The sequence below is a fragment of the Pristiophorus japonicus genome, chromosome 3, assembly GCF_044704955.1.
Source record: "Pristiophorus japonicus isolate sPriJap1 chromosome 3, sPriJap1.hap1, whole genome shotgun sequence".
NCBI lineage: Eukaryota > Metazoa > Chordata > Chondrichthyes > Pristiophoridae > Pristiophorus > Pristiophorus japonicus.
The window spans coordinates 140,928,468-141,072,646 of record NC_091979.1 but is presented as its reverse complement, the minus strand read 5'-3'; the positions used below and the strand labels follow the sequence as shown (position 1 = coordinate 141,072,646).

The 144,179-nt window shown below is 45.7% G+C and overlaps 1 protein-coding gene across 1 annotated transcript; it reads right to left on the bottom strand.

Annotated features, from left to right (window-relative positions):
• Positions 1–23,312: 23,312 nt before the first annotated feature.
• On the bottom strand, positions 23,313–107,294 carry wdr75 (WD repeat domain 75). Its single transcript, XM_070875844.1, has 21 exons — positions 107,193–107,294; positions 82,720–82,849; positions 80,233–80,298; positions 80,048–80,147; positions 77,206–77,336; positions 75,081–75,151; positions 74,835–74,951; positions 72,040–72,128; positions 71,026–71,184; positions 67,053–67,112; positions 66,838–66,953; positions 47,704–47,879; positions 43,632–43,795; positions 32,166–32,346; positions 31,346–31,440; positions 31,140–31,235; positions 28,625–28,794; positions 28,036–28,095; positions 27,461–27,592; positions 27,268–27,359; positions 23,313–23,624 (listed from the first exon to the last, which is right to left on the bottom strand). Exons 1-21 carry the CDS (start codon positions 107,285–107,287, stop codon positions 23,396–23,398), a joined length of 2,529 nt encoding a protein of 842 aa, XP_070731945.1. The 5' UTR covers positions 107,288–107,294; the 3' UTR covers positions 23,313–23,395.
• Between the last annotated feature and the right edge of the window lie 36,885 nt (positions 107,295–144,179).

Here is a 144,179-nt window from a genome sequence, read left to right as displayed (position 1 = left end):
AACTCCGCAGCCCGTGAGTCTTGTACCCGCGGACACTGAACTGGATCCATCGACGTAGATCTCACGGCCTGTGGGATGTACCGCTGCCCGAAATCCAAAGTCGGTGTCCCAAACCCCTTCTACTGAGCATCTGTGTGGCTCCCCTGCATATATGAAGTTAGCTGCGAGCCTGGGCTCGCAGAGGCCCCTGACCCTGATGGCCATTTGGTCGAGGAGGAGGGTCCAGCGAGTGATCCTGGCACTGCTGACTGTTCCATCCTTTATTCACCCATCTAACAACATCTGGGTCGGGGTGTGATGGGTGAGGAGTGTGATAGGGGATACTCCTGTGCAAACCTGTGCTCTTTTCACAGCCCAGTGAGTAGCTAACAGATGCCTTTCACAGTTGGAGTACCCCTTCTCCACCTCTGCAAGGACTCTAGAGAAGTACACCACCGGTCTCAGCTGTCCGTGCCTTCCCTGTAAAAGCACTGCACTCAGACTGTCCCTGCTGGCTGCTACTTCTAAATAGAAATCCTTTCCCCCATCAATAGCCCCCAGTGCAGGTGCCTTCTGCAGGTTCTGTGTCAACTGAAGAAATGCAGCTTGGCAGCCTTGGTCCCACTCCCACTCGACCCCTTTGTGTAGGAGCCTGAGTAGAGGGGCTGCGGTTGCTGCATAATCTTCTATGAAATCTCTGCAGTAGCCTGTGATCCCTAAAAAAAAGCTCTGACTCCGGATACGGCGTTCGGTACCGGGAGTTCCTGCACGTATTGCCTTCGGACCTCATCTATACCTCGTTCCCCTGCTCTGAGTGTTAGACCCAGGAATTTTACTTCCTTTAACCCTATCTGGGCCTTCTTGGGGTTGACCGTAAAACCCCCCTCCTTGAGCACAGCCAACAGTTCTGCCAGCAGGGGACAATGCTCTTTGCTGTTGTCAGTGAAAAGGAGCAGGTCGTCCACATACTGCACCAACTGTTGTGACTGGCTGAAGCTCTTCAAACAGTTCGCCATGCACTGGTGGAAGATGCTGGGACTGTTGTGAAATCCCTGAGGGAGACAGCTCAAGTATATTGCTGTTCCTTGAAGGTGAACGCAAACTTATACTGGTCTTCTCTCCTTACAGGGATAGACCAGAAGCCGTTGGAGATATCGAGCACTGAAAAGGTAGTGGCAGACGTAGGGATTTCCCTGATCAGGTCTGCCACTGCTGCTACTGTGGGAGCACAAGACGGGATGTTTTTATTGAGCACCCGATAGTCCACAGTGGCTCTCCACGAGTTGTCCGGTTTCCTAACCGGCCACAGGGAAGAGTTCACATGGGTGATTATGGGTCTCAACACACCCTGCTCCACCAGCAAGCTCAGTGCTACCTCCAAATCGGCTTCCGCCTCCTTTGGGAAGCTGTACTGCCTTTGAGGACAGGACATGGGATCCCCATCTACCCGGACTTCAATTCCGGTGACTCTCCCACAATCGTGCTTGTGGGTGGCAAATGCTGCGAGACTGGCTTGCACATAGGCCCTGTACTTGGCCGGGGTGTTGCTAACCAGAAGCTCCAAATCGTAACCCCCTTTCGGCTTCACAGTACATAGGGTCCCTTTGTTCTGCACTTTCTCAATAATCATGACTTCGTTATTCTCTCCCAGATCTACTGTTCCCCATAAACAGTGATTTCGTAAATCCACCAGAATCTGGTGGGCTTTTACGAAATCTACCCCTAGTGTGCCATTGTTAGCCTGTTCCCATCGCATTAGGATGCACTTCCACTTGGTTGTAAGTGCTCCCAACTTGAGGGTCAATGGGATTAAGAAGTACCCTGCCCTTTCGTCTCCTGTGAAGCCGACCAGCTCGTAGGGTACACCGTTAGACAGGGATAAGGAGGCCGGATCCTCTGTGTGGACAAGGGTGCTTGAAGCCCCCGTGTCCAACAGGTAATTACCCTGGCTCCCCTCCACCTCCATCTTTACCCACAGTCTTCCCCACGAGTCGTAGTCCAGCAGACAGAGGTAGGCGGGCTTGGTGGGGCCTAGTCACAGCTTCTGCTGTAGGGGAGCTGTTGGGATCTCCCTGCCTACAGCTACGTTCACCCGGCCGGAACCTGCCAACAGCTGCCTGAGGGTTTCCACCACAGTCTCAAATGCTGCGGTGGCCCCGGGTTTCTCGCCGCCTGGGTTCCCCTCCGGGGGCGTTTTCACTTCCTTGGTGCGGTACGGGTTGGTCCGGCAGTTGCTGCGGAAATCACCCGGCTTGCCGCATCCGTAACATATCCCGCTCTTATCGGAAGGATATCCCCCTTCCTAATGCCACTCTTTCTTGGGGGTTTGGTTGGGTTGCACCATGTGTACCCGACCCTTTGAGTTTTTCAGGCTTCTCCTCCTCCTCCATCCGCCGTGTGGCGGTCAGTTAGCCTATCATGATGTCCTCGGTGAGGTTAGGATCTGCGGGAAACAAACAGAGGTCTGCCCTTTCCTTTACACTGGGCAGGCTGTTCGCGATTATGGTGCGAAACCAGGCCTCCCTCTGCTCTACCGTGAGATTAGCGCTGTCAAACAGGCCCCCGCAGGCTGCGCTTTACACCAGCCACAGCCTGTCCACATAGATCTGTGGGGCCTCTCCGGTTAGCTGACGGGTCTTTGCTATCCTTTCGAAAGGGCTTCCCTTGTTCCACCCCACAGCTTCCAGGATGGCCCTTTTCAGAGCCTCCAAGGTACAGCGTCCCCCTCGACAAACGGGGGGAAGAGCCTGATAGATTCTTCCATCTATTGAGAATAGGAGCACTTTAACTGCTTCTGCATTATCGCAGGCAATGAGGTCTACTGCCTGCGCTACTTCCAGGAAATGTGCGTACGGGTCTCCTTGCCTAGTCAGCTTGGGGATGTGCGATACCATGGCCTTTAGGGCTTGCACCCCATGTGGGATAATAAACTCGCTGTCGAGCGGTCCCTGGGGTTGCACACCCTGTGGGGGGCCGTACTTTCTCTGCACAGCCGGGCACATCGGTCCCACTGCAGATGTTACTACTGGCTCCCCTTGTTCTTCAGCCGTGATCAAACTGACAGACTCGACCCTTTCTACGGGTGTCCCATACCCCCTTGGCTGGGTCGGCTCCACCTGGCCGGCTCCATGCCCTTTTGGCTGGACCGACTCTCCCTGGCCGGTCCCATGCCCTGTGGGCTTCTTGGACTGCACCCTCTGTTCCTCCCTGAAGCCTGCCGGACACACTACCGGCGCCTCGGGAGGCAGTCGACTGGCTTCTGCCGTCGGATCCTCCTCCACTCCCCATTCATTGGTAGTCCCCCTGGGCCCCAGCAGACACACTGTCCCCTTTACCTGGGACAGAGCCTGGAGGAGGGATTGGATCAGTTTCTGGCAGGGCGCATGATCTGCCTTCTCACGGCTGATTTCCGTGTTGACTTTATAGGCAACACGCAAATCCTCTAGCTGGCCCTGCAATTCCTGTACTTGCTTCGCATAGGTTATACTATAGGAGGCTGGGTCATTGAATATATTTAAGGCGGAGATAGACAGATTTTTGAGCGATTAGGGAGTAAAGGGTTATGGGGAGCAGGCAGAAAAGTGGAGCTGAGTCTATGAGCCATGATCTCGGGAAGGGGGAGGGGTGATGGGGGCAGGTGACAGTGGAACTAATATGGAAGATGTAGAGATAAGGACATATGCTATTGGATGTGTTGTAGCTTGTAGAGGGTGAAGGCAGTGATCATAAGCAGAGCATTGAAGAAATTGACCCTCAAAGTAATAAAAGTGTGGATTAGTGATCTGTTCGGGGCCAAAGGTGGTGCAGAGGTGGCATCGACTTCGGTAAAAGGAAGCAATTTTGATGACGGATTAGATGTGCGGTCGTGGTTGAGCAGTACAGTAGAAATTAGATGACATCTGTAACAGATCACCTCAAGGTCAAGAAGGAGCAGAAGGATTATTGAGAGCTGGCGCCATTTTATTGCAGAAGTCGATGGAATCGTCCTCCTTTCCACTTCCCTCAGACTTTTTTCTGATCACGGGTTGAATTTTCTCATACTTTTTGATATTGTAGGGGTTTTTCCTTCTACTGTTGCTTGTGACCGGGTGCAACCTTCAGACTATGGTGATTTGAGTTGCTATCACCAGTGGATCCCTTTTCTGCTTATACCCAATTACAGCTTAGTGATATGTTTGATACCACCAATCGGTCTGAGGCTGCTTATACCCAATCGCAACCTTGACGTTTTGAGGAGTCCTGCACCCCTATCTGGTTCTGATCTCAGAATTTAGGTGGATAATGAGCTTCCCACAATAAAACACAGAGATGCAAAAGACAAGAAATGTTCCTGGAAAAGTCAGGTAAGTCCTACTTTATTAAAACCCAAGTGAGCGTTTAAACAAGGTTAAGTTGCTAAAGACAACACAAAACTAATACACACATAATATTGGTGCGAGCCCCCAAAGTGTGGACCAAGTGCAATACAAGGTCGATGGACTGGCTTGTTGAACCACTTTGAACTAAGGAAAAAAAATAACATTTGTGGGAGGAATGGACACAACGAAATTCTACACAATTTAAAATCCTTATACCCACTCTATCACCCACCCCCTCCTTTACACCTAACTAGCCTAAGCTGACATACTCAGTTTCCTTTGACAGGTATAGTGGGTCCCACCTTAAATCGGATTTGCTCCAGTTATCCTCGGAGGTTGTATGGGCTCGCAGTTGTGTTTCTTTTCGGCCGGGTGAGTTGTCGGTGTGGACTGGGGTGAATGTTGCCTCCCCCGGTCACCTCAGTCATTGGTTGTCCAGTCGGTGGGCCTCGGAGCGCGGTCCTGGTGTGTGGCTCGGTTGCTTAGGGCAAGGTTGGGCCCCCCCTTTTCCTCTTCCTTGGTTTTCGGTCGCTGGTTCAGCACACGGATGGAGTCTAGGTCCGCTGGTGGTAATTGGCTTTGGCCGCTCCGAAGTTCTTTAGCCTGGGTCGTTCTTTTGCGAGGCTGAGTCCCTCGCTCTCCCTTCGAGGTGTCGTCAGGTCCCCTTGTCTGTGTTCAAGTGCTGCCAGCTCTCACCTTTATACTCGGTTCGGTTCCGGCCTTTTTCGCACTCAAACTGAATCAGTGTCTCATTGTTTGAGTCAAGGTGGGGATGAGGTAAAGCATTGTTACTTGTGCACCTCAATGCCTGATAGTCTGGCTGGTTATTGTGTCAGGGTCGGGATACACCGAGGTGTTGGCCTTTCCTATTGTCTTTATGTACATGGGTAATGGGCCCTTCTCCTTGATTAGATCCAGGTAAGCTGTCCTTTACAAAATGGGCCGGGTATTCCCCATTGGTCGAGGATTTCCCTGCTTCTGGCCCGGCTCGATTCACTGAATGGCCAGCCCAGGATGCACTTTCCCGGGATTGGCTGGCTTCTCAGCGTGCTTGTGGCCTCTGAATTCACATAGTGGCTGGCCACAGACATTTATCCCAGCCTGCCTTTCTTCCTGCAGCTTTGATTAAAAGAGCATATGGGATGATCCTATGCTCGGTTTCCTTGTTACCGGGTGCCTTTTTTTTGGTGTAGCACTGGATTTTCGACCCTTACAATATCTCACCCATATATCAGACACAATTTGCCACTGCATTACTGTTTTTCATAATGTAAGTTTCTCGAACACTATGTGGCATTTCAAAGCCATGACCTGAGATTTAAAAGAATATAAATCCCATGTTTTAGGATTTCAAAACTTGAATGGCTTGGCAAGCAAAGAAAGTCAGATTAAGGAATAGAAAATGGTCAGTTGCCCATGTGATGCTTTTATGTACATTAAAAATGAAACTCGGGCTTTTAAAACAATACAGCAGATATTTTCTAATTGGGGTTAACTCTAGTACCAAATTCAGAGCACGTACTGACCCAGGAAACAGCAGGCAGTTTGCTTAAATCCTTACTTAAAAAGATTTGTGTCTCAAAGAATGGCAGACACCGTAGAAACACAATCTATTTATGAATTAATTGTAATGGCAGGAAATCTTTTTTGATAGTCACAATGCTCTGAAGATGACTTATTTAGCTTACTTTGCAATTCCCTGAACTCTGGAAAACAGAAATTTCAAAAACATTGAATTTGCTGGCACCAGCAGTAACTCCCTTCAGCATCACAAGGACTAAATGATATCAGCTTTTAGTCTCCTTTTCCTCTCATGTATTATCAGTACATCCTCGCACGAGAGTAATTTGACTCTTTGTTGCTCCTTTGCACCCACTCTCTATTTACCCTTTGTTGCTAAGTGACCAGAAAATTCTGGTCTACTTGCCCTTAGCAAGTTCTGAGTTGCAAATTTGCACCAGCATAAACCACTCATCTTAGAGGTACATCTCAGTATTAATTTACCAATACTTCAGAAATGATCCATTTTTTAAAATCGGTCCCAAATTCCTTAAACCCCAAGGTCAATGCGTGCTGTATCATCTGGGGGTGAGCTTATCCTACCCACTTAATTGATTTAGCTCCAGGAGGAGGCGGGGGAATAAAGTCCTGCCCATCAGGCAAGTACCTCAAGTAATGATAACAAGGATCGGAATTATCTGGCACACAGGCACCCACCAACATTGATCCATGTGATGGGGCTGGATGTCATCCTGATGCCAAGTACCAGTTAAAAACTGCCAGCAGTCTCAGAAATCAATCTCCCCAGACTGGAATGTTTTTTCACCAACTGTTTGCTATTTCATCCCAATCATTTGCAAACGCACCCACCCACCCCCCTCGTGGGTATGCCAAAACATTTACAACATTAGAGTGTATGCACACGCAACGTTACAGGAAATAACTTTAGTTCATATGGTGATGAATAACACCCAACAAAAATCAGTAAAAACAAATGTTGGATGAGTGATTAATGATGAGGAAAAAACAAGCAAACAATACCTGAGGAAGGACATTCTTACTATTGAGTGCAGCGAAGGTTCACCAGACTGATTCCCAGTATGGCAGGACTGACCTATGAAGAAAGACTAGATCGACTAGGCTTATATTCACAAATTTAGAAGAATGAGAGGGGATCTCATAGAAACATAAAATTCTGACAAGATTGGACAGGTTAGTTCCCGCTGTTGGGGAAGTCCAGAACCAGGGGTCACAGTCTAAGGATAAGGGGTAAGCCATCTAGGACAGAGATGAGGAGAAACATTTTCACCCAGAGAATTGTGAACCTATGGAATTCTCTACCACAGCAAGTTGTTGATGTCAGTTCGTTGGATATATTCAAAAGGGAGTTCGATGTGGCCCTTACGGCTAAGGGATCAAGGGGTGTGGAGAGAAGACAGGAGTGGGGTACTGAAGTTGCATGATCAGCCATGATCATATTGAATGGTGGTGCAGGCTCGAAGGGCCGAATGGCCTGTTCCTGCACCTATTTTCTATGTTAATACACCAGCTGACAAGGCACCACTGAATGGACTGCAATGATATATAACTACTTCTTCCCAACTTGACTCCCTTTAGATGAGCCTGCAGCTTCCCTCTGTGCCTCTCTTGGCATTCTCTGAAGGGCCCACCATGGCACTTGTTGCCGTCTCCTCACAAGCAGCAACCCCAACTGTCCCATCCTAATCTCTCACAGACCTTACCTCCCAGCTTGCCCTGGAAAGACTAACCTTGCAAATCTTATCCCCGTGCAACTCATTTCTCCAACCAATGGCTGTGTATGCTGGTAGTAGATCAGCCATCATGGATGTTCTCAAAATCTCCTAACATAGAAACATAGAAACATAGAAAATAGGTGCAGGAGTAAGCCATTCAACCCTTCTAGCCTGCACCGCCATTCAATGAGTTCATGGCTGAACATGCAACTTCAGTACCCCATTCCTGCTTTCTCACCATACCCCTTGATTCCTCTAGTAGTAAGGACTTCATCGAACTCCTTTTTGAATATATTTAGTGAATTGGCCTCAACAACTTTCTGTGGTAGAGAATTCCACAGGTTCACCACTCTCTGGGTGAAGAAATTCCTCCTCATCTCAGTCCTAAATGGCTTCCCCCTTATCCTTAGACTGTGTCCCCTGGTTCTGGACTTCCCCAACATTGGGAACATTCTTCCTGCATCTAACCTGTCTAACCCCGTCAGAATTTTAAACGTTTCTATGAGGTCCCCTCTCATTCTTCTGAACTCCAGTGAATACAAGCCCAGTTGATCCAGTCTTTCTTGATAGGTCAGTCCCGCCATCCCGGGAATCAGTCTGGTGAACCTTCGCTGCACTCCCTCAATAGCAAGAATGTCCTTCCTCAGGTTAGGAGACCAAAACTGTACACAATACTCCAGGTGTGGCCTCACCAAGGCCCTGTACAATTGTAGCAACACCTCCCTGCCCTTGTACTCAAATCCCCTCGCTATGAAGGCCAACATGCCATTTGCTTTCTTAACCGCCTGCTGTACCTGCATGCCAACCTTCAATGACTGATGTACCATGACACCCAGGTCTTGTTGCACCTCTCCTTTTCCTAATCTGTCACCATTCAGATAATAGTCTGTCTCTCTGTTTTTACCACCAAAGTGGATAACCTCACATTTATCCACATTATACTTCATCTGCCATGCATTTGCCCACTCACCTAACCTATCCAAGTCGCTCTGCAGCCTCATAGAATCCTCCTTGCAGCTCACACTGCCACCCAACTTAGTGTCATCCGCAAATTTGGAGATACTACATTTAATCCCCTCATCTAAATCATTAATGTACAGTGTAAACAGCTGGGGCCCCAGCACAGAACCTTGCGGTACCCCACTAGTCACTGCCTGCCATTCTGAAAAGTCCCCATTTACTCCTACTCTTTGCTTCCTGTCTGACAACCAGTTCTCAATCCATGTCAGCACACTACCCCCAATCCCATGTGCTTTAACTTTGCACATTAATCTCTTGTGTGGGACCTTGTCAAAAGCCTTCTGAAAGTCCAAATATACCACATCGACTGGTTCTCCCTTGTCCACTCTACTGGAAACATCCTCAAAAAATTCCAGAAGATTTGTCAAGCATGATTTCCCTTTCACAAATCCATGCTGACTTGGACCTATCATATTACCTCTTTCCAAATGCACTGCGATGACATCCTTAATAATTGATTCCATCATTTTACCCACTACCGATGTCAGGCTGACCGGTCTGTAATTCCCTGTTTTCTCTCTCCCTCCTTTTTTAAAATGTCTGATTACTTTCAAACAAGGCCCTTGCCATCCATGACCTTATCATGGATGAATGCATTGACATCATGGCACTAACAGAAACTTGACTGAAGGATAATGGCATACTTCCTTTAATTGAAACCTCCCGTCCCGGCTATACTTTCTACCACTTGCCCCGCCCAGACCGCCATGGTGGAGGTATAGCTCTCATCACTAAATCATACCATGGTCTATCCCCTTACTCCTCCGACACTTTCTCGCCTTATTCCACCCCTCTAACCTCTCATTCAAAATTCTCATTCTCTACCACCCACCCAAACATGATAAAAACATTATCACTGATATATCCTCACTACTTTCCTTCCTCAGCTTTTGCACCGAGCGACTTCTCATCCTCAGTGATTTCAACCTCCATCTCAACATATCTTGTTCTTTCTCTCCTGAATTCACTACCCGCCTGTCCTCCTTTAATCTCTCCCTCCATGTAAATTCCTCAACCCATATTCATGGCCACCCCCTTGACCTTGCAATATCTCATGGCTTTTCTATTCCAATTGTATTAATTAAAGATAAAGCCATTTCTGACTATTTCCTTGTATCATTATAACCCACATTCCCCTTCAAAAATCCAAAACTACTTCCTTCTGCATCCGCCCTTGGAAAGAAAAACTCTCCAAACTATTAAAAATGCGCTTAACTCGAAACTGTCCAACCTTTGGCCCTTTTTTAAACAGACATTTCTTCAGCCACTGATCTGCTCAATCCACACTCTCACTAACACCTTTGATGCCCTAGTCCCTATTAAAATGATTACTCTCTCCCACCCTTACTGTTCCCCCTGGTACAGCCTTCATCTTCGCTCCCTCAAGTCAAAAGGGCAAAGACTTGAATGGATATGGCGGACAACTGGTTTAGCCAACCACCGCCAGATCTGGCTCGAACACATAAAACACTATCAGTTCTTACTCGCCTATAAAACTGCTCACTATTCCAGGATAATTCTGGATTGAAAAACTAATCCCAGGCTACTATTCTCTACTGCTAACAGTCTCCTTAACCCCCTCTCCCCACCACACATCTCCAACATGTGAGGAGCTCATGGACTTCTTTGTATCAAAGATTGAGACCATCCAATCAGCTGCCTCTGCGAGTTCCCTTCCTTCATCTAGCCCATAGGGCCAAACTTCATCTGACGCTCTCACCTGCCCTAGCCCTAAACTCAAATTTACTAGTTTCTCTTTGATCTCCCCTCTTAATCTCTCCAAATTCATTTCATCCATGAGACCCACTTCCTGCTCTCTTGAGCCTATTCCCACTAAATTGCTGACCACCCAACATTATTTTTTGGCTCCCATGTTCGCCGACATGGGGACAGAACTGTCCAAGTACTAGAAACATAGAAAATAGGTGCAGTAGGCCATTCGGCCCTTTGAGCCTGCACCACCATTCAATATGACCACGGCTGATCATGCAACTTCAGTACCCCATTCCTGCCTTCCCTCCATACCCCTTGATCCCTTTAGCTGTAAGGGCCACATCTAACTCCCTTTTGAATATATCTAACGAACTGGCCTCAACAACTTTGTGGTCGAGAATTCCACAGGTTCACAACTGAGTGAAAAAGCTTCTCCTCATCTCGATCCTAAATGGCTTACCCCTTATCCTTAGACTGTGACCCCTGGTTCTGCACTTCCCCAACATCAGGAACATTCTTCCTGCATCTAACCTGTCCAATCCCGTCAGAATTTTATGTTTCTATGAGATTCGCTCTCATTCTTTTAAATTCCAGTGAATACAAGCCTCGTCGATCCAGTCTTTTTTCATATGTCAGTCCTACCATCCCAGGAGTCAATCTGGTGAATCTTCGCTGCACTCCCTCAATAGCAAGAATGTCCTTACTCAGATTAGGAGACCAAAACTGTACCCAATATTCAAGGTGTGGCCTCACCAAGGCCTCCCTGCTCCGATACTCAAATCCTGTCGCTATGAAGACCAACATGCCATTTGCCTTCTTCACCGCCTGCTGTACCTGCATGTCAACTTTCAATGACTGATGTACCATGACACCCAGGTCTTGTTGCACCTTCCCTTTTCCTAATCTGTCACCATTCAGATAATAATCTGCCTTCCTGTTTTTGCCACCAAAGTGGATAACCTTACATTTATCTACATTATACTGCATCTGCCATGCATTTGCCCACTCACCTAACCTGCCCAAGACACCCTGCAGCCTCTTAGCATCCTCCTCACAGCTCAAACTGCCACCCAGCTTAGTGTCATCTGCAAACTTAGATATTACATTCAATTCCTGTATATTGTAAATAGCTGGGGTCCCAGCACTAAACCTTGCGGTACCTCACTAGTCACAGCCTGCCATTCTGAAAAGGACCCGTTTATTCCCACTCTTTGCTTCCTGTCTGCCAACCAATTCTGAATCGACGTCAATACATTACCCCCAATACAATGTGCTTTAATTTTGCACACTAATTCCTTGTGTGGGATCTTGTCAAAACCCCTTTGAAAGTCCAAATACATCACATCCACTGGTTCTCCCTTGTCCACTCAACTAGTTACATCCTCAAAAAATTCTAGAAGATTTGTCAAGCATGATTTCCCTTTCATAAATCCATGCTGACTTGGACCAATCCCATCACTGGTTTCCAAATGCTCTGCTATTACATCTTTAATAATTGATTCCAACATTTTCCCCACTATCGATGTGAGGCTAACCAGTCTATAATTCCCTGTTTTCTCTCTCCCTCCTTTTTTAAAAAAAAAAGTGGGGTTACATTAGCTACCCTCCAATCCATAGGAACTGATCCAGAGTCTATAGAATGTTGGAAAATGACCACCAATGCATCCACTATTTCTAGGGCCACTTCCTTAAGTACTCTAGGATGCAGACCATCAGGCCCTGGGGATTTATCGGCCTTTAATCTCATCAATTTCCCTAACACAATTTCCTGACGAATTAGGATTTCCTTCAGTTCCTCCTTCTCGCTAGACCCTCGATCCCCTAGTATTTCTGGAAGGTTACTTGTATCTTCCTTAATGAAGACAGAACCAAAGTACTTGTTCAATTGGTCTGCCATTTCTTTGTTCCCCATTATAAATTCACCTGATTCTGACTGCAAGGGACCTACATTTGTCTTCATTAATCTTTTTCTCTTCGCATATCTATAGAAGCTTTTGCAGTCAGTTTTTGTGTTCCCTGCAAGCTTACTCTCACTCTATTTTCCCCCTCCTAATTAAACCCTTTGTCCTCCTCTGCTGAATTCTAAATTTCTCCCAGGTTTGCTGCTTTTTCTGACCAATTTATATGCTTCTTCCTTGGATTTAACACTATTCCTAATTTCCCTTGTTAGCCACAGTTGAGCCACCTTCCCCATTTTATTTTTACACCAGACAGGGATGTACAATTGTTGAAGTTCATCCGTGTGATCTTTAAATGTCTGCCATTGCCTATCCACCGTCAACCCTTTAAGTATCATTTGCCAGTCTATCCTAGCCAATTCACGTCTCATACCATCAAAATTACCTTTCTTTAAGTTCAGGACCCTAGTCTTTGAATTAACTGTCACTGTCCATCTTAAATGAAGAATTCTACCATATTATGGTCACTCTTCCCCAAGGAGCCTCGCACACGATTGCTAATTAATCCTCTCTCATTACACAAGACCCGGTCGAGGATGGCCAGCTCTCTAGTTGGTTCCTCGACATATTGGTCTAGAAAACCATCCCTTTTCCACTCCAAGAAATCCTCCTCCACCGAATTGCCACCAGTTTGTTTAGCCCAATCTATATGTGGATTAAAGTCACCGCTGATAACTGCTGTACTATTATTGCACGCATCACTAATTTCCTGTTTGATGTCAACCCCAACCTCACTAAAACTGTTTGGTGGTCTGTACACAACTCCCACTAGCGTTTTCTGCCCTTTGGTGTACCGCAACTCTACCCTTACAGATTCCACATCATGCAAGCTAATGTCCTTTATGATTGCGTTAATCTTCTCTTTAACCAGCAACGCTACCCCACCTCTTTTTCCTTTCTGAATATTGAATACTCCTGGATGTTGAGTTCCCAGCCTTGGTCACCCTGGCGCCATGTCTCCGTAATCCCAATTACATCATATCCGTTAACAGCTGTCTGCAGTTAATTCATCCACCTTATTATGAATGCTCCTCACATTGAGACACAGAGCCTTCAGGCTTTTTTTTAAAAAAAAAACACTGTCCTTTTAGAATTATGTTGTAATGTGGCCCTTTTTGATTTTTGCCTTTGATTTGTCTGCCCTTCACTTTTACTTATCTCCTTTCTACCTTTTGCTTCCCTCTGTCTCTCTCCCTGCAGAGATACCCATCCCCCTGCAATATTAGTTTAAATACTCCCCCTGGGACATTGGTTCTCGTCCTGCCCAGGTGCAGACCATCCGGTTTGTACTGGTCCCACCTCCCCCAGAACCAGTTCCAATGTCCCAGGAATTTGAATCCCTCTCTCTTGCACCATTCCTCAAGTCACATATTTATCTTAACTATCCTGCTACTTCTACTCTGACTAGCATGTGGCACTGGTAGCAATCCTGAGATTATTACGTTTGAGGTCCTACTTTTTAATTTAACTCCTAGCTCCCTAAATTCAGCCTGTAGGACCTCATCCCATTTTTTTAACCTATATCGTTGGTACCTATATGCACCACAATTGGCTGTTCACCCTCCCCCTCTAGCCACTCCAAGACATCCTTGACCCTTGCACCAGGGAGGCAACATACTGTTCCCCTCTCCTTCAAATCTGCTGTCATCATCCCTCTCCTCAAAAACCAACCCATGACCCCACTTTGCTTGCTAGCTATGACCCCATCTCCAACCTCCCTTTCCTGTCCAAAGTACTTGGAACTTGTTGCCTCCCAAATCCATGATCATCTTTCCATGAATTCAGTGTTTGAATCCCTTCAATCTGGCTTTCGCCCCTGTCACAGTACCAAAACTGCTCTGAGTCACAAATGACATCCTTTGTGACTGTGACAAATGTAAACTATCCCTCCTCGTCCTTCTGGACCTGTCTGCAGCAATCCTCCTCTAACACCTCTCCAACAATATCCAGCTAGGTGGGACGGCACTCATCTGATTCCATTCTTATCTAATCGTAGCAGAAAATCTCCAGCAATGGTTTCTCTTCCCACTCCCGCATCTTTGCGTCAGTTGCCTCCCAAGGATCTGTCCTTGGTCCCCCCTTATTTCTCATGTATATGCTGCTCCTTGGCAATATCAAAAAACACAGTCAGTTTCCACATGTATGCTGACGACACCCAGCTCCACCTCTCCTGTCGATCCCTGCTTGGTATCTAAATTGTCACAATTGTTTGTTCGACATCCAATACTGGATGAGCAGAAATTTTCTCCAATTAAATATTGGGAAGACCGAAGCCATTATCTTTGGTCCCCGCCACAAACTGTGTTCCCTAACCACTGACTCCATCCCTCTCCCTAGCATCAATCTGAGGGTGAACAAGACTGTTCACAATCCAGGTGTCATATTTGTTCCTGAAATGAGTTTCCAGCCACATATCCACAGCATAATTAAAACTGCCATTTTCCACCTCCGCCCCTGCCTCAATCTCTTCTGCTGTTGGAATCCTCATTCGTGCCTCTGTTACCTCTAGACTGGACTACTCCAACTCAATCCTGGCCGGCTTTCCACACTACGTAAATTGAAGTTACCCAAAACTCAGCAGGCTGTGTACTAACCCGCACCAAGTCAAGATCACCCATCTCCCCTGTGCTTTCTGACCTACATTGGCTCCCAGTTAAACAATGCCTCGATTTCAAAATTTTCATCCTAGTTTACAAATCACTCCATGGACTTGCCCCTCCCTATCTATAATCTTTTTCAGCCTCACAACCCCCCCCAAGATGTCTGCACTCCTCAAATTCTGGTCTCTTGAACATCCCTCATTATAACTGCTCAACCATTGGTGGACATGCCTTCAGCTGCTTGGGCCCTAAGCTCTGGAACTCCCTCCCTAAACATCTCCGGGTCTCTACCTCTCTTTCCTCCTTTAAGATGCTCCTTAAAACCTCTCTTTAAACAAGCCTTTGGTCATCTGACTTATTTTCTTCTGTGGCACGGTGTCAAATTTATCTGTTTGGCTGAAACACTTGTGAAACGCCCTGGGACATTTTACTATGTTAAAGGGACTATATAAATAAAAGTTATTAATTACCAAGTATAGCTCTCACCACCCGAGGCAGTCATCCTTCCTCAAGCAGAGAAAATATTTGATTGGCAAGCTATTTTGAATTAAACTGCAACCAAAAGGTTAGGAATGAAAGGTAAAATACTAAAAGCTGGAAATCAGAAGCAACAGAAAATGGTGAGCAACATCTGTAGAGAGAACAGACGAGACATCTTGGGTACCAACCATTTCCTAGTTCGGAGGAAGGGTTCAGACCCCAAACTTCTCGTCAGTTTTCTCCACAGACGTTCATAGAAACATAGATATAGAAACATAGAAACTAGGTGCAGGAGTAGGCCATTCGGCCCTTCGTGCCTGCACCACCATTCAATGAGATCATGGCTGATCATTCCCTCAGTACCCCTTTCCTGCTTTCTCTCCATACCCCTTGATCCCTTTAGCCGTAAGGGCCATATCTAACTCTCTCTTGAATATATCCAATGAACTGGCATCAACAACTCTCTGCGGCAGGGAATTCCACAGGTTAACAACTCTGAAGTTGCTCCTCATCTCAATCCTAAATAGCCGACCCCTTATCCGAACATTGCCCCCCCCTGGTTCTGGACTTCCCCAACATTGGGAGCATTCTTTCTGCATCTAACCTGTCCAGTCTCATCAGAATCTTATGTTTCTATGAGATCCCCTCTCATCCTTATAAACTCCAGTGTATAAAGGCCTAGTTGACCCAGTCTCTCCTCATAGGTCAGTCCAGCCATCCCTGGAATCAGTCTGGTGAACCTTTGCTGCACTCCCTCAATAGCAAGAAGGTCCTTCCTCAGATTAGGAGACCAAAACTGAACACAATATTCCAGGTGGGGCCTCACCAAGACCCTGTACAACTGCAGTAAGACTTCCCTGCTCCTATACTCAAATCCCCTAGCTATGAAGGCCAACATACCATTTGCCTTCACCACCTACTGTACCTGCATGCCAACTTTCAATGACCGATGTACCATGACACCCAGGTCTCGTTGCACCTCATCTTTTCCTAATCTGCCGCCATTCAGATAATATTCTGCCTTCGTGGTTTTGCCCCCAAAGTGGATAACCTCGCATTTATCCACATTATACCTCATCTGCCATGTATTTGCCCACTCGCCTAACCTGTCCAAGTCACCCTGCAGCCTCTTAGTGTCCTCCTCACCGCTCACACCACCACTCACTTTAGTATCATCTGCAAGCTTGGAGATATTACACTCAATTCCATCATCTAAGTCATTGATGTATATTGTAAAGAGCTGGGGTGCCAGCACCAAGCCCTGCGGCACCCCACTAGTCACTGCCTGCCATTCTGAAAAGGACCCGTTTATCCCGACTCTCTGCTTCCTGTCTGTCAACCAATTCTCTATCCACATCAGTACATTACCCCCAATACCATGTGCTTTGATTTTGCACACCAATCTCTTGTGTGGGACCTAGTCAAAAGCCTTTTGAAAGTCCAAATACACAACATCCACTGGTTCTCCCTTGTCCATTCTACTAATTACATCCTCAAAAAATTCCATGAGATTTGTCAAGCATGATTTCCCTTTCATAAATCCATGCTGACCTGGACCAATCCTGTCACTGCTTTCAAAATGCGCTGCTATTTCATCCTTAATGATTGATTCTAACATTTTTCCCACGACTGATGTCAGGCTAACCGGTCTATAATTACCCGTTTTCTCTCTCCCTCCCTCCTTTTTAAAAAAGTGATGTTACATTAGCTACCCTCCAGTCCATAGGAACTAATCCAGAGTCGATAGACTGTTGGAAAATGATCACCAATGCATCCACTATTTCTAGGGCCACTTCCTTAAGTAATCTGGGATGTAGACTATCAGGTCCCAGGGATTTATCAGCCTTCCATCCCATCAATTTCCCTAACACAATTTCCCACCTAAGGATATCCTTCAGTTCCTCCTTCTCAATAGATCCTCAGTCCCCTAGTACATCCTGAAGGTTATTTGTGTCTTCCTCCGTGAAGACAGAACCAAAGTATTTGTTCAATTGGTCTGCCATTTCTTAGTTCCCCATTACAAATTCACTCGAATCCAACTGCAAGGGACCTACATTTGTCTTCACTAATCTTTTTCTCTTCACATATCTATAGAAGCTTTTGCAGTCAGTTTTTAATGACCCGGCAAGCTTCCTCTCGTACTCTATTTTCCCCCTCTTAATTAAACCCTTTGTCCTCCTCTACTGAATTTTAAATTTCTCCCAGTCCTCAGGTTTGCTGCTTTTTCTGGCTAATTTATATGCCTCTTGGATTTAATACTATCCTTAATTTCCCTCGTTAGCCACGGTTGAGCCACCTTTCCCGTTTTATTTTTACTCCAGATAGGGATGTACAATTGTTGAAGTTCATCCATGTGATCTTTAAAGATTTGCCATTGCCTATCCATCGTCAACCCTTTAAATATCATTTGCCAGTCTAAACTATCCAATTGGCACCTCATACCGTCAAAGTTACCTTTCCTTAAATTCAGGACCCTAGTTTCTGAATTAACTTTCACTCTCCATCTTAATAAAGAATTCTACCATGTTATGGTCACTCTTCCAAGGGGCCCCTCACAACAAGATTGCTAATTAGTCCCTTCTCATTACACATCACACAGTCTAGGATGGCCAGCTCCCTAGTTGGTTCCTCGACATATTGGTCTAGAAAACCATCCCTAATACACTCCAGGAAATCCTCCTCCACCGCATTGCTACCAGTTCGGTTAGCCCAATCAATATGTAGATTAAAGTCGCCCATGATTACTGCCGTAGCTTTATTGCACACATCCCTTATTTCTTGTTTGATGCTGTCCCCAACCTCCCTACTATTTGGTGGCCTGTACACAACTCCCAGTAGCGTTTTCTGCCCTTTGGAATTCTGTAGCTCCACCCATACCGATTCCACATCATCCAAGCCAATATCCTTCCTTACAATTGCATTAATTTCCTCTTTAACCAGCAATGCCACACTGCCTCCTTTTCCTTTCTGTCTATTCCTCCTAGATGCTGAATACCCTTTGGATGTTGAGTTCCCAGTTTTGGTCACCCTGGAACCATGTCTCTGTGATGCCAATCACATCATATCCGTTAACTGCTATCTGTGCAGTTAATTCTTCCACCTTATTCCGATTACTCCTTGCATTGGGGCAGAGCCTTCAGGCTTGTCTTTTTAACACACATTGCCCCTTTAGAATTTTGCTGTAATGTGGCCCTTTTTGATTTTTGCCTTGGGTTTCTCTGCCCTCCACTTTTACTATTCTCCTTTCTATCTTTTGATTCTGACTCCATTTAATTTCTCTATGTCTCCCTGCATAGGTTCCCATCCCCCTGCCATATTAGTTTAACTCCTCCCCAACTATAATAGCAAACACTCTCCCCTAGGAGATTGGTTCCGGTCCTGCCCAGGTGCAGACCGTCTAGTTTGTACTGGTCCCACCGCCTCCAGAACCAGTTCCAGTGCCCCAGGAATTTGAATCCTTCCCTTCTGCACCACTGCTCAAGCTATGTATTGATCTGAGCTATCCTGCGATTCTTACTCTGATTAGCATGTGGCACGGGTAGCAATCCTGAGATGACTACTTTTGAGGTCCTACTTTTTAATTTAACTCCTATCTCCCTAAATTCGGCTTGTAGGACCTCATCCCATTGTTTACCTATATCGTTGGTACTTATATGTACCACGACAACTGGCTGTTCACCCCCCCTTTTCAGAATGTCCTGCACCCGCTCGGAGACATCCTTGACCCTTGCACCAGGGAGGTAACATACCATCCTGGAATCTCGGTTACGGCCGCAAAAATGCCTATCTATTCCCCTTACAATTGAATCCCTATCACTATTGCTCTCCTGCTCTTTTTCCTGCCCTCCTGTGCAGCAGAGCCAGACACGGTGCCATGAACTTGGCTGCTGCTGCTCTCCCCTGCAACAGTACTCAAAGCGGTGTATCTGTTTTGCAGGCGGATGGCCGCAGGGGATCCTTGCACTGCTCCTCCTGTTGGTCTTCCATTCCCTATCTGGCTGTGGACCCTTTACCTGCGATAAGACCAACTCGCTAAACCTGCTATTTACATCATTCTCAGCATCGTGGATGCTCCAGAATGACTCCACCCGCAGCTCCAGTTCCGCAATGCGGTCCGTCAGGATCTGCAGGTGGATGCACTTCCCGCACACGTAGTCGTCAGGGACACCGGAAGCGTCCTCAAGTTCCCACATAGTACAGGAGGAGCATAACATGTGTCCGAGCTCTCCTGCCATGACTTAACCCGTAGATTAACCTGATTGGGCAACTTGCCACAACTTGCTGAGCGGTTTCTGTTCTTAATCTAGGAATAAAAGTCAGGAAAGGATTAATAGAAATCACTGGTGTACTGGATAATTGATGAAAAAAAGTTGAGGTTTGTCCAGGTTTTTGGACTGTACTTAAAACAGTTTCACAAAGTACATGACCAGGAGTGCATGGAGAGCGAGGGGAAGACTGGTAGTATTATGAAGTCAGACTAACAGTGTGGGCTGAAATGAATGATTCAAGATGCTCCAAATAGGATACAGCAAGGTTGCAGAAGGATTTGAAGACCAGATTGTGGATCCTGAAGTTGATTTGCTGGGCAAGGGTGCATGAACTGCAGAGTTCTGGTTTAGTTGAAATTTGTGAAGAGTGGAGCAAGAGAAACCAGTGAGGGAAGCATTAGATAAATCGTTCCTCAAGCTGTTGAAGGCACGAATGAGGGTTTCAACATAAAGAGCGAGATAGGGCATTGGAGGATATTGCTCTGTGGATGAAAGATGTCAGTCTTGGTGACAGTATAAAACTGAGTGAAAGGTGGAAGAGAATGTGGAGTTTGTGGATCTATTGGCCCAGTCTGAGCAAGCAGGGAAACTGATGGTGTCGGTGGTAAAAGCTAGCGAGAGCTGAACAGTATGATGGCGTTAATCTAGTTGATGTTCAGTTATACGCAGTTTTGAATTTTTAAACATGATATCGAATAAGCAGTTGGATTGTACAGGAATGGTAGTTGGGGAGTAGTAGTTATAAGTCATTGCTACATATCTGGAAGCTAATCCAGTGCTTATGGATGACGAGGCATACGAGAAGCGACTGAGACAAAACAGGAGAAAGTTTGAGATGCAGTGACTACATTGGGACAAGTAGAAGTGAGACTACAATAAAGCAGTGTTCCATGAAGGAGAATGGACTATGCTTGTTTTGAAGACAGTATGGAAGTTGAGGAAGATAAGATGGATCAGTTCACTGAGCTGCAGTGGCAGCCACAGGATGTCTGTGACTGACGAGGGTTATCAGGGTGCTGTGATCTGGTTGAAAACTGGTTTGGAGGATTTGAAATTGGGAGTGCGGGAGGTGAGCATATAGTTAAATGGCATTGACATTTTTCAAGAAATCTGCAAAGAAAGGACAAGTTAAGAGATAGGGCTAGAGAGGACAAAGAGTAATTCTAGCTACAAATTCTAATTGATCGGTGATCTTATTTTTCTGTTTCTTGGTGGAGCAACAGTAACCCAGACCACAGATAGCATGTATTATCCTTACAAAATTATTTTGAAAAGTCCACTTCATTAAGGTGACATAAAATAGATCATGAAACAAAGTGTATTAAAAAATTCAATGATTTTACATGAAATGGTACATTAACTACAATAAATATATGCTATGAGGCTTAATTCAGGATCATAAACAAGACTTTGAATGTTAGCTGACTGTTCTAAATACTTTCGAGTATCTAAAGAACATAGTGTGAATGCAGTGGTATTTAAAACGTTTTACATTAGCATTGACCCTGGAATTTGAAAAGACTGAACAAAGCAGATCTGGCAAGTCATGTTGTACTTTATAAATCATTGTGTCACTCCAGATCTCTACGAGGGAACAACTGAGAAAATACATGATGTATAAACTCAGCTTAGGAGTACATGCTTCAGTCTACTAGAATGCACCCAACCTCTGCAGTATTCAAGCAATCAAGTCATCTAGAACCATTTATACCAGACTTGCTGATACAGAACCAGTTTATATCAAGGAGCAAGAGCTCTATTTGCCCAAAAAATACATGGACAACAAAAGAAGTCAGGGACAACATAAAACGTAAAGAAAAAGGGTGGGACTAACAAATCTAGAGCCCCCTGGATGGCAAGGGACATACAGGGTAGGATACCACAGAAACTCTAGAGTATAGAAAGTGTACAGGTGCAATTAAAAAGTAAGAAAGCATGAACAAATTTTGGCAAGTAAAGTCAAGGAAAACTCAAAGGTGTTTTATAAATACATTAAAGGCAAAAGGATAACTCATGATTAGGGCCTATTAGAGACCATAATGGTAATGTGTGTGTGGAGGCGGAAGACGTGGGTATGGTTCTTAATTAATACTTTGCTTCAGTTTTCACAAAAGAGAGGGGCGATGCAGACATTGCAATCAGGGAGGAGTGTGAAATATTTGATGAAATAAACATAGTAACAGAGGAAGTATTAAGGGGTTTAGCAGCTTTGAAAGTAGATAAATCCCCAGGCCCGTATGAAATGTATCCCAGGCTGTTAGAAGCAAAAGAGGAAATAGTAGAGGCTCTGACCAGTATTTTCCAATCCTCTCTGGCTACAGGTGTGGTGTCAGAGGACTGGAGGATTGCTAACATTGTACCTTTGTTTAAAAAGGGAGAAATGGATAGACCGAGTAATTACAAGCCAGTCAGTCTAACCTCTGTGGTGGGAAAATTATAGGAAAAAATTGAGGGACAGGATAAATCTTCATTTAGAAAGACATGGATTAATCAAGGACAATCAGCATGGATTTGTTAAGGGAAGGTCATGTCTGACTAACTTGATTGAGTTTTTGAGGTGGTAACAGGAGGTTCAATGAGGGTAATGTATATGTAGTGAGGAGCTGAGGCAGGGGCGAAGTTGGGCGACGTTAGAGTTGAAAATAGGCGGTCTTAGCGATGGCGTGGATATGTGGTTGGAACACAGAGATATTAATAGATTAAGTGAATGGACTTCAATATAGGCAATTGCAAGGCCATCCACTTTAGACCTAAAACAGATAAATCGGAGCACTTTCTAAATGGTGAAAGGCTAGAAACAGTGGAGGTCCAAAGAGACTTACTATAAAAATGTCATGGACAGGTACTGAAAATGATCAAAAAGGTTAATGGAATGCTGTCCTTTACATCTAGAGGACTAAAATACAAGAGGGTAGAAGTTATGCTACAGCTATACAAAGCCCTAGTTAGACAACACCATAGGAAGGATATATTGGCTATGGAGGGTGTGCAGCATAGATTAACCAGAATGATACCTTGAATTCAAGATTAAATTACGAAGAGCGATTATGCAAACTAGGGTTGTATTACCTGGAATTTAGATGGTTAAGGGATGATTTGATCTAAGTTTTCAAGATATGAAGTGGAACGGATAGGGTAGCTGGAGAGAAACTATTTCCACTGGTTGGGGACTAGGGGACATAGCCTAAACATTAGAGCCAGGAGTGAAGTTAGGAAACACTTTTACATGCAAAGGGTGGTAGAAGTTTGGAATCCTCTGCCGCAAATGGCAGTTGATGCTGGGTCACTTGTTATTTTTTAAATGTGAGATAGATAGATAGATTTTTGTTAACCAAAGGTATTAAGGGATTATGGGGCAAAGATGGGTATATGGAGCTAGGTCACAAATCAGCTATGATTTCACTGAATGGCAGAACAGGCTCGAGGAGCCAAATGGTCTACTCCCGTTCCTATGTTCCTTGGCCAGAGGAACTTTTTCCAAGTGTCAATTGGTTAAGCCTTTATACAAGTTTATCTACTTGACTATGATATTTCCATTCCTATGGCGAATTAATTATGTATAATTGGTTCGGTTATATTTACTTCCACGTATATACATTATCTCAACTTAACCGACTACAGAACAATGTGCAAAAGGATTAAGTGTCCCCAAACGGTTCAATGACAAGGAAGACAAATAGCATATTTAAAAAAAAACTTTATAGATAACCATGACTAAATGTTTCTTCTAAAAATATTTAACATTTTATCTTGCAATTCTGCAGATCACCAGCTGTAATCAATCTCTCCAGTCCATACTGTAGATAGCCAGCTGTAATCAATCTTACGAAGTTTTTTCAGTTCTTTTTCCTCGGATTTGGTTAGCTTAGGTAATAATTCCTCTGATGAATATGCTTTCTTTGCCTCTTGCTCATCATCAATGGGATTCATCTCCATGTCAGATTCATCTTCCTCTTTCTCACACTCCATTTCCACCTCCTCTTGTTCTTTTGAGCTAATTTTAAAGATTGCAAAAACATATATCAAACTAGAGGAATAAATAACAGATCTTCCCCCCCACAATTGAATATTTAGGGTGGAAAAAATGGAACGCACGCTCTTCAACTGGAGGCAAATGTACCAGCAAAACATATTAAACAGATACAACAGTTTCAATGTATAACTGAGCAATCACCTTTAATATATTTTGTAAACTATGATTCTTTCATTGCGCAAAAAAAAATGGTAGTTGTCCAAATGGCAAACAAGTAACATCAAGGATGAAAAAAATGCCCATTTGGTCCACTGACGTGCTAGGGTATTTCTGGAACCTTAATTCTTCCATTGTAACATCCAACTACAGTTTGAACAATCTCAATGTTTTAGCCTCAGTTACCTCATTTGGCAGATTATTCCAAACGTTATCACTCCGAGTAAATAATTCTTCATAGTATCTGTTCTAAATTTACTTTTCACTAATGTGCATTTATGTCACCTTATCCTACTTTCTTGGTGTACTTTGAAGTAATAATTTGGCTTTACCTTATTTATCCCATTTAAAATTTATATCCTCACAATGGTTCCTCCTGAATTGCTATCTTTCAAAACAGAAAATCCTAAGATTCTCTAATCTTTATTCATATAGGTCATAGGTGAGGTCAGCATCTGGCATGAGTTCAATCAGTGGCATTGAAGGTGGCGATTAAATTAATTATTGCAGTTGTTAAAATTGAGATCTCCAAAAACTCAAGCTGTAGCTGGACTGCACAGCCTAGGCTGGAAGGACAGTCGGTCGATAGCATTTAAATTATCTACTTCTCCAATTTGCTCTCCTCCTTAAAACCCATCTCTTTGATTAAGCTTTTGATTACCCCATCTAACATCACCTTTAACCTAGCGTTCATTTTTGTCTGTGGACTTAGATGTTTTCTGTATTAAAAGGTGCTATATAAATGCTATTAACATACTCAGCATCAGAATAACGCATCAATTAAGAAGCAATTCAAGATCACAAATGTGTTCTTAAATATTAAATGATAAGCTGTAAACAAATAATCTCTCCAAACACTGCTGCTTTATTTGAAATGTTATGCTGTTGCTTTGATTTCAGTGTAATTTATCATAACGAAGATATTTGATGTCCCATTGTAAGTTGATCAGAGAGAAGTAGAGATCTTATTTGGGCATGGTGACCAAAATTTTAACAGTCCAGTGCACTGTAAAAATGTTCCGTACACAGGCTACAATCTCGCCAACTGTGGCGAGATCGGGACGGTTGGGGTAGGTGGCAAGTGGCGAAGCTGCCCCTCGCTCCAGCCCGCACTGCAAGTACAATTTTCCGTTGATGGGGCTTGTTTTTTTGTCATTTCGACAGTTGTGCTGTCAATGTTCTACAGCATTGAGGTGCTGCAAACACTGCATAAAGGTGCACGGTTGAACCCATGCTCTCCCAACACTCCCTCCATTTGCTTATGGAGGTTCTCACAGCACGCATGGAGGTTCTCTTCCCTTCCAATGGATGGAAGAGACCTCCCCAGGAGGGCACAAGCAGGGATGTCATCAGGAGGACCTGGCTGCAGTGGTGCAAACCTTTCAATGATCTCAGTAGATCACGAAACATTACTGCGAAGTCACTCCTGCTGTGCCACCCATCACTCTGTCTACCCTACCCTACTCCTGCACATCCTTACTTTCACCAACTTACCTTACGCCTCCACCCATCCCTCTCTATCTACATTATCACTTCCCCAACTCACTAGCCACCCTTCACACTCATCCTTATCCAATCATTCAAACCAACACACAAAGGTAGACACTTGGGTGCTTTAGCGAATGCTCATGTAAAGTTTCTGATAAAGTGTTGTCAAGCATTGAAATCTTTATTTTCACCATTTTGCCTTCTTGGACAGATTTGTGTGCACTTTTGAAAGTGCCTGAGTGAGTTCCAGTGAATGGTAAGACATTAATGCTCTCCACTCTCTCCCAAGGGTGTGGAGTATGAAAGGAATGGCTTGGGCATTGTAGGGATGCTTTATGGTGTTGATATAGGATGGTGCCAACCTGGCGTATCATGTGGCAGCCAGTGTGTACAGTGTTAAGTGAAGCAAATCTGGACATCGTGAGACCATCGCTGGCATTCCGGGCAGCAATGTGCACAGGTGATAATGCCGTGTGTTCTGTGCCGCATCAGTTGATTGCGGAGAAGTTTGGTGTGGATGTTGGTGCTGCTAGTGTGCTTGATGATGCAGGTATTGGGCATGTGAGTTTGAGATGACAGAAGCGATCCGTCAATGGTGAGAGGTTGCTCCAATAAGGTGACACTGGATTGAGAGCTTGCTCCAAACTTGCTAGCTGCATAAAGATCAATCTATCTTCTAAATGCAGTAAGCAACTGCTTCTAACCTTGGTAAGTGAAGAGCTATGAAAAGGGAGCTTTCATAGACAATTTGCAGCTGTCAGGTTAGTGATTCATTCAATGCTGACCCGATGTGATATCCGCGCTCTGGGAAACTCGTTTAAAAACCTAGTTAAAATGGTAAGTATATGGTAAAATCCTGCTCAACTACCTTTTAATTGTCTAAATTGGTTGGCCTGCCACTTAGTGTTAGGTCTGTGAACCGCAGCCAGATCCGACACTTTGAAAATTAAAAAAGGAGGTGGGTTCAGAGCAGGATCCCGTCCCGCTGTCAATCTCGGCCATTTTGACAAACCCACACTTGCAGGGCTGGTAAGATTTCGGCCATATAGTCTACCATTCTAGGTCTATATCCGAAGATTTTATTAGCTTCTTTAATTGCTTCACCATATTGCAGGGACAACAAAAGTGCTGTCAGATCTCTTTCTAATTCTCTTGAAAATTATGCAACAAATGAAAATGTATCAGAATTTTTTGACCTATGTAATACTTCACATTTATTAGTGTTAAATTTAATTTATCTGTCAAATGGATAACCAATCTGAATCCTTTTACAAATATTTTCCTACCTCCATTATCTCTTCTGTTCTCCCTATCTTATGTCATTGGCAACTTTGACAAGTTTGCAATTAGTTTCAGTCTACAGCTCTTTTTTTTATAATCAACCTATAAACAATAGTGAATAAACAAGCACAATTGATATTGTAAGTGGGTAAACGTGACCATGCATCTAAGATTTTAGGAGGAAGATTGCTGAAATTGTCTTTGGTTTAAAAAAGCTTTCGTTACACTTGATATTAATTTAATTTTTTTTTAAAAACAAGGATTGTCACTCAGCAACCAAACTTGACCTGTCTTATTTTAGTTCTGGTTTGCTTTATTTTCCTCAGTTCCTTCTCATTTAATTGCTTCTGCTCACATGACTCCAGTTCCTTTCCCTGCCCCTCACGCGTTTTCAGGCTGCCCAACAGCTGGCAAGTGCAGGGCTCATTTTGGCTTACTAGTACTGTGTGGAGTGAAGCATTATCAGTTTAACGCGTATTCAAAGTCTGAAGACAAATCTAACTCTAAAATGTGCAAACTGACTTGAGAGCTATCTGATGAGCTCTATTAATTTATAATTCTGCAAAAATAGAAAAAGAGGGCAGATATAACCTCAAAGGAGATACCCCTGCCTTGGTAAGTTCTTAATTGTATTTAGATGAAGTTGCATATTCCAAATCCACCAATCCACTTATCTTACCTTTTGCCCATCTTGGGTATCAGCAATGAGTTCACAAACATCAAACAGAGAAATGAAGCATTTGGCAGAACATGAGCTGGTGTATGAAGCATCTAGAGAAAAATAAATAATGTTTTTAAGAAAGTTTCTTGCCAAATCTGTAAAGTACAGTTAGGACTCTGCATTCTCAATTGCCCATCATGTAGGTGCTCACCTCGCTAATTGTAGCAGACCCTTCAGGCAGTGCAGTTTGTTCTGCTTCTGACCCAAAATCTTTTTGTCGTTGTCCATGTTTTCCCAGCAACATGTGGAATGGAGTCATGGGAATGTTTTCTTCCATCACCAGCTAGAAGCAAATTGAACTGTTATAAAGTTGCTGCTGAACAATAATTTTCCAGAAACCATACTCTTACCAGAAACAAAATATATCCTAACAAAACATGAACCACATTTCTATCATTCTAATGGAGATAGCAATAACAAACAAAACTTAGTACAGGTCAAACAACTGTACATTATTAAATTTCTTGACTTATACAATTCAGAATTATTTCAGTTGATCTTTTAAATACAATTTTTATATAGGTAAAGTAATATCAATTTTATAAATTAGCAAATTACATGTGTGTTTGGAAGGGGAAAAGCTTGCAAAACACTCGTCACAAGATGCTATTATCTTTCTAGTCAAACACCAGTTAACAAGATCTTAAATCACACAACCTCAAATTTGCAACTGATATAAATGTATGATTAATACAAAAGAAAACATTACTTCCTCTGGCCACATACCTGCTTGCTGGATGACATCAACTTTTCTTCCACTGATTTTGTACTGAATGTCATCAAGTTCTGCAAGGGAAAAAAATGCTTAACACCATTAGTAAATACTTGATAAGTTACTACATCTGGTTACTTCACTAGTTTGTAATTCCACTATTTACTACTAGTGTAATTCCACGAGTGTCAGCCAGTGGCTAGCACACTCGCCCGAGTCAGAAGGTTGTGGGTTCAAGTCCCAATCCAGGAACTTGAGCACATAAATCTAAGCTGACACTCCAGTGCAGTGTTGAAGGAGTGCTGCACTATCGGAGGTGCTGTCTTTCGGATGAGACATTAAACTGAGACTCCTTCTGCCCCCTCAGCTGGACGTAAAAGATTCCATGACACTATTTTGAAGAGGAGCAGGGGAGTTATCCCCAGTGTCTTGCCAATATTTATCCCTCAATAAACATCATTGAAACAGATCATTTGTTTGTGTAGTCACTATTGTAATGTGTGCACATTGGCTGCTGCGCTTCCCACATTACAATAGTGACTTCCGGTGGTCATGAAAGGCACTATATAAATGTAGGTCTTTCTTGCTTTAAATTTGCTTTACCTGTGATTGTGTGAGGAAGTAGAGTTGAGATCTGGCTAGCCACTGCTTGCTGTCAGAATTGCAGTCCTCAGGCAATTCTCTGGGAACAAAGAGAGCCCACCGGACTTGATCATAACACACATTCTTCTGCATGTACAAGGGCCGTGGCTCATTAGGCTTAAAAACAAACACTAGAGCAAAAAATTAAAATCCAGACATTAATGAAAAACATCGGAAGGACTAAGAAAAATTCTGAAAAGACAAGGAAAAAGTATGGAATATGAAAAGTGGACAATTAAAAAAAGTAGCAGATAAATTCCACCTCTGTGCTTGGCAGCCCACAATTTTCTTTCCATTAAAATGAATGGTTGGAAAACCAGAGGAAAATAGGGAGCGTAGAAGTAGAATTTCTACCCCAATACATTTAATATGCTGCACTGTGCTTAAAACTTCAAGTAATCTTAGGCTGTTAAATGCACTTTTATATGAAAGCACTTTTAATTTCAGATCAATGTAATGAATAATTGCAATTTTACAAAGAAGTACTCTAGTCTCAATTAAGATACATTTAGAATCAATTTCACAAGCCTACTTTATAATATTGGAGATAACAAGACACTGAAGAAATTGCATAAAGTAATTTTTGAGAGAATTTGTGCAGCATTATTCTAAGCTGCACCTACCAATTCTAGTCTTACATAAAATTTATAATGGTATATTGTAGACCAGTGCTTCTGAAACTTGGGTCCGTGAGAAGTTTCAGATGATCCACCATAAAAGAAAATTGGTGATAATAGACCAATTAGAATCTGAGAAACGGAGGACGAGATGCACATCAACCAAGGGATGCTGTCCATCGAGGGTTAATCAGAGTCATGGTCTGAGCTCGCACAGGTTTTGGTGGAAGTGTAGAAAGAGAGCAAGTTGGTCTCTGCACGAGGTAGCATTGGCAGTTGGACACAGCGCGTGGAGGGAGACCCTGGAGGGAGGGGAACAGGGCAAGATGATAAGTCTTTGTGACATTTGTGATTGCGATGTTGTTCTTGGAAAACCAGATCCAGAAGCTGGAGGAATTTCAAGGAGAAATGGGCAAGTTAGGACATTTTAGCATTTGTGGGATACAACCCCGTTCTGCACCCTGAGCTTTGTAGTAATATAGACTGGAACCTGGTCATTTCATTTTGTATGTATCTATTATATATTAAAAACTAATTTCCTAACCCCAAACCATCCCCTTGGTGGTACATCATCAATAAAACAGCTGCACTTAACAAATCATGTCCTTGTTTGCAAAATGTTTATTTTTATGTTGTTTGTAAAGCAGAGCTGGCAAAGGCGAGGCCTGTGCTGTATGGTTACAGTCATTGGACGAAAGCCCAACATTTGGGAAAGTGTTTATATGTCTTTTTATGCATGTGCCATTTGAGTGGAAAACCCTGGTCAAGATAGGGCTCTTTACAATTACTGTACAACTGAATTATATTAAACTAAATCATCAATGCAGATATTGTATATGTATATTATGATTTTGTAATTTTATGAGTGAATTTACAAGAGTGGGAAAGTTGGAATTACTAAAATATATAGCATTATAATTTAGATGGGAGGGGGGCGGTTCTGCGATTACTAGTCAATTTGAAAAAGGGTCTTTCAACCAAAAAAGTTTGAGAACCACTGTTGTAGTCATCCTAACAGTTAATATAGTAGTGTTTATTTGATTAGATTTTAAAGTTTGATTTTGGTAGCACAAATGCTCCTCTACACAAACTGGAAAAAAGTGCATCATTCACACAGAACTGAAATGCAGATTTTGTAGAAAACACATTTTGCTGTGGCTTTCCAGAAAATCTTCTTAAAATTCAACAGTCAAAACAATGCAACAGAGCAACAATGGACCATGCAGAAGATCAGTAGAAAGCAATGCAAAGTTAGAAACTGGTAATTTATGTATCCTGATTTTACTCTCATGTTACCTCACCACAGAACTCAGTGGCCATGGTTCAAGTGTCAATGGTGGCTGACAACCCAACTCTATTACTGACGAGAGTGACTGATTTCCTCAGTTTCTGCCAAGCCTCTAGGTGGGGAGGTAAAGAAATAGGTTTGTCGTGGCCTCATCGCTAGTCCATTCTCCCAGATGTGGTATCACAAATTACAGAGTTGTCGACAGCCTGTCTGCCAAAAGCTTTTATGTGATTGCTCATGAAGGAAAGTAATAAATAAAATGACGATAAAATAAAAATTAAAAAGAAAATATTGAGGTACCATACATTTATTTCACAAAGTTCTCAAAGGACTGCTCTGGAATTATTCTATTTTAGAGATTGTATTCAAAATCATAGTGACATTAGCTGTAAATGAAATGGATATAGAATTATTGGAACATATTAAAAAGTAATCAACTGAAAACGGTATTGTCATCATGTGTCTTGAACTTACAATCTGTTCATTAACTAAAGAAAATGTAATTGATTGCATTTACCTAAAATGAAAAAGTGCAGAATATATTGCTGTTGAATGTAACTATTGTACTTACAGTCTGTATTCTTAGAGAGTCCAGTAAAAGCAGCAACATTTTCAGAGAGGGGGTCAACTTGCAATACCATTACATTCAGCTGTGTGCTCCATTCCACTGCAAAAAAAACACCATTTCACTAGAAACTCAAGAACTGCTTAATGATTGTAAAACAGGTGATCACAAAATCACATAGTATTCTGTTGAAGAAAAGATTTTATACTCACAGGTACAACATAAAAGATTCCAACAGCAGAGAAACCCATTATCAGTTGCACCAAGGAGGTACTTGGAACAACTCAGTCTTCCAAAAGCAAGGTCTCTGAAAGATTAAAGTGAAACGTTGAATTCTACAAAATAATATTTACATTTATCAGTTATGTCACATCAAATGATCTATCATTTGACATCATCATCAGGCTGTCAGGGGGAAAAAACACAATTTTCAAATGGACTGTTTGTGAAGCAAGTGATGTGCGTCATAAATGCTTGGAAATTACATTCATCATGGGTCAATGAAGCTTTCTAAAACAGAAGCATTTATACCTAACTCAACTACTTGATGTGAAATATGAAATATGAACGTACAAAAGAATCCATTTATACAATTGCTAAACTGTGCCTTTCTATATGCACTCTCTCAAGGATCAAAAATTAATTGAGGGGCCTACAGGTCCAGTATACATTTCAGTGCAAATCATTGTTTTTATTCTCTGTGGCTATCTGAACCAAAGATTCTCTTCACTTTGCGACTTCATTTTCTTTTCACCAAAATTAAAGCACATAATTCAGTAACATCTGTAGTGATCCTGCCACTAGCTGATGTTGTCAGGGTAAATTGAGGTTTTGCAGAGAGTCACCAAGTGGCTGGAAAGTGGGTAATAGAATACATTCCAACAATGAGAAATTTGACATTTATCTAGAAAGAGCGAAATATTACTTCCAAAATTAGGGCCGAAGGACACATGTACGTGCAACAGCAGGCAATAATTTTATCAGTAAAAGTAATCATACAGCTACTTTGTGAAGAAACTCTGGAGGACTCACCGTATTTTGCCAGGTGGGTGGCAGAAGGTGCATTTCAGATCCCAAGTGTCTGGATCCCATAAAGTAACGATCTGTTCAAAACTGACAGCAAGTAGGGAACCATCCTCGGAGAAACTGCAATTTGTGGCCTGGAGGTGGTGGTATGTTCCCACAAAATCACAGCTCCAGCATACCCTCTTTCCTGGAAATTAATTGCCAGATGGAGAGCACAGTAAGTAAAGAACAAAGCACAGAAAGACCACAAACTTTGTAACTGGTCTGATAAATTATTTGAAACTTTGTGCAGGTAATTCAGTTTAAAATGTTATTTCAAGCATTTTACTTTGAGGTTTCAAGAAACTCTGCAAATCAGCAGTGCAATTTGATATCAGCATTGGTATGCCATCATAAAAGTGAAGCTATGTGATACACATGAGATTTTTAACAATGTACATCACCATCCATCCCCAGTAATCAACAAACAGCATGCAATGAACTAATTAGTAAGTGGGCTAGATAATTCATTTGGGTCAGCAAATCAGGTACAAAAACAAAAGTCTCGGAGAGAAATTTGGCCGCGCCTCAGTTGGGGTGGAAACCCAGCTGGAGCGGTGATTTTAGCGCCTTGAAAAAGTTTGCCCCTTCCGCCGAGAAATTAGTCAGATTCAACCGAAGAGCTGACACGGGCACTAAATCAGCCATTGCACACTACAGCTGCGGGGGTGGGGGGGGGGGGCGGGCGATAACGAAAGTTTGGTCGGTAAATCTGGCGGACCCATTGTGCATGCTTGGAACTCAACGTCAGACCCTGGGAGCAGAGTCTCAAAGGCGCGGCAAATAAAGTTTGCACATACGCAGTTCCAGCTCCACCGTGTCTTCAGAGTGTAAAAAATGGAGGAGCAAGGATGATGCCAGCTATCGATCAGTGTCAGGCCCACCGCCCTTGATGCCTTGCCGGAGGCAATGGAGAGTCGTTGGGAGTGCCCTCCAGCCTGGAGGGGGACAAATGCCAGCACCTCGGGATTTGACAAGGCTCTGGAGGTAGGTGGCCGAGCAAGTTACAGCCCGGAGTGTGGTGCCCACAATAGCGGCCCAATGTCGCAATAGATTCAACGGCCTTACTTTAGTCAGGGTGAGTACCCTTTCCATTCACCTTCCAATGCCTTCATGTGAACCCCACTCTCACACAACGTAAAGACTTTGCAGTGCCAGGCCATGCTCCTCCTTGCTGAAGCCAACCGGAGACCTCTCCATCGCTTCGAGAGACATGCCCTGCCCACCCAAGCGTTTCTCATCTTCTAGTTCATTACTCAGCCGGAGCCCATCTGCCAGCACCTTTGAACTCTGCGGTCCCAGTCCTGAGCCTCATACATACTGGTAGTTTCTTGTGCCAGACCCACCGTTCACACATCCAGTGATGCCATGCAGGATGAAATGCAGATATGCACACTTCGCGATCTTACTTGCGTGTATCCTACTGCAGACACATGTGGCGCACCAGCATCTATACAGCCACCAATAACTTTTTGCTTTTGTCATTGCAGGTCAAACTCAGGAAAAGGGCCAGTCCTACCTCCAGGATCTGACCAACGTGGAGGAGCGCGTGTACGGCCTCATGGGCGCTGCAGTCGTGGCGGTGGAGAGCAGGGAGGCAGAGCCCCCGCTCGACAGTGACTGTATGTGAATGAGCTGAGCGTTGTGTGCGAGTCCCCTTGAGGCCACATGCCTTGCAAGATGTTGCAACCAAAATAATAATGCCCCTTCCTTCTTGCCTTCCTGCCCCCTCCCCAGCTGATAACCACACTTCTGTTGCTTTGTGCTTACAGATGAGCCAGAAGAGCACCAGCCTGCCCATCAACCTACGTCTTCAGACGACGGGGGAGGAGGTGGAGAGCAGTGTGCCGGGACAGGACGAGACGTCCACATCGAGTGGGGAGAGCACCTCGGAGGAAGAGGCCGTCTTCCCAGGGTTGGCTGAACCCGAGGCTCCTGGCCCCAGTGGCCTGCAGCAACGCCCAGCACGAGGGAAAGCTCGGGGATGCAGTTGTGCAGAATATGGCGGAGGCCGCCTCAACCTTGGCATGTGTGTTTCGGGGGCCCATCGAGCCCATTCTTGGTGGACTACAATAGATGACGGAGGCCAGAAGTGACCATGGGGTCTAAGACATGATGGTGCGGGCCATGGCTGACGTGGCAGTAGCCAATGAACGGCAGGCCGAGACCATGCAACACCTGCATTCTGCCATGTCGTCAGTGCATGCTGACATCAATGAGCTGTCTGCTCTGATGCAGAGTCAAATTGATGCCATGCAAGCACTGACTGCTGCCATCATATCTGGGGCCCCATCAGTCCAACGGGGAGCCAACGGTGCCAAAGTAGGCCAGCAATCTGCGTTCCGTATGTTGAGGCTCTGCCCCGGGGGAGTGGCAGGCAGTTGGTCGAGATGGAACGTAATGTCCTCCTCTCATCCCGGCTTTGCACCTGCCGCGGTCTGCACCACAGCGATCTCACACTGCTGCTGCCCATTCTCAAGCGTTGTGGTCAGCAGTCGGGTCTTCCAGGCTCAGAGCTGGTCCAGGCATCATGCTAGGCCATCTGTCCTGTCTGCCTCAGACGCATAGCAGCCCTTAAGTGGCCTTGCTGCAGGCACTGAGGAGCAGTAGGTAAGGGAGGGGGGTGAGGCAGAGAGTTGGAAATGCCCACGTAAGACCCACTGATGAAAGGTGTAGCCATGGGTCCTATGTAGAAAAGTTGTAAATATTATTCATCTATTATATTATTTGAAGGGCTGGGTGCTTCATTTGGTTTCCTTCAGCCTCTGGTGTATGATTGTTGGCTTGTAACGGAGAGGTGACATTATCATGCTACAATACGTTCATTATTAGCTGCATCCTTCAGCTCACTTCATTTAAGCGAAGCGTTCCCTTATGAGCCGCCGCCGAATAGCCCTGCCGCCACCAACATTGGCAGGCTGCCTCCTCCGTGGATGCTGCTAGTCCTCGTCGTGTTGGTGTTCATTCGGGGCATCGCCAGCCTCCTGGTCCTCTTCCTCCACCTCCTCCTGAGGCGGGTCTGTGATCCCCACTGGCAAGGTCTGGGCCCTCATGATGGCCAAGTTGTGCAGCACACCACAATCAATGTTGAGGGGAGTGTTGAAAACTGCCTCCAAACAGGCATCAGAATTGCTGCTTCAGCATCCCTATTGCCTGCTCTATGATGTTGCAGGTGGCGGTATGGTTCTCAATGTAGCGTTCCTCCAGCTCTGTGGTAGGCTTGCGGGGGTGGTCATTAGCCAGGTGGACAGGTCATATCCTTTGTCCCAGAGCAGCCAACCTCGGCCTTCCAGTGTTGGCTGAAATAGTTGTGGCACAGTGCTCTCCCACAGGATAAACATATCATGTGCGCTTCCAGGATAATGAGCAACGAGTGTGAGGATGCGCTGCGTGTGGTCGCACACCAGTTGCATATTTAGGGAATGGCATCAGTTTCTGAATACCTCTGCATTCTAGAATGCTGCTCGCAAGGCCACGTGTGTGCAGTCAATTGGTCCTTGCACCCTAGGAAAGGCAGTTATCCTGTCAAACCCACATGCACACTCATGCCGTTTCTCCCTGCTCATCGGGAAGGTAATGAAGTCCATTCAATGGTGTAGAGAGCCTGTGTGATGTCATGGATGCAGCGATGTGCTGCGAATTGAGACACTGCATATGTCCCCTGATGCAGCCTGGAAGGAATCGGGGGCATAAAAGGTTAGTGCCACCATGAGCTTCACTGCAATGGGTAGTGTAGCCCTGGTGCCGATGTGAGGCAGGTGTGCCTGCGGAAGGTGCCATATCTCCAACACCCTCCTTTCGGAAGTGCAGCCTTCTGACATACTGCTCCTGAGGCAGGTCCAGGTCTCAGCATTGCCACCGGTAAAGCCGTGGTGGCAAGACCTCCTGCCCCGATATCTAGGGGCTCTCCTCCTTTGGCCGCCGACATGGCCAACAGCCCTTCTCTCTTCACGACGCCTTGCTGGAGCATGTAAAATGTGAACTAGTAATGCCACCATTAAACTTTTACAAATTACTTTCACTCAATCTCAACTGGTATGTCTATCTGCCACTGTAAACTCAGGAGGCTCACCACCGTGCTGTGTGTAAATGTTGCACTGACTGTGACCTCCGAAGGAAGTGCTTTCTCATCCCTTTAAGTAGTCACCAGTTAACGATTCTGCAAGCCTGTACCGACTGTTTTTCCAGATGATGTTCTTGGCGGTCACTAAATGAAGCAGCTGCACCTAGTTTACAAACCAGACCGCAAGCGTGGGCATTGCACCAGGACTGACATCAGGATCGCACTGATAGTCAGCAGCCAGGCACTAATGGTTTACAGCCCCAGTGAGCCTCTAATGAATTTCCCATCGGGGTGTTAAAAGCTACCCCCCTGTCGATAATCTCTTATGCTCCCATTGACGCCCCCTCTGGCCGCTAACAAGCATTAGACAACTGAAAATCTAGCTCACAACAGGTCAGGGCATTACCGTTTCATTTCATGGAATTTTCCAATGATTGGGGAACTGGCACCCAATTTGTTGAAACTATGTACAGTATGATTCAGTATCTCCAAATGATAACCTCGGCAACAGCACCTACTACTGTTGAAATTACTGCATTTACAAAGCGCTTCTCGAACAGAATATGTATCTATTTGTCCTATTGTTCTCAAGTTTGTTAAAATAGCCAAAACTTATCCAAATATTTATTTTTTCAAGCAGCTGTAATGCTGAGCATTATTCTTACAAGTCACTTTAAATAAAGTAAACTCAGCAGATTATAATAATCAAAATATGCTTCAGTGTACAACTGTTGTACCTGCTAGAAGATTACTACTGCATTAGAATATATAATTTCATAATCTATAGTCATTCAAGGACTGTTTATCTGGGGTTTTTTTGCCTCTCCCAGGAGATCGCATGGCTCCAGGTGGGGAGAACTCTGCTGTGTGACATCACAGGTAAGGCAGCTAAGTGATTGTGGGCTAAGTTTTTATTTTAAATTAACATATAGCATATAACTAAGTACTAAAAACTAATCTTTATTTGGTTCAACTAATTTAATAAACTATATAGGGTAAATACTTGATTGATTAATGCAAAACTAATTAATTAAATAAAATAATGGGAAAACAGGAGATGTGTTGCTGCTGCAATATATGGGAGCTTCTGGACGTTTTGGTCCAGGGCGACTACATCTGCGGTAACTGCCTGTGGCTTGTTGAACTTCGGCTCTGAGTTGAGGAGCTGGAGTCCGAGCTGCAGACATTGCGAGACATCAGGGAGGGATTAAGTTACCTGGAGCTTTTGCTCCAGGAGGCAGCCACACCCTCTAGATTAAATACTTTTGAATTGACACATGGTCAGGGACAGGAGGGGTGTGACTGCGAGTGAAGCAGGTAAGGGGATCCAGGAGGTAGTATTGCAGGAGCCTCAGTCCCTGCACTTGTCCAATAGATTTGAGGTTCATGCAACCTTTGTGGACAAATGTGCAGACTGCAGGGAAGATGAGCAGACTGGCCAAGGCACTGTGGTGCAGAAAGCCATTCAAGGGGGAGGGAGGGGGAGGGAGCAGAACCAGGTTGTAGTAGGGAACAATATAGTTTGGGGGATAGATAGGTTCTCTGCAGCCAAGAGCGTGTGTCCTGAAGGCTATGTGGCCTACCTGGTGCCAGGGTAGAGGATATCTCCACCGGGCTAGAGAAGAATTTGGTGTGGGAGGGGGAGGATCCAGTTGTCGCGGTACACGTTGGTACCAATGACATAGGTAGGACTAAGAAAAAGATTCTGCTGAGAGTGTTTGAACAGCTAGCGACTAAATTGAAAAGCAGAACCACAAAAGTAATAATCTCTGCATTATTACCTGAGCCACGGGCAAACTGGCATGGGGTCAATAGAATCAGGGAGATGAATGTGTGGCTCAGAGGTTGGTGTGTGAGAAGTGGGTTTTGATTTGTGGGGCACTGGCACCAATACTCAGGAAAGAGAGTTATTTCGTGGGGATGGACTATACCTGAACTATGCTGGGACCAGAGTTCTAGCGAACTGAATAACTAGGGAGGTAGACAAGGCTTTAAACTAACATCGGGGTTGGGGGGAGGGGGAAGGGGAGGAGGACGGTCGCAGCAGAGAGCAATCAAGAATGAAAAAGTGAAAAGAAAAGGAAGCAATGCAGGAAAGTGATTGTGGTAAGGATAACCAAATTGTCAGGAAGGGACAGAGCATACAAACAAAAGAGCACTAACAAATAGGGTCCAAGTAAGAAAAATAGTGATAAGACAAATAGGGCTGTCGTACAAAATAATGTTAAGATGTCTAATAATGTTAAAAAGACAAATTTAAAAGCATTGTATCTGAATGCACGAAGCATCTGTAATAAGGTAGATGAATTAACAGCGCAAATAGATGTAAACGGATACGATATAGGTGCAATTACGGAGACATGGTTGTAGGGTTGTAGGATATTCAATATTTAAGGACAGACAAAAACGAAGAGGGGGTGGTGTGGCGTTGTTAGTAAAGGATGAAGTCAGAGCAATAGTGAGAAAGAATATTGGCTCAGAAAATCAAGATGTAGAATCAGTCTGGGTGGAGCTAAGGAGCACCAAGGGGCAGAAAACATTGAGAGTTGGCTATAGGCCTCCAAACAGTAGTGGTAGTGTAGGGGACGGCATCAAACAGGAAATTAGAGATGAATGTAGCAAGGGTGTTACAGTAATCACAGGTGACTTTAATATAGACGGGCCAAACCAAATTAGTAATAATACTGTGGCAGATGAATTCCTGGTGTGTACAAGATGGGTTTTTTTAAACCAGTATGTTGAGAGTCCTTCGAGAGAACAGGCTATCCTAGATTGGGTATTGTGTAATGAGAAGGGGTTAATTAACAGTCTTGTTGTTTGGGGTCCTTTAGGGAAGAGTGAGCATAACATGATTGAATTCTTTAATAAGATGCAAAGTGAAGTAGTCCAATCAAAACTAGGGTCCTAAATCTAAACAAAGGAAACTACGAAGATATGAGGAATGAATTGGCTATGATAGATTGGGAAGATTCATTAAAAGGCATGACTGTGGATAGGTAATGGCTAATATTTAAGGAACGAATGCATGAATTGCAACAGTTATACATTCCTTTCTGGCGTAAAAACACAAAAGGAAAAGTGGCCCAACCATGGCTAACAAAAGAAATTAAGGATAGTACTAGATCCAAAGAAGAATTATACAATGTTGCCAGAAAAAGTAGCAAGCCTGAGGATTGGGAGCAGTTTAGAATTCAGCAAAAAAGGACCAAGAGATTGATTAAGAGGGGAAAAATAGAGTATGAGAGTAAACTTGCAAGGAACATAAAAACCGACTGCAAAAGTTTCTACAAGTACGTAAAAAGGAAAAGATTAGTGAAGACAAACGTAGGTCCTTTACAGATTGAAACGGGAGAATTTGTAATGGGGAACAAGGAAATGGCAGAACAATTAAATAAATACTTCGGTTCAGTCTTCATGGAAGAGGACACAAATAATATTCCAGCAGTGGATAGTCAAGGGGCTATTGGGGGGGCGGGGGGGGAAGGAACTTAACACAATCACAATCACTAAGGAGGTGGTACTCAGTAAGATAATGGGACGAAAGGTAGATAAATCCCCAGGACCTGATGGTTTGCATCCTAGGGTCAAGAGAAGTAGCAGGGATAGTGGATGCATTGGTTGTAATTTACCAAAATTCCCTGGATTCTGGGGAGGTCTTAGCAGATTGGAAAATTGCAAATGTAACGCCCCTATTTAAAAAAGGAGGCAGACAAAAAGCAAGAAACTATAGACCAGTTAGCCTAACATCTGTGGTTGGGAAGATGTTGGAGTCCATTATTAAAGAAGCAGTAGCAGGACAGTTGGAAAAGCAAAATTCAGTCAGGCAATCAGCATGGATTTATGCAGGGGATGTCATGTTTGACAAATTTGCTAGACTTCTTTGAGGATGTAACAAACAGGGTGGGTAAAGAGGAACCAGTGGATGCAGTGTATTTGGACTTCCAGAAGGCATTTGACAAGGTGCCACATAAAAGGTTACTGCACAAGATAAAAGATCACAGGGTTGAGGGTAATAGATTAGCATGGATAGAGGATTGGCTAACGAACAGAAATCAGAGAGTAGGGATAGTTGGTTCATTCTCTGGTTGGCAATCAGTAGCCAGTGGGGTGCCGCAAGGATCGGTGCTGGGACCCCAACTATTTATAATCTATATTAACGACTTGGAGGAAGGGACTGAGTGTAACGTAGCCAAGTTTGCCGACGATACAAAGGTGGGAGGAAAAGCAATGTGTGAGGACACACAAAATCTGCAAAAGGACATAGACAGGCTAAGTGAGTGGACAAAAATTTGGCAGATGGAGTATAATGTTGGAAAGTGAGAGGTCATGCACTTTGGCAGAAAAAGAATCAAAGAGCAATTATTATTTAAATGGAGAAAGATTGCAAAGTGCTGCAGTACAGCAGGACCTGGGGTACTTGTGCATGAAACACAAAAGGTTAGTATACAGGTACAGCAAGTGATCAGGAAGGCCAATGGAATCTTGGCCTTTATTGCAAAGGGGATGGAGTATAAAAGCAGGGAAGTCTTGCTACAGTTGTACAGGGTATTGGGGAGGCCACACCTGGAATACTGTGTGCAGTTTTGGTTTCCATATTTACGAAAGGATATACTTGCTTTGGAGGCAGTTCACAGAAGGTTCACAAGGTTGATTCCAGAGATGAAGGGTTGACTTATGAGGAAAGATTGAGTAGGTTGGCCCTCTACTCATTGGTATTCAGAAGAATGAGAGGTGATCTTATTGAAACGTCCAAGATTATGAGGCGGCTTGACAAGGTGGATGCAGAGAGGATGTTACCACCGATAGGGGAGACTAGAACGAGAGGGCATAATCTTAGAATAAGGGGCTGCCCATTTAAAACTGAGAGGAGGAGAAATTTCTTCTGAGGGTTGTGGATCTGTGGAATTTGCTGCCTCAGAGAGCTGTGGAAGCTGAGACATTGAATAAATTTAAGACAGAAATAGACAGTTTCTTAAACGATATGGGAATAAGGGGTTATGGAGAGCGGGCAGGGAAGTGGACCCGAGTCCATGATCGGATCAGCCATGATCGTATTACATGGCGGAGCAGGCTCGAGGGGCCGTATGGTCTTCTGCTCCTATTTCTTATGTTCTTATAAATCCCCAGGGCCTCATGATCTGCATCCCAGAGTACTAAAAGAGGTAACCATGGAAATAGTAGATGCATTGGTTGTCATCTTCCAAAATTCTATAGATTATGGAACAGTTCCTACAGATTGGAGGGTGGCAAATGTAACCCCACTATTTAAAAAAAAGGAGGGAGAGAGAACACGGAACTACAGACCAGTTAGCCTGACATCAGTCGTAGAAAATGCTGGAGTCTATTATAAAGGATGCGATAACGGCACTCTTAGATAACATCAACCGGATTAAACAAAGTCAACATGGATTTATGAAAGGAAAATCATGTTTGATAAACCTACGAGGATGTATCTGATAGAATAGATAAGGGAGAACCAGTGATGTCGTGCATTTGGATTTTCAGAAGGCCTTTGATAAAGTCCCACATAAGAGATTAGTGTGTGTCATGTATCTTACATTATTATATATAACTGTATCCTAACATGCTATACATGACTTTAATAAGATGTGACCTGTAACCACCAGCATACCTTACCACCAGGGGTGCACTTACAAGAGACAGGTATATAAGGACAGGTCTCAGGCAAGTGCAGCATTCCAGAGCTGTGAAATAAAGGTGCAGGTCCAGAGTGACCTTGACTTCACTACATGCCTCGTGTGAATCTGTACTGAGGGGACAGGACTTTAGTGTGCAAAATTAAAGCACATAGGATTGTGGATAATGTATTGGCATGGGCCCCAGCTATTCACAATATATAATATTTATATATATAATATATATATATATATATAAATATTATATATATGTAAAAAAAAATTATTTGGATGAGGGAACCAAATGTAATATTTCCAAGTTTACTGACGACACAAAACTAGATGAGATGGTGAGTTGTGAGAAGGATGCAAAGACGCTGCAAAGCAATTTAAATAGATTGAGTGAGTGGGCAAACACATGGCAGATGCAGTATAACGTGGATTATTGTGAAGTTATCCACTTTGGCAGGAAAAACACAAGGACAAAATATTATTTAAATGGTGATGGCTTTTGAATTGTTGATGTACAGAGGGACCTGGGTGTTCTTGTACATGATTCATTGAAAGCAAACATGCAGGTGCAGCAAGCAGTTAGGAAGTCAAATGGTTTGTTGGCCTTAATTGCAAGAGAATTTGAGTACAGGAGCAAGGATGTCTTACTACAGTTATACAGGGCCTTGATGGGACTGCACCCGGAGTATTGTGAAGTTTTGATCTCCTTACCCAAGAAAAGGATATTCTTGCCAGAGGGAGTGCAGCGAAGGTTCACCAGACTGATTCCTGGGATGGCAGGACTGTCGTATGAGGAGAGATTGGATCGACTAGGCCTGTATTCACTAGAGTTTAGAAGAATGAGAGGGGATCTCATTGAAACGTATAAAATTCTGACTGGGTTGGATAGACTGGATGCGGGGATGGCTGGGAAGTCTAGAACAAGGGGTCACAGTCTCGGGATACAGGGTAGGAAATTTAGGACCGAGATGAGGAGAAATGTTTTCACTCAAAGGGTGTTGAACCTGTGGAGTTCTCTACCACAGAAGGTTGTGGAGGCCAAGTCACTGAATATATTTAAGAGGGAGATAGACAGATTTCTATATAAAAAAGACATCAAGGGGTATGGGGATAAAGCAGGAATATGGTGTTGAGATAGATGATCAGCCATGATCATATTGAATGACGGTGGAGACTCGAAGGGCCGAATGACCTACTACTGCTATTTTCTATGTTTCTAAGACATAAACATTATACACTGCTATTACAGATCCACATACTTACAAGATAACTATTTATATGAATTATATATAAAAGGAAGATAGCTTTACACTTAGTTCTCTTTTACACACATTTTAGATTTTACAATAGCTGGTCAAAGGCAGCCTAGGATCAAATATTTGCATAAAACTCCCCCTTCATCAACACGGTGGGCCAGAATCCTAACAACTCATTGAAACAAGCACTGTTTAAAATTAATTGCTAGAATTTACAAAATCCAGAATGCTTGCGTTTTCCCTCCATTCCTGTTGCCTGAATCAGCTGTATTAAAGCTGGAAAAAAAAGACGTAAGAGAGAAACAGACACGAATATACAGATAAGGCCCCTTTGTATATTTTTGGACTTGTACAGTGATTTGGTTTCCCTTCAATTGTTGACGCAGTACATTACTCAAAAGTTTATAATTTACAAAAGTGAACAGAGTTCCCAGGAAGGCCTGCTTATAAATGGTTAAGTACTTACTGTATATATCTGAATCATCCCCTAGAATCCAGACTTTAAACCGGCAGTCCAAGCCAGCCGTTACCAAAGTCGGTGGACCACTTCTGCTATCATTCAAATTTTGGAAGCAAAGGGCTGAAATATGGTTGTCATGTGGTGTATTTATTGTGGTATTAAGGACAAAACTATAAGAAGGAAAGAAATAATCTCTATTACAGACAAGTTAGACAACAAATCAGATTTGATGCACCTCAATGCATCCTTATGAAAGATATTCTGTGAATGTTAATACTACTTTTAATCCCATTAATATTTCACAGAATCACATCATAGAAATTTACAACATAGAAAGAGGCCATTTGGCCCATCGTGTCCATGACAGCCGTCAGAGCTATCCAGCCTAATCCCACTTTTCAGCTCTTCGTCCGTAGCCTTGTAGGTTACGGCACTTCATGTGCATAGTCAAGTACTTTTTAAATGCTGCCTCTACCATCCTTTCAGGCATTGAGTTCCAGACCCCCACCACCCTCTGAAAAAAAATTATCAAATCCCCTCTAAACCTCTTGCACTTAAATCAAAGTAGAAATGATACAATACTACTTTCTATCTCATTAATATTTCATTTTAATGAAAGAAGAAGTGATACAACACACATGTAAAGGCCAGCTGTAACATATGACTGCAGGGACCTCATAGGAATCAATGAAGGAGCACCTTCATAAAAACATAAGAAATAGGACTAGGAGTAGGCCATATGGTCTCGAGCCTGCTCCACCATTCATTAAAAGTCATAGCTGATCTGATCATGGACTCAGTTCCACTTCCCCGCCCGCTCTCCATAACCCCTTATCGTTTAAGAAACTGTCTATCTCTGTCTTAAATTTATTCAATGTCCCAGCTTCCACAGCTCTCTGAGGCAGCGAATTCCACAGATTTACAACCCTCAAAGAAATTTCTCATCTGTTTTAAAAGGGCGGTCCCTTATTTTAAGATCATGCCCTCTAGTTCTAGTCTCCCTCATCAGTGGAAACATCCTCTCTGCATCCACCTTGTCAAGCCCCCTCAATCTTGTACGTTTCAATACGATCACACCTCATTTTTCTGAATTCCAATGAGTAGAGGCTCAACCTACTCAACCTTTCCTCATAGGTCAACCCCCTCATAGAAACATAGAAAATAGGTGCAGGAGTAGGCTATTCGGCCCTTCGAGCCTGCACCACCATTCAATAAGATCATGGCTGATCACTCCCTCAGTACCCCTTTCCTGCTTTCTCTCCATACCCCTTGATCCCCTTAGCCGTAAGGGCCATAACTAACTCCCTCTTGAATATATCCAATGAACTGACATCAACAACTCTCTGCGGCAAGAAATTCCACAGGTTAACAACTCTGAGTGAAGAAGCTTCTCCTCATCTCAGTCCTAAATGGCCTACCCCTTATCCTAAGACTGTGTCCCCGGTTCTGGACTTCCCCAACATCAGGAACATTCTATCCGCATCTATCCTGTCCCGTCCGAATCCTATATGTTTCTATGAGATCCCCTCTCATCCTTCTAAACTCCAATGTATAAAGGCCCAGTTGATCCAGTCTCTCCTCATATGTCAGTCCTGCCATCCCAGGAATCAGTCTGGTGAACCTTCGCTGCACTCCCTCAATAGCAAGAACACCATTCCTCAGATTAGGGGACCAAAACTGAATACAATATTCCAAGTGAGGCCTCACCAAGGCCCTGTACAACTGCAGTAAGACCTCCATGTTCCTATACTCAAATCCCCTAGCTATGAAGGCCAACATATCATTTTTGCCTTCTTCACCGCCTGCTGTACCTGTATGCCAACTTTCAGTGACTGATGAACCATGACACCCAGGTCTCGTTGCACCTCCCCTTTTACTAATCTGCCGCCATTCAGATAATATTCTGTCTTCGCGTTTTTGCCCCCAAAGTGGATAACCTCACATTTATCCACATTATGCTGCATCTGCCATGCATTTGCCCACTCATCTAATTTGTCCAAGTCACCCTGCAGCCTCCTAGCATCCCCCTCACAGCTCACACCTCTACCCAGTTTAGTGTCATCTGCAAACTTGGATATATTACACGCAATTCCTTCATCCAAATCATCCCCGGAATCAAACTAGTGAACCTTCTCTGAACTCCCTCCAAAGCAAGTATATCCTTTCGTAAATATGGAAACCAAAACTGCACGCAGTATTCCAGGTGTGGCCTCACCAATACCGTGTATGCTGCAGCAAGACTTCCCTGCTTTTATACTCCATCCCCTTTGCAATAAAGGCCAAGATATCATTGGCCTTCCTGATCACCTGCTGTACCTGCATACTATCCTTTTGTGTTTCATGCACAAGTACCCCCAAGTCCCACTGTACTGCAGCATTTTGCAATCTTTCTCCATTTAAATAAGAACTTGCTCTTTAATTTTTCTGCCAAAGTGCATGATCTCGCACTTTCCAAAATTATACTCCACCTGACAAATTTTTGCCCACTAAGCCATGTGTCCTCCTCACACATTGCTTTTCCTCCCATCTATGTATCATCAGCAAACTTAGCTACGTTACACTCCGTCCCTTCTTCTAAGTCGTTGCTATAGATTGTAAATAGTTGGGGTCCCAGCACTGATTCCTGTGGCACCCCACTACTTACTGGTTGCAAACCAGAGAATGAACCATTTATCCCAACTCTCTGTTCTCTGTTTGCCAATCCTCTATCCATGCTAATATTTTCCCCCAACCCCGTGAACTTTTATCTTGTATAGTAACCTTTCATGTGGCACCTTGTCAAATGCCTTCTGGAAGTCCAAATACACCACATCCACTGGCTCCCCTTTATCCACCCTGTTCGTTACATCTTCATAGAACTCCAGAAAATGTCAAACATGACTTCCTCTTCATAAATCCATGCCGACACTGCCTGACCGAATTTTGCTTTTCAAAATGTCCTACTACTGCTTCACCAACAGCAATTGGTCAAACAAGTTTCTTTCTGTAAGAGCTAGGTTACAATAGCAGTGATCAAAAAAAATCCTTCATATTTAATGGTTTGGATTTTAAATCAATGTCCATTAATTAGGTGTTTATAAATTATGAATCATGGGGTAAATTAGGCCGTGTAGCACTTTTTTTTGGGTGCTATGCGGCCAAATAAGGTTTGAAAATGCGACGAGAGATGTTCATGCACACGTCTGATGAGAAATGCGCAGGACGGCATCTTGGTAAAGGGGTTTGCAGCACTGATGGCAGCACTAATTTGTAGCCACCGCTGCCATTTTGCAACTCCATGCTCCAGTTAACCTCACAGCTGAACATGACAAACAGAATGAAGGACCTCACACCAGCGCTATTTAAAGGGATCATGAAGTACTTACAAGTTAGTTGCTGGTGCAGTCGTGTGCCTTTTTGGAGGCTTCCCACACTTGGCTCTCTCATGTTCAACCATTCTTCTATATTACAGCACAAATTCAGTTCACAAAGGGCTCCCACTACTTCTTGCAGCCACAATGCAGTTCCCCATTAAGGGGTGCAAGCTGCCTTTAAGTAGCGCTAGCCAACCGTGTTATCAGATGCGTGCAGTCAGTGAACAGCGTGGGTAAAAACTGGCACAAGTTTAACGTGCTGCCTGTAATGCACTGAACAAGCATGGGTAATTGCATATTGCGATGCCCATGCCAATTTTCTGGGGTTAGCCAATTTAATCCCCAATAGTCCATAACACAGCCTTCCAATGTTCTGTTAAAATATATAGGATGAATGAATTAAATTTTAAAAGGTAAATAATGTCCCTGTTTTCAACAAAAGTACTGCTCCTAACAATAAACACTAACAGCCATTAGCACCTCTGTGATATACAAAAGTTTCAAGGTCCACTTTTCACCTTTGAAAAAATGTAACAAGTGATTCATATAGCAATGGAAACAATATTTGATATTTATATTGAACTGCTCTGGTAAAACTTTGGAAAGTCAGTGATTAAAATACCGTAACTAAAAAATTCAAGAGATCCATTGTTCTAAATCTAGTTTCATTATTCAATAATAAGTTAATGTATTTCAGTTTTGTGCACTGTATTGAGAAACCTCACCTCTGCTTTTTCTTATCATATGCCCAAAGTTTCATCTGCAGCTGAAATTCAGTTTCCTTTTCCTTCATTTCTTCCACAGTTACTAACCATGTACCCTGAAAGTCAAAGACGGCCTTGACTACCTCAGCCTGGTTTAGTCCTGATTGGTGAATATATTCCTGTTGAACTATGTCTAGCTGTGAAAAAGCAAAACAATATTAATTCAGCTATACTTAATGCTAATAAATCAATCATAGTTACTATTTTTATATTCAGAAAGTGCCGAGAAGTACTGAATGTTTACACTGGAGAGCCCTTTGAAATGCACCAGTTTACTAAAGAAGTTAACCTTATCTTAGAAGCAAAGATTTGATCATTATCACAGTATCACACAATGCCGGATGAAAACTATTTCTAAACTGGTTTTGGCTTTTGATTGGCATGGTTATAAAGATATGTTTTGAAATTACTTTGATTTCTCAAAATGATTTGATTCTCAAGATTAAATTACTTTACGTTAAAGGATACAAGTTTGTATGGCGCATTCAAGTTACTTTGTTTCGCACAATAACTGTACACTTTTGTGAACTGCACTTGCATACCAAATATAAGACCTTTCAAATGGAACAGGATAAAGAGAATGATCTGAAGCAGTATTCAGAAAATGTTAAGCCATAAAAGCAAACCTTAAGAAATGCATAAATCATCTGAATCTCCAATCCAGATTATTGCATTGAGGTACTTCCAAGGTTTAACTTTTTCAAATAACACAATTTTGGGGAGAATGGGTACAGTTTTTTGTGTGGATTAAGACTGCCAGTATCAGATACTAATATGCGATACTTATGCATTACAACAGTGACTACGGGCCCAAGTTTCGGGCCACGCCTAGAATGGCGCAGCCCCAACCGGATGCCCGTTTTTCGCGCCACAAAGTGCGCCTAAAAGAAAAAACTTAGATTCTCTGGCTCCCTGCAGGTCCTCGAGTCAGGCGTGGCGCAGCACGAGCAGTTGGGGGCGGAGCTAGGTCCCTGCGCTGAACACAGTGCCGGGTCCTCTGCACATGTGCGCTACAGTGGGCGCGCATGTGCAGTAGCTCCAGGCGCCCAAAACTGTGTGGGAGGGGCCCTAAGCACGCAGCCCCTGACCGAATGGCCTCATTGGGGCTGCGTGCTTAAGGCTCCTCCCACGCCCAGCTCCTGCTTTCTCCCGACCAAACTCCCACTTCCCCGCCCGACTTGACCTCCTCTCCCTCCCTCCTCCCCCTCCCCCCCCCCCCCCCCCCCCGGCCCGAACTGAACCGACCTCCCTCCCACCACTCCCCCCCCCCCCCCCCCCCGACCCAACCCGCGCTCCTGACCCCCTCCCCCCCGGACCGAACCCGACCCGACCTGCGCTTCCCCATCCGACCTGACCTGACCTCCCCCTCCCTCCCTTCGACTCGAAGTCTTGGGCCCGGCCCGTTCAGCCTCCCCTCCCCCTCCCCCCCTTCCCCTTCCTCCTTCCTCCTCCTCCCTCCCCCCCCCCTTCCTCCTTCCTCCTCCCCCCTTCCCCTTCCCCCCCTCCTCCTCCCCCTCCACCCCCCCTCCACCCCCCCTCCTCCTCCCCCGGTGCTGCAGTCAGTAAGTAGAAATTGTTTTATTTATTGATTTAAATTTTTTTTTATTTCTTATTAATTTTTTTGATTGATTTATTGGTTGATTTATTGATGTTTTTATTATTTATTATTGATGATGGCTCTTTATTTGTAAAACTGAAGTGTTTAATGTTTGTAAACTTCCCTTTAAACCCCCCCCCCCCCATTCCCTACGCCTGATTTGTAACTTACGCCTGATTTTCTAAAGTGTAGACAAGGTTTTTTCGAGCGTACAAAAATCTTCACTTACTCCATTCTAAGTTAGTTTGGAGTAAGTTTTCACTGCCGAAACTTTGAAAACAGGCGCAAGTGGCCGGACACGCCCCCTTTTGAAAACAAATTCTGTTCCAAAGTGAAACTGTTCTAACTGACTAGAACTGGAGCAAACTAAATGCCGAGAATTTGAATTTCTAAGATACTCCGTTCTACACCAGTTGCTCCAAAAAATCAGGAGCAACTGAGGCCGAAACTTGGGCCCTACACTCCAAAAGTACTTCATTGGCTGTAAAGCGCTTTGAGACATCGGTGGTCGTGAAAGGCACTATATAAATCCAAGTCTTTCTTGTTATGCTAAAAAATTACTGACCACGTGGTAATTACTGCTCATTTACCAACAAATAATGTGTTCATTAAGTAGTACATTGGTACTTATACAGTTCATGGGTCAATAGGTTTGTTGCGTCATTGGCAGTATATGTCCCCAATGGCAGGGCTAAAAACCATTCCACAGGAGCTTGTGGTCTATTAAAACTATAGGGGCTCCAGTGAAAGAAAGCAGAAGGCTAGGGACACAAGTGAAAGAAGCAACAAAAAGGAGAGAGAAGTGATATTGGAAGAAAAAACACTGAGCTAGAACGAGAAAGAAAGCTAGATAGAAAGTGTAATATTTCAGGATATTTTTACAATTCTTCCAAGGAATGAATTCAGATTAGTTATTTTTAACATATGCCTTCAAATTAAAACGTGCTTTTCATGGGGCTAGTTTTCAGGACAGACTTATCGTGGAATGGAATTAGAAACTAAACAGAACATGGCTAGATGGCCCCAGATAATAAAGGTTTATGAAGATATTTTCCAACAAACATTTACATCTCGAGGATTTGCATGGAACTAATTTCAAGGGCAACCTGCACCCAGGCATGTTTGATTGGCAGCTCTATTGTGAAGTCCTGAAAGGTAACGGGACTAAAAACAACCTGACTTCCTGTTCAGGGATTGTTTCAAATCAGCTAGGCTGTAAAGATGGTCAGTCTTTTGTGAAGAGGAAAGTTGTGACGGCCTTTGCCGAGGTGCTGGGGAATAATTTGGAGATCACCTATTTCGGACATGAAAGTCAATTCGCCGAAGTGGGGAGGCGTAGCTTGTGCATTATTTTCAGACTACTGTATGGTGATCAGTTGCATTGATTGAACCAAGTGAATCTAGTCATAACTGTTCTATGTTCACCTAACTGCAGAATACAGCATCTTAAATGGCCCAAAATTTGCTGGAGCAGGGCATCGTTAGTTAAGACTTTTTCTCCCCATCACCCTTCAGCTCAAAAAAATGTCTGCACCTGGAAATTGCTGGAAGTGTGAGCTGAGAGATTGATGGAGAAGGAAATAGACTTAGAGTCAAATTAGGTGCAGAAAAAGAAAGAACGAGAGAAAGAAACATTGGATTAGAAAAAAGAGAAAGAGACAGAAGAGAAAAGCAAACATTAAATTTTTTTTTGCAAACCTCTAGGAACAATTTACTAGCTGTAGATATGAGACTCCGGTTTTAATTTTTCCCTTTCTGAGAGGCTGAGTGGCATTGCAGGAACACAAATCTAATCATTAAACAGATCCTTACATCGCAAAATACCAGCCCTATCATTCTGCGACAAGTTTAATTGGTAATGAATGCGTAAATGCAGCAATTTCTGGACACTCGTGGGATGATTGACGGCAAGCTCTCGTTTTCACGTGACTAACAGCAGAGCAATCGTACAGCAATTTCTGGTGATTCGCAATTCACAGGGTATCTGTTCCTCACCACAAATTGCTGGGCGATTTACACACCAACACATAGGGCTCAATTTTGGGCATGAGTTGCTTCAATTTTTTGGGGGGAGTAAGTTGTTTTTTCTGCCGCAAGTTAAAAAACGTCATTTTCCCCAAACAACTTGCTCCACAGTTAGGTACGATTTTTTTTAGTTCAGGTTTTTTTTTTCACAAAAGGGGGCGTTGCCAGTCACTTACACCAGTTTTGGCCATTTAGACAATTCTGGTCAGCTAAAAGTTACTCCAAATCCACTTAGGTCAGCGTATGTGGCTAGCTCTGAAAAAGCTTGCGGGCAGTTAAGAAATCGGCGCAGGTAGGTGAGTAAGGAGCTGCACACAAGCACCAAACATTGCAAATAAAAGTTGAAATAATTCAATAAAAATAAAGAACTCAGGTAAACAACTGAATAACAAATAAATAATTGCAGTAAATTCTACCTTGAATTGAACTCGGTTGGGGAAGGCAGCGGGCCGACCTGTACGGGAGGCCATTCGGCCTGGGAAAGGGGCGGCTGGCAAAGACGCATTGGGAGGCTGAAGAGAAGTGGGGGCTGGGCAGAAACGCGGCAAAGTATTGGGAGGCTGAAGGGGGGACGACTCAATTCTCTCATACAACAGAAGATCCGCTGGATTTGATAAACAACAAGCTGCAATATTGCTTTTTGATTCGGCCGGGGGGGGGGGGGGGGGGGCGCAATTGTTGTCCTTATTTATTTTCCTAACTTCTCCACTAACGGCAGCCCGATTCGACTGTGCATGTGCGGTCAGTTGAAACTGCAGCTCTCACTCACCCGATTCTACTGCGCATGCACGATCACAGCAATCCTGATCCTACTGCGCATGTCCAGCGCTGGGCAGTGGTTCCAGCGCAGGATGCTAGCTCTGCCCATAGACCCAGTTGCCACACCAGCAGCTAGAAGACCCGGGACAGCGGCCAAAATCGACCCGAAGATTTTTGGCACACTTCCACTCGTGGAAAACTGCCGCACCTCTGGTAAGTACGCCAGAAATCTCTAGTGGCCAAAATTGAGCCTCTTAGCAATAAACTCGCCATTGTTTTGCCAGAAAATTCTGGACCAATGACGTAAACCAATGATGTCACAGCCAAGCAGGTAAGTGATTGGTGAGTATTTTTCCTTTTTCTTTTCTTATCAGTAAGAAACCTTTGGCATTGTTGCCAAATTAAGTTAATCTAAGTCATGGCAGGAGAGCCCAGAGCCATGTCATGCTCCTCCTGTGCTATGTGGGAAGTCAGTGTCCCTGGCTGCTATGTGCGCAGGAGGTGTCCCCAGCTGCAGCTCCTGTCAGACCGCATTGCGATACTGGAGCTGCGCATGAATTCACGCTGGAGCACCCGCGATGCAGAGGACGTCGTGGATAGCATGTTTAGTGAGTTGGTCACACGGCGGGTAAAGGTTACACAGGCAGATAGGGAATGGGTGACCATCAGGAAGAGCAGGGGAAGGAAGGTAGTGCAGGTCACCTCCCTCCTAAACAGATGTGCGTGGTGAGGCCTATAAGAGGCCCAACGTCGGAGGAGGAGCGGCAGTTCGAGCAGCGCGAGTCCGGGGTGCGTGGTGAGGCCTATAAGAGGCGTTTGTGCAGATCCAGCCAGGAGAAAAAGCAAAAAAGAAGTAGGAAGAAATCAAAAGGTGACGTCACAGCCAAAGGAGTAAGTGATTGGCTGGTGATTGGTGAGTAGATTTTCTTTTTCTTTTTTATATCAGTAAGTAACCTGTTAACACAGCTATCGCCAATTTAAGTTAATCTAAGGGTTAAGTCATGGCAGGAGAGCTCGGTCACGTGATATGCTCCTCCTGTACTGTGTGTGACGGACCGCGTTGCGGATTTGGAGCAGACGGTGGATTCCGTGTCGAGCACGTGTGCAGCACGTGTGCAGCACGTGTGCAGCACGTGTGCAGCACGTGTGCAGCACGTGTGCAGCACGTGTGCAGCACGTGTGCAGCACGTGTGCAGCACGTGTGCAGCACGTGTGCAGCACGTGAGTAGCACGTGAGTAGCACGTGCAGCAAGTTGGTCTTACCGCAGGTGAAGGGTCCACAGCCAGCTAGGGAATGGAAGACCAGCAGGAAGAGCAGTGCAAGCAAGGTAGTGCAGGGGTCCCCTGCGGTCATCCCCCTGCAAAACAGATACACCGCTTTGAGAACTGTTGAAGGGGATGACTCATAAGGGGAGGGCCGCAGCAGCCAAGTTCATGGCACCAGGGCTGGCTCTGTTGCACAGGAGGGCAGGAAAAAGAGTGGGAGAGCGATAGTGATAGGGGATTCAATAGGCGTTTCTGCAGCCGCAACCGAGACTCCAGGATGGTATGTTGCCTCCATGATGCAAGGGTCAAGGATGTCTATGAGCAGGTGCAGAACATTCTGAAAAGGGAGGGAGAACATTGGTACCAACGACATAGGTACAAAAAGGGATGAGGTCCTACGAGACGAATTTAAGGAGCTAGGAACTAAAGTAAAAAGTAGGACCTCAAAAGTAGTAATCTCGGGATTACTACCAGTGCCACGTGCTAGTCAGAGTAGGAATCGCAGGATAGCGCAGATGAATACGTGGCTTGAGCAGTGGTGCAGCAGGAAGGGATTCAAATTCCTGGGGCATTGGAACCGGTTCTGGGGGAGGTGGGACCAGTACAAATCGGACGATCTGCACCTGGGTAGGACCGGAACCAATGTCCGAGGGAGAGTGTTTGCTAGTGCTGTTGGGAAGGAATAAACTAATATGGCAGGGGGATGGGAACCAATGCAGGAAGACAGAGGGAAATAAATTGGAGACATAAGCAAAAAATTGAAAGGAGATGAGTAAAAGTGGAGGGCAGAGAAACGCAAGGCAAAAAACAAAAAGAGCCAATGTACAGTAAAATTCTAAAGGGTCAAAGTGTAATAAAAAGGCAAGCCTGAAAGCTCGGTGCCTCAATGCGAGGAGTATTCGGAACTCAGGAGAGGGCTCTGAGCTAGTTAGAGTGGGAGAGCGCGCAGATGAACAGGACCCCAAGAAAGAATGCAAAAGGCAGGAGGCAACAGAGCAGAGTAGCACTGGTGTAAGTGTAAACCACAAGGTGATAGGAAGCGACAATATGTATGAATATAAAGGGGCTGCAGGAGGGGTCAAAACTAAAAATCATGGTTTAAAAACTACTATTAAAACACTCTACCTAAACGCACGCAGCATTCGAAATAAAGTAAATGAGTTGACAGCACAAATCATTACAAATGGGTATGATTTGGTGGCCATTACAGAAAAGGTGGATACAGGGTGGCCAAGACTGGGAATTAAACATACAGGGGTATCTGACAATTCGGAAGGAGAGACAAGAAGGGAAAGGAGGTGGGGTAGCTCTGTTAATAAAGAATGATAGCAGGGCAGTTGTGAGAGATGATATTGGCTCTAATAAACAAAATGTTGAATCATTGTGGGTGGAGATTAGAGATAGTAAGGGGAAAAAGTCACTGGTGGGCGTAGTTTATAGGCCCCCAATAATAACTTCACGGTGGGGCGGACAATAATCAAGGGAATAAAAGAGGCATGTGAAAAAGGAACAGCAGTAATCATGGGGGATTTTAACCTACATATCAATTGGTCAAATCAAATCGCAAGGGGTAGCCTGGAGGAGGAATTCTTCGAATGCATACGGGATTGTTTCTTAGAACAGTGTGTTACAGAACCTACAAGGGAGCAAGCTTAGATCTGGTCCTGTGTAATGAGACAGGAATAATAAACGATCTCCTAGTAAAAGATCCTCTCTGAACGAGTGATCACAGTATGGTTGAATTTGTAATACAGATTGAGGGTGAGGAAGTAGTGTCTCAAACGAGCGTACTATGCTTAAACAAAGGGGACGACAGAGAGATGAGGGCAGAGTTAGCGAAAATAGACTGGGTGCACAGACTAAACGGTGGCACAATTGAGGAACAGTGGAGGACTTAAGGAGCTCTTTCATAGTGCTCAACAAAAATATATTCCAGTGAAAAAGAAGGGCGGTAAGAGAAGGGATAACCAGCCGTGGATAAGCAAGGAAATAAAAGAGAGTATCAAATTAAAAACCAATGCGCATAAGGTGGCCAAGGTTAGTGGGAAACTAGAAGATTGGGAAAATTTTAAACGACAGCAAAGAATGACTAAGAAAGCAATAAAGAAAGGAAAGATAGATTACGAAAGTAAACTTGCACAAAACATAAAAACAGATAGTAAAAGCTTTTACCGATATATAAAACGGAAGAGAGTGACTAAGGTAAATGTTGGTCCCTTAGAAGATGAGAAGGGGGATTTAATAATGGGAAATGTGGAAATGGCTGAGACCTTAAACAATTATTTTGCTTCGGTCGTCACAGTGGAAGACACAAAAACCATGCCAAAAATTGCTGGTCACGGGAATGTGGGAAGGGAGGACCTTGTGACAATCACCATCACTAGGGAGGTAGTGCTGGACAGGGTAATGGTACTTAAGGTAGACAAGTCCCCTGGTCCTGATGAAATGCATCCCAGGGTATTAAAAGAAATGGCGGAAGTTATAGCAGATGCATTCGTTATAATCTACCAAAATTCTCTGGACTCTGGGGAGGTACCATCGATTGGAAAGCAGCTAATGTAACGCCTCTGTTTAAAAAAGGGGGCAGACAAAAGGCAGATAACTATAGGCTGGTTAGTTTAACATCTGTAGTGGGGAAAATGCTTGAAGCTATCAATTAGAAATAGCAGGACATCTAGATAGGAATAGTGCAATCAAGCAGACGCAACATGGATTCATGAAGGAGAAATCATGTTTAACTAATTTACTGGAATTCTTTGATATAACGAGCATGGTGGATAGAGGTGTACCGATGGATGTGGTGTATTTAGATTTTCAAAAGGCATTCGATAAGGTGCCACACAAAAGGTTACTGCAGAAGATAAAGGTCCGCGGAGTCAGAGGAAATGTATTAGCATGGATAGAGAATTGGCTGGCTAACAGAAAGCAGAGAATCGGGATCAATGGGTCCTTTTCGGGTTGGCAATCGGTGGTTAGTGGTGTGCCACAGGGATCGGTGCTGGGACCACAACTGTTTACAATATACATAGATGACCTGGAAGAGGGGACAGAGTGTAGTGTAACAAAATTTGCAGATGACACAAAGATTAGTGGGAAAGTGGGTTGTGCAGAGGACAGAGAGAGGCTGCAAAGAGATTTAGATAGGTTAAGCGAATGGGCTAAGGTTTGGCAGATGGAATACAATGTCGGAAAATGTGAGATCATTCACCTTGGGGGAAAAAAAAAAAAACAGTAAAAGGGATTATTATTTGAATGGGGAGAAATTACAACATGCTGCAGTGCAGAGGGACCTGGGGGTCCTTGTGCATGAATCCCAAAAAGTTAGTTTGCAGGTGCAGCAGGTAATCAGGAAGGCGAATGGAATGTTGACCTTCATTGCGAGAGGGATGGAGTACCAAAGCAGGGAGGTCCTGCTGCAACTGTACAGGGTATTGGTGAGGCCGCACCTGGAGTACTGCGTGCAGTTTTGGTCAACTTACTTAAGGAAGGATATACTAGCTTTGGAGGGGGTACAGAGATGATTCACTAGGCTGATTCCGGAGATGAGGGGGTTACCTTATGATGATAGATTGAGTAGACTGGGTCTTTACTCGTTGGAGTTCAAAAGGATGAGGGGTGATCTTACAGAAACATTTAAAATAATGAAAGGGATAGACAAGATAGAGGCAGAGAGGTTGTTTCCACTGGTCGAGGAGACTAGAACTAAGGGGCACAGCCTCAAAATACGGGGGAGCCAATTTAAAACCGAGTTGAGAAAGAATTTCTTCTCCCAGAGGGTTGTGAATCTGTGGAATTCTCTGCCCAAGGAAGCAATTGAGGCTAGCTCATTGAATGTATTCAAGTCACAGATAGATAGATTTTTAACCAATAAGGGAATTAAGGGTTATGGGGAGCGGGCGGGTAAGTGGAGCTGAGTCCACGGCCAGATCAGCCATGATCTTTTTGAATGGCGGAGCAGGCTTGAGGGGCTAGATGGCCTACTCCTGTTCCTAATTCTTATGTTCTTATGTAGATCGGTGTTTCTGCAGCCGCAAACGAGACTCCAGGATGGTATGTTGTCTCCCTTGTGCAAGGGTCAAGGATGTCTCGGAGCGGCTGCAGGACATTCTGGAGGGGAAGGGTGAACAGCCAGCTGTCGTGGTGCATATAGGTAAAAAAAACAAAATGAGGTCCTACAAGCTGAATTTAGGGAGCTCGGAGTTAAATTAAAAAGTAGGACCTCAAAAAGTAGTAATCTCAGGATTGCAACAAGTGCCACGTGCTAGTCAGAGTAGGAATAGCAGGATAGTTCCGATGAATACGTGGCTTGAGGAATGGTGCAAGGAGGAGGGATTCAAATTCCTGGGACATTGGAACCGGTTCTGGGGGAGGTGGAACCAGTACAAACCGGACATCTGCACCTGGGCAGGACCGGATCAGAAGTCCTAGGCGGAGTGTTTGCTAGTGCTGTTGGGGAGGGTTTAAACCAATATGGCAGGGGGATGGGAATGTATGCAGGGAGGCAGAGGGATGTAAATAGGGGGCAGAAGCAAAAGGTAGGAAGGAGAAAAGTAAGACTGGAGGGCAGAGAAATCAAGGGCAAAAATCAAAACGGGCCACATTACAACATAATTCTAAAAGGACAAAGTGTGTAAAAAAAAAACAAGCCTGAAGGCTCTGAGTCACAATGCGAGGAGCATTCATAATAAGGTGGATGAATTAACTGCGCAGATAGCTGTTAATGGATATGATGTACTTGGGATTACGGAGACATGGCTCCAGGGTAACCAATGCTGGGAACTCAACATCCAAGGGTATTCAATATTCAGGAAGGATATACAGAAAGGAAAAGGAGGTGGGTTAGCGTCACTGGTTAAAGAGGAGATTAACACAATAGTAAGGAAGGACATTAGCTTAGATGATGTGGAATCTATATGGGTCGAGCTGCAAAACACCAAAGAGCAGAAAACATTAGTGGGAGTTCTGTACAGACCACCAAACAGTAGTAGTGAGGTTGGGGATGGCATCAAACAGGAAATTAGGGATGCGTGCAATAAAGATACAACAGTTATCATGGGTGACTTTAATCTACATATAGATTGGCCTAACCAAATTGCTTGCAATACTGTGGAGGAGAATTTCCTGGAGTGTATAAGGGATGGTTTTCTAGACCAATACGTCGACAAATCAAGTAGAGAGCTGGCCATCCTAGACTGGGTCTTGTGTAATGAGAGGGGATTAATTAGCAATCTTGTCATGCGAGGCTCCTTGGAGTAGAGTGAGCATAATATGGTAGAATTCTTCATTAAGATGGAGAGTGACTCAGTTAATTCAGAGACTAGGGTCCTGAACTTAAGGAAAGGTAACTTCGATGGTAGGAGACGTGAATTGGCTAGGATAGACTGGCGAATGATATTTAAGGATTGACGGTAGATAGGCATTGGCAGACATTTGAAGATCACATGGCTGAACTATAACAATTGTACATCCCTGTCTGGCGTAAAAATAAAACGGGGAAGGTGGCTCAACCGTGGTTAACAAGGGAAATTAGGGATAGTGTTAAATCCAAGGAAGAGGCATATAAATTGGCCAGAAAAAGCAGCAAACCTGAGGAGTGGGAGAAATTTAGAATTCAGCAGAGGAAGACTAAGGGTTAGCTAGGAGGGGGAAAATAGAGTATGAGAGGAAGCTTGCAGGGAACATAAAAACTGACTGCAAAAGCTTCTATAGATATGTGAAGAGAAAAAGATCAGTGAAGACCAATGTAGGTCCCTTGCAGTCAGAATCAGGTGAATTCATAATGGGGAACATGGAAATGGCAGTCCAATTGAACAAATACTTTGGTTCTGTCTTCACTAAGGAAGACACGAATAACCTCCCGAAAATACTAGGGCACCAAGAGTCTAGCGAGAAGGAGGAACTGAGGGAACTGAGTGAAATTCTTATTAGTCAGGAAAAGGTGTTAGGGAAATTGGTGGGATTGAAGGCCGATAAATCCCCAGGGCCTGATAGTCTGCATCCCAGAGTACTCAAGGAAGTGGCCCTTGAAATAGCAGATGCATTGGTGGTCATTTTCCAACATTCCATGGACTCTGGATCAGTTCCTATAGATTAGAGGGTAGCTAATGTAACCCCACCTTTTAAATAGTCCAAGTCAGCATGGATTTATGAAAGGAAAATTATGCTCGATAAATCTTCTAGAATTTTTTTGAGGATGTAACTAGTAGAATGGATAAGGGAGAATCAGTGGATGTGGTGTATTTGGACTTTCAAAAGGCTTCTTGACAAGGTCCCACACAAGAGATTAGTGTACAAAATTAAGGCACATGGGATTGGGAGTAATGTATTGACGTGGATAGAGAACTGGATTGCAGATAGGAAGCAAAGAGTGGGAATAAACGGGTCCTTTTCAGAATGGCAGGCAGTGACTAGTGGGGTACCGCAAGGTTCAGTGCTAGGATCCCAGCTATTTACAATATATATTAATGATTTAGACGAAGGAATTGAATGTAATATCTCCAAGTTTGCAGGTGACACTAAGCTGGGTGGCAGTGTGAGCTGTGAGAAGGATGCTAAGAGGCTGCAGGGTGACTTGGACAGGTTAGGTGAGCGGGCAAATGCATGGCAGATGCAGTATAATGTGGATAAATGTGAGGTTATCCACTATGGTGGCAAAAACAGGAAGGCAGATTATTATCTGAATGGTGACAGATTGGTAAAAGCGGAGGTGCAACGAGACCTGGCTGTCATGGTACATTAGTCACTGAAAGTAGGCATGCAGGTACAGCACACAGTAAAGAAAGCAAATGGCATGTTGGCCTTCATAGCGAGAGAATGAGAGTATAGGAGCAGCGAGGTCTTGCTGCAGTTGTACAGGAGGCGGGAGCTCGGAGCAGCGCGAGTCCGGGGTCGGCGAGAGGCCTATAAAGGCCAGCGGGAGTCGAGCAGTCAGTCGAGGAGGCGGGAGCTCGGAGCAGCGCGAGTCCGGGGTCGGCGAGAGGCCTATAAAGGCCAGCGGGAGTCGAGCAGTCAGTCGAGGAGGCGGGAGCTCGGAGCAGCGCGAGTCCGGGGTCGGCGAGAGGCCTATAAAGGCCAGCGGGAGTCGAGCAGTCAGTCGAGGAGGCGGGAGCTCGGAGCAGCGCGAGTCCGGGGTCGGCGAGAGGCCTATAAAGGCCAGCGGGAGTCGAGCAGTCAGTCGAGGAGGCGGGAGCTCGGAGCAGCGCGAGTCCGGGGTCGGCGAGAGGCGTGCCGGTGCAGCTACAGGGAGAAGGCAAAGATACAAAGGTGACGTCACAGCCTAGGGGGTAAGTGATTGGCTGGTGATTGGTGAGTAGTTTTTCTTTTTATTCTTATATTGGTCAGTAACTTTTAACATTGTTGTCACCAGTTTAAGTGTATCTAAGGGTTAAGACATGGCAGGAGAGCTCGGTCGGGTGTTATGCTCCTCCTGTACCATGTGGGAACTCAGGGACACTTCCGGTGTCCCTGACGACTACGTGTGCGGGAAGTGTATCCGCCTCCGGCTACTGGCGGTCCGCGTTACGGAATTGGAGCTGAGGGTGGATTTACTCTGGAGCATCCACGATGCTGAGAATGACGTGAGTATCACGTGTAGCGAGTTGGTCTTACCGCAGGGAAAGGGTCCACAGCCAGATAGGGAATGGAAGACCAGCAGGAAGAGCAGTGCAAGGAAGGTAGTGCAGGAGTCCCCTGTGGTCATCCCCCTGCAAAACAGATACACCGCTTTGGGTACTGTTGAGGGGAATGACTCATCAGGGGAGGGCAGCAGCAGCCAAGTTCATGGCACCGTGGCTGGCTCTGCTGCACAGGAGGGCAAGAAAAAGAGTGGGAGAGCGATAGTGATAGGGGATTCAATTGTGAGGGGAATAGATAGGCGTTTCTGCGGCCGCAACCGAGACTCCAGGATGGTATGTTGCCTCCCTGGTGCAAGGGTCAAGGATGTCTCGGAGCGGGTGCAGGACATTCTGAAATGGGAGGGAGAACAGCCAGTTGTCGTGGTGCACATTGGCACCAACGACATAGGTAAAAAAAGGGATGAGGTCCTACGAAACGAATTTAAGGAGCTAGGAGCTAAATTAATAAGTAGGACCTCAAAAGTAGTAATCTCGGGATTGCTACCAGTGCCACGTGCTAGTCAGAGTAGGAATCGCAGGATAGCGCAGATGAATACGTGGCTTGAGCAGTGGTGCAGCAGGGAGGGATTCAAATTCCTGGGGCATTGGGACCGGTTCTGGGGGAGGTGGGACCAGTACAAACCGGACGGTCTGCACCTGGGCAGGACTGGAACCAATGTCCTAGGGGGAGTGTTTGCTAGTGCTGTTGGGGAGGAGTTAAACTAATATGGCAGGGGGATGGGAACCAATGCAGGGAGACAGAGGGAAACAAAAAGGAGACAAAAGCAAAAGACAGAAAGGAGATGAGGAAAAGTGGAGGGCAGAGAAACCCAAGGCAAAGAACAAAAAGGGCCACTGTACAGCAAAATTCTAAAAGGACAAAGGGTGTTAATAAAACAAGCCTGAAGGCTTTGTGTCTTAATGCAAGGAGTATCCGCAATAAGGTGGATGAATTAATTGTGCAAATAGATGTTAAGAAATATGATGTGATTGGGATTACGGAGACGTGGCTCCAGGATGATCAGGGCTGGGAACTCAACATTCAGGGGTATTCAACATTCAGGAAGGATAGAATAAAAGGAAAAGGAGGTGGGGTAGCATTGCTGGTTAAAGAGGAGATTAATGCAATAGTTAGGAAAGACATTAGCTTGGATGATGTGGAATCTATATGGGTAGAGCTGCAGAACACCAAAGGGCAAAAAACGTTAGTAGGAGTTGTGTACAGACCTCCAAACAGTAATAGGGATGTTGGGGAGGGCATCAAACAGGAAATTAGGGGTGCATGCAATAAAGGTGTAGCAGTTATAATGGGTGACTTTAATATGCACATAGATTGGGCTAGCCAAACTGGAAGCAATACGGTGGAGGAGGATTTCCTGGAGTGCATAAGGGATGGTTTTCTAGACCAATATGTTGAGGAACCAACTAGGGGGGAGGCCATCTTAGACTGGGTGTTGTGTAATGAGAGAGGATTAATTAGCAATCTCATTGTGCGAGGCCCCTTGGGGAAGAGTGACCATAATATGGTGGAATTCTGCATTAGGATGGAGAATGAAACAGTAATTTCAGAGACCATGGTCCAGAACTTAAAGAAGGGTAACTTTGAAGGTATGAGGCGTGAATTGGCTAGGATAGATTGGCGAATGATACTTAGGGGGTTGACTGTGGATGGGCAATGGCAGACATTTAGAGACCGCATTGATGAATTACAACAATTGTACATTCCTGTCTGGCGTAAAAATAAAAAAGGGAAGGTGGCTCAACCGTGGCTATCTAGGGAAATCAGGGATAGTATTAAAGCCAAGGAAGTGGCATACAAATTGGCCAGAAATAGCAGCGAACCCGGGGACTGGGAGAAATTTAGAACTCAGCAGAGGAGGACAAAGGGTTTGATTAGGGCAGGGAAAATGGAGTACGAGAAGAAGCTTGCAGGGAACATTAAGGCGGATTGCAAAAGTTTCTATAGGTATGTAAAGAGAAAAAGGTTGGTGAAGACAAACGTAGGTCCCCTGCAGTGAGAATCAGGGGAAGTCATAACGGGGAACAAAGAAATGGCAGACCAATTGAACAAGTACTTTGGTTCGGTATTCACTAAGGAGGATACAAACAACCTTCCGGATATAAAAGGGGTCAGAGGGTCTAGTAAGGAGGGGGAACTGAGGGAAATCTTTATTAGTCGGGAAATTGTGTTGGGGAAATTGATGGGATTGAAGGCCGATAAATCCCCAGGGCCTGATGGACTGCATCCTAGAGTACTTAAGGAGGTGGCCTTGGAAATAGCGGATGCATTGACAGTCATTTTCCAACATTCCATTGACTCTGGATCAGTTCCTATGGAGTGGAGGGTAGCCAATGTAACCCCACTTTTTAAAAAAGGAGGGAGAGAGAAAACAGGGAATTATAGACCGGTCAGCCTGACCTCAGTAGTGGGTAAAATGATGGAATCAATTATTAAGGATGTCATAGCAGTGCATCTGGAAAATGGTGACATGATAGGTCCAAGTCAGCATGGATTTGTGAAAGGGAAATCATGCTTGACAAATCTTCTGGAATTTTTTGAGGATGTTTCCAGTAAAGTGGACAAAGGAGAACCAGTTGATGTGGTATATTTGGACTTTCAGAAGGCTTTCGACAAGGTCCCACACAAGAGATTAATGTGCAAAGTTAAAGCACATGGGATTGGGGGTAGTGTGCTGACGTGGATTGAGAACTGGTTGTCAGACAGGAAGCAAAGAGTAGGAGTAAACGGGTACTTTTCAGAATGGCAGGCAGTGACTAGTGGAGTGCCGCAAGGTTCTGTGCTGGGGCCCCAGCTGTTTACATTGTACATTAATGATTTAGACGAGGGGATTAAATGCAGTATCTCCAAATTTGCGGATGATACTAAGTTGGGTGGCAGTGTGAGCTGCGAGGAGGATGCTATTAGGCTGCAGAGTGACTTGGATAGGTTAGGTGAGTGGGCAAATGCATGGCAGATGAAGTATAATGTGGATAAATGTGAGGTTATCCACTTTGGTGGTAAAAACAGAGAGACAGACTATTATCTGAATGGTGACAGATTAGGAAAAGGGAAGGTGCAACGAGACCTGGGTGTCATGGTACATCAGTCATTGAAGGTTAGCATGCAGGTACAGCAGGCGGTTAAGAAAGCAAATGGCATGTTGGCCTTCATAGCGAGGGGATTTGAATACAGGGGAAGGGAGGTGTTGCTACAGTTGTACAGGGCCTTGGTGAGGCCACACCTGGAGTATTGTGTACAGTTTTGGTCTCCTAACTTGAGGAAGGACATTCTTGCTATTGAGGGAGTGCAGCGAAGGTTCACCAGACTGATTCCCGGGATGGCGGGACTGACCTATCAAGAAAGATTGGATCAACTGGGCTTGTATTCACTGGAGTTCAGAAGAATGAGAGGGGACCTCATTGAAACGTTTAAAATTCTGACGGGTTTAGACAGGTTAGATGCAGAAAGAATGTTCCCAATGTTGGGGAAGTCCAGAACCAGGGGTCACAGTCTGAGGATAAGGGGTAAGCCATTTAGGACCGAGATGAGGAGAAACTTCTTCACCCAGAGAGTGGTGAACCTGTGGAATTCTCTACCACAGAAAGTAGTTGAGGCCAATTCACTCAATATATTCAAAAGGGAGTTAGATGAAGTCCTTACTACTCGGGGGATCAAGGGTTATGGCGAGAAAGCAGGAATGGGGTACTGAAGTTTCATGTTCAGCCATGAACTCATTGAATGGCGGTGCAGGCTAGAAGGGCTGAATGGCCTGCTCCTGCACCTATTTTCTATGTTTCTATGTTTACAGGGCCTTGGTGAGACCACACCTTGAGTATTATGTGCAGTTTTGGTCTCCAAATCTGAGGAAGAACATGCTTGCTGTTGAGGGAGTGCAGCGAAGGTTCACTAGACTGATTCCCGGGATGGCAGGACTGACATATGAAGAAAAACTGGATCGATTAGGCTTATATTCACTGGAATTTAGATGAATGAGAGGAGATCTCATAGAAACATATAAAATTCTGACGGGATTGGACAGGTTAGATGCAGGAAGAATGTTCCCGATATTGGGAAAGTCCAGAACCAGGGGTCACAGTCTAAGGATAAGGGGTAAGCCACTTAGGACCGCGATGAGTAGAAACTTTTTCACCCAGAGAATTATGAACCTATGAATTCTCTACTGCAGAAAGTTGTTGAGTCCAGTTTGTTGGATATATTCAAAAGGAAGTTAAATGTGGCCCTTATGGCTAAAGGGATCAGGGGATATGGAGAGAAGGCACAAGTGGGGTACTAAAGTTGCATGATCAGCCATGATCATATTGAATGGTGGTGCAGGCTCGAAGGGCCGAATGGCCTGCTCCTGCATCTATTTTCTATGTTTCTAAACTGCGCCTCATCTCACGTTAACTCAGCCCACTTTCAGAAAGATTAAAGAAATATGCGTACAAAAAACACGGCGATCCAATCCAGATAATACGGGGGGTTGATTGTTACACTTGGCGGGGGGGAGAGGGAGGGGAGTGTATCGTGCAATGCGAGTCAACTCCCGTAAAAGCAAGCTCCTCAGACAGTTAATGGGCGCAACTGTCACAAGTGAACCCAACAACGTATTTATGACAGACCTCAATTTTAACGGGAAAAGTATCGAGGCAGAAATAAAAATGAAAGAGTAAAGGAGCGAGATTTAAACAGCATGCTTGCAATACTGAAGATGGGGATGACCGGGCTCCTTGAATCTACTCAAAATACATGCAAGTGTTGCTTGGCAGCACCCCCCCTGCCGCCTGCCAACACCACTGTGATATTTAAATGATCAATCACTGAAATGACATCACAGCAAGCTAATTAAGTTTTTTTTAAGTTAAAACAAACTATCAGGTCTTTGAACTAATTACTTTTATACTGTAGCCAATGTTTATTCTTCTCAAATGTGAAAGCATCTCTTCAGGTGATTTCTGATGGGCATTTGGCTATAAGTACTTCTAATAGTTACAAGATGCAACTGGATTGCTTGAACAAGGACATCAGTTATTTGGAGCATTTGAAAGAGACTGTCAATTTTTAAAAAGGACTCATGTACAAAGCCAGAAGACATCCTGAACACCAAACAAACCCCACCACTATGCTTTACCAAACTTCTGGTGACAAGCATTTCTTGAGCAACTACTTGGAATGGTAGTTCTTAACCAAAGGTTAGTGAATACCCCCGAGCTAGTTTATATTCTAAGTCTAATCAAATGTGATTTGGAGCTATGTATTAAAGTAAATCTTAAATTACTGTGAATACTGTAACTTATTACTGTTGCAAAATCTGAGCATTACATTTAAGCACTGCTCAACATAAAGCACTAATGACAAAGCAAAGTTTGTCATAAAATACAATCATATTTTAGTCTAACATGTACTGCTCTAAACCTATGATCCCTGCACCAAGTATATGCAGACAAAATGCAGTACATTATGCAGTTTCTGTTTCAGAACACAGACTTTTATGAACAAATCAAACATGACACCATTGTTTGACTTGATAGTGATAATTCCAAGTCTTATTTTCATGTCCCTTAATAAGGTCTAAAATGCATCATACAATTACTTTGAAATACAATGACTTGATACGCAAACATAACACCCATTCTTCACGGCACAAACCGACAAACAGCAAGTCAGGAAACAAAGTCATGGGATTTTGTTACATTAAATTATATATATATATATATATATATATATATATATATACAGGACAAGTGAGGCTACTGGAATACATTTCACTTAACATGTGGCAGCATGCTTTTTAAAAAAGCAATTGCAGATTGCAAATAATTGCATGTACTTGCATTGTATAACTGCTTGTCACTCTGAAGTGAATAAAACTGCAAATGGCCTGGTTTCCCATTTAGAACCAGAGCTTTGCTTCTTGGATCAAACATTAAACCAGTCATAACCTGCTGACCTGGAAAAGGACAAAAAGAAAAACAGAAAATCAACAATCAAGTGCCAATGAAATTACAAAACAAACATCTCATCCAAAAAATCTGATTCAGATACGTACCTTTAACCAAACCCTGAATTATAGCAGAAACATGCAGGCTGCTTTGGATGATTGTTATTTCTGAAAGAAAAATCAAGACATAGCATTAAAAAGTAGAAACAAGGTGCACAGAGGACTGAGAGACAGAGTTAGAAATAATAGGTGGGATCATAGAAAATACAAGAGGTCTAAGTTAGGTTTGGAGTGCATGTGTGTAAATGCAAAAAGTGTGGTTAATAAGGTTGGTGAGCTGCAGGCGCAAATAGCCACTTGGGAATATGTATAACAGAGAGACCTGGCTCAAAAAAGAGATGATTGGATGGTTAATATTCCTGGGTACAAGGTATTCAGGAAAGACAGGGAAAGAAAGAAAGCAGGGTTATAACAGTGTTGATAAAGGAAAATGTTACCGTGCTAGAAAGAGAGAATCAAAGACAGATTCTATTTGGTTGGAGGCAAGAAACCACAAAGAAGCTAGTAAACTACTTGGTGTAGTTTATGGTCTGGGAAGGAGATAGAGGAGCAGATTTTAAAATAAATTACTAAGAGGTGCAAGAACTATAAAGCAGTGATAATGGGAGATTTTAACTATCCCAATATTGAATGGGGCAGTGATTGTGTTAAGGGCAGAGAAGTGGAGGAATTTCTGAAATATGTTCAGGAGAATTTTTTTGATCAGTATTTTTCCTGCCCAATGAGGAAGGAGGCATTGCTGGATATAGTCCTGGGGAATGAAGTGGATCAAGCGGAGAATGTTACAGTCGGGGAGCATAGAATCATAAGATTTAGATTAGTTACAGAGGACAAGGAGCAATCTAGAATAAAAGTACTTAACAGGAGAGCGGCTAATTTCAGCAAATCGAGGTGGGATCTGGCCTGGGTAAAGTGGAAACCAATACTGTCAGGCAAAAATGTAATGGAGCAATGAGCGGCCTTTAAATAGGAGATGGTTCGAGTAGTTTAGGTACATTCCCAGAGGAGGGCAACCAAAGCCAGAGCTCCCTGGATGACGAAGGAGTTAGAGAGTAGTATGAAGCAGAAAAAGGAACAGATGGCATATATCAGCTTGAGAATACAAGGGCGAACCAGACTGAATATAAAAAGTACAGAAAAGTGAATAAATAAATAAGAGGGGCAAAGAGACAGTACCAGAATAGATTGGTAGCCAACATAAAAGGGAATCCGAAAGGTCTTCTATAGGCATATTAACAGCAAAAGGGTTATCAGAGGATCGGCAGGGCCAATTAGGGACCAAAATGGAGATGTGTTATTGGAGGCAGAAGGCATGGCTGAGGACTTTGCCAAAGCTATGGTAAACAAGGAAGTTGCTGTGATACTGGATGAGATAAAAATAGATAAAAAAGGAGGTACTAGAAAGGCTGGTGATAATTAAAGTGGATAAGTCCAGATAGGATGCATCCTAGGTTGCTGAGGGAAGGGTAGAAATTGTGGAGGTGCTGGCCACAATCTCCAATCCTCCTTAGATTATAGTAGTGGTGCCAAAGGACCGGAGAATTGCAAATGTTCCACCCTTGTTCAAAAAAGGGGAGAAGGATAAATCTCGGAATTACAGGCCACTCAGTTTAACGTCGGTGTTGGGGAAGCTTTTAGAAACAATAATCTGGGAAAAAGTCAACAGCCACTTGGACAAGCATGGACTAATAAAGGATGGATTTGTTAAGGGCAAGGACAAAAAATTGCAGGGATATAAAGAAGGGAGTGCTACTAACTGGATTGCTCTTCGAAAGTGCTGACAGGCTCGATGGGCCAAATCGCCTCCTTCGGTACTGTACCATTCTATAATTCTAAAATTACAGGAAAAATACTATCTGAATGGCCAAATCAAGAGGCATTAAGATTATGAACAAGTCCTGATTTCCAAAACGATCATTACTCACACCAATAGGTATTTTTTCAGGAATCAGCTAAAAGTGTAGGCAACCATGTGAAAGGCTGCAGAGGTTGAGGAGGACAAGGGGAGATAATGCACCACCGACAGTCAGTTTGTGACTTTGGTTCGGGCAGTTTTAGTGCTGTAGTTGGGTGGAAACCGGATTGCACGGATTCAAAGAAATAGTCGTGGGTAAGATGGGCTTGGATTTGGGCGACGATAGCAGTCAAGAACATTGGAGAAGATGGGAAGGTTTGAAATGGAGGTGGTAGTTTGCAAGGACAGAGGGATTGACGATGGGGTGATGCTGACAGGTTTTGAATGGGAGGGGCAGAGTATCGGAGCGATCCATTTACAGTATCAACTGGCATGGGGCAAGGAATGGATGTTGGATGGTCAGTAATTCAGTGGGAATGGGGTCAAGAATGGGTCTCAAGGACAAGATGAGCTAGGAGAGGGCATGAGGACAGATAGGTGAGAAACAAGAGAATAGAGAGAAAGAGGTTCATGCAAAGGGGAACATGGATTTGGTTTGTTGGGCAAGGGAAAGGGGGAGAACTAAAAGAAGCATATGAAGGGATGACAAAGAATTCCACAAGATCCTTGCACCTGCTATCGAAGATGACGGTGGAGAAGGCAAGGGGTTAAAAGGAGAGGGACGGCAGTGAAGAGATGAAGATGAATTAAAAGTTCCAAAGTAGGATGGGCTTCACACTGGCATGAATTCAAATTCAGTAGAATTGGGACCTAAGTCTTTGTAGATTTCCCTCCCTATTGCAGTCTCTCATTACTCACTGGCTTGATTGACCTCTGAGGAAAGTGTGCTTGTAAATATATATATGGCACAGAATACAATATTTAGCATGCACAGCTCTAAACAAAGTGGCACTTCCAAGTTTTGAAGGAAACCAGAATATTCACTAATTATAGCCAGTATACCGTTGACATAACTGAGCTGTACAGAAGAACATCACTCCAGGAGTCAGGACACAAGCTGAAAAGTAACTTAATCCATGACAGCGTTGAAACTTAAAACCGTTATTAGGCTTGGGAGTACAAGAGTATTAATACACCAGTACTATAGTGCAGATTGCATCTTTAGCAAGAAGAACTGGGTAGTAGAATTCAAGTACATGAAATTTTGTTGACAGAAATTGTAAAGGAGCCAGTTTTCCATCTGTTTGTAATGTAATTCCACTAACTTTTCTGCCTATTCATGATTGATATACAATCATAAAACTTTGTCTCACATGGTTTATGCTCAGACCTACACTTATGTAGTTCAAATATGGCTGCCACGGTCCTGGGTAGTTAAACTGAAGAAAAAAAAACACCACACATTAAAGTAAAGCGATTACAAGAGGATAATAGCATACAGGTGACCATTTATAATGCTTTCTGTTAAAACAAACAGAAAGGCATCACCAAGGAGATGCTGAGAATTTGGGATGTTGAGACCTGGATAATGTAATTTCTCCTTCACGGACTTGACTTTTTCTTTCCAGAAGTGTTTACACTTCTCCCAACAAAATTATAAAATGCAAAAGCTTTCTCATTCAGGACTAGCAGTCAGAATTCTGTTTTGCACGTCCAAAGTTAATCTACTCTTCAAGTGAATCTCAACTTGCATAGGAGGTTCAAAAATCTTTATCTCACCAGTTAGATTACCATAAAGGCAGAAGACTACAAATAATGTTTAAGTTTAAAAGGAAAGTGGTCTTGTTTGAAGAACTTCTATAGGATGGATTATAAATTAAGTGGAGTGTTACATCCAGTTATAAAAAGTTTACAATTATTTCGCACCATATCACATCCGGACGTCCCAAAATATTTGGCATAATCAGTTATTTGATAGAAGTGTACAACTAGAACTAACCAGTAAAATGTAATGTCAGTCAGATGGACAAACTTTTACCCAAGCTGAACAAACAGGAATTCAGCACATCAAATGCCAGTACTACTGTTTTAAAAGCTAGTAAAGTGAAGGGTGTATGAACTTTGAAAGTTCGTTGGCCAATGTTATAAATAATACAAAAGCATAATATAAACTCTCAAGTTTACTTCTAAAACACAAAGGCTCCTACAGAAATTCTCAACCCTTACTATTATCACTGTGAGATGTACAATGTAAGACACCATCAGGCGACGTTGCAATATGTTCAATGGCTGCCCCAAGACGAGGCAGGAAGTCTTTCTTTGTTTCAGATCCATATCGCCACTGAACCAGTACAGACTCTACTCCACCAGTCAGCAAATAGGTGCCTGTTAAAAAATAAAAATAGAAAAACTGATCAACTGAGATGCTTTTTCTTTTTACAGCCTTTTACAAATAGCTGTCACTGTAAAATCTCAATGTAACGAATTGTCCCAACCTCCCAAAAACTCTGCAAACTAGAAAAAAAATCCAAACCCCATCTCATATACTCTGCAGTTTTCTCTTTCCTACTGGCCCCTCAAAAAAATGATGTAATTCAAGGCAAGCAGGCAGGTCACCAAAAATGCCATTATCTCACCAGAACAAAAACTTCTACAAACTAGCAGTAACTTTGTAGAGCATTTTCCTGCAGATGAGCTCACCAATATTCATTGTTTCATTATCACCTGCCTAGAATATCTTTGTCAAACTGTTAGAGGATGAGCATGATATTTCTGATACAACACCAGTGGGATTATACAAGATGGCAAGTTATAAATCATTCTGGTACACCCCATAAACTGTGGAGGCTGGATATATCCCTTTTATATACCCGAGTTCAAAAGTATGCAACAATCTTCATTGGTAAAAACATACAAGGTTTTCATGGAAATATCTGCTGATGATTTGAGACTATCGCAGCAACTATACAGCAGTGTCTACAGTTCTGTTTACTATTTCAAATGCAGCACTGAATTCATTTCAGTTTTCAAACATAAATTTGATATCCCATCTGCTTTTTATTGATGGGTAAGTTTTAAAAAGTAGCATCTACAAATAATACGCTGTCAATTTACTTTGTATATGAGCCAAAACAAACGTTAGAAACTTGCCATGAACTATAATAATGTAAAAAGAAAAAAAGATAATCTACCCCACTTGAGGGAAAGTCAGGTTAGATATCAAACTATGTTTTTCCCTACCTTCAGCTGAGAAGATCAGATCATTGACTGCAGCGTGGTGCCAGTGCTGTGCTGAGAAGGTGTACTCCGTTCTGTGATTAATGTTCCTCCTGTGAATTATAATACAGCTTTAAGTGAGGTCTAGAAACTCTCTCCGTTTCAAAATCTAGAATCTAATTTTACCCTCCGTTAAGCTTTCATACCAATGACAATTGAAAACTTTCAATGACATTTTGAAACAGGATTAATTCAGTATGTGGTAACTGTGTTTCACAAAATAGTGACAATGTTATTATGGAAAACTCCTCAATATTTCATAATATAGTCATTACAGATGTCTTGGTTACTCTTCATTTATTTCAATAGCATTGTGCCCCATTTTAATTCAGTTTCTGTACACTGAGCTACCCTGATGAGCACAATTGTAGTCATGTTATATCTTTTTTTTTTAAATAGTTGATTTTAATTGTACTGTTACAAAGTTTTTGAAGATGTAACGAACAGGGTGGATAAAGAGGAACCCGTGGATGTGGTGTATTTGGACTTCCCGAAGGCATTTGACAGGGTACCACATAAAAGGTTACTGCACAAGATAAAAGTTCACAGGGTTGGGGGCAATATATTAGCATGGATAGAGGACTGGCTTTCTTGCAAAGAGGATGGAGTACAAATGCAGGGAAGTCTTGCTACAGTTGTACAGGCTATTGTTGAGGCCATATCTGGAATACTGCATGCAGTTTTGGTTTCCATATTTACGAAAGGATATACTTGCTTTGGAGGCAGTTCAGAAAAGGTTCACAAGGTTGATTCCAGAAATGAGGGGGTTGACTTATGAGGAAAGGTTCAGTAGGTTGGGCCTCTACTCATTGGAATTCAGAAGAATGAAAGGTGATCGTATCGAAACGTCTAAGATTATGAGGGAGCTCGACAAGGTGGATGCAGAGAGGATGTTTCCACTGATGGGGCACTAGAACTAAAGGGCATAATTTTAGAATAAGGGGCCGTCCATTTAAAACTGAGATGAGGAGAAATTTCTTCTGAGGGTTGTGGATCTGTGGAATTCGCTGCCTCAGAGAGCTGTGGAAGCTGGGACATTGAATAAATTTAAAATAGAAAGAGACAGTTTCTTAAACGATAAGGGAATAAGGGGTTATGGAAAGCGGGTGTGGAAGTGGACCTGAGTCCATGATCGGATCAGTCATGATCGTATTAAATGGTGGAACAGGCTCGAGGGGCCATATGGCCTCACCCTATTTTTTAATCCATTGAGGCTGGATATTACCCTTTTATATACTTGAGTTCAGAAGTATGCAACAATCTTCATTGGTTAAAAACAAACAAGGTTTTCATGGCTGAGCGACTAGGCCTGTATTCACTAGAGTTTAGAAGACGGAGAAGGGATCTCATTGAAATGTATACAATTCTGACTGGGTTGGATAGACTGGATGTGGGGAGGATGTTTCCCCTGGCTGGGAAGTCGAGAACAAGAGGTCACAGTCTCAAGATATGGGGTTGGAAATTTAGGACTGAGATGAGGAGAATTTTTTCACTCAAGAGTGTGGTGAATCTGTGGAATTCTCTATCACAGAAGGCTGTGGAGAACAAATCACTGAATATATTTAAGAGGGAGATAGATAGATTTCTAGAAACAAAAAGGCATCAAGGGGTATGGGGTAAAAGTGGGAATATGGTTTTGAGCTAGAAGATCAGCCATGATCATATTGAATGGCAGTGCAGACTTGAAGGGCCGAATGGCCTACTACTGCTCCTATTTTCTATGGTTTGGGACTATTACAGCAACTGTACAACAGTGTCTGCAGTTCTGTTTACCAATTCAAATGCAGGGATTGTGGCCCAGTATCCCTTTATGGTGTGTTATATGGACCAGAACGTCTCCAGTTAAATTTCTAGTCTGTGCTGAATTATCCGATCTCAGTCAAGGCTACAGACTTGAGACTCCTGTATTTTTCTTTTAATTATTTATGATATTTACATGTTAAAAAGTATTCGAGATGCTTTGCTTGGAACGATTTCCAGGTTTGGACAGTTAGTTCTGACATTTTAATACTTCTATATCTTAGTCCCCCTAGCAGTGCTTTGTCTTTTTGAAAGTGATGGAGCATTTTCTTTGCTATGTAGATCCTTATAGCTTTTATTGTTGGCTATGTCTACTTTATAAAAGTCAAAAATAAATTTGTACATAGAAATGTTCTCAGCAAACTGTGTATTTTATAACTATGCACTCTGCATTCCAACAGTTACAAAATAATGAGGTAGTGTGAGACATATTTGCATCAGGTTTGTAAAGGGGGAGGGGGGGGGAGGGGAGGGAAGAGTTGGGATGAATTCCAATGGTCGTTTTAAAACCTTAGTCAGAAGTATTTCTTTAAGGTGCTCTCCAAGTTAAAGTAGAACACGAGAGGGGAGAAGAAAAGATCAATCATATTTACAAGGATTTCAACTTCAATATCATTTAACCTTATTCATAAGGACCAAGGTCTAGTTTTCAGGCTTAAATACATCCAAAGTTGTTAGCTGGTTCATAAAATCTAGATTTTATATGAAAAAAAACAAGATCACAAAGCATCTCACTGATTTAAATTCATTTTTTGTTACATGTACTTTTGTTGGTGCACAAGGGGAGATGAGGCAGGGAAGAATTCCTCTGTGGGCTAAGAATAATAAAATCGTAAATGGGTTTTCTGATTTTGTTATACACAGAAAGCTTTACCGTATGGTGGAAATCAAATAAAACAAGTTGCAAATCAAAGATGAATGAACTCAAGCTCCAGAAGAAAGATGACAGAATACCATACCAGAGTCGGATTTTGCCATCTTTGTGGCCTGTTGCTATACAGTCTTCCTTTGGGTGACAGGCTACGCAGGTGAATACATTATTAGCTCCTTTCCGATCGTTGATACTCAAGGGAAATCTTAAAATATAAAATAAAGCAGGATTATGATGTTGTTTCTTTGATTGCAAACATATTGTTTTGTGTGTTAGTCTGACATGATGAATAGCATGCAGAAAAAACCAAAGTAACATTCCAACCAAAGATTACCTATAACACTTTTTCTTTTTGAAGACCAACACACGCAGCTCAAAATCTTTAACTGAAGCAACATATTCACCCTGGTAATACAATTGAAAATAAAACAATTTTTTTTTAAAAAAGGTATTAAAGAAATTGCTTTTTACATTCAGATGAACTACAAAATCATTTAAACTTAACCTTAAACCAATTATGCACAATTAGTTTAGAGCTGTACGATTGATATTTACTTAACACAATTTATTAATTAAAAAGTTAACTTGCACATTATGGCCCCAAGTTTCCACACGCGGCGAAAAAGGCACACCTCAGAGCTGGGCGCCTGTTTTTTGCACTGAAAACGGCACCGGAAAAAAAGTGCGGTATTCTCGAGCTCCTTGGAGCTCGATGTCTGCTTGGCGCGGCGCACAGGGGGCGGAGTCTACCACTCGCGCCGATTTTGTAAGTAGGAGGGGGCGGGTACAATTGAAATGAGGCTTCTTGGTGCCGGCAACCCTGCGCTTGCGCGTTGGAGCATTCGTGCACGCGCAGTCTGAAGTAAACATTGGCACTCGGCCATTTTTAAAAGTACTGCAGAAAAAGTGAATATTTGTTTCTTGGACCCCTGCAAAGGCTTGTATTTTAATTTTCTTGATATTTCTGTGTGTGAGGGAGTGCTTTTAGCAGCACTGCTGAATAAATCACCTGCTGAAATCAGTGAGTTCAGCTTTTCACTGCTAAACTTGCAGAACCGGTGCCTGCAAATTAAGGACTGTGTGTTTGGAGAAATAAAAGTGCCAATTCAACTTTGCAATGGATCAACGTCCACCAAGAACAAAGAATTTCTTGCATGAGGAAGCAAACCATTGCATAATATGTGGTGTTGACAATGCAGCACCCATTCTGCAAATTTAAATATAAAGATGTCGATGTGGTTGCCTCTCCCTGTCCAAATGGCCTCAGTCAGTCCCCCTCACAGCTTGAAGGCTGCTGCTGTTCTTTCTTCGGCTCCCGGCCAGCCACTGACGCCACTGCAATCCCATGGCCGAATGGCCTCAAGTCCGTCCGGGTGCTGCATCTTCGCGGGGAATGAAGGCCTGCCCTAAGCACCGCAGCTCAGCTCGAAGGCTGCTTGCTGCCTGCCGCTGCCATCGAGACGAGACACTGACGCCACACCCCTGCCTCAAGCACTGCAGCTCAGCTCGAAGGCTGCTTGCTGCCGCTGCCGTCGAGACACTGACGCCACACCGCTGTCTGAAAGGCCTGCCTGAAGCACTTTCACACAGGTAGGAACATGGTTTATTTAATCTTTTCTTTGCTGATAAATTTTTATTCAGGTTGGATTTATTTGTATAATATTTGTATAAGTATAACTAAGGATTGATTGTAGAATGTAATGACTTCCCTTCCCCCCCCCCCCACCTCATTCCCTACGCCTAATTTATAACCTGCGCCTGATTTTTTAAAGTGTAGACAAGATTTTTTCAAGCGTACAAAAATCTTCACTTACTCCATTCTAAGTTAGTTTGGAGTACATTTTCACTGTGGAAACTTTGAAATCAGGCGTCAGTGGCCGGACACGCCCCCTTTTGAAAAAAAAATTCTGTTCCAAAGTGAAACTGTTCTACCTGACTAGAACTGGAGGAAACTAAATGTGGAGAATTCCGATTTCTAAGATACTCCGTTCTACACCAGTTGCTCCTAAAAATCAGGAGCAAATCATGTGGAAACTTGGGGCCAATATATCCAAATCATTTTTGTTCACATTTACTGTCGAGGTTAGATGAACTGCCAGTAACATAGCTGTTTTCCACAATGTACCATTTACAAAATTTCACCACCACCCCCACAGAAACTGTTGTCTTGTATTTCACCCGCAAATTAACCTTTTATTGGATAAAACTATTTCTATAGCTATAAATATAACTTGTGATTGAGCAACTCTGGGGTAAACAAATGAGACAAATTATACTTGGAATTCCTTTCCTCCTCAAATAAAAATTATATAGGAAAGTTACTGTATAATCTTATCACTACCTCAGTGACTTAGTCAAACTATATTTCAGATTTATAAATTCTTACAATAAAGAAAGTTTTAAATAAAATTTATAAAAAGGATGATTTTTTTTTAAACTGGACAATCAAAGAGTCCTACCTCTCTGCTGAAAGCTATGGATTTTGGTGACCGACATACATCATCCAAAATGACAAACAAGTCTGTTGCTTTAACTTCAACTTCTTGGGCAGTTGACTTGGGCAGATTGATGGACATCAACTGAAATTTCGCTGGCGAACAACAGATTGCAAAGTATGGGTACAATTCAGACGTTAGCAAGTACAACATTTAAGGGGAACCTTCCAATTCTACTTTACACAAATGCTTACCGTCAAAAGACATCCCATTGACTACCAAAAATAAAAAAGACAATTCGCAACCAGAGTCCAAATCTAACATTGTACTTGATCAGAGAAAAAATGGCAGAAGGATCAAAATTTAAGCTGATTGGCAAAAGAACCAAAGGCAAGATAAACATAGTGAGAAAGGAAGTATTAAGGGGCTTAGCAGCTTTGAAAGTGGATAAATTCCCAAGCCCTTATGAAATGTATCCCAGACTGTTGAGAAGCAAAAGAGGAAATAGCAGAGGCTCTGACCATCATTTGTATGTTGTACCTTTGTTTAAAAAGGGAGAAAGGGATAGACCGAGTAATTACAGGCCAATCAGACTAACCTCAGTGGTGGGAAAATTACTGGAAAAAAATCCTGAGGGACAGGATAAATTTCCATTTGGAAAGACATGGATTAATCAAGGAACGACATGGAATAATCAAGGACAGTCAGCATGGATTTGTCAAGGGAAGATCGTGTCTGACTAACTTGATTGAATTTTTCGAGCAGGTAACCGGGAAGTCGATGAGGGCAGTGCGTATGATGTAGTGTATATGGATTTTAGCAAAGCTTTTGATAAAGGTCCCACATGGCAGACTGGTCACATAAGAATTAGGAGCAAGAGTAGGCCATTTGGCCCCTCGAGCCTGCTCCGCCATTCAATGAGATCATGGCTGATCTTCTACCTCAACTCCTTTCCTGCACTATCCCCATATCCTTTGATCCCATTAATATCCAAAAATCTATCGATCTCTGTCTTGAATATACTCAAAGACTGAGCCTCCATAGCCCTCTGGGATAGAGAATTCCAAAGATTCACCAGCCTGAGTGAAGAAGTTTCTCCTCATCTCAGTCCTAAATGGCCGAACCCTTATTCTGAGATTGTGACCCCTGGATCTTTCTTTCTCAGCCAGAGGAATCTTTCTCCCTGCATCTACCCAGTCACAAATGTAATAGCCCATGGGATTCAGGGCAGAGTGGCAAGTTGGATCCAAAATTGGTTCGGAGGCAGGAAGCAAAGGTAATGGTTGATGGGTGTTTGTGACTAGAAGGCTGCTTCCAGTGGGGTTCCGCAGGGCTCAGGACTGGATCCCTTGCTTTTTGTAGTATATATCAATGACTTGGACTTAAATGTTGGGATATGATTAAGAAGTTTGCAGATGACATAAAAACAGGCTGTGTGGTGGATAACGAAGAAGAAAGATGCAGACTGCAGGAAGATATCAATGTACTGGGCAGGTGGGCAGAACAGTGGCAAATGGAATTCAATACGAATAAGTGTGAGGTAATGCATTTGGGGAGGTCTAACAAGGCAAGGGAATACACATTAAATGGTATGACACTTGAAAAGTGTGGAGGAACAAAGGGACCTTGGAGTGCAGGTCCACAGATCACTGAAGGTAGCAGGCTAGGTAGATAAGGTGGTTAAGGCGGCATATGGAATACTTGCCTTTATTAGTTGAGGAATGTAATACAAGAGCAAGGAGGTTAATCTTGAACTGTTAAAAAAAATATTGGTTAAGCCACAGCTAGAGTACTGTGTGCAGTTCTGGTTACCACATTACAGGAAAAATGTGGTTGCACTGGAAAGGGAGCAGAGGAGACTAAGAAGAATATTGTCTGGACTGGAGAATTTTGGCTATGAGGAAAGATTGGAGATGTTGGGTCTGTTTTCTTTGGAACAGAGGAGGCCAAGGGAAGACCTGATTAAGGTGCATAAAATTAAAAGGGGCCTGGATAGAGTGGATAGGAAGAACCTGTTTCCCTTGGCAGAGGGGTCAACAACCAGCGGGTATAAATTTAAAGTAATTTGGGGGGGAGGTTTAGGAGATACGAGGAGAAATTACTTTATCCAGAGGGTGGGGGAGGTCTGGAACTCACTGCCTGAAAGGGTGGTAGAGGCAGGAACCCTCACCACATTTAAAAGATACTTGGATGTGCACTTACCCAAGTGCCATAACCTATAGGGCTACAGACCAAGAGCTGGAAAGTGGGATTCAACTGGATAGCTCTTGGTTGGCCGGCACGGGCACGATGGGCCAAAATGGCCTCCATCCGTGCTGTAAATTTCTATGATTCTATGATGTAAGAAAAAAACTTTTTACGCAGCGAATGGTTAAGATCTGGAATGTACTGCCGGAAAGCGTATATCAAAAGTGATTTGGATAAGTTACTGAAGGAAAAAAAATTGCAGGGCTACGGGGAAAGGGCAGGAGAGTGGGGCTAGCTGAGTCGGCATGGGCTCGACAGGCCAAATGGCCTTTTTCCGTGCTGTAACCATTCTATGATTCTATGAATATAGCTTAAATTGGTTGCTAAATTATTACATGCAGATGAAGAGGCTCAAAACTAAAACAAACTTCCTGCACATTCCAAACTTCTACAAGATATCAGCTACAAAATGGAAGGAAGTTTGACCAATATACAATGATGAAATTTTGCAACGATCACAAACATATAAGCTATATTATATTAGTGTTAAATCAGCTATTCAGGGTCTTGTATCTTTGTACTTTTTACTATTTTAGGCTACACATATAATGCAATGTTGGCAAAGAATAACCTTCACTAAATTAGGTTTCAGAACTAATTTGCAAACTTTTTTTGTTACCTGAATGTTTATCATTAACTTTTGGAACAATAGCAAAGATGGACTTTTCATCAGCAGCAGTCGTGTATAGGGCAAGCAGTTCTAAATCCATTACAAAAGTCTGCAGAGGGAAAAAAAAGTTAACATGCATTTAAAAAAAAAACCATGATTCTTTAGTCAAAGTTTCAAAGTACGGCACCACTTACTTTTATTAAGATTCCATCTGTGAAGTCCCAAAGTTTAACTGTGCCATCCAGTGAGACAGAGTACAGCTGTGAACAAATAACCTAATCATCAGTAGCAATTTTAAAAGTTTTTCCATTGCAATTAATCTCCACAAACTTACTTAAACTTTGTAGATGTAAGTTTGAACCAAACATTATTTAGGCTCTCAACAGTATCAGAAGACAATGCACATTCCTACACAAAAAGGAGAAAAAGAACTACAGGACATTAGGTGTGCTAGTTCTATTTTTTGTAGGGAATTTGACTTGCTGTATGAAAGCTGGCATCACTTTGCCCTCTTTTGCTGAAGAGCAAGAGAAGGAAAAAAAAATACCGCTGAATCCCACCTTGGTCAAAGTCCTATAGTAGGGCAGGTTGGTGTGGAAGCTAGATGCACACTGAGCAACAAAATGTTTAAAGCCCACAGGTGAAGGAAGGCACAAATGGTGTCAGAGCTGCATTACGAATGTTACTGTGCTTCACATATGGGGCTGGTTTTTCGCTGACTTTGCGACTGGGTTTTCACCGCGATTTGACCCTCTGCGGCGAAAACCCAGTCGGTAGGATCTTCGGGCACCTTTTTGCAGTGGCGCTTCCATGCACCACCGGGGAGAGATGCGCCGACGTGAATTGCCACGGATTGAGTTACCGTTGTACTTTCGGCACTCTCTGCCATGCCCAGAATAGACAGATCCAACCTGGCGGTGCAGCCCTTGGAGCAGCAGTAAGTATGATGACCTGCAAAAAAGGTAAGTTAGTTTTTATTTTTTAATTCTTTTTCAGTGACTTAGTAGGTAAGGGTTTGTGAATTTTTTTTTACGTGTCTCCCCCCACCCACCCCAGGCCTCGCTTGCAGCGCTACCAGCCTCTGACTAAAGTTTCCGAAATTCGTGGTTTGCACCGCGAATCCTCATGCAATGCCGACTTTACCGATGTGACATAAAGGCCGAAAGTTAGGCCTAAAAACGTAGCGCAGCGAAAACAGTAATTCTGGTGTAAAACTACTGTTTTCGCCGAAAACCGAGCCCCATGGAATCCCAAATGTCGCCAGATAGGGTTTGCTCTAGATCTCTCCCCAAGGCTATATTTGTTGCATTGGTATTTTTTGATTGCAGAAAAAGAAAATGTCCATAACACCTCAAAATTGTGTCTTTGGTTGGGAAGAAGATTTACTGGAGTTAGAACTCTGGCCAAGTTAGGGCAACAAGTTAGGATGGGCTTCATTTGCAGGTCAGGCACAACACCGTGACCAATACATTGAATCAGTGTCATGGGATTACATCGGATATATGGCATAGAAACAGGCCATTCAGTCCAAGTGACGTTTATGCTCCACTCAAGCCTCCTCCAATGTTTCCTCATCTAGGTCTCCCCTTTCTACTATTCACTTCAACCACTCCATGGGGTAACGAGTTCCACAATCTTACCACTCTCCAGGTAAAGAAGCTTCTTCTGAATTCCCCATTTGATTTCTTGGTGACTATCTTATATTGATGGCCTCTGATTTTGCTCTTCCCCACAAATGAAAACAATCTGAGCCCCACCCCCCCACCCACCATTTATAAGTTTAAAGTTCTTGTGACCGCCCCATTTATCCTTTCCGCTAGGACCCTGGTCCCAGGTGGAGCCCATCCCAAATTTCATAATTTTAACAACCTCTATTAGGTCACCCCTCAGTCATCTCTTTTCAGGAGAAAAAAAAAAAGAGACCCAGCCTGTTCGTTTCCTGATGGGTATAATCTTACATTTCTGGTATTAGCCTTGTAAATCTTGTACACCCTCTCCAGTTCCTCTATATCCTTTTGTATAATATGGCATCCAGAATTAGATGCAGTCCAACCGAGATTCAATACAAGTTTAGCAATAACTTCTCGCTATTTCAATTCTACCCCTCTAGAAATAAACCGTAGTGCTTCATTTGCTTTCTTTTAAATCGCCTTATTATCCTGTGTCGCTACTTTGTGATGTGTGCGTTTGTACAGTTTGAACCTCCCTTATCCAGCACCCTCGGGACCTGGCCTGTGCCGGATGAGGGAAGTCATTGGCCAGAGAGGGGGTTGGGAGGAGGTCGGCGGCCTGAGCGGACCCTGAGAAGTGTTGGTGCATGCGCCACCCGGAAATGATACCAGAGGAGGGGTGGTGGCGGGTAAGGGAGGTTCAACCTGTACTCCGAGATCCCTTTGCTCTTCTACCATATTTAGATTCTTATTTTCCAAGTAATGTGACCTCCTTATTTTTCTTACCAAAATGTAATACCTCACATTTATCTGCGTTGAAATTCATTTGCCAATTATACGCTCATTCTGCAAGTTTATTATTTATTTCCAGGGTCTTCCACATCTCAAACGACTTAACAAAGCACACTCAACACTGTGATGTACCCTGTATACTGCACTATGCACACTGTGCTATAAATGCAGTATGTTTTACCGTGTTGTAACCAAAGATTAATTGCAAAAAACTCTTACCTGCAAGTGATTTTTGGGATTAAGCTGAATGCCTGTGACCAGATTGTTATGTCCTTCCAGGACATGTACACATTCCTCTGTGGCTGTACTATATATTTTCACAAGGTCCCCTGAAGCACATAACAAATATCTGCAAAACATTGTTTTAAGTTTCCAAGTAGTATTTTGAAAATGAAGGAAAAAAAACAAGAATCTAAAAAGGAACTAAAGGCAAGCACCATTCAGCTCATCTATTTTGTCCTTTTCATATCAATGTCCAGGACGCACACATACCATACGTTAGCTGCGTTCTACACAGGATGGGGCCAAGTTTCGGCCTGAGTTGCTTCTGTTTTTTTGAAGCAACTGGTATAGAATGGAGTATCTTAGAAATTTGAATTCTCAGCATTTAGTTTGCTCCAGTTCTAGTCAGTTAGAACAGTTTCACTTTGGAACAACATTTTTTTTTCAAGAGGAGGGGGGGAGCGGGGAGAGGAGGGGGGGGGCGGGGAGAGGAGGGGGGGGCGGGGAGAGGAGGGGGGGGGCGGGGAGAGGAGGGGGGGGGCGGGGAGAGGAGGGGGGGGGCGGGGAGAGGAGGGGGGGGGCGGGGAGAGGAGGGGGGGGCGGGGAGAGGAGGGGGGGGGCGGGGAGAGGAGGGGGGGGGCGGGGAGAGGAGGGGGGGGGCGGGGAGAGGAGGGGGGGGGCGGGGAGAGGAGGGGGGGGGCGGGGAGAGGAGGGGGGGGCGGGGAGAGGAGGGGGGGGCGGGGAGAGGAGGGGGGGGCGGGGAGAGGAGGGGGGGGCGGGGAGAGGAGGGGGGGGCGGGGAGAGGAGGGGGGGGGGGCGGGGAGAGGAGGGGGGGGGCGGGGAGAGGAGGGGGGGGCGGGGAGAGGAGGGGGGGGGCGGGGAGAGGAGGGGGGGGGCGGGGAGAGGAGGGGGGGGGCGGGGAGAGGAGGGGGGGGGCGGGGAGAGGAGGGGGGGGGCGGGGAGAGGAGGGGGGGGGCGGGGAGAGGAGGGGGGGGGCGGGGAGAGGAGGGGGGGGGCGGGGAGAGGAGGGGGGGGCGGGGAGAGGAGGGGGGGGCGGGGAGAGGAGGGGGGGGCGGGGAGAGGAGGGGGGGGCGGGGAGAGGAGGGGGGGGCGGGGAGAGGAGGGGGGGGCGGGGAGAGGAGGGGGGGGCGGGGAGAGGAGGGGGGGGCGGGGAGAGGAGGGGGGGGCGGGGAGAGGAGGGGGGGGCGGGGAGAGGAGGGGGGGGCGGGGAGAGGAGGGGGGGCGGGGAGAGGAGGGGGGGGCGGGGAGAGGAGGGGGGGGCGGGGAGAGGAGGGGGGGGCGGGGAGAGGAGGGGGGGGCGGGGAGAGGAGGGGGGGGCGGGGAGAGGAGGGGGGGGCGGGGAGAGGAGGGGGGGGCGGGGAGAGGAGGGGGGGGCGGGGAGAGGAGGGGGGGGCGGGGAGAGGAGGGGGGGGCGGGGAGAGGAGGGGGGGGCGGGGAGAGGAGGGGGGGGCGGGGAGAGGAGGGGGGGGCGGGGAGAGGAGGGGGGGCGGGGAGAGGAGGGGGGGGCGGGGAGAGGAGGGGGGGGCGGGGAGAGGAGGGGGGGGCGGGGAGAGGAGGGGGGGGCGGGGAGAGGAGGGGGGGGCGGGGAGAGGAGGGGGGGGCGGGGAGAGGAGGGGGGGCGGGGAGAGGAGGGGGGGGCGGGGAGAGGAGGGGGGGGCGGGGAGAGGAGGGGGGGGCGGGGAGAGGAGGGGGGGGCGGGGAGAGGAGGGGGGGGCGGGGAGAGGAGGGGGGGGCGGGGAGAGGAGGGGGGGGCGGGGAGAGGAGGGGGGGGCGGGGAGAGGAGGGGGGGGCGGGGAGAGGAGGGGGGGGCGGGGAGAGGAGGGGGGGGCGGGGAGAGGAGGGGGGGGCGGGGAGAGGAGGGGGGGCGGGGAGAGGAGGGGGGGGCGGGGAGAGGAGGGGGGGGCGGGGAGAGGAGGGGGGGGCGGGGGAGAGGAGGGGGGGGCGGGGAGAGGAGGGGGGGGCGGGGAGAGGAGGGGGGGGCGGGGAGAGGAGGGGGGGGCGGGGAGAGGAGGGGGGGGCGGGGAGAGGAGGGGGGGGCGGGGAGAGGAGGGGGGGGCGGGGAGAGGAGGGGGGGGCGGGGAGAGGAGGGGGGGGCGGGGAGAGGAGGGGGGGGCGGGGAGAGGAGGGGGGGCGGGGAGAGGAGGGGGGGCGGGGAGAGGAGGGGGGGGCGGGGAGAGGAGGGGGGGGCGGGGAGAGGAGGGGGGGGCGGGGAGAGGAGGGGGGGGCGGGGAGAGGAGGGGGGGGCGGGGAGAGGAGGGGGGGGCGGGGAGAGGAGGGGGGGGCGGGGAGAGGAGGGGGGGGCGGGGAGAGGAGGGGGGGGCGGGGAGAGGAGGGGGGGGCGGGGAGAGGAGGGGGGGGCGGGGAGAGGAGGGGGGGGCGGGGAGAGGAGGGGGGGGCGGGGAGAGGAGGGGGGGGCGGGGAGAGGAGGGGGGGGCGGGGAGAGGAGGGGGGGGCGGGGAGAGGAGGGGGGGGCGGGGAGAGGAGGGGGGGGCGGGGAGAGGAGGGGGGGCGGGGAGAGGAGGGGGGGGCGGGGAGAGGAGGGGGGGCGGGGAGAGGAGGGGGGGGCGGGGAGAGGAGGGGGGGGCGGGGAGAGGAGGGGGGGGCGGGGAGAGGAGGGGGGGGCGGGGAGAGGAGGGGGGGGCGGGGAGAGGAGGGGGGGGCGGGGAGAGGAGGGGGGGCGGGGAGAGGAGGGGGGGCGGGGAGAGGAGGGGGGGCGGGGAGAGGAGGGGGGGCGGGGAGAGGAGGGGGGGCGGGGAGAGGAGGGGGGGCGGGGAGAGGAGGGGGGGCGGGGAGAGGAGGGGGGGCGGGGAGAGGAGGGGGGGGCGGGGAGAGGAGGGGGGGGCGGGGAGAGGAGGGGGGGGCGGGGAGAGGAGGGGGGGGCGGGGAGAGGAGGGGGGGGCGGGGAGAGGAGGGGGGGGCGGGGAGAGGAGGGGGGGGCGGGGAGAGGAGGGGGGGCGGGGAGAGGAGGGGGGGGCGGGGAGAGGAGGGGGGGGCGGGGAGAGGAGGGGGGGGCGGGGAGAGGAGGGGGGGGCGGGGAGAGGAGGGGGGGGCGGGGAGAGGAGGGGGGGGCGGGGAGAGGAGGGGGGGGCGGGGAGAGGAGGGGGGGGCGGGGAGAGGAGGGGGGGGCGGGGAGAGGAGGGGGGGGCGGGGAGAGTAGGGGGGGGCGGGGAGAGGAGGGGGGGGCGGGGAGAGGAGGGGGGGGCGGGGAGAGGAGGGGGGGGCGGGGAGAGGAGGGGGGGGCGGGGAGAGGAGGGGGGGGGGAACCTTATCCACGCAGCCCCAGTGAGGCCGTTCGGCCAGAGCTCGGGGCTGCGTGCTTCGGGCCCCTCCCACAGTTTTGGGCGCCTGGGGCTACTGCACATGCACGCCCACTGTAGCGCGCATGTGCAGAGGTCCCGGCACTGTTTTCAGCGCAGGGGCCTGGCTCCGCCCCCCCACAGCTCATGCTGCGCCGCGCCCAGCTCCAGAGGGCCTGCAGGGAGCCGGAGAATAGGTGAGGTTTTTTTTTTAGGCGCAATTTGTGGTGCGAAAAACGGGCTGCGCCTAAACTTGGGCCCAATACAACTACTAAACTTGTTAAAATGGTACTTGCAACACACCAATAAAAATGAAAATTAAAAGGTCCACAATAACCAATATAAAAATGTTACCAAAGCAAAAAAATTGTGTTACACAGAAAGCAAAAATAAATTGTGTTATGCACAGAATACTTGCATTTATCCAGCACCCTTAATGTAGGAAATGCTACACAATGCTTTAGAGGAGGAAAAGTTAATAAAAGGAATGGATGCCAAGCCATGGTGGGAGAACCAGCAGGTGACTGAAAATTTGAAAGAAAGACTTGCATTTATATTGTGCTTTTCACAACCACCAGACATCCCAAAGCACTTTACAGCCAATGAAGTACTTTTTTTTTTGAAGTGTTGACACTGTTGAAGTCAGTGGTAAGGAAGGACAGTTTATAGTGTGACCGAAAACAATGGCTTGGTCTTCCAGCTCATTCATGACTTGATATCATAGTCTTCTCAGAACTACTAGCAGATTAACTATGGGGAATTTAACAAGTAAAGGTAAAGCATCCACAGGGACAAAAATCAGTGAGCCCAATCCGCTGGATTCTGCTCGAGATTCTTTTTTAAATGGCCCATGATCAGAAATGTAAAATTGCAAATTTGACTTCAGAGCAACTGCAAAAATGAAAGATCCCAGTTGTGCAATTGCTTTTAACCACTCCCACAATATGACTGGAGTATGGGAACACTGCTCAAGGTTCTACAGCCATGTATACTCGAGGAGTATAGCAATAATGGTCCTCTGTACTGTTATACACTATTTTCTTCGTATAATAAGCTTCAATTTTAATCTCAAAACATTTACAAATGTTCAAGTGTCAGCCGTGGTTCAGTAGGTAGCACTCTCCAGAGTTGTACTTCAAATAGGCCGGGACCAATATCCTTACGGGGGAGGGGGTCGGTTGCTAGTGCTGTTAGGGAGGGTTTAAATTAGGTATTGCTGAGATGGTGGCATGCTGGGGGATGGAGTCGAGGACACTCATGTCAAAGCCAGAGTCTCGATTAAAGAGATCTTCGAAGTGCTCCTTCCAGTGGGTCCTGACTGCCTCGGTATCCTTAGTGAGTGTCTCCCCGTTGTTGGCCAGCAGTGGGGTGAGGCCTTGGGTAAAAGGTCCTCCACCAACCTGACCCCACCACACAGCACTGCCCCCTCCGGTCACCAAAGTCCACTGGCTTTGGGACAACGTGGACCATTTTCCATAGCGCGGGGAGCCTACTATTAGCAAGGGCAGACATAGATGAGGTCTAACACCGCCTCCAATATGCCACCACAGCCTTCGGTCGCCTGAGGAAGAGAATCTTTGAAGACCAGGACCTCAAATCGTGCACCAAGCTTATGGTCTACAGGGCAGTAGTGATACCCGCTCTCCTATTTGGCTCAGAGACGTGGATCATATATAGTAGACACCTCAAAAGTACCACCAGCGCTGCCTTTGCAAAATCCTGCAAATCCACTGGGAGGATAGATCAGCCGAACATCCCCAGCATCAAAGCATTGACCACACTCGACCAGCTCTGTTGGGCGGGCCACACCTTCCGCATGCCCGACACGAGACTTGCAAAGCAAGCGCTCTACTCGGAACTTCTACACAGCAAGCGAGCCCCAGGTGGGTAGAGGAAACGTTTCAAGGACACCTTCAAAGCCTCCTTGATTAAGTTCAACATCTCCACCGGAATCTGGGAATCCCTGGCCCAAGACCACCTTAAGTGCAGGAAGAGCATCCGGGAGGGCGCTGAGCACCTCAAGTCTCGTCGCCGAGAGCATGCAGAAACCAAACGCAGACAACGGAAGGAGCATGCAGCCAACCAGATTCCCCACCCACCCTTTCCTTCAATGACTGTCTGTCTGTCCCACCTGTGACAGAGACTGTGATTCCCGCATTGGACTGCAGAGTCACCTGAGAACTCACTTTTAGAGTGGAAGCAAGCCTTCCTCAATTTCGAGGGACTGCCTATGATGATGATACTAGGTATTAGAGAGACATGGCTGAAAGGAGGGCAGGAATGGCAGCTCAACATTCCTGGTTACAAGGTTTTCAGACGAGGGGGGGAATTTAAAAAAGGGAGGTGGGGAGGCACAATATTGATTAAAGAAACAATTACAGCTATGAGGAGCAATGATATGTTGGAAGGATCATCAACTGAGGTCATATGGGTTGAACTGAACAAAAAAGGGGCAATCACACTGCTGGGAGTGTACTATAGACCCCCAGTCAGAGGGAGATAGAAGAACAAATATGTAGGCAAATTTCTGAGAAGTGCAAAAGCAATAGAGCAGTAATAGTAGGGGACTTCAACTACCCAAATATTAACAGAGATAGAATTAGTGTGAAAGGTATGGAGGGATACCTTTCAACCAGTACATAGGAAGTCCACAAGAGAGGGGACGGTTCTGAACTTAATTTTAGGGAATGAAGCTGGGCAGGTTAAGTTGGTTAACGGACAGAAAACAGAGAGTAGGGGTAAATGGATCTGTTTCAGGTTGGCAGACTAGTGGGGTGCTGCAAGATCAGTGCTGGGGCATCAGCTATTTATAATCTATATTAATGACCTCGATGAAGGGACCGAGTGCAATGCATCTAAATTTGCTGATGATACATAGCTCGGTGGGATAGTAAACTGTGAGGAGAACACAAAGCATCTCAAAAGGAATTTAGGTAGACTAAGTGAGTGGGCAGATGGAGTAGTATAATGTAAGGAAATGTGAGGTTATTCACTTTGGTAGGAACAGATAAACATAATATTTTTTAAATGGTGAGAAACTTTTAAATGTTGGTGTTCAGAGATTTGGGTGCCCCTGTACATTAAACACAGAAAACTAGCATGCAGGCAGAGCAAGCAGTAAGGAAAACAAATGGCATGTTTTTCTTTATTGAAAGGGGGTTGGAATACAAGAGCAAGGAAATCTTGCTGCAATTGTACAGGGCCTTGGTGAGACCACACCTGGAGTACAGTGCAGACTGGAATGTAGGACCCTCCCCCCCCCAGCTATTTACAATATAGCTTAATGATTTAGATGAAGGAATTGAATGTAATATCTCCAAGTTTGCAGATGACACTAAGCTGGGTGGTGGTGTGAGCTGTGAGGAGGATGCCAAGCGGCTGCAGGGTGACTTGGACAGGTTAGGTGAGTGGGCAAATGCATGGCAGATGCAGTAGATAAATGTGAGGGTATTCACTTTGGTGGCAAAAACAGGAAGGCAGAATATTATCTGAATGGTCAGATTAGGAAAAGGGGAGATGCAACGAGACCTGGGTGTCATGGTTCATCAGTCATTGAAAGTAAGCATGCAGGTACAGCAGGCAGTGAAGAAGGCAAATGGCATGTTGGCCTTCATAGCGAGAGGATTTGAGTATATGAGCAGGGAGGTCTTACTGCAATTGTACAGGGCCTTGGTGAGACCACACCTTGAATACTGCGTACAGTTTTGGTCTCCTAATCGGAGGACGGACATTCTTGCTATAGAGGGAGTGCAGCCAAGGTTCACCAGACTGATTCCCAGGTTGGCAGGACTGACATATGAAGAAAGACTGGATCGACTAGGCTTATATTCACTGGAATTTAAAAGAATGAGAGGGGATCTCATAGAAACATAAAATTCTGACGGGATTGGACAGGTTAGATGCAGGAAGTATGTTCCCGATGTTAGGGAAGTCCAGAACCAGGGGTCACAGACTAAGGATAAGGGGTAAGCCATTTAGGATCAAGATGAGGAGAAACTTTTTCATTCAGTTGTGAACCTGTGGAATTCTCTACCACAGAAAGTTGTTGAGGCCAGTTAGTTAGATATAGTCAAAAGGGAGTTAGATGTGACCCTCACAGCTAAAGGGATCAAGTGGTATGGAGAGAAAGCAGGAATGGGGTACTGAAGTTGCATGATCAGCCATGATCATATTGCATGGTGGTGCAGGCTCGAAGGGCCAAATGGCCTACTCCTGCACCTATTTTCTATGTTTCTAGGGTGTATGATTAAGATGTTTGCAATGATACAAAAATTGGCCGTGTGGTTGATAATGAAGAGGAAAGCTGTAGACTGCAAGAAGATACCAATGAACTGGTCAGGTGGGCAAGAGTGGCAAATGTAATTCAATCCAGAGAAGTGTGAAGTAATGCATTTGGGGAGGGCAAACAAAGCAAGGGAATAGACAATAAATGGTAGGACACAGAAGTGTAGAGGAACAGAGGGACTTTGGAGTGCATGTCCACAGATCCCTGAAGGTAGCAGGACAGGTAGATGAAGTGATTAAGGCGGCATATGGGATACATGACTTTAATAGTTGAGGCAAAGAATATAAAAACAGTGGGGGTTATGTTTGAACTGTATAAAACACTAGTGAGGCCACAGCTAGAGTACTGCGTGCAGTTCTGGTCACCACATTACAGGAAAGATGTGATTGCACTAGTGAGGGTACAAAGGAAAGATTGGGTAGGATGGAGTTATTTTCTTTGGAACAGAGGAAGCTGAGGGAAGAATGTTATTGAGGTGTATAATATTATGTGGGGTCTAGGCAGAATAAATAGGAAGGACCTGTTCCCCTTAGCAGAGGGGTCAATAACCAGGGGAGATAGATTTAAAGTAAGTGGTGGGAGGTTTGGAGGGGATTGGAGGAGAAATGTTTTCACCCAGAGGGTGGTGGGGGTCTGGAACTCAATGCCTGAAAGGGTGGTAGAGGCAGAACCCCTCATAGCATTTAAAAAGTACTTGGATATGCATTTGAAGTGCCGTAACTTACAAGGCTACAAACCAAGAGCTGGAAAGTGGGATTAGGTTGGATAGTTCTTTGTCAGCCGGCATGAACATGATGAGCCAAATGACCACCTCCTGTGCTGTAAATTTCTACGATTCTATTCTATGTCAGAAGGTTGTGGGTTCAAGTCCCACTGTAGAGACTTGAGCACAAAATTCTAGGCTGACACTTCAGTACAGTACAGAGGGAGTGTTGCACTGTCGGAGATGCCATCTTTCGGATGAGGTATTTAACAATACAACAACAACAACATGGGTGGCTCTGCTGCACAGGAGGGCAGGAAAAAAGTGGGAGAGCTATAGTGGTAGGGGATTCTATTGTAAGGGGAATAGATAGGCGTTTCTGTGGCCGCAAACAAGACTCCAGGATGGTATGTTGCCTCCCTGGTGCAAGGGTCAAGGATGTCTTGGAACGGCTGCAGGGCATTCTGGAGGGGGAGGGTGAACAGCCAGTTGTCGTGGTGCATATAGGAAACGATATAGGTAAAAAGCAGGATGAGGTCCTTCAAGCTGAATTTAGGGAGCTAGGAGTTAAATTAAAAAGTAGGACCTCAAAAGGTAGTAATTTCAGGATTGCTACCAGTGCCACATACTAGTCAGAGTAGAAATAGCAGGAGAGTTAAGATGAATGGTGCAAGAGGGAGGGATTCAAATTCCTGGGACATTGGAACCGGTTCTGGGGGAGGTGGGACCCGTACAAACCGGACGGTCTGCACCTGAGCAGGACCGCAACCGATGTCCTTGGCGGAGCGGTTGCTAGTGCTGTTGGGGAGGGTATAAACTAAAAAGGCAGGGGGATGGGAATCTATGCAGGGAGGCAAAGGGAAGTAAAAAGGAGGCAGAAGCAAAAGGTAGGAAAGAGAAAAGCAAGAGTGGAGGGCAGAGAAATCAAGGGCAAAAATCAAAAAGGGCCATATTACAACATAATTCTAAAAGGACAAAGTGTTAAAAAAAACAAGCCTGAAGGCTCGGAGTCTCACTGCGAGGAGCATTCGTAATAAGGTGGATGAATTGACTGCACAGATAGCTGTTAACGGATATGATGTAATTGGGATTACGGAGACATGGCTCCAGAGTAACCAAGGCTGGGAATTCAACATCCAGGGGTATTCAATATTCAGGAAGGACAGACAGGAAGGAAAAGGAGATGGGATAGCATTACTGGTTAAACAGGAGATTAATGCAATAGTAAGGAAGGACATTTGCGTGGATGATGTGAAATCTATATGGGTAGAGCTGCGAAACACCAAAGGGTAGAAAACATTAGTGGGAGCTATGTACAGACCACCAAACAGTAGTAGGGAGTTTGGGGATGGCATCAAACAGGAAATTTGGGACGTGTGCAATAAGGGTACAGTAGTTATCATAGGTGACTTTAATCTGCATATTGATTGGGCTAACCAAACTGGTAGCAATACTGTGGAGGAGGATTTCCTGGAGTGTATACGGGATGGCTTTCTAGACCAATATGTCGAGGAACCAACTAGAGAGCAGGCCATCCTAGACTGGGTCTTGTGTAACAAGAGAGGATTATTTAGCAATCTGGTCGTGCGGGGCCCCTTGGGGAAGAGTGACCATAATATGGTAGAATTCTTCATTAAGATGGAGAGTGACACAGTTAATTCAGAGACTAGGGTCCTGAATTTAAAGAAAGGAAACTTTGACGGTATGAGACGTGAATTGGCTAGGATAGACTGGCAAATGATACTTAAAGGGTTGACGGTGGATAGGCAATGGCAGACATTTAAAGATCACATGGATGAACTACAACAATTGTGCATCCCTGTGTGGCGTAAGAATAAAAAAGGGAAGGTGGCTCAACTGTGGCTAACAAGGGAAATTAGGGATAGTGTTAAATCCAAGGAAGAGGCATATAAATTGGCCAGAAAAAGCAGAAAACCAGAGGACTGGGAGAAATTTAGAATTCAGTAGAGGACAAGGGTTTAATTAGGAGGGGGAAAATAGAGTATGAGTGTAAGCCTGCAGGGAACATAAAAACTGACTGCAAAAGCTTCTATAGATATGTGAAGAGAAAAAGATTAGTGTAGACTAATGTAGGTCCTTTGCAGTCAGAATCAGGTAAATTCATAATGGGGAACAAGGAAATGGCAGACCAATTGAACAAATACTTTGGTTCTGTCTTCACTAAGGATAACACGAATAACCTCCCGAAAATATTAGGGGACCGAGGGTCTAGCGAGAAGGGGGAACTGAGGGAAATCCTTATTAGTCAGGAAATGGTGTTAGGGAAATTGAGGGGACTGAAGGTCGATAAATCCCCAGGGCCTGATCGTCTGCATCCCAGAGTACTTAAGGAAGTGGCCCTAGAAATAGTGGATGCATTGGTACATTTTCCAACATTCTATAGACTCTGGTTCAGTTCCTGTGGATTGGAGGGTAGCTAATGTAACCCCACTTTAAAAAAAAAAGGATATAAAAACAGGGAATTATAGACCGGTTAGCCTGACATCGGTAGTGGGGAAATTGTTGGAATCAATTATTAAAGATGTAATAGCAGCGCATTCGGAAAGCAGTGACAGGATGAGCCCAAGTCAGCATGGATTTCTGAAAGGGAAATCATGCTTGACAAATCTTCTGGAATTTTTTGAGGATATAACAATTAGACTAGATAAGGGAGAACCAGTGGATATGGTGTATTTGGACTTTCAAAAGGCTTTTGACAAGGTCCCACACAAGAGATTAGTGCGCAAAATTAAGGCACATGGTATTGGGGGTAATGTATTGATGTGGAGAAATGGTTGGCAGACAGGAAGTGAAGAGTGGGAATGAACAGGTCCTTTTCAGAATGGCAGGCAGTGACTAGTGGGGTGCCGCAGGGTTCAATGCTGGGACCCCAGCTATTTACAATATACATTAATGATTTAGAAGGAGGAATTGAATGTAATATCTCCAGGTTTGCAGATGACTGGGTGGCAGTGTGAGCTGTGAGGAGGATGCTAGGAAGCTGCAGGGGAACTTGGGACAGATTAGGTGAATGGGCAAATGCACGGCAGATGCAGTATAATGTGGATAGATGAAGGGTTATCCACTTTGGTTGCAAAAACAGGAAGGCAGATTATCTGAATGGTGACAGATTAGTAAAAGAGGACGTGCAACGAGACCTGGGTGTCATGGTACATCAGTCATTGAAGGTGGGCATGCAGGTACAGTAGGCAGTAAAGGAAGCAAATGGCATGCTGGCCTTCACAGCGAGAGGATGTGAGTATAGGAGCAGGGAGGACTTACTGCAATTGTACAGGACCTTGGTGAGACCACACCTTGTGTATTGTGTGCAGTTTTGGTCTCCTAATCTGAGGAAGGACATTCTTGCTATTGAGGAAGTGCAGCGAAGTTCACCAGATTGATTCCCGGGATGGCAGGACTGACATATGAAGAAAGACTGGATCGACTTGGCTTATATTCACAGGAATTTAGAAGAATGAAAGGGGATCTCATAGAAACATAAAATTCTGACAGGATTGGACAGGTTAGATGCAGGAAGAATGTTCCCGATGTTGGGGGAGTCCAGAACCAGGGGTCACAGTCTAAGGATAAGGGGTAAGCCATTTAGGACCGAGATGAGGAGAAATTTCTTCACTCAGAGTTGTTAACCTGTGGAATTCTCTTACTCAGAGTTGTTGATGACAGTTCGTTAGATATAGTCAAGAGGGAGTTGGATATGGCCCTTATGGCAAAAGAGATCAAGGGGTATGGAGAGAAAGCAGGAAAGGCGTACTGAGGTGTATGATCAGCCATGATCTTATTGAATGATGGTGCAGGCTCGAAGGGCCGAATGGCCTACTCCTGCACCTATTTTCTATGTTTCTTTATTACACCTTTAATGTAGTGAAATGTCCCAATGCGCTTTACAGGAGTATTAGGAGATAAAAAGTTTGACACCGAGCCGCACAAGTAGAAGTTAGCACAGGTCAAACAAGTATGTTTTAAGGAGCGTCTTGGAGGAGGAAAAAGAGGTAGAACGGTTTCGGCAGGGAATTCCAGAGCTTTGGGCCTAGGCAACAAAGTGGTTGAGCGATTATAATCAGAAATTCTCAAGAGCATAGAGAATTAGAGGTGTGCAGACATCTTGGCAGGGTTGTAGGGCTGGGGGAGATTACAAAGATAGGGAGGGACGAGGTCATGGAGCGATTTGAAAATAAGGATGAGAATTTCGAAATCGAAGCATTGCTTAACTGGAAGCCAATGTAAGTCAGCGAGCACTGGAGTGAGCAGGACTTGGTGCAAGCTGGGACATGGGCAGACGAGTTTTGGATCACCTCCAGTTTACGTAGGGTAGAATGTGGGAGGCCAGCCAGGAGTGCATTGGAGAAGTTAAGTCTAGAGGTAACAAATGCATGGATGAGGGCTTTAGCAGCAGATGAGCTGAGGCAGGGACAAAGATGGGCAATGTTAGAGGTAGAAATAGGCGGTCTTACTTATGCTGCGGATATGTGGTCGAAAGCTCATTTCAGGGCCAAATATGACACCAAGGTTGCAAACAGTCTGGTTCAGCCTCAGACAGAAGTTGGGGAGAGGGATGGCGTCAGTGGTTCGGGAATGGTGTTTGTGGCCGGGACCAAAAACAATGGCTTCAGTCTTCCCAATATCCAATTTCTGCTCATCCAGAGTTGTCTGACAATTTAGAGACCATGGAAGGGTCGAGAGAAGTGAGGTAGAGCTGGTGTCATCAGCGTACATGTGGAACATGACGCTGTGTTTTCGGATGATGTCATCAAGTGGCAACATGGAGATGAGAAATAGGAGGGGGCTAAGGATAGATCCTTGGGGGACAACAGAGATAACAACCTCTCAAGTGGATGTAAAAGATCCCATGGCACTATTCGTAACAAGATAGATGAGTTGACGGCACAAATAGAAATAAATGGGTACAATCTGATTACCATTACAGAGACGTGGCTGCAAGGTGACCAAGGCTGGCAACTAAATATTCAGGGGTATTTGCCATTTCTTAAGGATAGGCAGAAAGGAAAAGGAGGTGGTGGAGCTCTTATTAAAGGATGAGATCAGTCATCACCATCGGCAGTCCCTCGAAATCGAGGAAGACTTGCTTCCACTCTAAAAGTGAGTTCTCAGGTGACTGCAGTCCAACACGGGAATTACAGTCTCTGTCACAGGTGGGACAGACAGTCAGTCATTGAAGGAAAGGGTGGGTGGGACTGGTTTGCCGCACGCTCCTTCCACTGCCTGCGCTTTTTTTTTTTACATGCTCTCAGCGACGAGACTCGAGGTGCTCAGCGCCCTCCCGGATGCTCTTCCCCCACTTAGGGCGGTCTTTGGTCAGGGATTCCCAGGTGTCGGTGGGGATGTTACACTTTATCAAGGAGGCTTTGAGGGTGTCCTTGAAATGTTTCCTCTGCCAACCTGGGGCTCGCTTGCCGTGTAGGAGTTCAGAGTACAGTGCTTGCATAGGGAGTCTCATGTCCGACATGCGGACAATGGGGCACTCGGTACCGGTCGAGTATGGCTAGTGCTTCAACACTAGGGATGTTGGCCTGATGGAGAACACTGACGTTGGTGCGGCTATCCTCCTAGGGGATTTTCAGGATCTTGCGGAGACATCGTTGGTGGTATTTCTCCAGCGATTTGGGGTGTCTGCTATATATGTTCCATGTCTCTGAGCCATATAGGAGGGCAGGTATCACTATAGCCCTGTAGACCATAAGCTTGGTGCCAGATTTGAGGGCCTGATCCTCGAACACTCTCTTCCTCAGGCAACCGAAGGTTGCACTGGCGCACTGGAGGCCTTGCTGATAGTAGGCTCCTGAGGTATGGAAAGTGATCCTCGTTGTCCAAGGCTGCGCGTGGATTTCGACAAGATCAGTGCAGTAATAAGAAATGATATTGGCTCAGAAGATCAAGATGTAGAATCAGTTTGGGTGGAGATAATAAGTGATGAGAAATAAGTCACCGGTGGGTGAGGTCTACAGACCCCCAAACAGCAGCCACACTGGAGGACAGAGTATAAATCAAGAAATAATAGAGGCTTGTAAGAAAGGTACAGCAATAATCATGAGTGATTTTAATCTTCATATTGATTGGACGAATCAAATTGACAAAGGTAGCCTTCAGGAAAGTTCATAGAGTGTATGCGGGATGGTTTCTTGGAACAATACGTTGTGGAACCAACCAGGGAGCAAACTATTTTAGATCTGGTAACGAGTCTGGATTAATTAATGATCTTGTAGTGAAGGATCCTCTTGGGAAGAGTGATCATAACATGGTAGAATTTCAAATTCAGTTTGAGGGTGAGAAAGCTAGGTCTCAATCTTGTGTCCTGAACTTAAATAAAGGTAATTAGAAAGATATGAAGGCAGAATTGGTTAAAGTGGACTGGGAAAATATATTACAGGATAAGACTGTAGAAACACAGTGGCAAACATTTAAGGAGATATTTCATAACCCTTAGCAAACATTTATTCCAGTGAGAAATAAAGATGCGAAGAGAAGGATGAACCATCCCTGGTTAATTAAGGAAGTAAAGGAAGGTATCAAATTGAAAACAAAGGTATACAATGATGCGAAGGACAGTGGAAGGCCAGAGGATTGCAAAATTTTTCAAAACCAGTAAAGGATAACTAAAAAAATATGATAAAGACAGAGAAGATAGCATATAAGAACATAAGAAATAGGAGGAGTAGCCATACGGCCCCTCAAGCCTGCTCCGCCATCTAATACGATCTAATCATGGACTTCCCTGCCCGCTCCCCATAACCCCTTATTTGCTTATCGGTTAAGAAACTGTCCATCTCCGTCTTAAATTCATTCAATGACCCAGCTTCCACAGCTCTGAGAGGCAGCGAATTCCACAGATTTACAACCCTCCGAGAGAAGAAATTCCTCATCTCAGTTTTAAATGGGCGGCCCCTTATTATAAGATTATGCCCCCTAGTTCTAGTGTCCCCTATCAGTGGAAACCGAAACACACATCTTCTCTGCGTCCACCTTGTTAAGCCCCCTCATAATCTTATACATTTCAATAAGATCACCTCTCATTCTTCTGAATTCCAATGAGTAGAGGCCCAATCTACTCAACTTTTCCTCAGATATCAACCTCCTCATCTTCGGAATCAACCTAGTGAACCTTGTCTGAATTGCCTCCAAAGCAAGTATATCCTTTCTTAACTATGGAAACCCAAACTGTATGCACTATTCCAGGTGTGGCCTCACCAATACCCTGTATAACTGTAGCAAGACTTCCCTGCTTTTATACTCCCCATCCCCTTTGCAATAAAGGCCAAGATTCCATTGGCCTTCCTGATCACTTGCTGTACCTGCATACTATTCTTTTGTGTTTCATGCACCAGGACCCCCCAGGTCCGCCTTTAGTCCCATTATCTTATTGAGTACCACCTACTTCGTGATTGTGACTGTGTTAAGTTCGCCCCCCCCCCTATAGCCCCTTGACTATCCACTGTTGGGATATTGTAAGTGTCCTCTCACGTAAAAACTGATACAAAATATTTGTTCAGAGTTTCTGCTATCTCCATGTTCCCCATTACTAACTCCCCGGTCTCGTCCTCCAAGGGACCAACATTTACTTTAGCCACTTTTCCTTTTTATATTCCGATAGAAACTCTTGCTATCTGTTTTTATATTTTGTGCTAGTTTATTTTCAGTCTATCTTCCATTTCTTAATCATTTTTTTAAGTCATTTGCTGACTTTTAAAAACTTCCCAATCTTCTGACCTCCCACTAGCTTTGGCCACTTTGTATGCCCTTGTTTTTAAATTGGATACCGTCCTTTATTTCTTTAGTTAGCCATGGATGGCTATCTTTTCTTTTACACCCTTTCCTATTCACTGGAATATATTTTTCTTGAGAGTTGTGAAATATCTCCTTAAATGTACACCACTGTTCATCAACCGTCCTACACTTTAATCTATTTTCCCAGTTCACTTTAGCCAACTCTGCCCTCATACCTTCATAGTCGCCTTTATTTAAACTTAGTACGCTGCTTTGAGATCCAACTTTCTCACCCTCCATCTGAATTTGAAATTCAACCATTCAATGATCACTCATTCCAAGGGGATCCTTTACTAGGAGATTGTGCGTTAATCGTGTCTCATTACACAGGGCTAGATCGAAGATAGCCTGCCCCCTGGTTGGTTCCGTTACATACTGCTCAAGGAACCTGTCCCTTATGCACTCTATGAACTCCTCCTCAAGGCTACCCTGACCAATTTGATTTGTCCAATCAATATGGAGGTTAAAATCACCCATTATTACTGTTCCATTTTACAAGCCCCCGACAATTTCCTGGTTTATACTCCGACCAGAGTTGCTACTGTTAGGGGACCTATAGACTATGCACACCAATGACTTTTTTTCCTTATTTTCCTTATCTCCACCCAAAGTGTTTCAACATCCTGATCATTTAAGCCGATATCATTTCTCACTATTGCAGTGATTCCATCCTTTATCAACAGAGCTACCCCACCTCCTTTTCCTTTCTGTCTGTCCTTCCGGATTGTCAAATATCCGAATATTTAATTCCCAGTCCTGGTCACCTTGCACGTCTCTGTAATGTTTTTCAGAGCATACCCATTGTATCTATTTGTGCTGTCAATTCATCTATTTTGTTACGAATGCTACGTGCATTTAGACAAAGAGCCTTTAAATTTGGTTTTTTTTAAAACTCTTTTTTCCTGCTTGTTTCCTCTCTCCTTCAAACTCACTTTCTTTATTTTGCTTTCTAATTTCAGCTTTACTCCCCTCCCTACTGAATCTACTTTCAGGTTCCCATCCCCCTGCCAAGTTAGTTTAAACCCTCCTCAACAGCACGAGCAACCAACCCACCCCCACGCAAGGACATTAGTCCCGGCAATGTTGAAGTGCAACCTGTCTGACTTGTAAAGGTCCCACCTCCCCCAAAAGCGGTCCCAATGCCTCAAACGAAAGCCCTCCCACCTGCACCATCTCTCCAACCACGCATTCATCTGCACTATCCTCCTATTTCTGAACTCACTAGCTCGTGGCACTGGGAGTAATCCGAAGATTACTACCTTTGAGGTACTGCTTTTTAATTTTTCTCCTAGCTCCCTAAACTCTGCCTACAGGACCTCATCCCTCTTTCTACCCATGTCATTGGTCCCGATATAGACCATTACCACTGGCTGTTCACCCTCTCCCCCAGAATGCCCTGCAGCTGCTCCATGACATCCTTGACCCTGGCAGCAGGGAGGCAACATACTATCCTAGAGTCGCGTCTGCTGCCGCAGAAACACCTGCCTGCTCCCCTGACCAGCTCTACCTCTATAGCTCTTCCATTCTTCTCCTCCGCCCTCCCCCCCGTGCAGCTGAGCCACCCGTGGAGCTGTGGACTTGGCTCTGGCTGTATTCCCCAGAGCCACGATCGCCCCCACCGGTACTCAGAACAGAGTAGAAACATAGAAAATAGGTGCAGGAATAGGCCATTCGGCCCTTTGAGCCTACACCACCATTCAATGATCATGGCTGATCATTCACCTCAGTACCCCTTTTCTGCTTTCTCTCCATACCCCTTGATCCCTTTAGACACAAGGGCCATATCTAACTCCCTCTTGAATATATCCAATGAACTGGCATCAACAACTCTCTGCAGCAGGGAATTCCACAGATTAACAACTCTGAGTGAAGACGTTTCTCCTCATCTCAGTCCTAAATGGCTTACCCCTTATCCTTGGACTGTGTCCCGTGGTTCTGGATTTCTCCAACATCGGGAACATTCTTCCTGCCTCTAACCTGTCCAATCCAGTCAGAATTTTATATGTTTCTATGAGATCCCCTCTCATCCTTCAAAACTCCAGTGAATACAGGCCCAGTCGATCCAGTCTCTCCTCATATGTCAGTCCTACCATCCCAGGAATCAGTCTGGTGAACCTTCGCTGCATTCCCTCAATAGCAAGAACGTCCTTCCTCAGATTAGGAAACCAAAACTGAACACAATATTCCAGCTGAGGCCTCACCAAGGCCATGAACAACTGCAGTAAGACCTCCCTGCTCCTACACTCAAATCCCCTAACTATGAAGGCTAATATACCATTTGCCTTCTTCACCGCCTGCTGTACCTGCATGCCAACTTTCATTGACTGATGTACCATGACACCCAGGACTCGTTGCACCTCCCCTTTTACTAATTTGCAACCATTCAGATAATATTCTGCCTTTGGGTTTTTGCTCCCAAAGTGGATAACCTCACATTTATCCACATTATACTGCATCTGCCATGCATTTGCCCACTCACCTAACTGTCCAAGTCACCCTGCAGCCTCTTAGCATCCTCCTCACAGCTCAAACCGCCACCCAGCTTAGTGTCATCTGCAAACTTGGAGATATTACACTCAATTCCTTCATCTAAATCATTAATGCATATTGTAAATAGCTGGGGGTCCCAGCACTGAGCCCTGCGGCACCCCACTAGTCACTGCCTGCCATTCTGAAAAGGACTCATTTATCCCGACACTCTGCTTCCTGTCTGCCAGCCAGTTCTCTATCCACGTCAGTACATTACCTCCAATACCATGTGCTTTAATTTTGCACACCAGTCTCTTGTGTGGGACCTTGTTAAAAGCATTTTCAAAGTGTAAATACACCACATCCACCAGTTGGAAAGTGAGATGGACTCGGGGAACTCATGCACTACCTACCTTGTCCTCCTCTTCTGTCCCGCAGTCACCCAATCCCTCTCTACCTGCACACTCTTAAGCTGCGGGGTGACCACCTCTAGAAACGTGCTAACCACATAGTCTCGCGGATGCACTGCAGTGATTCCAGCCGCCGCTCATGAGAGTAAACTAGCAACAAATATAAATACAGACAATAAGAGCTTCTACAGGAATAGAAAAAGGAAATGAGCAGCTAAAGTAAACGTCAGTTCCTTAGAGGATGAGACTGGGGAATTATTAATTGGAAACAGGGAAATGGCAGAAACTTGAAACAAATATTTAGTATCAGTCTTCATGGTAGAGGACACTAAAAACATGGCAATAATTGATAATCAAGGAGCTATTGCGGAGGGGGGTGGGGGGAGGCTTAAAACAAACAATTACTTGAGATAAAGTACTAGGCAAACTAAGGGAACGGAAGTTGGACAAGTCCCCTGGACCTGATGGCATGCATCCTAGGATCTTAAAAGTGGTTGCAGTGATAGTGGATGCATTGGTTGTAATCTAGCAAAATTCCCTGTATTCTGGAGAGGTCCCAGTGGACTGGAAAACTGCAAATCTAACAGCTCTATTTAGGAAAGGAGGGAGACAAAAAGCAGGAAATTATAGACCAGTTAGCCTAACATCTGTAATTGGGAAAATGCTGGAGTCCATCATTAAGGAAGTAGTAGCAGGATATTTAGAAAATCATAATGCAGTCAAGCAGTCAGCATGGTTTTATGAAAGGAAATCATGTTTGACAAATCTGCTGGAGTTCTTTGAGGATGTAATGAGCAGAGCGGATAAAGATCCAGATGATGTCATATATTTGGATTTCCAGAAAGCATTCAATAAGGTGGCACACAAAAGGTTACTGCACAAGATAAAAGCTCATAGGGTTGGAGTAATATATTAGTGTGGATAGAGGGTTGGGGTAATATTAGTGTGGACAGAGGATTGGCTAACTAACAGAAAACAGTTGAGATAAATAGGTCATTTTCAGGTTGGTAAACTGTAACTCGTGGGGTACCACAAGGATCAGTGCTGGCCCTCAACTATTTACAATTTATATTAATGACTTGGATGAAGGGACCCAGTGTAACGTAGCCAAATTTGCTGATACAAAGATAGGTGGGAAAGCAAGTTGTGAGGATGACAAAGAATCTGCAAAGGGATATAGATAGGCTTAGTGAGTGGGCAAAAATTTGAAAGATGGACGATAATGTGGGAAAATGAGAGGTTATCCACTTTGCTAGGAAAAATAATAAAGCAAATTATTTTTTAAATGGGGAGTAATTACAATATGCTGTAGTACAGAGGCATCTGGGGCTCCTTGTACATGAAACACAAAGTTAGCATGCAGGTACAGCAAGTAATCAGAATGGCAAATGGAATGCTGGCCTTACTGCAAAGGGAATGGGGAGAATAAAAGTAGGGAGTACTGCATACAGTTTTGGTCCCCTTACTTGAGGGAGGATATACTTGCATTGGAGGCAGTTCAGAGAAGGTTCATGAGGTTGATTTCTGAGATGAAGGGGTTGTCATTTGAAGTAAGGTTGAGCCCAATGTCCTTGGAGTTTAGAAGAATGAGGGGTGATCTTAGAAACATAAAAAATAGGTGCAGGAGTAGGCCATTCGGCTCTTCGAGCCTGCACCGCCATTCAATGAGTTCATGGCTGAACATGCAACTCCATTCCTGCTTTCTCGCCATACCCCTTGATCCCCCTAGTAGTAAGGACTACATCTAACTCCTTTTTTAAATATATTTAGTGAATTGGCTTCAACAACTTTCTGCGGTAGAGAATTCCATAGTTCACCACTCTCTGGGTGAAGAAGTTTCTCCTCATCTCGGTCCTAAATGGCTTACCCCTTATCCTTAGACTGTGACCCCTGGTTCTGGACTTCCCCAACATTGGGAACATTCTTCCTGCATCTAACCTGTCTAAACCCATCAGAATTTTAAACGTTTCTATGAGATCCTCTCTCATTCTTCTGAACTCCAGTGAATACAAGCCCAGTTGATCCAGTCTTTCTTGATATGTCAGTCCCGTCATCCCGGGAATCAATCTGGTGAACCTTTGCTGCACTCCCTCATTGGCATGAATGTCCTTCCTCAAGTTAGGAGACCAAAACTGTACACAATACTCCAGGTGTGGCCTCACCAAGGCCCTGTACAACTGTAGTAACACCTCCCTGCCCCTGTTCTCAAATCCCTTCGTTATGAAGGCCAACATGCCATTTGCTTTCTTAACCGCCTGCTGTACCTGCATGCCAACCTTCAATGACTGATGTACCATGACACCCAGGTCTCGTTGCACCTCCCCTTTTCCTAATCTGTAACCATTCAGATAATAGTCTGTCTCTCTGTTTTTACCACCAAAGTGGATAACCTCACATTTATCCACATTATACTTCGTCTGCCATGCATTTTCCCACTCACCTAACCTATCCAAGTCACTCTGCAGCCTCATAGCATCCTCCTCGCAACTCACACTGCCAACCAACTTAGTGTCATCTGCAAACTTGGAGATACTACATTTAATCCCCTCGTCTAAATCATTAATGTACAGTGTAAACAGCTGGGGCCCCAGCACAGAACCTTGCGGTACCCCACTAGTCACTGCCTGCCATTCTGAAAAGTACCCATTTACTCCAACTCTTTGCTTCCTGTCTGCCAACCAGTTCTCAATCCACGTCAACACACTACCCCCAATCCCATGTGCTTTAACTTTGCACATTAATCTCTTGTGTGGGACCTTGTCGAAAGCCTTCTGAAAGTCCAAATACACATCAACTGGTTCCCCCTTGTCCACTCTACTGGAAACATCCTCAAAAAATTCCAGAAGATTTGTCAAGCATGATTTCCCTTTCACAAATCCATGCTGACTTGGACCTATCATGTCACCTCTTTCTAAATGAGCTGCTATGACATCCTTAATAATTGAATCCATCATTTTACCCACTACCGATGTCAGGCTGCCCTGTTTTCTCTCTCCCCCCTTTTTTAAAGTGGGGTTACATTGGCTACCCTGCACTCCATAGGAACTGATCCAGAGTCTATGGAATGTTGGAAAATACTCTGGGATCCAGACCATCAGGCCCTGGGGATTTATCAGCCTTCAATCCCATCAATTTCCCCAACTCAATTTCCCGACTAATAAGGATTTCCCTCAGTTCCTCCTTCTTACTAGACCCTCTGACCCCTTTTATATCCGGAAGGTTGTTTGTGTCCTCCTTAGTGAATACCGAACCAAAGTACTTGTTCAATTGGTCTGCCATTTCTTTGTTCCCAGTTATGACTTCCCCTGATTCTGACTGCAGGGGACCTACGATTGTCTTTACTAACCTTTTTCTCTTTACATATCTATAGAAGCTTTTGCAGTCCATTTTAATGTTCCCTGCAAGCTTCCTCTCGTACTCTATTTTCCCTGCCCTAATCAAACCCCTTGTCCTCCTCTGCTGAGTTCTAAATTTCTCCCAGTCCCCAGGTTTGCTGCTATTTCTGGCCAATTTGTATGCCACTTCCTTGGCTTTAATACTATCCCTGATTTCCCTCGATAGCCACGGTTGAGCCACCTTTCCTTTTTTATTTTTACGCCAGACAGGAATGTACAATTGTTGCAGTTCATCAATGCAGTCTCTAAATGTCTGCCATTGCCCATCCACTGTCAACCCCTTAAGTATCATTCGCCAATCTATCCTAGCCAATTCACACCTCATACCTTCAAAGTTACCCTTCTTTAAGTTCTGGACCATGGTCTCTGAATTAACTGTTTCATTCTGCACCCTAATGTAGAATTCCACCATATTATGGTCACTCTTCCCCAAGGGGCCTCGCACGAGATTGCTAATTAATCCTCTCTCATTACACAACACCCAGTCTAAGATGGCCTCCCCCCTAGTTGGTTCCTCGACATATTGGTCTAGAAAACCATCCCTTATGTACTCCAGGAAATCCTCCTCCACCGTATTGCTTCCAGTTTGGTTGGCATATTAATGTATGCATATTAAAGTCACCCATATTAAAGTCACCCATGATAACTGCTGCACCTTTATTGCATGCACCCCAAATTTCCTGTTTGATGCTCTCCCCAACATCACTACTACTACTGTTTGGAAGTCTGTACACAACTCCCACTAGCATTTTCTGCCCTTTGGTATTCCATAGCTCCACCCATACCGATTCCACATCATCCAAGCTAATGTCTTTCCTTACAATTGCATTAATTTCCTCTTTAACCAGCAACGCCACCCCACCTCCTTTTACTTTCTGTCTATCCTTCCTAAATGCTGAATACCCTTGGATGTTGAGTTCCCAGCCTTGGTCACCCTGGAGCCATGTCTCCGTGATGCCAACCACATCATATCCGTTAACTGCTATCTGCACAGTTAATTCGTCCACCTTATTCCGAGTTAGATGTAGTCCTTACTGTCTTATCAAAACATGTAAGATTCTCAGGGGCCTGGACAGGGTAGATGCAGAGAGGGCATTTCCCCTCATGGGGGAATCTAGAACTAGGGGACATAGTTTCAGAATAAGGGTCATCCATTTAAAACAGAAACAAGGAGAAATTTCTTCTCTCAGAGTCATGAAACTTTGGAATTCTCTACCCCAAAGAGCTGTGGAGGCTGGGTCTTTGAATATATTTAAGGTGGAGATACAGATTTTTGAATAAGGGAGTCAAGGGTTATGGGGAGCGGGCAGGGAAGTGGAGTTGAGGCCAGGATCAGATCAGCCATGATCTTATTGAATGGCCGACTCCTGCTCCTATTTCTTATGATCTATGTTCTTATTTAAAAGAGGACCAGGGGAGTTATCCCCAGTTTCCCAACCAATATTTATCCCTCAATCAACTTTAAAAACAGATTATCTGGTCATTATCACATTGCTGTTTGTAGGAGCTTGCTGTGTTCAATTGGCTGCCGTGTTTCCCACATTTCAACAGGGACTGCACTTCCATGAAAGGCACTATCGAAATGCAAGTCTTTATTTCTGACATAAATGTGAAACTCTTAAATGCAGACAAATAATTATCTTGTAATTTAAAATTGAGGATAATCGGTCAGTGGTAAACTCCAAAGGACGAATAAGACTATTAAAAAGTGTAAAGAACAGGCTTCATTACAGTCCATCTTTCAAATGTTTGCCCACTCACTGAGCCTATCTATATCCCTTTATAGATTCTTTGTCATCCTCACAACTTGCATAACAGGAAGCAAACCTGGAACAACAGATACAATGTACTACCTGCGGTTTTCGCAACACCTGGACTCAGTGAGACAGGCGGCCCTTCGTGCCTCTGCCAGTTAGAGCTCTACATCAGAGCCACCGACTGCACTGCTCCCGAGCCTGAGTCAACCACAACTCGAACCCAGCGTGGAGCCTGCAGGCACCGCGTGGCGGGAAGCAGCTGCTCCCCAGCTGGGCTCGCCGCCTCGAATCGCGCTCCGGGCCCGGTACTGACGCGGGGAGAGGCAGCGCTCACCTGCAGTCGGCCGAGAAGACGGGCCTGCAGTAGTTGATGCGGCTACCGCCGCAGCGGACCACGCGAATACCGGTTGTCTCTGCTCCTTCCACCATCTTCCCCGACCCCTAACCCCTGACGTCACACAACCCTCACACCACGTGCCGGAAAAGAAACAGAACTGGAGCAGAGGGCGGGGCTTATAGCAACTGAGGGGCGGTGCTTACAGCAGGTGAGTGACAAGGGAGGGGCGTGGCTTACAACAAATGAGTGACATGGGAGGGGCGGGACTTACATCGAGTGAGAGACATGGGAGGGGCGGGGCTTATGGCAAGTGAGTGACAGGGGATGGGCGGGGCTTACAGCAAGTGAGTGACAGGGGAGGGGCGGGACTTACAGCAAGTGAGTGATAGGGGAGGGCCGGGGCTTAGAGCAAGTGACTGACAGGGGAGGGGCGGGGCTTAGAGCAATTGCGAAGTCGCTGGAGAAATATCACCAACATCCCCGCAAGAAGATCCTGCAAATCCCCTGGGAGGACAGACACACCAACATTAGCGTCCTCAACCAGGCTAACATCCCCAGCATTGAAGCATTGACCACACTTGATCAGCTCCGCTGGGCAGGCCACATCGTTCGCATGCCAGACACGAGATTGCCAAAGCAAGCGCTCTAGTCAGAACTCCTTCACGGCAAACGAGCCAAAGGTGGGCAGTGGAATCGTCACAAGGAGACCCTCAAAGCATCCCTGATAAAGTGCAACACCCCCACCGACACCTGGGAGTCCTTGGCCAAAGACCGCCCTAAGTGGAGGAAGTGCATCCGGGAGTGCGCTGAGCACCTCGAGTCTCATCGCCAAGAGCATGCAGAAATCAAGCGCAGGCAGCGGAAAGAGCGTGCGGCAAACCTGTCCCACTCACCACTTCCCTCGACGAATGTCTGTCCCGCCTGTGACAGGGTCTGTGGTTCTCATATTGGATTGTTCAACCACCTAGGGACTCATTTTAAGAGTGGAAGCATGTCTTCCTCGATTCCGAGTGACTGTCTATGTTGATGATGATGACAGGGGAGGGGCGGGGCTTAGAGCAAGTGAGTGACAGGAGGGGCGGGGCTTAGAACAAATGAGTGATGGGGAGGGGTGGGGCTTAGAGCAAGCCAGTGACAAGGGTGGGAAGGGGCTCAGAGCAAGTCAGTGACAGGGGAGGGGCGAAACTTAGAGCAATTGAGTGACGGGGGCGGTGGCTTAGAACAATTGAGTGACTGGGGAGGGGCGGGGCTTAAAGTAATTGGGCGTCAACAACAACTTATTTACGGGTGCGTATATTCGTATAACTCTTTTTGGAGTTTATCTGCAAAACAAAACACATTAAACCGTGCCACCCGACCTGGGTGACACACCAGACATTTACAAGGCCCTTTTTTTCTTTTTTTTGGTTTTTTTGGGGGGTTTTTTTTTTCTTCTTTTTGGTTTTTTTTTGGGCACTAAAATCACAATTTTTCCCCAGTGCCCCCTATAAAAGGGAAGGGGACACTAAAAACACCGGCAATTAAAACAAATTAAACTTTAAAACGTAAAATCAAATTAAAATTTGGTTGCCGGGCGTGATGATGCACTCCAGTCCCTCCGATGCCCACCTCTCGCGGAAGGCCGCGAGCGTACCGGTGGACACCGCGTGCTCCATCTCCAAGGACACCCTGGACCGGATGGAAGAGCGAAAGAGAGGCAGGCAGTCAGGTTGAACGACCCCCTCGACCGCCCGCTGCCTGGACCGGCTGATGGCACCCTTGGCCGTGCCCAGGAGCAGTCCTACGAGGAGGCCTTCGGACCTACCCGCTCCCCTCCGCACAGGGTGCCCAAAGATCAGGAGAGTGGGACTGAAGTGCAGCCAGAATTTCAGGAGCAGCCCCTTCAAATAATGGAACAGGGGCTGCAACCTCGTGCACTCAATAAAAACATGGAACACGGACTCCTCCAGACCGCAGAAATTGCAGGCGGCCTGGGAGTCCGTGAACCGGCTTAAAAATTTGTTGCACGGCACTGCTCCGTGCACCACCCTCCAGGCCAAGTCCCCGACGAATAGTGGGAGGACCCCTGCGTAGAGTGCCCTCCATCGGGGACCCCCGCCTCCTCCGGACGGCAAGATGGTACGCCATGGCGTGTCCGGACGGCAGGCGAGGATGGCAAAGTTGAGAGTGTGCAGGAGCAGCCCGTACATGAAACCCCTCCGCGCGGAACTGAAAGGCACGGAGGGGATTTCCCCAAGGCGGCTCAAGTTGTGAGGCGCCGGCCCCCGAGGGAGGTTCCGGGGTTTGGCGCCGATGAGGAATTCCGTCCGGACGGGGGTCAGTTCGGACGGGATCTCCCCACGTGCTTGAGCCTCCTCGATGCACCTAACGGAGTCAGGGCCCAGAGCTGTTTTTAGCGACTCGATGGCATCGGCCGCGTGGCGGACGTTGGCAGAATTTAGGCGCCGCGCCAGCGTTTCTGGCGCCATCCAGCCCACTCCTCCGCCATCGAGCAGGTCCCTGACCCTGGTCACCTCACCAGCCACAACCCTCTCTTCCGACCGCCACATAAAACCTCGGTCGTGGAGGTACGGATTCCCGAGCAGCGGCTCCTGCAGGACGGCCGCCACTCCAGCCGGCGGAGAGCTGCGCTTGGTGGAGACTTTGTTCCAGACCCTGATGAGTTCCCTGTAAAAGACAGGCAGCTCCCGGAGGGCGGTCCTGGCACCCCCCAAGTTCACAAACAGGAGCTGCGTGTTATAATTGAGGTCGCGCTGCTGGCGGAAGAAATACCTCGCCAGAGCACACCACCTAGGAGGGGGCTCGACGTAAAGGTATCTCTGCAGGGTCTGAAGACGGAAAGTCGCGAGCTGGGCGCTGACGCACACCAACGACTGACCGCCCTCCTCAAGCGGGAGACTCAAGACCGCGGCAGAGACCCAGTGCTTCCTGTTGTTCCAGAAGAAGTCCACCAGCTTCTTCTGTATCTTGGCGACAAACGCAGGGGGAGGGGTCAAAGTGACCAGCCGGTACCACAACATTGCGGCCACCAGCTGGTTTATGACTAGCGCTCGACCCCTGTAGGACAGCACTCGGAGCAGTCCTGTCCAGCGCCCTAGGCGAGCGGCGACCTTGGCCTCCAGCTCCTGCCAGTTCGCCGGCCGGGCTCCCTCGTCGGGGCTAAGGTAGACTCCCAGATAGAGGAGATGGGTCGTGCTCCAGGCAAAAGGCCTGAGCTCCTCCGGCAGGGAGTCCACCCGCCACTGACCCACCAGGAGTCCGGAACATTTCTCCCAGTTGATCCTGGCGGAGGACGCGGCCGAGTAAATCTCCTGGCACTCACGCATCCTCCGCAGGTCAGCGGGATCCTCTACCGCGAGGAGCACGTCATCGGCGTAAGCCGAGAGGACGACCTCCACGCCCGGCCCTTGCAGAGCCAGTCCCGTCAACCTCGTCCGCAAGAGGCGCAGGAAAGGCTCCACGCAAATGGCGTATAACTGGCCGGACATGGGGCATCCCTGGCGCACCCCTCTCCTAAAGCGAAGGGGCGCCGTCAAGGACCCGTTAACCTTAATCAGACACTCCGCGGCGGCGTACAAAAGTCGGATCCGGGCGACGAAATGCGTCCCGAACCCGAAAGCGCGCAGAGTTCCGAGCAGATAGTCGTGATCCACCCTGTCGAACGCCTTCTCTTGGTCGAGGGATAGGAAGGCGACCGACAGACCAGCCTCCTGGGAACAATGGATGAGGTCCCGGACCAGATGGATGTTATCGTGGATTGTCCGGCCCGGGACCGTGTAGGACTGGTCGGGGTGGATCATGTGGTCCAGCACGGCACCAAGGCGAGCAGACATCGCCCTGGCGAAGATTTTGTAGTCCGTGCTGAGGAGGGAGACCGGGCGCCAGTTCTTAAGGAGGCGGAGATCGCCCTTCTTAGGCAGCAGGACGATGACTGCCCTGCGCCAAGAGAGGGGCATCTCCCCGGTCGCCAGACTTTCCCCCAGGACCCGCGCGTAGTCGCTCCCCAGGACGTCCCAGAACGCCCTGTGGAACTCCACGGTCAGCCCGTCCAGCCCCGGGGATTTTCCCCTCGAGAGCCGTATTCGTATATTTGTACTAACTGAACTGCAGCTGTTTCTCTGATTGGCTCTCCAGACTTATTGCTGGTTGGTCCCTTAGAGGATAAGCCACACCCTAAAGTTCCTCTGGAATGTGTAACTGGAACCGCCCAGCCCAAGTTCTGAGTGAATTTCCAATTTGTAATTCGATCCATTTTGACTTCAGAAGCCACAGAGAATAGATCTCCCTAAAAGCTACCAAGTTCCAGCCGAAGTCCTTTACTCCAGCGCAAGTGCATCCCTCCGCCAGTTAAAGACCCTTACCCCAACAATCCCTCCACCAGCTGAAGACAATTACCCAAGCGCAAGACCTTATACCCCCCCCCTCCATAGATGGTGCATTGTGTGCGGGTTGTTAATATGTTTATTGGGTATGAAGTGAATAGTGACAGTGGGCTCAATTTTCCCCTTTCCTTTGCGCTGTTTTTTTGGCGCGCGCCGTTTTTTTGGGCATATTGATTTTTTTCAAAGTTTCCCCCTGCGATCTGCGCCAGAGTAACTGACTTAGTTATGATTTTTCTAGGCCAGTTTTTTTTTTTACGTTCCCTCATGTCTGCGTCGTTTTTTTCCAGTTGTTCACAGTTTGGCCAACATTTTTTTCTCTTAGGTCGGTGTATCTGGCCACTCCCGAAAAACCTTCTGGTGAGTTAAGAAAACCAGCGCACATTCTCCAATCTGCGCTGAAAGATGCCATTGTTTTTAAATCGAAGATTTTGGAGGGAGTCAAGAACACTGTCAAAATCAATAATAATGTTCAACTTTTTTTTAACCTGTCAATGTAGAAGTGTAAATTTGTTGGATTTCAGAAGTTCTCTCATTTTTTAACTCGCTCATACGCCACCAGCGAACTCCTTGAAGCAGGGCTGGAGAGTCGTAGGTTTGGCCGGCAGAATCGGCCCTGCACCCGGACACAGGAGCTCGGTGCTCAGCTACAAACCAAGCCATGGAGGGGGGGGTGGTGCGGGGAGGAGAGAGAGAGAGAGAGAACGAGGTGCCGATCTGAAGGCTTGGAGCCTGGGGAGGGAGAGAGAGAAGTCACAAGACTCCAATTAGTAAAGGGGGGTCACAAGACCTTTGTGTGGGGTCCATCCATACAGACCTGGAGAGAGAGAACTGCGAACCTGTCCTGCCTGCCTGCTTTCCTGCCGTTTTGAGCTTCTTTCAAAGGTTACATTTAAATATGAGGGCAATACTAACAATGCCATACCTTGTGCGAGCCTTCTGCATCATGGTGCTACGTAAGAGACAATTGATTCGATTTTATCGCATCAGGAACATCAAAGCCCATAGGGTGCTGGCAAGAGGCCTTACCCACCTCGGGTATATCGAGACAGGCATTCGTACCTCCACCTGAGTGATGCAGACTGTGTCAGAAGGCTGCGTTTCTGCAAAGAAGTTATAAGTGAGATCTGTGAGTTTGTCAAAGCAGACCTGCAACCTAGAAGTATCAGAAGGACTGCTTTGTCAGTTGAAGTGAAGGTTACAGCTGCACTTTCATTATATGCCTCTGGATCGTTTCAAGCTACAACTGGGGATGTGTGTGCCACCTCTCAAAATGCAACACATGTCTCCATTCGACAGGTCACGGCTGCACTGGACGCACATAGGAATGACTTCATAAAGTTCCCCATGATCGTTCAAGCAATCCATGACAGGGCTGTGGGCTTCTCCAGGATTGCTGGTTTCCCAAAGGTACAGGGCTGTATTGATTGTACCCACATTGCCTTGCGAGCACCTTTGAAAGATTCTGAGATGTACAGGAACAGAAAAAGCTTCCACTCCATTAATGTGCAGCTCGTTTGTGACGATGAAGTGGAACATTGCGTCCTTCAGGTATTAAGCGGTTAACAATGTAACCTGCACACTGGCTGAGACAGCAGGTACGCATAAACCGCAAACACACTTTAGCTAAATAAATCCCCTGAAATAACGTCTGAAGCGCGTGCACGGGATGTAGTTTGTAAAGGCGTAGTTTGCTAGTTCCAAGAAGCAAGAACGGCTTCACCTATCGAACTTTGAATGTTATGCGAGCTAAAACATAGGCGATGATTATGTGACGCGAAAGAGGATTAACCAATCAGACACTGTGTACGCGGACTTTAAACTAATCAAATTGTGCCAAAGGATAGTGCACAAGGTTGAGTATGTACCGTTAAAAGTATAAAAGGTTGTTTGAAACTACATATCATTGGACAGTGACCTGGCTAGACCCATAGCAGGTCATTTTCCCCACCGGTGTGAATAAAGGCCACTTGAATCTTCAAACACAGACCTGGTGTTGAGTGTTTATTTTAAATACTCCACTTAAATTGGCGTAGTCGGCAGGATCTCAAGCGGGTGGCGGACACCGGCAGATGGAAGCCATGTCAAAGGTGTGAGGACATTTTAATTACCACGCACAGTTAGGACAAGGGCAGAAATCCGTCTGATGTCAGCTGCCTGAGAGATCTGAATCTGCAGGTCTGGCTGAGACTTCAAGTAGTCAGCGGAAAATCCCAGGTGAAACAATTGTGATCGGTTATATAGAAGTGTGTCTGTGTAACGTTACAATTGATAATTGATATATGTTGCAAGTAACAGTGTTGGCTCAGGAGAAGCTGGCAGGAGACGTATCACTGACAACCAAGAAGGTTGCAAGTAACGGTCTTACTCGCGAGAAGTAAGTAAGGGACATACTGCTGACAACAAATAAGTTGCAAGTATCGGTCTCACTCAGGGCAAGTAAGTAAGGAACATACCGCTGACAACGTATAGCCATGGGAAGTGAGAAACTCGAGTGGGGACCAGAGGAGTCTCTGACACGGTACCTAGCAGATAAAAATCAAAAACTAATTGAAATAATGATTAAACAAAATTGGAACTAGATGACCCACCCGCTGAATAAAGAAAATGGTGGGAGTCGGAAAAGAAACAAAAAGAGGATAAAGCCCTCATTTTAGTCACCCGCGCATATTATGAATTAAGTAGACACACTGAGTAAATTGACTGAGAAAGCAACAAAATAAACCGACAGTAGGTGTGATGGTGACAGCACCCATCAGGACACATGAAAAGGACAACAATATAGAAGAGGGCGAGAGGTTTAGAGAAGATCTCTTCACCTAGAGCGTGATGGGGGTCTGGAACTCACTACCTGAAAGGGTGGTAGAGGCAGAAACCCTCACCACATTTAAAAGGTATTTGGAGGTGCACGTGGAGTGTACAGCGATCAGAAATTGGAACTGGTCTAAGAAAAAATGGATAGTTATGACTCAATAAAAAGGAGAAAATGGAAGATTATGTTTCTTTTTTACTATTTTGATGTTTTTCTTTTGTGTTTAAAGTTTTTGGGAAGGCATATTCCTTTGTGTGGCTATGGCTCCTCCCCCTTTTCGAAGTGGCATTGGGAAGTTTAAGATTGGAATTACTGAGGTTAATTAACCTATTAAAAATCAGACTTTTATTATGGCCATGGTAAAATTCTGGTTGGTGTAAATTGTGTGGAGAGCCTTTATTTCCGAACAGAAGGCATGTCACATCAATAATTGCTATGGTTTAAAAAAAAAGTTTTAGCCAATTGTAACTGGGGAGAAAAGGATGAAATGCTTTTGTGTGCGAAGTTGTTTTTCTGAATGTTTATTTTAAAGCACAGAGATGGTAAATTGAAAAGGATGCAAGCTGTGGGATGAAAGTTGACATTGATTGATGGTGTCTGTGATTGTCGGCTTTTGAAACAAAGGAAGTTAACTCTTTCACAGGCAGCTGTGAACTCTGTTTTAATTCAGTGGGCGATATCTTTTGAATATTGGAAATCTTCTTAATTTGAAGAGAATATTTGCTCCTGGGTAGAAGGAACTTTAGGATAATTTTACAAATTAACCCCTCGGGCTCTTAAGCGGAATCACCAGAGATTCTCTGTTTCTTTAAGTAGGTGACCATCAGGAAGAGGCAATGTTGTTTAAAGGGGTTAGTGGATTGTGCCTGAGGGATCAGGAGGGCACACCACCGTAACCGACTATATCTGGCCCCGAGTAAATCTCAGGAGTGAGAGGTGGGGGGAGGGGGCAGATAATGGAACAAAACTATGCCAGGGTGGAAGTTTTGAACTCCAGTACAAGGGACCGTATAATATTGTTGATAAAGCTAGTCCCATGGTATATGCAGCCTGATTACCTAGGAGAATTAAATGGTTTTATATGAACCAGATTACATTTTTTCAGTTCACCAGCAGGTACCGAGACAAGAGGAAATGGTTATGAAAATGGGGAACGGGATTCATCCTCTCCAGGGGGATGAGGAAGAAGGGGTGCCTAATGGGATACCCTCACCTAATCAGGTACAATATGATCCAAATAGAAGTGGACAGGACAAGGATGCTGGAAGAATCTCCTTGGGTTCCAGATCTGGAACCACCTCCTGTCCACTGAAATGCCTCGCAAATCCTGCCAATCTCACAAAGTAGTAAGAGACATGTCATGAATAGTAGAAGTAGGGACGGCCGAGGGTATAGGATAGGGATACATTTTCAGTGGCATGGTAATCATATCACTGTAACCGTCCATTATATCAAGGGGTGCAAGAATGGGAGCGTGGTTGTAGAGTTCACAAAAGATTCATCCAAAGACTCCTTCTCCAATGAATAAACAGATTTGTGGGAAAAGTGAAATGTTTGTCATAAACACATCCCGGGGCCAACAAATGGAATAATGGTAACCCCAACTCAGATGATATTGTACCATGATGTGCATCACAAAGTGCTACCTGTACTATTGAATCTGACCAAAGTGGGACTACCTGGATGGTGCAAGCCTAAAATAGCACGGCTATTTGAGAATGATCAAGGGATTTTGGCGGAGGGCCAGTACAATCTGCACTGAATTCAGGGAGAGTGATGGGCTTGATCGTACCTTGACAAGAATGGTGCCGAGACTATTGGAGAGAACCATAACAGAAGACGGTGAGGCCTGATTAATATGTTGCAACTGGTTTAATGCTAAAAAGGGGGTAAACCAGATTATAGAAGGGGAATAAATTATCTTCAACGAAACTGTTAAGTCCTGACTCTAATGTACTGACTTACACGAGACACATGCTGAAGTCAAGGGCACTCAGGACCTGCACCTTTAATTCCAGCTCTCAAGTGCTGCACTTGCCTGAGACCTCCCTTTATATACCTCAGTGGGACAGGTATGGAGTGTCTCCTGCAAGTGCACCCCTGGTGGTAAGGTATGCTTATTGTTACAGTCATATCCAGTTACAGTCATGTATAGCATGGTAAGATACAGTTATATACAGTAAAGTGAGATACATGACATCACCCTCCCCCAAGGTCTTATTGCCTTTATATATTCAGTCTCTCAGGTGGTCTGCGCTCTCGCGTGGAGCGCCTTAGTTGTGGTTCAGTTGTTTGCCTTGGTGCCTGTTTTTCGTTCGGTATGATTGCTGGTATCTCGCCTGGGCTGTCTGCTTCGTTCGGTGTGATTGCTGGTATCTCGCCTGGGCTGTCTGTTGAGACTGCCCTTTCCTCAGGGTGTTCCACCTGTCTGTCCACCAGGTGTGGTGTGAGTTCCACATTGCAGCCTGCCTCTGGTTCTTCAGTGTTATTAGTGAATCTACTTTTTACTTGGTCTACATGCCTCCGGCAGGTTTGGCCATTGTCCATTTGTACATCCAGTAGCCTGTTTCCCTCTTTGTCTGTTACTGTCCCTGCAAGCCATTTGGGACCCCGGCCATAGTTTAGCACAAACATTTTGTCCCCTATCTCATTCCACCTCCCCCTCGAATTTCGGTCATGGTACTCAGTTAGCTTTTGACGCTTAGCCTCAACAATTTCATGCATGTCTGGGAGGATTAACGAGAGCCTGGTCTTTAAGGTTCGTTTCATCAATAATTGCGCGGGGGGAACCCCAGTCAACGAATGCGGACGAGATCTGTTTTTTTAATTTCAAAATATACTTTATTCATATAAAAAAATTGCACAATACCTTGGAAGACAGTTCAGTACATTTGGATGCAGTGAGCAATTTCATGCAATACATTTGGATGCTGACGGCAGTTCCGTTCAATTCATTTGCTTGCTTTACATTTCGAGGTACATTTCAGTACAATCCAGGATACATTGTAATACAGTCATCAAATTAATTTACTGTGGCACTATACGGTACACGGAATGGGTGAGGGTACAGTTACATTTCTTTGCAACATACAATACTAAACAGAACTTGCATTATACATGGCACTACATAGGTTTTTTCGGATCACGGTGCTCTATGTATACAGAAAGTTCACAAGTACAACCCGAGGGGAGTTTTATACTGATTCCAGCCCCTGAGTTTATCGTGGCGGAAGGGCTTTAAACTGTGGCTCTTCCCCACTGTGCCTCTGCGGCGACTGCACCAATTTTTAGTGCGTCCCTCAGCACGTAGTCCTGGATCTTGGATTGCGCCAGTCTGCAACACGCAGGCGTGGACTTCTCCTTGCTCTGGAAGACCAGCAAGTTTCGGCAAGACCAAAGTGCGTCTTTCACCGAGTTGATGGCCCTCCAGCAGCAGATGATGTTTGTCTCGGCGTGTGTCCATGGAAACAGTTCGTCAAGCACAGAGTCCTGTGTTACGGAGCTGCTTGGGATGAACCTCGACAGCAACCACTGCATCTCCATCCAGACCTGCCTTCCAAAGGGGCAATCCCAAAGGAGGTGGATGGCTGTCTCGTCCGCACCACAACCAACTTGGGGGCAGAGTGCCGTGTCTCTAAAACCCCGGCTGTGCATGAAGGATCTGACCGCCAGCCACGTCTTGGTGCTTGTGTGAAAGCTCTGGCGATGAGACGTTCTGCCAGATGAGTTTGACAGTCTGCTTGGGGAATCACCCGACGGGGTCCACCCTCTCCTTCTTTCGTAGGGCTCCAGGACCTTACGTGCCGACCACTGCTATATGGCCTTGTGGTCACGAATACGGTCGAGATCTGTATGCCAGCAGCAGTCGCGACAGATGGCTCTGCAGCGTGGGACCTTGAATTCTGAGCATGCCTTGTTTAGTGATCTGCACTGCTCGCTCCGCCTGGCCATTGGAGGCCGGCTTGAAAGGTGTCGTCTTAACGTGATTTATACCGTGGTCAACTAAAAAATCGTGAAATTCTGAGCTGGTGAAGCACGGACCATTATCACTGACCAATATGTCAGGAATGCCGTGCATTGCACCACAGTGGTGGAGGTGATGCTCGAGTTTAAAATGGTGCATTCGATCCATTTTGAAAATGCATCAACGACTACGAGGAACATTTTGTCCATGAATGGGCCCACATAGTCTACGTGCACCCGCGATCACGGTTTGGTGGGCCCATGGTGGGCCAGGGGCTTGGGGGCCTCCCTGGGGGCATTACTGAGTTGGGCACAAATGGTGCACCGACGGACGCAGAGCCCCAAGTCCGCATCAATGCCAGGCCACCAGACATGAGATCTGGCTATGGCCTTCATAAGGACGATCCCCGGGTGCTTGCGATGGAGCTCCCGGACAAACGCCTCCCTGCCTCGTAAGGGCATAACTACTCGGCTGCCCCACATCAGGCAGTCTGCCTGTAGTGAGAGTTAATGCATGCGCCTATGGAAGGATTTGACCTCCTCGGGGCAGGCATCGCGAGCCTCTGCCCAGTCACTGGTTAAAACGCATCTTTTAACGAGAGGTAATGTGGAGTCGCTGGTCGTCCAGGCTCTGATTTGGCGAGCCGTCATGGGCGAACCTGTGGATTCAAGGGCATTGATTGCCATGACCATCTCACAGTCCTGTTCGTCAGACCCTTCTGTGGTCATCAGGGGTAGCCTGCTAAGTGCGTCGGCACAGTTGTCTGTGCCTGGTCTGTGCCTTATCGTGTAGTCGTAAGCCGCCAGCATGAGTGCCCACCGCTGAATGCGCATCGAGGCGTTGGCGTTGACTGCCTTGCACTCGGATAGTAGGGACGTGAGGGGTTTGTGGTCGGTTTCTAATGCAAACTTGGCCCCGAAAAGGTATTGGTGCATCTTTTTGACACCGTACATGCATGAGAACGCCTCCTTCTCAACCATACCGTACCCGCGCTCCGCCCGCGAAAGTGACCTGGAGGCATAAACAATGGGCTGCAATTTACCCGCATCATTGACGTGCTGTAAAATGCACCCGACCCCGTACGCTGACACATCACACGTAAGGACTAACTTTTTACCTGTGTCAAAAAAGGCTAAAACACTCTTGGAACATAGAAGGTTGCGTGCCTTATTGAAGGCGCGTCTTGGGCGTTCCCCCCAAAACCAATCGCACCCCTTTCTGAGTAGCACGTGGAGAGGCTCCAGCAGCGTGCTCAAGTTCTGCATAAAGTTCCCAAAGTAATTGAGTAGCCCGAGAAAGGCGCACATTTCCGAGACATTCCGGGGCCTGGGTGCCAGGCGAATCGCTTCTGTTTTGGATTCGGTTGGGCGGATTCCATCAGCGGCAGTCCATCTGCCCAAAAATTCAACCTCAGGCGCGAGAAACAGACACTTGGATTTCTTAACTCTTAGGCCTACCCGATCCAATTGACTTAGTACTGCCTCCAAATTGCGGAGATGGGAGTCGGTGTCCCTGCCTGTGATGAGTATATCATCTTGAAACACAACCGTCCCCAAGATGGACTTGAGCAGACTCTCCATGTTGCGCTGGAATATAGCAGCTGCCGACCTGATGCTGAATGGGCATCGATTGTACACAAAAATGCCTCGATGTGTATTGATGGTGGTGAGTAGCTTAGACTCTTCGGTCAGTTCTTGCGTCATATACGCAGATGTGAGGTCAAGTTTCGAGAAAAGTTTTCCTCCAGCCAATGTGGCAAATAGGTCCTCTGCTCTGAGCAGCGGGTATTGGTCCTGTAGGGAGAATCTGTTTATGGTAGACTTGTAATCCCCACAGATTCGCACGGATCCATCAGGCTTCATGACGGGGACGATGGGGCTTGCTCAGTCGCTAAATTCTACGGGAGAAATTATGCCTTCCAGCAGAAGCCGGTCCAGTTCGTTTTCAATCTTTTCCTTCATCACATAAGGCACAGCTCTAGCCTTGTGATGGACCAGTCTGGCATTCTGTGTGATGTAGATTCTAACTTTAGCCCCTTTGAAGGCGCCCACACCTGGCTGAAAGAGATGTTCAAAACGGCTTAGAACTGTTGAGCAGGAGGTCTGTTCCTCTGACGACATGGCGTGAACATCATCCCATTTCCAATTAAGTTCTGCTAGCCAGCTTCTCCCGAACAGGGCTGGTAGATCCCCGGGGACAATCCACAGGGGAAGTCGGTGCACCGTCACTTTGTGTGTGACTGAGAGCATGGCGCTGCCAAGGACTGGGATGATTTCTTTAGTATAGGTCCTTAGTTTGGTGTCGAACTTTGTGAGTTTTGGTCTGTTGCTTTTGTGAGGCCATAGCAGTTCAAATTGTTGAACACTCATGAGGGATTGACTGGCCCCCGTGTCCAGTTCCATGTTGACGGGTATCCCATTGAGTAGAACCCTCATCATAATTGGAGACGTCTTGGTGTAAGGACAGTGGACATTGATCGTGTTAACCCGCTGTACCTCGGCGTCCCGTGCACTGTTCCAACCGTCTTCTGGTCCGCTTTCCGACCCTTTTGATTCGTATACTAGCCGAGCTGCTGTTTTTCTGCACATGCGAGTCAGATGCTCTGTGTAATTGCAGTTTCTGCAAACGACATGCTGAAATCGACACACCCCGGTTGAGTGCCTTCCCCCACATCTCCAACACTGACCGTTTCCATTGTTTTCGAAGGATGAACTGCGTCTGGCTGATCTCCCTTGAGCTTCTCGCAATCTGTTGTTGATTGCTCACATTGTGGATTGATGAGGTGTGATCGGCCGTTCATGTGGCCCTTGATTTTGATGGCTTCTGGCGCCACTGTCTGCTGTTGAAGGCCTGCTCTCCTGCCTTTGTCTGTGTGTAGGGGTAGCGGTTTGTTTCACAATGTGAACCCCTTGTTCCGATGCCTCGTTGGTTGTCGTACCCGAAGTATAGATCAGACTCGTTTCTTCTTCACCTGCCAAGAACGTCTGTGCGACCAGTGCTGCTGCCTCTAGAGTCAAGTTCTTAGTCTCTATAAGCTTTCGGAATATGCCTGCATGGCCTATTCCTTCAATAAAAAAGTCTCTCAGTACTTCTCTCCTTAGTTCATCGGGGAACTCACATGAACTAGCCAGCCTCCGAAGTTCCGTCATGAAGTCGGGTATGCTTTGGCCCACACAGCGTCTGTAGTTGTAGAAGCTGTGTCTGGCCATGTATAGGCTGCTCACTGGCTTCAGGTGGTCTCTCACCAGTGTGCTCAACTCCTCAAACAACTTGCTTGCTGGTTTCTCGGGTGCCAGCAGGTCTTTCATTAAAGCGTATGTTTTCAAGCCACAGCTGGTCAAGAGATGGGCTCTTCTCTTGCCTGCCTTATCATCGCCCAGCCAGTCTTTGGTCACAAAGCTTTGCTGGAGCCTTTCTATAAAGTCATCCCAATTGTCTCTTGCATTGTATTTCTCATCTGAGCTGTTGGTAGCCATTCTGTGGATTCTGTGATCCCGTAACTCGTCGCCACTGTTAAGACCTGACTCTAATGTACTGACTTACATGAGACACATGCTGAAGTCAAGGTCACTCAGGACCTGCACCTTTAAGTCCAGCTCTCAAATGCTGCACTTGCCTGAGAACTCCCTTTATATACCTCAGTGGGACAGGTATGGAGTGTCTCCTGCAATTGCACTCCTGGTGGTAAGGTATGCATATTGTTTCAGGTCATATCCAGTTACAGTCATGTATAGCATGGTAAGATACAGTTATATACAGTAATGTGAGATACATGACAGAAACGGCTCGAAGTAATGTATGGATCTTGGTTAGTGGAACAAGCCCAAGGAAACCTGCAGCATATTGCAGAGGAAAAACTCTCTTTCTTGGTAACTTATTGAGACCTGAGGGCAATGTCCACTTATCAACTTACGAAGACTCTGTGCCAAGTCAGAATGTTGGTACAGGTGTACTCGAGTACCCATACTATCTCTAACAAGGTGATGTAAATGGCATGAGTGTCATTTACATCACATAGAAACATAGAAACATAGAAAATAGGTGCAGGAGTAGGCCATTCGGCCCTTCGAGCTTGCACCGCCATTCTATAAGATCATGGCTGATCACTCCCTCAGTACCCCTTTTCTGCTTTCGCTCCATACCCCTTGATCCCCTTAGCCGTAAGGGCCATATCTAACTCCCTCTTGAATATATCCAATGAACTGGCATCAACAACTCTCTGCGGCAGGGAATTCCACAGGTTAACAACTCTCTGAGTGAAGAAGTTTCTCCTCATCTCAGTCCTAAATGGCCTACCCCTTATCCTAAGACTATGCCCCTGGTTCTGGACTTCCCCACCCTGTTAGAGATAGTATGGTATTACCCAATCATGCCTGAGAAAAATTTAGTAGGATACAATGAACATCAGAAATGTAACCTGGGTAAATGAGAAAAACATGTGTAGCCCCAGGCCGAATTGGGTGTGGTCAAGCTCAGGACATGCTCATTTGCCTCTACGACATGGTAGAACGTGCAGCCTCTGCATGCAGGTTTAATTGGAATGGGATAACATGGAACTGCACCATGAAGGTAATTGCAGGACAGCATTTTCCCATATGATCTGTATAAATAGGGAAGGGTGAATATTGTGTCAGTACCATACACCGGGAATACCAGTATGGTGCCAACCTGACTTGTCCCATCGCAATGGGAATGTTTGTTTTATCCCGGTCCAAACTGAAACTTGGAGCGCGGGTTTCATTAAGTATTTATTTGCGTTGGCAAGTAAATATCACTTTAAGAAAGGAGTTAAAAGTGTAACTGCCAAAGGGAAGATATAATGAATTTGGATATTTAATTGAGCCAATTGAGGATGAAGTACAATGGGCATTAAGTGAAATGGGGAACAGAGTGTCACAATGGATAGACGTTGAGGTGATACTTACGGTACATATGATCGAGATAGTCCGACAATGAACCACGAGATGATATGTGGTTTTCATGTTATCTAACAACCGACACACACGATCGGTATGTGGCGGGGGGGGGGGTGGCAACTGTTAACACATTTGACATAGCCAGAATAGAGCAAGAAGTTCAAGACTTAGCCTTATGTTTGAGAATCCTTTTACTAAAGAAAAATGATCTGACTTCGCAGTTGCCAGAAACAGGGGACGAGGTCGCCAGACAAATGCTGCAAGTCGAGGAAATCAGAGAGCCTCATTCCCAAACTATCAATAAGATAAGTGTGCGACTAAATGATCTAACCCAAGAAGCACATAAAGAACTTGTATGTGCAATGTATGGAACATGGTTACTAGGGAACATCCAATACAATATAAACCAGATGAAACAGGGAAAAATACCCGATTGGACAAGTAATGAGCAGTTGTCCAAATGGGCTAAGGACGGTATTACCCTCTGTGATGTTTGCAAGGCAACATAAGTGTCCTTGTCCCTAAGTAATTGTGTTACCAGAGAAGTGAAATTGATAGGTACGGTCCTAGCTATCCAACAGGTAGAGGGCGTGGAGGGCGAACCTCTGTGGACAGTACAGAATATAGATGAGATACAAGGTCAATCCCAGGTTTTATTCCACGATATGCCCCCCTATGCGGTGAAACTAAGTGGCCATTCCAAGGGGTGCACATCGACGGCTGCACGCAATATTTGGATGTGATAGTGTGCGCACACCCCATAGAAGGAGGGCAGTGTATAGCATGCGGGTTCACTCAGATGGTTTACTGCACGTTGGAAATCAGCCCCCTGAGTCAGGGAGGGACTGAGGTGGCAGCAGGATGATGCGAAGAATTGCATATCTACCAAAGAAATGAGTACAAGCATGGTAATGTCACATGTGCGATCCCACAGCCTAATTTCTGTTTTACGCCTAAAGCTGTAGTCCAGATAGGTCATCGATACCTAATCCCATAAAAGGAGGAACGCATAAATAACATTACTTTGAACAAGCGGAATGAAATGATGAAATGAAACAGTTCGACATACCCAGTTGGCAGATCATTCCCCATCTTGAAGAACATTTGATGCAATTGAAAAAGGACATTATCATGAGATTTTGGAGGATTCCATACAGCATTCGAAGGACATCGAAGAAACCCTAAAGGACACTCAGTGATGGAAACATGTATGGAATTGGGGAATGAATGTGGATATCCATCCATGGATTCGTATAGCTTCTCACGTATTGGTAGTTATACAGTTAGGACTAGCAGTGGCATGGAGAATTGGGTTATGTGTGGCATGCAGGAAAAGGAAAGCAAAGACGTTGAATATGGAACAGCGGAAATTACTGGCCGAGCAAACTGAAATATTCTGAGGCATAGGTTACGTCCCGGGTCCCCCAAACCATGTGGCTGATCACCACAGAATGGGGCAGGGGACATAGGATGGAGCAGAATTAGGTTGGTATTCTTGGGCTGGGTAGCCAAGTAACAAAAGGGGGGACTTAAGTGAGACATTGCATCCTTCAGGAATTAAGCGGTTAACAATGCAACCTGCACACTAGCTGAGACAACACGTACGCATAAATCGCAGACACGCTTTAGCTAAAGTAAATCCCCTGAAATAACGTCTGAAGCACAAGCATGGGATGTGGTTTGTGAAAGGCATAGTTTGCTAGTTCCAAGAAGCAAGAACGGCTTCAAATATCGAATTTTGAATGTTACGCGAGCTAAAACATAGGCGATGATTATGTGATGCAAAAGAGGATTAACCAATCAGACACTGTGCACGGGGGCTTTAAACTAATCAAATTGTGCCAAAGGATCGTGCATGAGGTTGAGCATGTACCTTTAAATGTATAAAAGGTTGTTTGAAACTATGTATCATTGGACAGTGACCTGGCTAGACCCATAGCAGGTCATTTTCCCCACCGGTGGGAATAAAGACCACTTGAATCTTCGAAAACAGACCTGGTGTCAAGTGTTTTTTTTAATATTCCACTTCAGACGACATGCATCATATCATGTCAGTCGATACAAGATACTCTGGGAGCACCCATGATGCGTTCATCCTACGTGACAGTGTTATATCTGCCATGTTTCAGCAGCAGCAGCCAGAAGGGTCGAGTTGGCTACTGGGAGACAAAGGATACGGCCTCACCACCTGGCTCATACCCCTATGCGTAACCCGGATGGAAGCTGACCGTCAATACAACATGTCACACATTGCGACGTGCAGCATCATTGAGAGGACCATTGGCACATTGAAACAGCGTTTCCAATGCCTGGACCATTCCGGAGGCTACTTGTTGTACTCCCCTGAGATTGTTGGTCAGCTCACTGTTGTGTGCTGCATGCTGCATAACTGAGCCATCATGAGGCAGCAGCACCTGGTAGTGGAAGACCCACCTGCGGTGAGAGTGGCTGATGATAATGATGTGGAAGATGCAAGTGACGAGCAGGAGGAGGAGGACGATGAGGATGAGGAAGCCATGCAAGTGCCTGAGGCCGGAGCACGACGGCGGAGGAGGGTGGACTATCGTGCCCCTTTAACGATTGCTCGAGCCTTGTGCCAGAAACTCATCCATGAGCGCTTTCCTGAGGGCTCAGCGACAACTATTCCACATGGACATGTTTACTGTTTGGAGCTGGTCCGTAATGTGTTGTGTTAATGGAACGTGATTCAGTTTTAATGTAAGATATATTTTATTCAAATGTTTACAATGTACTTAATTTAACTTTAATAAAATTATTCTTGTATCAAACTTTACTTGAATAGCACTCTTTAAGATCACTTATAAACTTGTAAATTTACATAACTTACGAGAAACTTTTAATTTGAGAACAGTTACAACAGTAACAATAATAATAACAATAGCAGCAGCAAAGAAAGGCTGCACCCATCTCTCATCCCTCATATTCTAAGACCACCCACTGCACTTATTCTTGGACACACCACCACCCCTGCCCACAGGCGGTGGCGCAGTGTTTCTGGGCTTGGTACCAAGCTTATTCCTTCTAACATCACGGGTACTGCGCACCTCTTGAGGGTGGGGCGCGTCGGTGTCAGGCGGCAAGTTGGAGAGCCCGGCTTTGGGCTCTTCAGAGGCTGATGGGGGGATTTGAGTGGGAGTGACAGTTGATTCTGTCAATGGACGTGGGGTCTGGGCGTGTTCCCTTATTGCAACAGATAACTCCAACATGCCGTCCCTCATGCACCCCGACAGTGTCTCAACGACCTGCAACATTCCCTCCCTCATGGTCAGTGATGTGGTTTGCACTACCTCTGACATTCACTGCCTCATGGCCACCATTCTCTCGCTTATGGTCCCGGATATCGTTCCCATTTCTCATGTCATTGCTGTTACTTCTCCTGACAGTCCCGCTACCTCATCACTCACCCCTCTGATGGCGTCCAGGAGTGATCGGGTAAGGACAATGCTCTCCGCACTCAATGACATCATCTGAACTACATCTTTTAGATCCTGCACCTCAGGAGAGCAAGGTCTCCTTTCCCTCCTCCCCATGGGTATGGCTCGCACCCCAACACTGGGACCCACAGCCTGGGATGGTGTGGCCCTGGGCGAGCCCGATTGTGCCGGTGCTCAAGGCGGATGGGTCGGTCTGGATATGTGGTGATCACAAGGCCACCATCAATCGTGTGTCACTCCAAGACCAGTACCCGCTACCGAGAGTGGAGGACCTCTTTGCGACGCTATCCGGCGGCAAACTTTTTTCAAAATTGGACCTGACCTCAGCTTACATGACCCAGGAGCTAGTGAGTAAGCCGAAGAAGCTGACCACACACACAACTGGTTGTTTGAGTACAACAGATGTCGGTTCGGGATTCGCTCGGCCGCCGCGATCTTTCAACGAAACATGGAAAGCCTCCTCAAGTCGATTCCAAGGATGGTGGTTTTTCAAGACGACATCCTCATCACGGGTTGCGATGCTGAAGAACACCTCCACAACCTGGAGGAGGTGCTACGCAGACTGGACCGGGTAAATCTGCGACTGAAAAAGGCGAAGTGCGTCTTCCTAGCTCCAGAGGTAGAATTCCTGGGGATGAGGGTAGCAGTAGACAGGATCAGACCTACTGTGTCCAAAACGGAAGCGATCCAGAGAGCACCCAGACCCCGTAACACGACGGAGCTGCGTTCATTCCTGGGGCTCCTGAACTATTTTGGTAACTTTCTTCCCAAATTGAGCACGCTGTTAGAGCCGCTACATGTGCTCCTACGCAAAGATTGCGAATGGATCTGGGGGGACAGCCAGGAAAGGGCTTTTAATAGAGCACACAATTTGTTATGTTCCAACAATCTGTTAATGCTATATGACCCATGTAAGAAACTTGTTTTAACGTGCGATGCGTCGTCCTATGTGGTCGGGTGTGTCTTGCAGTATGTTAATGCCAAGGGTCAGTTACAGCCGGTAGCTTATGCCTCCAGAAGTCCGTCCCAGGCAGAAAGAGGCTACGGGATGGTAGAAAAGGAAGCGCTTGCATATGTACATGCACTAAAAAAAATGCACCAGTAGCTGTTTGGCAGGAAATTTGAGCTGGAGACAGATCACAAACCCCTAACGTCCCTTTTGGCCGACAACAAGGCCATAAATGCAAATGCGTCGGCCTGCATATAGAGGTGGACACTCACATCAGCCGCCTATGACTATACAATTCGGCACAGACCGGGCACTGAAAATTGCGCCGATGCACTCAGCAGGCTCCCACTAGCCACCACTGAGGGGGCAACCGAGCATGCTGCTGCTGTTGAAGCTTTCGAAAGTGAAGGCTCACCCGTGACAGCCCGTCAGATCAAAGTCTGGACAAATAGAGACCCGCTTCGGTCTTTAGTCAAGAAATGTGTCCTGAATGAGTACTGGGCAGCCATATACGGGACATGCCTTGAGGAATTTAAACCATTTCACAGGCGCAAGGATGAACTCTCGATTCAGGCCGATTGCTTACTATGGGGAAACTGAGTAGTCATGCCGCAGATGGGCAGAGAGTTCATCAGAGAACTCCACAATGAGCATCTGGGCATTGTCATAATGAAGGCAATTGCCAGGTCACACGTTTGGTGGCCAGGGATAGATGCAGACCTGGAACTTTGTATTCGCAGGTGCAACACGTGTGCCCAGCTGGGCAATGCACCCAGGGAAGCCCCCCTTAGCCCCTGGTCCTGGCCCGCCAAGCCATGGTCATGCATCCATTTGGACTATGCTGGTCCTTTCATGGGAAAAATGTTTTTGGTTGCAGTAGATGCCTACTCCAAATGGGTCGAGTGTGACATTCTCAATTCAAACACATCCTCGGCAATGGTAGAAAGTCTACGGGCAATGTTCACCGCCCATGGTCTACCGGACGTCTTGGTCAGCGACAATGGCCCGTGCTTTACAAGCATTGAATTTCAGGACTTCATGGCAGGAAATGGTATCAACCATGTCAGAATGGCACCGTTCAAGCCGGCCTCAAACGGCCAGGTGGAATGAGCAGTGCAGATAATCAAACAGGGGATGCTCAGAATCCAAGGGGTTTCGCTACAAAGCCGCTTATCACGTGTCCTGTTGGCCAATCGATCCCGACCACACTCGCTCACAGGGGTTCCACCCGCAGAGCTGCTAATGAAAAGGACGCTCAAAACCAGGTTATCCCTTATACACCCCACCATGAAAGAAATTGTTGAGAGCAGGCGCCGGTCATAATGTGACTACCATGACGGGAATGCGAGGGCGTGATGTATTGATGTCAATAACCCTATCTTTGTCCTCAACTACGCTGCAGGGCCCAAATGGCTCACAGGCACTGTGATTGCCAAAGAGGGGAATAGGATTCTGGTAGCTAAACTTACCAATGGACAAATCAGCCGCAAACACGTGGATCAAACAAAAAGGAGGTTCAGCAACCCCATAGAAGAAGCAGAGGAAAAACCCGATGTCGAGTTCACTCCACCACAGGTGACCGAACACCGGAACCAAGTGGAGGAGAGCCCAGTCACTGTGGGCAGTCCGGACAGGCCTGAGGCATCGCAAACAGCAGACACTCAGGCCAGCGCCCAACAACCGGAGCCCCAACTCAGGTGCTCTACAAGGGAGCGCAAACCACCAGAGAGATTCAACCTGTGATCCCAATAAGACTTTGGGGGGGAGGTGATGTCATGTATTCAACTGTCATTGTAACCCATGTATAAACTGACCTAAGTTGTATACCGTGAGAACACTGACCACGAGGTGGTGAACTTGTGGGAGACACTCCCAACCTGGACTTTCAGGTATAAAAGGGGTAGTTCCACCCACCTTCTTCACTTCAGTGCTTGCTAATAAAGGTTACAGGTCACAGAGTGACTTTCTCTCAAATATGAGCCTCGTGTGCATTTGTACTGTATAGTAAGGACATATTAACATATTACCTCCGCACCCCCCCCCACCCCCACCTGTGTCTCTTTCTTCCCCCCCAAGCTCTCTCTCTCTCCACCCCCCCTCCCCAGGCTCTCTCTCTACCCCCCCAAGCTCTCTCTCTCCCCCAAGTTTTCTCTCCCCCCAAGATCTCCTCTCTGCCCTTCCCCAAGCTCTCTCTCTTCCCCCCTCGCAAGTTCTCTCTTTTTCTGCCCCCCCCCCCCAAGCTCTCTCTCTTCCCACCAAGCTCGCTCTCTCTGCGGGAGGCTTGTGGGAGGCTTGGGGCCCGCTTGGGACTCAGGGCTGTGGGAGGCTCGGAGCCTGCTTGGGACTCGGGGCTGTGGGAGGCTCGGAGCCTGCTTGGGACTCGGGGCTGTGGGAGGCTCGGAGCCTGCTTGGGACTCGGGGCTGTGGGAGGCTCGGAGCCTGCTTGGGACTCGGGGCTGTGGGAGGCTCAGGGCTCATGGCCCACTCGGGACTCGGGCATGCTCTGCACTTTGGGAGGCTTGGTGGATGTGTTCAGCTGCTCAGTGGAGGCAACGTGGTGTTGGATGAATGCACAGAAAAGGGTTAGCAGGAATTGCGCTGGGGTGGGGTGGGGGGGCGGTGGTGGCAGAGTTGGTGGTATTTACCCGAACTCTCATTTCTGCTTGCTGTACCTGCATGTTAACTTTCAGTGATTCGTGTACAAGGACACCCAGGTCCCTCTGAACTCCAACACTTCCCAATCTCTCACCATTTAAAAAATGTTCAGCTTCTCTTCTTTTCTATTCTTCCTACCAAAGTGAATAACTTCACATTTCTCCACATTATATTCTATTTGCCATGTTCTTACCCATTCACTTAGCCTGTCTATATCCCCTTGAAGTCTCTTTGCATCCTCCTCATAATTTACATTCCCGCGCATTGCACGCCGAAAACTGGCTTTTGCGATGCCTTCCTGGGTCTGTAAACACTCCATATGGACTCGGGGAGGCCTTGATTTCTGCCCGATTATTATTTTCTAGGTGCCCTGTTAACATATCCTTAATAATAGATTCTAGCATGTTCTCTACTACTGATGTCAGTCTGACTGGTCTATAGTTCCCTGTTTTCTCTCTCCCTCCTTTCTTAAATAGCGGGGTTACATTAGCTACTTTACAATCTGCGGGAACCGTTCTATAATCTATGGAATTTCGGAAGATGACAACCAATGCATTCACTATCTCTATAGCCACCTCTTTCAAAACCCTAGGATGTAGGCCATCAGAACCAAGGATTTATTGGTTTTCAGTTCCATTAGTTTCACCAGTAGCATTTTTTTTACTAATACTAATTTGTTTCAGTTCCTCATTCTCGCTAAACCTTTGGTACCCCTATATTTCTGGGAGGTTTTTTGTAACTTCGTCCATGAAGACAGACACAAAATATTTGTTTAATTTCTCTGCCATTTCCTTATTCCCCATTATAATTTCTCCTGTCACAACCTGTAGGAGGCCCACATTTACTTTCGCTAATCTTTTCCTTTTCACACACCTGTCGAAGCTTTTACAGTCTGTTTTTATGTCTCTCACTAGTTTACTCTCATATTCTATTTTCCCTTTCTTTATCAATTTCTTGGTCCTCCTTTGCTGATTTCTAAAATCCTCCCAATCCTTAGGCTTACTGCTCTTTTTAGCAACATTATAAGCTTCTTCCTTTGATCTAATACTATCTTTAACTTCTCTTGTTAGCCACAGTTGGATCACTTTTCTTGTGGGATTTTTGTGCCTTAAAAGAATGTATGTTTGTTGTAAATTATGTATTAATTCTTTAAATGCTAGCCTTTGTTTGTCTACCATCATACCTTTTAATGTAGTTTCCCAATCTACCTTAGCCAACTCTTCCCTCATATCTAAGTAATTTCCTTTGTTTAGATTTAAAACCCTAGTTTTGAATTTAACTAAATCACTTTCAAACTTAATGATAAATTCTATCATATTATGACCACTCTTTCCTAAAGGCCCCTTTACTACAAGGGTTATTAATTAACGCTTTCTCATTGCACAATACTAGATCTAAAATAGCATGTTCTCTAGTTGGTTCCTCAGCATACTGATCAAGAAAACCATCTTGTATACATTCCATGAATTTGTCCTCTACACTATTACTGGAAACTTGGTTTGCCGAGTCTATATGTAGATTAAAGTCCTCCATGGTTATTGTATTACCTTTGTTAATCTCCTGATTTATACTGTGTCCTATGTTACCACTACTATTTGGGGGCCTATAAACAACTCCCACCAATGTTTTCTATCCCTGTTTCTTAGCTCCACCCAAACTGAATCTACTTCTTGATATTCTGAGCTAAAATCCTTTCTCTTTACTGGCTTTGCTGTACAGGGCATCATCGACTGCACACATGTGGCCATCAAGGCACCTTCACACCATCCAGGAGTGATAGTGAACTGTAAAGGCTTTCACTCCCTCAATGTGCAGCTCGACTGCAACCATAAAAATATCATCATGCATGTGTGTGCCAGATTTCCTGGCAGTTGTCATGACTCTTTCATGTTGTGCCAGTCCAACCTCTGTCAGCTCTTCGCACCGCCAAACACAAGCTAGCTGCTTGGAGAGAAGCGCTATCCACTGAAGACATGGTTGATGACACCGTTGAGGAGGCAAAGCATTGAGACCGAGGAGCGCTATAATGATAGCCACATGTCCTCCAGATGTGTCATAGAGCAAGCAGTCTCTACAGAGGAGGAGGATGAACTTGAGGTGGAGATGGCACCAGCAGTGGCGCACATTGCTGCCCAAAAGGCCCTGGATGGCCTCATAATGGTCCAATTTACTCAATTTACTCAAGTGCAACCATATGGCTCCCAGATGCTGTACCAACTCCCCCACAACCCCGGCCAAAAACACCACAAAGCAGTCCTGCAACGATCAAGCCAATCCTGTCACCCAAACCACCATTACATAAGAACATAAGAAATAGGAGCAGGAGTAGGCCATTTGGCCACTCGAGCCTGCTCCACCATTCAATATCATGGCTGATCTGATCATGCGCTCAGCTCCACTTCTCTGCTCACTCCCCATAAACCTTCACTCCTTTATCGCTCAAAAATCTGTTCAGCTCCACCTTAAATATATTCAATGACCCAGCCTCCACAGCCCTCTGGGGCAGGGAATTCCACAAATTTATGACCCTCTGAGAGAAGAAATTCCTCCTCATCTGTGCCTTGCTCCTCCTACAGCTCCAATCCTCACTGCTGTGTTATGTTGTGCAGCACGCAGCATACAATGATGATTCTGGGGACCTTAGATGGTGCATATTGAAAGGCTTCTCCAGATCTGTCAAGGCCTCTGAAGCACATTTTCAACATTCCACTTGTTTGCCCTATGACACATCTGGTGGACATGTGGCTATTATTATAGCGCTCCTCAGCCTCAATGCTTTACCTCATCCTCATCTCAGTTCTAAATGGGCGTCCTCTTATTCTTAAACTATGCCCCCTAGTTCTGGATTCCCCCACGAGTGGAAACATCCTCTCTGCATCTACCTTGTCGAGCCCCTTCAGTATCTTATATGTTTCAATAAGATCACCTCTCATTCTTCGAAACTCCAATGATATAGGCCCAACCTGCTCAACCTTTCTTCATAAATCAACCCCTTCATCTTAGGAATCAACCTCGTGAACCTTCTCTGAACAGCCTCCAATGCAAGTAAATCCCTCCTTAAATAAGGAGACAAAAACTGTACGCAGTACTCCAGGTGTGGTCTCACCAATACCCTGTACAGTTGTAGCAGGACTTCCCTGCTTTTTTATTCCATCCCCTTTGCAATAAAGGCCAACATTCCATTTGCTGATACTCAGTTATTTAACTTCAGGATTTAAAGGAACAAAATACACACGGCACAGGGTTTTGGCTCAACCTTAGATTCATTTGTTTATTGAACATATACACAATTACTAACCCATTATTAATCCCTACGATTGATATTGGACTAACCAGCCCCAAAATACAAACCCCTACCAAAGGATAATTTGCATCGGCACAATTTGACACAGTTAAACCCGTCCGTGATTTGACTTTTACATATAAAGTTACCCAGACTCATCCACGAAAACCCTTCTATGATTTGACTGGAAAGATACAATCACCAATTCCCCGGCTGTCTCCTGAGCTGGATTGTAGGCCCGGATCTTAGTTGCAGCTTGCGTCCCGAAGACATACCGCTGTTGCTGCTGCCTTTCTGTTGCTGTGCTCTGAGTTTCTAACGTCAAAAATGACTCTTCTTTACACAAAACCAATTTGCAATATCTTGAAACAGATTTCCTGTTCCCTCCAGTGAACATGATGGCCGCATCAAATGTGTGAATGTCTCTAGCAGAGAACTCTTGATGGCTAATTATCCCTCATATTAGGGGCATTGTCCATGATTACTTTGGCCACAGCCTGTCTGTAGGGTGAGGTCCTTTCTGACAATGTAACCTTCCCAAGATGACTGCATATGCTAAATGTTTGTTTCTCGTAGCATTTGTATTCAAATGGTTCAGAGCCCGGTCCAATGTCTCATCATCATAGGCAGGCCCTTGGAATCGAGGAAGACTTGCTTCCACTCTTATCATATATGTATGCCTGGGTTTACTAGACACCATGTGGCACCACTGTCAGAGGTCATTGGGCTGTGCGCACGTGTGTGCAGCCCAGGTATAAAAGGTCAGCCGTCTTGTAATGTAATCTCTTTGGGCCCTCATAAAGTAGAGCCAGGTTTGTACCTGTTCGGAGTTTACAGTATTCAGTCTATTGAGTTATTGCATACACAACATTTAGCGACGAGGTAACAAGAACCTTTGCATGCAAAAATGAGCACAATTGGAATTCTGGAGTAATTCTTGGAGGGAGAAGATTGGGCAGACTTTGTAGCCCACTTGAACCAGTACTTTGTGGCCAACAAATTGGAGAAAGAGGCGGACACAGTTCAGCGTCGGGCGGTCCTCCTCACGGTTTGCGGTCTGAAAATCTATGGACTCATAAAGAATCTCCTCTCGGCCTTAAGTCCAATGGACAAGGACTATGAAACATTGTGTGCTCTGGTACATGACTATCTCAAATCAGATGAAGGCATCATCATCCCAAGATATCGATTCTATACGCACGTTCGTTCTGAGGGCCAGGATGTATCGGACTTCGTTGCCAACCTAAGATGTCTAGCTGGACCGTGTAAGTTCGAAACTGTGTTGGCAGACATGCTGTGGGACTTCTTTGTAATTGGCATCCACTACAAGGTGATCCTGCGTAAGCTACTGGCGGCGGAGACGCTGGATTTGAGCAAGGCCATCACGATTGCCCAATCATGCATGACGACGGACAAAAGCTTAAAGCAGATATCATTGAAAAATCGGAGCTCGGCAAGTACTGTAAACAAGATAGTATCATTGTTTAGCAAAGCTGCATATGGCAGGGCCCACCCGACTGCATACACAAAACCTGTGGCTGCTCAAAGTCCGCCAACGGGAATGAATCCGATATCACCGTGTTGGCATTGTGGGGGAAATCATCGGCATCGTTAGAGTCGATTTAAACAGTATATTTGTAAAAGCTGTTTGAAAGTGGGGCATCTTTAGCGCATGTGTCCGCAACTGAACAAGCGTGCTGCGACACACCACTTGGAGGATGATGACTAGTCTAGCGCGGATCCGGATATGCAATCTGAGATACCAGAGGTGGAAGTGTATGGACTGTATTCATTCCTAACAAAGAGCCAACAGATAATGATTAATGATTAATGATTAACGGTGTGCCAGTATCAATGGAATTGGACACGGGTGCGAGTCAATCAATAATGTGCCAGAGGACATTCGACAGGCTATGGGATACTAAGACTGTGATGCCTAAGCTGAGTCCAGTCAATGCCAAGTTGCGTACATACACTAAAGAACTCATAACGGTGATTGGAACGTGTCATATGATAGTGCGATTCATGATTAACCGTTATGGATTGTTCCAGGCAATGGTCCAATGCTGTTTGGCAGGAACTGGTTCGAAAAAATCAAATGGAATTGGAACGAAATCAAAGCGTTGTCGTCGGAGGAGGATACTCCATGTGATCAAGTGTTGAGCAAGTTCCCCTCACTGTTTTAACCAGGCATTGGCAACTTCACGGGAGCCAAAGTGTAGATCCACGTGGACTCGGATGCAAGACCCGTCCATCATAAAGCTCAGGCAGTTCCGTACATGATGAGGGAGAAGGTCGAAATCGAACTGGACAGACTCCAGCGTGAAGGGATCATATCACCAGTCGAATTTAACGAATGGGCCAGCCTCATTGTTCCCATGTTGAAAAGTGATGGCACTGTCAGGATTTGTGGAGACTACAAGGTTATGATGAACCGAGTTTTGAAACAGGATCAGTATCCATTACGGAAGGCTGTTTGCAACACTAGCCGGGGGGAAGCCGTTCACACAACTGGATATGAGGTATCATAATGTAGCAGCAGCTTGTTAGAGCAAAGCAGATTAGTAGCTTTCTCAAAAGCTCTATCTTGAGACGGACCCCAAACACAGTTGTTGCCTTTTCTTAGCAGCATGTGCACTGGCACTAATAAGGTACTCAATCTAGGTAAGAAATTATCGAAGTAGTTGAGTAGACCAAGGAACGAACGCAGCTCCATCACATTCTGAGTCTTGGGTGCATTGTTAATGGCCTTGGTTTTCGAGTCCGTAGGCCTGATACCGTCAGCAGCAATTTTCCTCCCCAGGAATTCGACTTCTAGTGCCATGAAGACGCACTTCGAGCATTTCAATCTGAGTCCCACTTTGTCCAGACGATGTAGAACCTCTTCCAGGTTGTTCAGATGTTCGGCGGAGTCATGACCTGTGACCAGTATGTCATCTTGGAACACGACAGTTCTGGGGACAGACTTCAGTGGACTCTCCATGTACCTCTGAAATATGGCTGCAGCTGAGCGAATTCCAAAAGGAGATAAACAGTCCTTTATGAGTGTTGATGCACGTAAGTTTCTTTGACGTGTCGACCAACTCCTGTGTCATGAAGGCCGACGTTATCTGGAGTTGGTTGTGTGCTCCAACAAGCTAATGAGTCGGGCAAATTACAACCTGTTGCATATGCTTCAAAAAGTTTGTCAAAGGCGGAACGAGCCTACAGCATGGTAGAGAAAGAAGCACTAACCTGTGTGTATGGGGTTAAAAAGATGCATCAGTACCTGTTTGAACTGGAAACAGATCACAAGCCACTCGTTTCATTGTTTTCGGAAAATAAATGTATCAATACCAATGCATCGTCCTGCATCCAGAAGTGGGTGCTGACATTATCTGCCTATGATTTTGTCATTTGGCATAGACCTGGCACTGAGAATTGTGCCGATGCATTGAGCTGTCTGCTGTTCCCCACACCGGAGGTGGAAACGCCACAACCGGCAGACCTACTGTTAGTCATAGATGCTGTTGAAAGTGAAGGAATCCCTGTCATGGCCCAACAAGTTAAGACCTGGATCAGGCAGGAACCAATATTATCGGTTGTGAAATGTTGTATCCTTAGTGGAGATCGGTCTGCCATACCCAAGCAAATGTGTGAGGAGACCAAACCTTACAGCTGTTGCAAAGACGAACTACCCATTCAATCAGATTTATAATGTAGGGTAATCATGTTGTTATGCCCAAGAAAGGCAGAGAGAAATTTGTGCATGATCTATATAGCACACAGCCCGGTATTGTCATGATGAAAGCCATTGCCAAGTCTCAGGTATGGTGGCCTGGAATTGACTCTGATCTGGAATGATGTGTGCATAAGTGCAACACTTGCATGCAGCTTAGTAAAGCACCAGCGGAATCGCCGCTGAGTCTGTGGTCGTGGCCATCTAAACCATGGTCCAGCATCCACATCGACTTTGCAGGTCCCTTCCTGGGAAAGATGTTCTTAGTTGTGGTGGATGCTTATTCCAAGTGGATAGAGTGTACAATAATGTCATCCAGTACATCCACAGCTACCATTGAGAGCCTTCGTGTCATGTTTGCTACGCGTGGTTTGCCTGACATCGTTGTAAACAACAACGGATCTTGCTTCACCAGTATGGAGTTTCAAGAGTTCATGAAACTCAATGGTATCAAACATGTGAGGTCAGCACCATTCAAACCCGCATCCAATGGACAAGCAGAGCGTGCGGTCCAAACCATCAAGCAGAGTATGAAACGTGTAACTCAAGGTTCACTGCAAACTCGCTTGTCAGGCATATTGCTTAGTTACAGGACAAGACCCCACATGCTTTCCGACGTCTCCCCCACTGAACTATTGATGAAGAGAGGTCTCAAGACCAGGCTCTCTCTTGTCCACCCTGACTTGAATAACCGTGGCGAATACAGACGTCAAAGTTAGCACGGGTATCATGATTGCGCTACTGTGTCATGCGACATTTTTATCGATCATCATGTGTATGTTCTGAATTATGGTCAAGGTCCCAAATGGATCACTGGTACTGTTACGGCCAAGGAGGGTAATAGAGTATTTATCGTTAAACTCAAGAATGGGCAGACATGCAGGAAACATGTCGATCAGATAAAGCTGCAACACACGGATGAACTGGAACAATCTGAGGAAGACACAATCAGTGATCAACCAACCTACCCTCAGTCATCAGAGGACTCCGCTGTCATCAATGAATCTGGACTTTCAATCCCTGACGTGGTCATTGCCACTCCCATCAGATCGGCCACCCTGTCCCCAGTCATAACAGACTCAGAACGCTCGATCAAGGCTGGAGTTGAACTGAGACGTTCAACTCGGGAGCGGAAAGCCCCGGACTGTCTCAATTTGTAAAAAGACTGTTACTAATATCTTAAAGGGGGATATTTTCATGTATGTATGCTTGGGTTTACTGTCGAAGGTCATTGGGCTGTGCGCACATGTGTGTGGCCAGGTTTAAAAGGCCAGCCATCTTGTAATGTAATCTCTCTGGGTCCTAATAAAATAGAGCCAGGTTTGTACTTGTTTGGAGTTTACAGTATTCAGTCGATTGAGTTGTTGCATACACAACAACTCTTAACATGAGTTCTTAGGTGGCTGTACAGTCCAATACGAGAACCACAGTCTCTGTCACAGGTGGGACAGATAGTCATTGAGGGAAGGGGTGGGTGGAATTGGTTTGCCACAAGCTCTTTCCGCAGCCTGTGCTCGATTTTTGCATGCTCTCGGCAACGAGACTCAATGAGCTCAGCGCCCTCCCGGATGCACTTCCTCACTTAGGGTGGTCTTTGGCCAGGGACTCCTAGGTGTTGGTGGGGATGTTGCACTTTATCAGGAAGGCTTTGAGGGTGTCCTTGAAACGTTTCCTCTGCCCGTCTTTGGCTCGTTTGCTGTGGACGAGTTCCGAGTAGAGCGCTTGCTTTGGGAGTTTCGTGTCTGGCATGCGAATTATGTGGCCTGCCCAGTGGAACTGATCAAGTGTGGTCAGTGCTTCAATGCTGGGGATGTTGGCCTGGTCGAGGACGCTAACGTTGGTGCGTCTGTCCTCCCAGGGGATTTGTAGGATCTTACGGAGACATCATTGGTGGTATTTCTCCAGCGACTTGAGGTGTCTACTGTACATGGTCCATGTTTCTGAGCCATACAGGAGGGCCTACTGATACCAGCCTTTCTGGAGCCATGGTCCAAGTTTTGCTTCTTTAACAATATAACCCCTTAAGGTAAATGAATAAGTTAATCTTCTGGTATCTTCCCCAGATAGAAAACATTCGTATAGCAATCTGTGTCATTGTGGATTGTCCTGAGAGTTCATGGTGTTCAGCTGCAATGTCTGAATAAACCCTTTACTGCCCAGCTCTTTTTTGTGAGCTGTAATGCAGTTCTTGGTTGTTTATATTTCATTGTCCAATTTTTACTGTTGGCGGGGAGGAATGGATTCTTCATTGGCCTTCCTGATTACTTGCTGTACCTGCATACTAATCTTTTGCATAAGTACCCCCAGGTCCCTCTGTACTTCAGCATTTTGTAATTTCTCTCCATTTAAATAATAATTTACTTTTTTTATTTTTTCTGCCAAAGTGGATAACCTTACACTTTCCCACATTATACTCCATCTGGCAAAAGTTTGCCCACAAAAAGATTTTTTGTGTCCTCCTCACAACTTGATTTCCCACCCATCTTCATATATCAGCAAAGTTGGCTATATTACACTCGATCCCTTCATCCAAGTCATTAATATAGATTGTAAATAGTTGAGGCCCCAGGACTGATCCCTGTGGCACCCCACTAGTTACTGTTTGCCAACCTGAAAATTACCCATTTATTCCAACTTTCTGTTTTCTGCCAGCTAGCCAATCCATTATCCATTCTAATATATTACCCTCAACCCCGTGAACTTTTATCTTGTTCAGTAACCTTTTATGTGGCACCTTACTGAATGCCTTATGGGAATCCAAATACACCACATCCACTGGTTCCCCTTTATCCACCCTGTTCGTTACATCCTCAAAGAACTCTTGCAAATTTGTCAAACATGATTTCCCTTTCATAAAACCATGCTGACACTGCTTGACTGTATTATGCTTTTCCAAATGTCCTGCCACTACTTACTTAATAATGGACTCCAGCATTTTCCCAACGACAGATGCTAGTCTAACTGGTCTATAGTTTCCTGCTCTCTGTCTGCCTCGAGGTTAAGTAATATCTCACCATTCACTCCAAATAAGAAAGCCACTTCCCAGGTAGCAGGCAAAAATGGACAAGACGGGAATGAAGTGCAAAGAAATAAATTTACATGTGCCAGAAATGTACCTGAAACATAACATTAACATTTTGTCAAACATCCATGTGCATCTATGTTCGTTCTCTCTTTGTTTCTGCATGCTTTTCTGAGGTACAACCCCTGTGGCGTCAACAAAGGAGAGGCAGGCTGCTCACTTCCCTGCAAGGACTGCTTTGACACTTTTAGCGGATGCCCTTTGGCGGAACCCTGTGAGGGCCCCACCAAGGACTGCTCCTCCTGTAACTGTGTAGGGGCGGTCTTGGCCATTGGGATCTGAGGAAGCATGTGGGGCTTTGTCTGAGGGTGAGGGGAGTGTGGGAGTGCTTTGTAAAGAGCCCCCACTTCCATGTCCCCTCTCACCATCATTCCTCTTTTGGGCCACCCGTACTTCCCTGCTAGCAATGAACTGGAGAGCATCAGAAGGGCAATGAACCAAGCCTTCATTGCTATCCCTCTTAGAGATGAGGTCAATGAGAATTTGCAATCTGTTGTTTACAGCAGGCATGTTCTCGTTCAACTGGCGTATTGCATCCAGGTGACCATCCTTTCCATGGAACAGCACATTGTCGCCATTGCCTGTGAGATGGAGTAGTGTGACATTATCAAGTGGCCTCCTTCTGTGCCGTTACTTCCTATGATTGCATTAGAATGAGGGTGTGTGCCAGTGGTGGTTAGTCAGATGGGGATGTGAGTAGGTGCACGGATGGGTGCACCTTGCAAGGTAGGTCGGGTGAAGATTGACATGCAGGAGCAGGCTTGGGAAGGCAGAGTAATGGGCTTGGGGTGACACGCACATCAGGATGTAGTTGAATGTGGTGTTGTACTCACCATTCCTGACCTCATGTGATCATTAAATCTTTTCCAACACTCGATCCAGGAATGCCTCATGACATCCCTGCTGCTGACCTCCTCGGCAATCTCCAGCCACGCCCTCTTGTTGTTTCTGGCTGGTCTTTTGCGCCCATCTGCAGGGAAGAGGACCTCCCTGCATGCTCTGACTCCCTGGACTAATAAATCCCTGGAGGCATCAGGAAATCTTGGCGCAGCTTTCTGTCTGTGTAACTCCATTTTACACTTTTGTGCAGATCACCCAAAAATGGGTGTTATTTCCGGCGTGAGCGGTAAAAATGGGTTTTCAGATTGCCAGCTTGTCGCCCATTCTCAAAGCCCCTAGTCTCTATTTTTGAAATTGGGCGTTACCACGAGCAATATGAAATGGGCGTTAGCGTTAAAACTCTCTGACCTCCTGCCGTAAAGTGTCGCCGTCCTTAGCAATGGCATGGCAACACTTGTTTCCTGCGATTCAGGTCAGAGGTCATTATTACATGCGCAGAAGAAGAGACAGAGAGAGAGGAAGCAGAGAGGGACTGAAAGAGTGTGTGGGTGTGGTGTGTGTTGTGGGAGGCACGAGGGAGATTCACCAGCAGCAAAAAGCCAACGAAGCACCAAGAACATAGTTGGCACCGAGTTTTTGTCCAACAAATAATAATATAACATGGAAGGGATGGTGGAGGCCCTGGAGCAGGTAGCCAGGAACACTGGTGGCAGAGGGCTCCCAGTGGTGCTGGAGCGCGGCACTGCACCCCAAGGTACTGCACCCCCATTGCCAACCACACATGAGAGCCAGGAGCAACATCTTGCTTCTGGCTCGGAGCACATTTCCATCTCGGGACCGTCCTCTCCCGTATCCGTCCAAGCAGCGGTTCACCCGTCATACCCCCCCACCCCTCAATGAAGCATCAGCTGAGGAGCTCCTCGGCAAGGTGGCTTGGAGTCAAGAGGGGAAGGGGAAGGGATAGAGGTGGGCAGGAGAAGTGGGTGGGGGGTGGAAGGGTTGGTTTTACAGAAATACTGATGATTTCAGACAACTGTTCGGTTTAAATGTTTTTTATTTAACAAAACCTTGTTGCGCATTGGCTCAGACAGCTGCACCGTTACACGCTGGTGATTTCTTAACATCAAAGGGTATAATTACACTTAACTTCAATCAACTTAAACTTTAACTGTCACCAAGGTGGTGCCCACCATTGATGTATGATCTGCACACCCAGCAGTGTGTCAGCCTTGTAAATACCACCAACATTCTTTCAGGCAAAGCATTCATTTATGAGCTCCTGACGTGAAGAGTCTTGCAGCTATCATGCCACCACGGGCCCTTTCATGTGGTCTACAGGGGGGCGGGGGCATGGCTTCAGCGTCAGCCTGATTGTCTGGCTCGATGTTAGCGTCCACCTCCTTGTCCTCCTCTTCCTTTCTCTGCTGAGGTGGACTGTCAGATCGTTCTGGCAATTCTTGTCCCCAAAGGATAATTTGCATCATTGTACCTTTATTGCACGCATCCCTAATTTCCTGTTTGATGCCATCCCCAACCTCACTACTACTGTTTGGCGGTCTGTACACAACTAACTCCCACGAGCGTTTTCTGCCCTTTGGTATTCTGCAGCTCTACCCATACAGATTCCACATCATCCAAGCAATGTCCTTCCTTACTATCGCGTTAATCTCCTTTTTAACCAGCAACACTACCCCACCTCCTTTTCCTTTCTGTCTATCTTTCCTGAATATTGAATATCCCTGAATGTTGAGTTCCCAGCCTTGGTCACCCTGGAGCCATGTCTCCATAATTCTAATTACGTTAACTGCCATCTGCGCAGCTAATTCATCCACCTTATTACGAATGCTCCTCGCATTGAAACACAGAGCCTTCAAGCTTGTTTTTTTAACACTCTTTGTCCTTTTAGAATTATGTTGTCATGTGGCCCTTTTTGATTTTTGCCTTTGATTTCTCTGCCCTCCACTTTTACTTATCTCCTTTCTACCTTTTGCTTCTGCCCCCATTTTACTTCTCTCTGTCTCCCTGCATAGATTCCCATCCCCGTGCCATATTAGTTTAAACCCTCCCCAACAGCACTAGCAAACACTCCCCCAAGGACATTGGTTCCAGTCCTGCCCAGGTGTAGACCGTCCAGTTTGTACTGGTCCCACCTCCCCCAGAACCGGTTCCAATGTCCCAGGAATTTGAATCCCTCTCTCTTGCACCATTCCTCAAGCCATGTATTCATCTTAACTATCCTGCTATTTCTACTCTGACTAGCACGTGGCACTGGTAGTAATCCTGAGATTACTACTTTTGAGGTCCTACTTTTTAATTTAACTCCTAGCTCGCTAAATTCAGCTTGTAGGACCTCATTACCTATATCTTTCGTATCTATTTGCACCACTACAACTGGCTGTTCAACCTTCCCCTCCAGCCATGTAGCCACTGTGAGACATCCTTGACGCTTGCACCAGGGAAGCAACATACCATCCTGGAGTCTCGATTGCAGCCGCAGAAGTGCCTATCTATTCCCCTTACAATAGAATCCCCTACCACTATAGCTTTCCCACTCTTTTTCCTGCCCTCCTGTGCAGCAGAGCCACTCATGTTGCCATGAACTTGGCTGCTGCTGCCTTCCCCTGATGAGTCATCTCTCCGTACAGTACCCAAAACGGTATAACTGTTTTGGAGGGAGATGACCGCAGGGGACCCCTGCACTACCTTCCTTCCACTGCTCTGCCTGATGGTCACCCATTCCCTATCCGCCTGTGTAACCTCTACCTGCATTGTGACGAACTCACTAAACTGGCTATTCACGACATCCTCAGCATCACGGATGCTCCAGAGTGAGCTCCAGTGCCTCAATGCCATCTGTCAAGAGCTGCAGCTGGACACGCTTTCTGCACACATAGTAGTCAGGGACACAGGAAGCATCCCTGACTTCCCACA

Coding starts and splice junctions, on each gene's coding strand:
- wdr75 (XM_070875844.1), bottom strand. CDS start 107,287: ATGGTGGAAGGAGCAGAGACAACCGGTATTCGCGTGGTCCGCTGCGGC. Junction 80,299..82,719: donor ATCCCAAAAATCACTTGCAG/GTAAGAGTTTTT, acceptor ATTTGTTCACAG/CTGTACTCTGTCTCACTGGA. Junction 27,593..28,035: donor TGATGTCATCCAGCAAGCAG/GTATGTGGCCAG, acceptor ATTTGCTTCTAG/CTGGTGATGGAAGAAAACAT.